Raw genomic sequence first — 144,179 nt, forward strand, 5'->3', positions numbered from 1 at the left:
AGGACCGCCCACTTGATGCCAGACACTCCTTCTCAATGGTGCTGTACCTCGCCTCTCTCGCCGAGAGCTTCTGGCTGGTGTACAGCACCGGTCGCTCCTCCCCCTCGACCACCTGGGAAAACACAGCTCCCAACCCCCTGTCTGACGCATTGGTCTGTAAAACAAAAGGGAGAGAAAAATCAGAAGAATTTAACAATGGCCCACCATAAAGTGCAGCTTTCACCTTCGTAAAAGCCTGTTGGCACAGCTCCGTCCACTGGACCTGGTCTGGTGCTCCCTTTTTAGTGCGATCAATCAGTGAGCTCAGAATAATTAGGTACAAACCTTCTATTGTAGCCAGCCAGCCCCAGGAACTCTCACCTCCTTTTTGGTCTTGGGTCTCAGACAGGTTGCAATTGCTGCAGTCTTATCAATTTGCAGCCGCATCTGCACATGACCCAAGTGGAAGCCCAGATACCGTACTTCCACCTGTCCAATTGCATACTTCTTAGGATTCGCTGTGAGTCCTGCCCATCTCAATGACTACAGGACAGCCCTCAGATGCTGCAGGTGCCGCTGCCAATCGTTACTGTAAATAATGATGTCATTCAGATAGGCAGCGTGTAAGCGGTGTGCGTTCTGAGGATTCTGTCCATGAGCCACTGAAACATGGCTGGGGCCCCGAACAAACCAAAAGGAAGAGTGACAAATTGGTGTAAGCCAAACGGTGTGGAAAATGCCATTTTTTTGAGGGACATGGGAGTTAAGGGGATCTGCCAATATCCCTTTGATAAATCCAGTGTTGAATAAAAGTGAGCCGTGCCTAACCAATCGAGCAGTTCATTAATCCGTGGCATTGAGTATGCATCAACTTTAGACACTGCATTGATTTTTCTATAATCTACACAGAACCGGACCGAACTGTCACTCTTCGGAAACAGCACCACCGGGCTGGCCCAGTCACTGTGGGATTCTTCTATTACCACATAAACTAGCATGACGACTACGTACCAGTACCACTGGGGTCGTCTCGAAATGGTGCTCAGTGAGATTCGTACGACCGGGGAGAGGCAAGAACACATTGGAAAATTCTTTTTGCAACCTAGCAACCTCTGTAAACTGTGATGGTGAGAGGTGGTCTCAGCAAGTGACCGGGGTGACTCAATCGGTGTCTTTTAAGTTCACCTCCGGTCTGAGCTCGCCCTCTCCTGAACCACTGTCGCCAAAGTCACGGGGACCACCTCTCTCCCTGGTTTTAGGAGATTAAAGTGGTAAATCTGACACGCTCCGCCTCTATCTGTTCATTTAACTTCATAATTGATTTCCCCGACTTGCGTGTGACCTCAAAGGGCCCTTGCCACTTGGCGAGTAATTTAGAGCTCGATGTGGGGAGTAATACAACGACTTTATCTCCCGGTGTAAATTCCCGTAGCCGAGTACCCCTATTGTATAGCCGGCTTTGACGTTCTTGAGCCCATAGCAAATTCCCCTGCGTTATTCACCTCAGTGTGTGGAGTTTTGCTTTCAGGTCAAGAATGTATTGAATTTCGTTTTTGTTGTTTCAAGGTCCCTCCTCCCAATTTTCCCATAGGACGTCAAGTATGCCGTGCGGATGATGCCCGTACAATAATTCAAATGGAGAGAACCCCGTGGAGGCTTGTGGGACCTCTTGTACTGCAAACAATAGGGGCTCGAGCCACTTGTCACAATTTCGAGTGTCTTTGTGCACAAACTTACGAATCATATTCTTTAGTGCAGGGTTCCTCAATAGGTGGCCCGAGAGACAAGTGTCTGGCCCGCGCTGGCCTGTTCACACCAAATCTGTGATTTTGCAAGACAAACTTCAGACAAAAGGTCTATACACACAGTGCGTAAAATATAAAAATGAAAAACAATTTCACACCTTAAAGGGGTCATGGCAGGGGTCAGCTGTTGCTGCTCTACCAACATTTAAACCAGTCTCATGCCCGCACCATCAGCTGTTAGAGATTAATATATTGAACGCTGTAAAAGCATTCATTAACCTAATTTGGCATAACTGTTTCAGTATGTTCTTTCCATGGTGTTGATGCATTTTGAGGATAATCTGTTTTTATGCGAGTGAGATGAGTAAAGAGCGCTGTTGCATAAATATAGGTCCTATTTATATTTGCACATGTATTTTACTACGAATATATTCCAAACGGTCTTCCGACGCCAACTACTCATTTTATAATGTCCGGATTAATGCTTGGATAATATAACACAAGGTACTGTGGTACAAATACACGTGGAATAATTCACATTAAGAATAACATTATACAGAAAAAAATATGATGTATGATAAATAATGTAAAAGAAAACATTGGCTCATGGTCATTTCTTTATTGAAATTATTGCAATACTTTGTTATAGTATCCTTAAGAACAATAACGATATTAATGCTAGGTCTAAGAATTTAATCTACTATTAGGGAAAATACAGGGAGTAGATCCCGTTTGGAGATGAGCAGGAACAGACTCGCATTGAGGACATGGAGATCCAGATTGTTCATTAAATTTTATTTTATTTTATTTATTTTTTTTGTGTAAGCCGGTAAAGTTATGTATTTTTGTGTATCAGTATTCAAACAAAATGTTCATAATTGTTTTAATAAATAAAACAGGCTACAAATACTGAGAAAAATTACTAATAAAAAAATCTGAATATTTATGTGTGACTCTTTTAATAGTAAAAACAACAACAGTAATAATAATAATTGCAGCACCACAAAACATTTGTCATTGCATCGATGGCAATGGCCCTTGACTTTGTATTGTTGACAGAATTTGGCCTTTGGTAAAAACTAATTGTCTGTGCTATTTTACATTTTTGGTGAATGTAAACATGCACTAGATGGACGTCCTTGACTGTTTTGATGCGTTTTCAGCTATGTGATACTGTATGTGTGTGTGTGTCTATTCACCTTGATTTGGACTATGTATGTGCTTTTTTTTTTTTGGCTCATGTCAGCGTGGATTGCTTGTGAACCAGTCATAATACGATTTAACCTTTGCAAAAGGAACTGTTATTGAAGGATGGGGCAGTTAAAAACACTTGGATTTGATTGCAAAACCGTAAGTAAAGAGTTTAATTCATGAATATTTGAAATGTCATGACTGTTTGATGGTTTATGGTGCTGCTGTGCTTGAGGTGACAGGTTAATATATTCAGATGCAATGTATTGGATGTGCATTACCAAATATGGCTGTATTTGTGGGGCTTCACGATGTTAGCCAATCATAACAGTGAGTGTTTACGTTGAAGTTTAAAGGAGGCGCTTAGGCCAAAACCGAGCGTTTCAGACAGAGGGCCAAAGACAGGGTGGAAAATTATCATATATTACTACATTATGACTGTTTTGGTGAGAAAAAAAACTTCTAACATTATCAGTGGACCTCAGGGAAGATAATAAAATTATAAAAAAAGAGTATGCCATGACCCCTTTAAGGTGTTTTTTTTTTTTTTTAACTGGGTACAATTGCTGCGGTCCGAACCCAAGTGTCATTCTTCCTCACTCATGCGAACCGCAGCACTACCTCCTACAGGTAGTGTCGGGTTTGGTACCACGGTCCACTCCCCGGTCCCAAAAACAGCTTTCATATTGCCGATTTTTCATATGAACCGTACACTGATGCCAATGTAAAAGACTCCTTAGTGTCTGTTTTCTCCTGAGAAACCCATAAAGGCCCTTTCACACAGTACCCTAAAAATGCTGGGTTATTTTTCTACCCAAATGCTGGGTTAAGGCTGTTGGGTGAAAAAGTGGGATGATTTGACCCAATTTGGGTTGGTAAATGTTTTAAACCTGTAACCTAGCAATGCAGACGTGAAAGAAACAATGTACGTCGTACAATGTTACGTACGGTTTCAAATCTGGTATGAAGACTGCTGAGCGAGAAAGAGCGCCAATGCTGGAAACTGGAAGATGTAAGCTGTAAGTCGTTAATTTATTAATTTATTTAGTCATTTTTGAACATATGAAGGAATAATTAGAGATGGACAGCTGAATTGATAAAAATTAATGCACATTCCGTGGTGGTAATGCAGCCGCGAAGCACAGTGGCCGTTACACCTCAGTTGTGCATTAACTTTTAAAACTTCCAACGGTTTTGATTCAGTTTTTCCGCTGATACTGTGGTTACCCCATATACATTTGTTTGTCTCAACACATTTTCAGGTTTTCAGCTTATAACTATTTACTGTATAACCTGTAATGGAGTGATGCTGTGTTGCAGATGTGGGCATGAAAAAGATTTACGCGGTGTGAAATTTTTAATCTCCATGAAAACTGAAGAGCGCGAGTGAACGACGATCTTGGAAACCTGTAAGTAATTTTTTTTTTTTCTAATCTATTTATAATTTTAAATAAGCAAAATTTTATGACAGACCAACGCACCACCTCGGTTGTGCATTCAGCAGTCTGGAATCAACTATTCTGCTTATCCCATGATTACCACATACTCTACATTTATTTGAACACATCTTTCAGATATTCATCCTCACGAAACTCTTTTGTGTAAAACTAATTTCACACCAAATGCAAATTTTCACCGTCATTTGGTGAACAAATCAAGATTTTGAATAGAAACAATGGATTCTTATGAAGCCTTTCACACTGGGAGCGAGCATTCGTGCACAGACAAAGCTAGATTTTATTAAGGTGTGTCGATTTTTTTCCCTTGTTCGCCGATAGAATGCCCCGACCAATAAAATTTTACCTTTGGATCTCGTGTCATGAGCCACTGCATTTACCAAAACCAGCACAATTGGTGGTGCTACAGAACAGAAATAAATCTGAGTTTGTTTTTTATTGCTTGCATTATACAGAGTCTTGGAGTGTTTGATTTTATTTTTTCTAATGGCTTGTTTTGCAAAATTTTGAAGTAGTTCTTATTCTCATCCGTGATAGATGGCAACTGTACCGGAGTAAAATTGACTGTAGATTAGCGAGCATTGTGAAGGGGAAATTTGTCCACATTTTTCCGTGCTTTTTTGCATCATGTTTGGTGTGGAAGGGCTTAATGTCTATAATCAAAAGTCAGAGATTTCAATATGAACTCAAACATTTCTCATCAAATTCTTCCAATACCAAATCATAACAGTTATGCTATCCACATTCATTTTATAGCTTTGTGCTTTTTCTTCATTCCAAAATTTTGTTTAAACAAAGTTGAGACCTAGTTTAAACGAAAAATCACTGAGAATTCAAACTTAAAAGGAATAGTTCAGAAGTGGAACACAAAAGATACATTTAAAAAAAATATTTACTCTCTTTTCTATATGTCAGTTCATAGGGACAGTTCTGACAGGGACAGTTGACAAGTGTGTGTCAGTACCTGTGACAGTAGTAGAGCAAGTGTGCTTATGAATGAGGGCCAGTTCTTGAAACATCACCCCAGTTCAATGATGTGCTGCCTCTGGCCAGCTGTAAAGTTGCAAAATTTTTACAACTGCAGGATATTCTGGCCAAATAGACCATGGTAGTAACTAATTTATAGATTGTCATTGAAACCAACCAGTGGTCAACATCATTTCAAGACTCACATGTCCTTGGCAAGCCTAGGACTAAAGGATTTATTTATATAAATTATTGCCGTTATAAAGAAAAATACACACATGTGCTAGCAAGTGAAATGTTCTGCATCGATTACAGTATAATTAATGTATTTCACTACACACACCCACAGACTTGTGTGTGTGTGATTACACAATTATACATAAACCATATCAATAAATTATCTACCTGTTGAGTAAGAAAAAAGCCATCTCTGGGTCGCTTTTAAATACTTTAAGATCTCAGAGTTGTCACCACCACTGAAAAGCCAAGCTAATGTTGATTCGGGTTTTATTACGGACTCTGTCGCTTTCCCTTTTTGCTTGTAGACTCTGCTCTGTTCGGGGTTTCTTTGTACCGGTGATTCCACGGAGGTTTGCTGTTTTGAATGATCCATGGTCAATTTTTCTCGTTCGTTGTGACAACAAACTTTTAGGTTCATGTTACTCCCACACCATACATGCGCTACAGTAGCCGGAGCTTATTTTCTCTGTGTGTGGATATGACGTGAACACGCATGGGCGAATGACGTATGTATGCAGTTTCCCGCGAAATCCGTCCCGACAGCTCTAAAATATAAATCATTATTATAGGTTTATCAAAGTGTATTTGGGTAAAGACATGGTTTGGAAGATGGATTTTTGTTGCACTCTCTTATTAATAAAATTGTGTTATTTTTTAACAAAGAAAAGTTACATAGTGTAGCTTTAAATTAATTTAAACCGACTGAATACTGTTCACAAAATTCTAGACTGTCATTTAAGGGTTCAACTTCTGGTGCACCGAGTCACGTGACACAACAGCATTGTGTCGATTTCACTGAAGCTCTTCTATGAGTGCAGAGACAACAAAAGTGCCTCTGGTTAGTAACCCCTTTACGTTTTTTAATTGAAACCTGTTTGGGTGTAAAGAGTACCATCTTTAGTTTCGTTTGATATGCCACTTTAAAAATTAATTTATTATTCGTGCGTCAGCATACACATATGAGGATTTTGGGACATTATTCCCTCAAAAGTAAAAAAAAACAAAAAAAAACACGTTAGTTATTTTGAATAACCTTCAACATTAACACATCTGTGTGTCATTTCGCTTAATTTTAATATAAATTTTGTTATATTTTATTTTGATGTCACTGTACAATACGGTTCTATTCATTAACATTAGTAAATGTATTCCTATATTCACTGTGCATTTTCACATTGAGAATCAATGGGTTCATCTAAAAGCTAAAAATGTTTGTTTCAGAGGCTTTATATGGAGATAGGATGAAAATACGGTGCATTTCGAACTGTTCTGAGACCAGTGAAGACAGACAGCACACTGGAGGTTAAGCCATTCACTAAAGATTATGTTCTTACATTATCTTTAATAGACATTAAAGATCTTTGATTCTTTGATTCTGAAATGTTGGACAGTCATTAAATTATAATTATAATTCTTTTGTTTAATATGAACATTTTTAAAATGAAAGTTTCTACATTTTAGTTCTAATTATTAAAGTTCTATCACAGAAAATGCTGATGTTTAAAAGTTCAGTTGATATGCTTTCTTTCAAATTATATCACATATTCTTAGAATATAAAACATATTCTAAAAAATCACAAATTATTTTAAACTGCCATATTGTGAAGAGAGGCTGATTTAGAATGTGTAACGAAGGGCTGAAATAGATAGATATAACAAACTCAATACATCTCAAGTGCAAAGAACCACAATGCTAAATTATTAAGATTAAGCCTGGAGGCATGACTGCACCTCTGATAATAATGAGTGACTTTTAAACAATGGGTTACAAGATAACAATGCAAGCCACTGGGACCTGAAAATGATGCAGTATGAACCTACTGTTCCTTACCATCAACTATATATGCCTAGGATCCATCATCGCCTTCCTGAATAACACAAACACCCTCTTTAAATGTGATGGGATTGGCAGAATCCATCAGACACAGCATCTGATCCCTGTCTAGATATTTCATACACTCTCTTCTAGAGCTGCTTCTCTCTTCTAGATCAGCCTCTGTGACCTGAAAGAAAGAAAGAAATAAGGTGTGACAGAAGAATAATAAAGATGAAGAGACATATAGGCAAATGTAGCATAGATGACAAGGGAATAAGTTGAATTTTTAGGAGAGTTCTTACTCTTGACTCTTGCTGTAACTGATTGGAGGGTTTTGCAAGATAAGTTTTGGCTCCACATTAATGGGCTCTGTTACCAGGGTTTGTCTCCTCACTCTCTGTTGACCTAGATGCAAATAAAATGAGTGTAAAAAGGAATAATAAAGATGTTTTTCTGCTGTTAAAAAATAAACATTATTGACTCATACCTTAGAATTCTGGGCTGTTTACTGTCAAAAATCTGATGTGTTTTTTAGAAGCATGATTCCAACAATGTCTTCTTTCTGTGCTTTACTCCTTTTTTCCACTATTTATTAATTCTTTTCAAGCCTGACTGCATTTTAGGGGGCTGTAGTTTCTCAAAGTTTTGAACCACATTTAATTTAAACTTCATTTAAAATAAATTTCAAATGCCAGTAACATTCCAGATTTATTTTCCAGGATCCATGAACATTCAAAGGACAAATCTCACAAGGTTTACATGGGTCATGTCTAGATGGTAAACCATGTTCTGCAGAAATCTTGCACGATTATAGGCTCAAGGTTCCTGCTGGGCAGATCAATATTTAAGTCCTTTTTTTACTATAAATTCTACTACCTGCTCCGTAAGTGGTGACATGCACGAAGAATGTGAATTGCCATAAACAAAATAAAAGAAAGTGAATGTGCAGATTAATAGTAAAAAAGGACTTACTGTAAATATCTTAAATATCTAACTTAAATATTGATTTAAACACTGGAGTTGTATGGATTACTTTTATGCTGACCTTCAGAGTTCTGGCCACTATTCACTTACATTGTATGGACCAACAGAGCTGAAATATTCTTCAAAAAATCTTTGGTTGTGTTAAGCAGAAAATTAAGATAAATGTAATTTTGGAAGAACTTTATCTTCAAATTGCAGATGGGCTAAGTTAAATAGTTAATTCTTACAATTTGCATAAATTTCACATTAAAGGATAAAACGGCTTGCCATAGCAGCAGGTTGCACATGCAGTAGATTCTGAGATGGCTGGAATGGTGGCAGTGAGCCACAGACGGTCAAACTCCCTCTGCAGTCTACGTATGAGATCGTCTTTAGCGTCCTGTTCAAGCTCCAGCTCGTCAATAAGAGCATCTCTTTGCTGTAACTCCTCTATCTTCAACTGCGGTGTGAACTGACATTGTGTGCAATTTCTAAAGAATGATTTTAGGTAATTTGATCTAACATTTAATAACTTTTAAAATGATGCAAGTTTATGTTATGAGAATTCCTGACATTTTGTTCTAAGATAAAGTACTTATTTGTCATTTTCAGTTTTGTTCAAGCTGATTGAATGAAAAGGTTTTTCAAAAATTGTCCAATAATAGAAAGGATAGTATTTGGGGTTAAAGCCCCCCATGTTGCAGAAGCTAAAGGCCCCATTAAAACGCATGGCTTTTCTTAGAGTTGCACTCAGTAATTTTTACCACATTAAAAAAAGTTTTATTCCTAAAGAAATTAATAGTAATTTTGAAACATATGTATAAAATCATGTGAAATCACATTAAAATGAAGACTCCAGTCATATCAGTAATCTTATAAAAGCTGTTTTATTCTACATGGAGAGGGTCCGCACATGGTCACATGACCAGCAGAATACTACTCACTTAATCTCAGTCACTGTCCTTTTATTTGACATTTTCACTCATTGATTAAAATAATCATGGTTGACTGTGAATAGTGAATTTCTACAGTGGCATCTGAAACTGAAAACTATTGATTTTAAATGATGCTGCATCCAAGACATTAAGTGTCAGTGTAAGTCCAAGATGACTCAAAGACAAAAGTTACTGAGTGCAACTTTAAGTGGGGGGAACAGTTTTGTTATGAAAAATGTTCAAAGTGGGCTCACATTGACTGATCCAAATAGAGTGGAGATTCATTTGTTTATAGAATACTTGATGTTATGAAATGCCAAATATGATTGAAATTAATAGGAAATGGTGCGCCTTTTTTAAAGTGTTTATTTGAAATAAGTAGTACCGTAATTTTTTTTTTCTCCCCTTTTCTCCCCAATTTGGAATGCCTAATTCCCAGTGCGCTCTAAGTCCTCATGGTGGCGTAGTGACTCACCTCAATCTGGGTGGCGGAGAAACCAAATCTCAGTTGCCTCCGTGTCTGAGACCGTCAATCCGCGCATCTTTTCACGTGGCTTGTTGAGCGCATTACCACGGAGACATAGCGCACGTGGAGGCTTCACGCTATTCTCCGTGGCATCCACGCACAACTCACCACGTGCCCCACCGAGAGCGAAAACCACATTATGGCGACCACGAGGAGGTTACCCCATGTGACTCTAACCTCCCTAGCAGCCGGGCCAATTTGGTTTGCGTAGGAGACCTGGCTGGAGTCACTCAGCACGCCCTGGATTCGAACTCGTTACTCCAGGGGTTGTAGTTAGCGTCTTTACTTGCTGAGCTACCCAGGCCCCCCAGTATCGTAATTTGTTAAAAAAGCATCTTGCTGTCTCAAATGTATTTACATAAGTGTACAATTTTACCATATATCTATTGGCCCCATCTACACTCACTGAGCACTTTATTAGGAACACCTGTACATCTGCTTATTAAAGTGATTATCTAATCAGCTGTGCAATGCGTAAAATCATGCAAATACGGGTCAGGAGCTTCAGTTAATATTCACATCAACCATCAAAATGGTGGAAAAATGTGATCGCAGTGATTTTGACCGTGGCATGATTGTTGGTGCCAGATGGGCTGGTTTGAGTATTTCTGTAATTGCTGATCTCCTGGGATTTTCACGCACAACAGTCTCTAGAGTTTTCTCAGAATGGTGCCAAAAACAAAAAACATCCAGTGAGTGGCAGTTCTGCAGACGGAAACGCCTTGTTGTTGAAAGAGGTCAACAGAGTTCAAGCTGACAGAAAGGCTACGGTAACTCAGATAACAGCTCTGTATAATTGTAGTGAGCAGAATAGCATCTCAGAATGCACAACATGTCGAACCTTGAGGCGGATGGGTTACAGCAGCAGAAGACCACGTCGGGCACTTTATTAGGACCATAGTGTTCCCAATAAAGTGCTCAGTGAGTGTATCTACACTATATCACTATAACCTCCCAGCCAAAAAATTAAATAAAACAACAACGATAACAATCAAAACAACCTTCTGTTATTACTTTACACACAAATGATGTTGCTTCTTCAATATTCAATAAAAATAACTGTATTTTTTCTATCTTGATACACTTTGTGACCAGATAAATTCACGTTATCTTTAACGGGTGTTGTTGTTGTACAGGTGCATCTCAATAAATTAGAATGTCGTGGAAAAGTTCATTTATTTCAGTAATTCAACTCAAATTGTGAAACTCGTGTATTAAATAAATTCAATGCACACAGACTGAAGTAGTTTAAGTCTTTGGTTCTTTTAATTGTGATGATTTTGGCTCACATTTAACAAAAACCCACCAATTCACTATCTCAAAAAATTAGAATATGGTGACATGCCAATCAGCTAATCAACTCAAAACACCTGCAAAGATTTCCTGAGCCTTCAAAATGGTCTCTCAGTTTGGTTCACTAGGCTACACAATCATGGGGAAGACTGCTGATCTGACAGTTGTCCAGAAGACAATCATTGACACCCTTCACAAGGAGGGTAAGCCACAAACATTCATTGCCAAAGAAGCTGGCTGTTCACAGAGTGCTGTATCCAAGCATGTTAACAGAAAGTTGAGTGGAAGGAAAAAGTGTGGAAGAAAAAGATGCACAACCAACCGAGAGAACCGCAGCCTTATGAGGATTGTCAAGCAAAATCGATTCAAGAATTTGGGTGAACTTCACAAGGAATGGACTGAGGCTGGGGTCAAGGCATCAAGAGCCACCACACACAGACATGTCAAGGAATTTGGCTACAGTTGTCGTATTCCACTTGTTAAGCCACTCCTGAACCGCAGACATCGTCAGAGGCGTCTTACCTGGGCTAAGGAGAAGAAGAACTGGACTGTTGCCCAGTGTTCCAAAGTCCTCTTTTCAGATGAGAGCAAGTTTTGTATTTCATTTGGAAACCAAGGTCCTAGAGTCTGGAGGAAGGGTGGAGAAGCTCATAGCCTAAGTTGCTTGAAGTCCAGTGTTAAGTTTCCACAGTCTGTGATGATTTGGGGTGCAATGTCATCTGCTGGTGTTGGTCCATTGTGTTTTTTGAAAACCTAAGTCACTGCACCCATTTACCAAGAAATTTTGGAGCACTTCATGCTTCCTTCTGCTGACCAGCTTTTTAAATATGCTGATTTCATTTTCCAGCAGGATTTGGCACCTTCCCAAACTGCCAAAGCATCAAAAGTTGGTTAAATGACCATGGTGTTGGTGTGCTTGACTGGCCAGCAAACTCACCAGACCTGAACCCCATAGAGAATCTATGGGGTATTGTCAAGAGGAAAATGAGAAACAAGAGACCAAAAAATGCAGATGAGCTGAAGGCCACTGTCAAAGAAACCTGGGCTTCCATACCACCTCAGCAGTGCCACAAACTGATCACCTCCATGCCACGACGAATTGAGGCAGTAATTAAAGCAAAAGGAGCCCCTACCAAGTATTGAGTACATATACAGTAAATGAACATACTTTCCAGAAGGCCAACAATTCACTAAAAATGTTTTTTTATTGGTCTTATGATGTATTCTAATTTTTTGAGATAGTGAATTGGTGGGTTTTTGTTAAATGTGAGCCAAAATCATCACAATTAAAAGAACCAAAGACTTAAACTACTTCAGTCTGTGTGCATTGAATTTATTTAATACACGAGTTTCACAATTTGCGTTGAATTACTGAAATAAATGAACTTTTGCATGACATTCTAATTTATTGAGATGCACCTGTATGTTACTTAGGTCTTATTAGTTGGACTGTTTGGGGTGTCAGCTGTTTATAATAGCCTACATAAAATGCTTGTTACGTTGTTAACATCAAATACTTTCTTTAAATGAATTTTAACTAGAAAAAAAGGTGTAGTGTGATTTTTAATAAGCTATCCGAAATGTTTCGACTCTTTGCCCAACCATAAAGTCTTCATAAACACCCAGCGACAGAAAATAAAATCTCTGATAGGATGAAAAATATTTGAGGGCGTGTCGTCACTTTTTGTCCCGTATGTTCCGTGCTGCTGTTGTTCAGTATTCTGTATACGAGTGCGCAGGAGACCAGACGTGAATTTGAAGAGTTATAGTCGTATATTTTGAAATATCTGGAATATCAATATAGCAGTCATGTGGTTTAAACTCACTTTAGCCGCTGTTGTGCTCCTTAGCGCCAGCTGTTCAGCCAAGCAATGTAAGTAAAGCTTTTGTTATCTGACGCAGAGTTTATTATTGTTTTATGTTTTCTGTCTCTCTCTTTTATAAATGCGGGTAAATCCTTCAAGATGTTTTTTATCTTCAATAACTGTAACGAACGTCGAGCTAATTTGGAAAGAAGCTGGTTTCAGCCTCGTGAAAACAGGACGAAGAATATCATTTAAAACTGAGGAGAAATCCCACATGCTTACTAAAAATCTATTCCTGACTTACTATAGAAACTTTAAAAAGCTTGTAAGAAATATTTTCAGAGATTTTAAACATGTCTGAGACATGTTTGTCTGAAATCTCAAGAACATTTTACTTTCACTTTCACTTACCGAAATGGCGCATGATTTAGAAAAAACTCGTTTTACTGGAGTTGAATGGTTGCAAGACTGAAAGGTTCTGTCACATGATACATGAGAGCTTGTTTTTAATCAGGCCCTTTTTTTTCTTGAGAAATCACTTTTTTTTTTTTTTGCATTTGAAATGAAACAACACAGTTACATTCACAAGAAAACACATACATACAATACAACATATACAAAATTCACAAGGACCAAAAATGAAATACAAGGAGAAAAAAAGGGGAGAGAAATAAATAAAAATAAAGGGTATAATTAACTGTATAGAAGTACAGATATAATGTTAAACATAATAAAATATTTAATTAGAGGGGAAGTAAATCTGGTCTATTGACATGTTCTTCATATAATAAATAAAAAGGTTGGCAAATTTTATATTATGTTTTGCTTTTGTTTCTTAGCCAGTATGTTATCTTTTCTAGGGGTATACAGCTGTTAATTTCTGATATCCACATTCCAATTGGTGTGAAAAGTGTCTGACTTCCATTTATTTTTTTATTTTACTTGGAAATCAGTAATCAAACTTTTGTATAAGCTTTGTATCATATAATATATAATTATGCCTGATGTTAGAGTTAGTAAAATTACCAGTAATTTTATTTTTTTTATTTTTTATTTTTTTTATGTATTGTCACTAGCTGACCCAAAAGTCCAAGTGTATAGCCGCAATCCTGGAGAGTTTGGCAAAAAGAATGTGCTGATCTGCCATGTTAGTGGCTTCCATCCTCCTGACATCACCATTGACCTCCTCAAGAATGGCCAGGAGATTCGTAACACCAACCAGACAGACCTGGCCTTCGAACAGGGCTGGGACTTTCACCTGACAAAGTTCGTGGACTTCAATCCCCAGACTGGAGAGGTGTATGCCTGCAAAGTCCGACACTTGACGAACGTTAAGATCTACACATGGGGTGAGAACATGTTCTGTAGTCACTGGATTGTTTATAGAGGCCATTTTGTTCTTAACAAGCACATTTATGTCCTTGATGCAGTTTTACTGAATCCCATTAGTGGAGGAAAGTGTTGATTTTTTTTAGGAACTGTCCTGTAGTCCTGTATTCTCCACTCTCACTTTCTTAGAAATCTGTCATTTATTCTTGAAGTTTAGTTCCTTTCCACCATGTTAATTACGGGGAGGGATATGCTTCAGACCAAAACAGCTGTGTCAATCAAACAACCTGTGACAGTTGACAAATGTGTAAGAAATTAGGGCAACGGGGTATGCATTAAGAATTTGGGCTATATATCTGGATAAATCAGATACTAAAAAAAATTAAGTGAGACAATGCTTTTTAAATTGAATGAAATTAATGTTTGTTTTACTTTCTTGTAGAGCCTGACATGTGAATTCAAAACACAATTAGAAGTAAGTTTTGATGATATCACCATTATATATATATAAATGCTAAACAGAGTGTTGTGTTAGATTTAGCTGTCAAATCTTGAATTTTTTTATTAATATATTTCAATAAGTGCCTTTTTTAAAATGTATTATTACAGGAATCATTTATCACACATCAGTATGTAAATTTATTCTCTTTCTAACAGATACCTGAAATCAACACTTCACCCTTTCCCTGCATTTACTCCAGAAATTCTCCAATACTGCAAGCTCAATCATACGCACTTGCTTTGAATATCATGATGGCAATGTAATTTTTCTCCTTCAGTTTTTTAGGATGCTGCCTCCTATGATGTTAAGACTGTCAAAAGCTGAATGCTTTCATTTTTGATAAGAGCTTCCTAACTTTTAAAGCCCAAAGTATACTTCGGATTTGATGCAAATGCTCAGCGTCTGTGTACAGTGGAACGTGAGCTGTCGAAGTTTGCTTAATTTTACTGTGCGCGCATACACAGGCGGTATGCTGGACTATTTCCCTTCAGGAGTTTAGACACATAAAATATGTCTTTATATTCTTCAGACTCGAGTTATACAAATGCCGGTATCTCTAGACCTCCTCACACATGCACTCTTGACGTGCACATCCACTGTTGTTGTTTCCACATTCGTCTTCTGTTGTTTAGCGGCAATTACATCTTATTCTAGCGCTTCTTTGTGACTGCTAATGCTCAAATGTGAGTGTTGTCATCTTGTGGATCCACTAATTAGTGCAAATACTCCAGGGGCATGCGCGTTCAAAGATGCGCAGTTTGAAAAATCGGGCTACGCACGTTCAGTGCTCAAGCACACTGCTGATGACGAGATTTGCCTGACGCGTCATGTTAGTGGACGCTCGGCGTTCATGTCTGACCGAAGTACACTTTGGGATTGAACTGTTTATATTACTGTAGGTGTGTGGCTTTAAATACCAATTCATGCACTGGGTGTGAAAATTCTTGACTTTGTTTATTCTTCACAACATAAGTTATTTCTTCAACAAAATATATTTTATTTTGAATTGTAATTTTCGTTTTATAATTCAGGAATAGTAAGCTTTTGATTTCAGTTTCATAACTCGTGCAGTCATTAGTTTGAGCAAGTTTTTTGCTGAAAAAACAAACCCTTAAAAAGCTTTTAATTTTCCCTTGAAAATGAAACAGAAGTTCATGTAAAAATCAGCGATGATACAGGTAGATATACATTTTTAAACATTAGAAATTTAGGTAAAACATTTCTTCTATTTTAATTAAATTGCATTAAATAAATTGCATTGAGAACATACAACTGACATTGTAATGTTTGTAATTGTAATTTGGATCAATAAAATATATATTTTTTTCCTCCTTAAGTGTGTGTAAAAACTTGATGGTTAGGGCAGTTTTCTCAGTGTGGTCTTGTTCTTAAAATCTCTCAAGACCACATAAATATCTTAAATGTTAAATTCTTGGTCTGAGCCTGTGTCTCGGCTTATGGTATAAATGGAAGCCGGATCCTGCCACAGAGTAAAAAATAAAAGGTGATGGTTTCTTTATTTCTCTGAATTGAATGATATAAAGTTGCAATTGCAAGATATAGTCAATTGCGAGAAATACTTCCAACATAAGGAACTTGCGTTCTGTATCGTGTATATATATATATATATATGACAAATATATTTTTCTAACTAAAAATAGCACTTAGTAGTGTGAAACTGTGGATATTGTTGGTTTTTGTATGATGAATTTCTTTATATTCCTCATTTTGTAAGTCACTTTGGATAAAAGAGTCTGCTAAATGTAAATGTAAATAAAGTCGCAATTGCAGAAAAGTTGGCATTGTGAGCGTAAGCTATATCATGAAACTGCTAGTTATGAAGTCACAATTGTGAGAAATAAAGCCAGAATTACCTTTAAAATAAAATGTCATTCTGTGGCAGGACCAAGGCACCATAGAGTGAGTAAAAGTGTAATGTAAAACGTTTTTGTGTGTGTTTATTTGTTTATTATTATTATTAAATATTATAATTATAATTGGAAACTACAAAATAAGGTTAAAATTCTGAGCCAGATTGGTCTTAGAATTAGGACTATATGGCCTATCTTAGAACCTGTCTTTCTAAATCTTTTTAGAAAATGCTCACCCAAAAGGACTTATGATACAAATGCTCACCAGAACAACGAGTACGCTTTTGACTTATTATATATCTCATTTATTTTTTTAAGTGTAAATAGATTCCCTCTAAAAGCGAGCACAGTAACTGGAGGCGGGAGCGTGGACCCGAATGCATGTTCAAGACAGACAGTTCGACACAGCAAAGCAACCAATCAGAATGTTCGTTTCAGACGCAATTGGATACTTGCTAACCAATCATACTTTCCGTTTCAGAAAGGGGTACTTTTCAGTACTTTCTATTATGCCACCCTTTATGCAAAGAGAACTACAAGTAAACTATTTCATGGTTAATTTTCTCGAAAACCGTAAACACTGTGTCTCTGTGGCACTTTGAAAATGCCTCTGTTTGTTTTGAGTGACCCGACCATACAGACACTAGCATTGACAGCCAATGGCTTGAGTTGTGGGTGGGACTATCTCTTTGTTTAATCAATGGCAGACAGTGCATTTGTTTTAGAGAGCTGTTTTGAAAACAAAGTTTATTTTTGCAATTCCATTTGGTGGCGCAGAAATTACACACTTCAGCTTTAAATTCAGTCTGACAGACTCATTCGGCAATGCGTCATTTACACTGGTGGGTGATAAATGGCTATAAGTATTTCTATTTTAATATAAAAACATATTTTGCATTTTTTTAAAAATTAAAAATACATGTTTGTCCATTTGACAACTTGACTACTTAACTAAATTTGCAACAAATTATCTGTCTCTGTATGTGAAACTGCACTTGTCACAAATACATTAAGACACTTCGACCCGATATCATGTTACACTCATAATAATGGACACGTCATGATTTTGTTCCACATATTTTCAGATTTTCTACATGTGTGCTGCCACATGAATTTTGGAAAATGCTTTATGCATTCTAGATAAACGTGCAGGTAAGTTTTCCAATTAGATTAAAGTCGAAAGAAGGCTTGAGTCACAACAGATGTTCTTAGCTGACCGTTTATATGTTATTTGATTTGGTCACGTATCTTACATCATTAGTGAGTATCAGAATGTCATTATTACAATACAAATTTAACCATGTATTATGCTGCAGTTCCTAAAAACGTTACCGGCCAAATGATGAGTTGATTACTCAAACCCCGGTATTGTTTCTACCTTGATATAACACGTCTACAGAGGCAGAATGTTTGTACGAATGAACAGAGGCAGCTATATGCAGTGCTGAGTAGTAACGGATTACATGTAATATGGATTATGTAATTAAAATACAAAAAAGCAAGTATTTGTAATTAGATTACATTTTAAAATACTTGCAATAAGATTACAGTTACTTTTTAATGGCTAACATGATTACATACTAGTCAGACAAAAGCAGTAAATTGTTCAGAATTTATTGATCCGCCTAATTCTTCTTTTAAAAATGTTCCCTCCTAAATCAGCACACATAAATTCAGTATGTCTGTTTTCAATTTGGGTGGTTCGTTTTTTTTTTATTCTACACAGAAATGAGTAAACCACACACAAAATCCTATCAATTGTCATATTTTGATACATAAGGTAAGTTTTCTTTTTTGCATTTAAACAATATAATGCCAAAAGCTTGCTTATCCTACTCAAATGCATGTGACATCAAATAAACAAGAAATAGGTCAGAAATAATCCAAAAGTAATTACAAATGTTGTCCAAGAGATTACGTTACTGACTACAATTTTGGTCATGTAATTTGTAATAAGTACAACATTACAAATAAGAATTAATCTAACCAGCACTGGCTATATGGCATTATTCGCAAGTGCACTCTCAACGAAAAACAAAAATTGCGTGTACAGTTTTGTGTGAGAGCGGTGCTCTCAACATTTAACAGAAATATAACGCCACTGAGCTACGGTCTATTAAGATGAAATATAATCTATCACATTTTTAATGTATTTTTTATTGTATTTATTTATCTTTTGATTTTAATTAGTGAATTTATCATCGTTCCTGTGCCTCACCTGACATTTTCTGGTGCCCCCTGGGGAGGTGTGCCCCCATTTTGAAAACTGTGGGGTCTATTGTGAAAAGCAAATGCGCCAGTTGTGCTGGAGACTGGAGCCGCCATAATTTGCATTGTAAATTTAATTTTCTGCTAAACGTAAAAATATTTATGCATTTCAATTCAACTTATGCTATTAAACTTTGTGAAAATCGCAAATGCTGGACAAGTACTGAGAGTTGTACCATAATTTTCTCAAAATGTAATTGGCCCTGTCCCTATACCCACGCTTGCGGTCTTGGCCACTTGAGTGCGTGTGCAGGCGACAGGAAGTAAGTGTTCAAGACTGTCCCATGTCTAAAACATGCCAAAGCTCACTGCACTTAACCCACACTAAATCCACACTAGTGCGAATACCGCTTCGGAGTGGTCTTTCAGGCTAAGTGTATCCCAGAGTTCATCAGGAGCCACACCCCGCCTACCCGAGCGATCTGTGTATTTTTGCCATGATGACGTCAAGGAAAGCTTTTCAAAATAAGTTATTTATCATAATCAGATAGTGAAACGTAAGTGAAGTATATATTTATTTTAGTATAAATGAATATATTCAACATTATGTAACATGTTTAGGATGACTTAATATCAGCATCATAATTACAAAATATTGTTTATGTGTATATATATGTACCTCTTTGTTATCCTTCTCACTCAGTAATCACCTTAATTTGTTTGTTCTTGTCTAATACTGCTGGTGATTTTGGTAATTTATCAGCCAGTGTGGCATACAATATGCAGTCTAGTAAATGCTGTTTTAAAATTAAAAATGTATCAACTGCTACCACAGGTTCTTTCTAATCATTATGTATTTAAAATATACGTTTTAATGCTTTTTATTTGTTGTATGAAACCACATACTGATAAGTTGTGTAAAGCAGTCTTTGGTCGTCTTATATAAATGACAAGCCAATGCATACAAATTAAATGGTTTGTATTAGTAGCTATTAATGGATCACACAGGTTTATATATATATATATATATATATATATATATATATATATATATATGAATTAAGTTTTATGCAGTGTATTGAAATAGACTGGAAAGAAACTGCTTATATTTCATATTTTACCGCAGTTATGGACTACGCAATTTTACAGTTAAACAGTTTTTAAAGGTGCATTATGTAATATATTTACTGTACTAAAGCATAAAATGATCATAATATGTTGTCAGAGATTTAGGAAACATGCTAAGTTGAAATACTGGCTTCTCTGAAAACAATACAACAGCCAATATATTCTACTTTGAAATGTCCATTCCGGGCGGAATTTCTGATTGTGTTTTGGCCTGTGTGATCCCGCCCACTGCCCGTTTCCCAATAGTATTTCAACACCCCGTGTTGCCAGATTTGAAACAAGTTAGCAGACAAACACATTGCACTGCAGCAATGGAAGCCAGCAGTACATCTAGCTAACATTGACAGAGATATAAAAAATCCACATGAGCTGGTTTATAATTTGCAAACATTAAAAACATTACAAACGTATACAGCTGATCAACTTACAGTGTAAAGGCCCAAACATACTCTACACAAGTAAGTGAACGCAGACACGCCTTGCTACGCAAGCTCGATTTCATGCATTGTAAAATGTGTCAGCACTCAATTCATAACCCAACGCAAGTACGCACTGCTTTCTCAGCATTGCCGCAAGGGGCACTAGAGCGCATTTTCTTCTTTCAGTCAACAACTGTCATGGCGGACTCAGGCAGCAATTTGAATTGAATCTTTTCTAAAAATATATGACTTTTTGTCCCCAGTCCTTTCAAACAAACTTGTTTTTTGTCTGTGTCTCTCCCCACTCCTCAACTATCGACTCATATATCACATCCGGGCTGCATCCGAAAATGTAGGCAGCTGACTTGCTGCCTAATGAGTTAATGGCTTAACTGACAGCTGTTTTGAATGAATGGAACCCTTAAGGAAACTGGTCTCTGAACAGTTTGAAAAGTACCTTATTTTCAACCTGCCTCTGTATACAATCTCCAAAGACAGCATTTTCCTGGTTTTGGATGCAGCTCTGGTTTCGTGGCCGCACCTAAAAAAATCTACTGCCCCCTTGTGGTCTGAGGTTTGTAACCGCCAGAGCAATGCAAGAGCACACGTAATGTATGTACAACAGGACCACGCGTTGGCCAAGCCCTCACGTTTGCATACTTGCGTGAAGCATGTTTCGACCTTAAGGCTCATCACTTGCCATTGTCAGTTTGCTCGTTCCTGTTGCGTGTCCTCAACCTGGCAACCCTCGTGAGCTTCGAGTCTGGGGAGGAGGGGGCGGGGGAGACAACTCTCTCCAATATTTTGAATTTGGACTGCAGTACCCATTTTAAACGCTTGATGTTAATGTTACATAATAATAATATAATAATTTTCTTTATTTATCACATTATACATTTGCACATATACAGTGAAATTCTTCTTTTTTTCACATATCCCAGCTAGGCTGGGGTCAGAGTGCAGGGTCAGCCATGATACGTATTGCTCCTTTAATGTGCAAAGTATTGAAAATCAACATTAGTAAAAATAATTAACTTTTACAATTATTTTCACACAATAAAAACACTATAACAAATTTTACTTACATATTTTCTACAGCACAATACACTTCCAACAACCAGTAGTGTATTAATAAATGAAAAGATGGGTAAAATGTTCAGTTATTTATTATTTTAAGTAGGCTATAATAGTCACTGCTACCAAAAACAATCAGTCTTCAGCAAACTGAAAAGACAAAAACAGCTGTCACAACCATCACCAAACGTCTTTAAGTCTACGAGTGTCCCAATGTGCAATCAAAAGTCATCCACACACTCGCAGTCTTCAACGTCTGCTTGCACACTAGTGGCCAAACACCAGAAATACGTAAGATAGGAGGGTAAAGTAGGCAAGACCAAAACCGCAAGTGGGGGTATTGGGACAGGGTGATTGTTTCTGCCGTTTACTGCTAACAGTGGTGCCCTTTCCTCGTGATACATAATTTAATGTTGTTTTTGATCAATTTACAGTATGCCCACCTCTTTTGTCACCACTTCACCACTGTCTGTGACTGTGTGGCACTATCTGGCACATGGGTGAGGGCGAGGCGGAACATCCACTCAGTGCGCATGTGCAGGTCCAGTGCCATCGACTACGTCATGTCCGTGGGAAGCGACGGCTGTTAGTCAACGAATGTTAAATTGGATATATTTATACTTTCTTTAATTTATATTTAATTATATACATGTAAAATGATTCTTACTGTAAAGCCACTTCAAGGAAAAGAGTGTAATGTACAGGTAGGCTTACCAGCGGTTTGGCCTGTTTAGCATAGCATTGTGCTGTAGCTTTGTTTTCTCTCACTTTAGTACACGCAATATTATTAGTGTGCCAGCCTATTCTGTAGATAAATTATAAATCAACTTTTATCTGCTGTAGCCAGTTAGACATGATTTCCACTCTGCACACTTATTATGTTCACGACACAATGGTTGTGCCTCAAAACCTAGTGTGCTGCCTACCTATACAGTATTTTGGGCATGATAAGCGCATTCCCGAACAACCGATTCGCACTAGGTTCAAACAAAAGTGCTGTCTAGCTAGGCAGCGCACTAGGTCTTGAGAGCCACTAATATCTGTACAGGAGAATATTTTGAGCTAGATCAGGCAGAACATTAGTAATCAGTTTGAGTTCATATAAATGTTCATGTTTACCACAGTATGAGTATCATGAAGTGTTTTGTTTGTAGTAGCCCACTAACTCAAGTTAGACTGGCACACAAAAGCAATGTGTTAATCAGAAGAGTTATCAATAAACATGTAATCACTGTCTCTAAATGTAACTATTTAATGCATTTGTCAACATTCAGTCTTGTTCTTTTCTTCGATGCACAGGTGACAGAAAACGAAAAGGTATGGACCGTAAAAGAACTGGTATCAGAACGTTTAAACATCCCACCAAGTCAGCAGAGACTGCTCTATAAAGGAAAAGCTCTTGCAGGTACAACCTAGCTTTTTTTTTAAAGGAATAGTAGAACCAATAATAATAATCGTTATGTCATTATTTACTCACCCTCATGTCGTTCCAAATCTCTACTTTCATGGAGCACAAATGTTTTGAGGATTGTGCTTTTATTATGCAACAAATGCATATATTCACCAGGGTAGGGTTGCACCAGCTATGCGTAAGGTCTCACGTAAGTTGGGACGTAAAGTTCACACTAAAGGCTTAGTAACTAACTACTAGTTAGTTTGTAACTAAGTCAGTGCTTAATTTGGTTGCACCACCTGTTCTTAATGCAAGACTTAACTAGCAGGTCGTAAGCTCTCCGTAAAGCAATGCGTAGTCGCATATTATGACGTTTACCTGTACTAATCCAATAAACAGCCTGCAGATTTGTACACAGAAGTATTAAAAAGCTATGCATTTCAGTTTTATCTCATTACAGTTGATGTGTAAACCTCATTTGCTCACGTAACTGTCAGCTGTAATAAATTATATCCCCATTGAAATACGATACGTAATAAAAGTAGATTTGATAAATAGTATATTTGCCCTGTGTAAATAACAATATATAGGAACTGTATCTAAAATAAATGAGAGGTGATAAATAAATACTTATACAACAGGCTGGAAAAATAGACATTTATTCATTTTAATATCCTGTATATATTTTGAATGTGTTGAAACTTGACACCGGGTGACGCATCCTAATAACTGCACCGTCAGAATGGTTTCAAGCTGAAGAGCCGCTTAAAAATAAGTTGTTTTTCTCTTGTAAATGTAAGCGATTGTAAATCTCAACATCATACTGTATGTCGAAATGATTGATGCCTGTCACGCAAAACATGAGTTCATTAATGTCATTAAATGAGTGCTTTTTTAATTCCATCAGTTACTCCTGGTTGGAGGCTTCCGTAAATATTTAGTTTATATGTAGGGTTATGTTATACCTAAATTTAATCGGGCAACACTCAAATATTTAGTAGTGCGTAAATTGTGACTTAGTGCCCATTTACGCCACAACTAGTCTAAGTTGTAACGTACGTATAGCTGGTGCAACCGGCCCCAGTAGGGCTGCAACTAACAATTATTTTGATAATTGATTAATCTAACGATTATTAGAATGATTATTCGACTATTCGGGCGATTATTGCAATGATTAATCATTAGCTCTTAACCGATTATTCAGCTTGTGCCCCGTATTAAACGTGCTTACTAACAATAAAGAGGACAAAATCATCTTTTAAAAACACCTCTAAATGACATTCACTGAAATAAAGGAAAAAAATACTTAAGTTTAATTCAGTAAAGAAATTCACTGCAAAAAATCCTATTGTCATCAAGAGTTTTTGTCTTGTTTTCCATTTATAATTGTCTAAACATCCTTAAAACAAGATACATTTACTTGAGAAGCAACATATAAGATATTTAGAGAATGTATCTTAAATATAAGTGTATTTTGTATATAAGTGTATTTTTTCACTTGGTTATACTTCTGCGAGCGCAGTAAAGACAAAATATACTTTTATTCAAGATCTATTCTCTAAAAGCAAGCCTAAATATCTTATATGCTGCTTCTCAGGTGAATGCATCTTTTTTTTTAAAAGGACTTTGTTATTTTAAAATATTTGTATTTTTAGTATTATATTCAACATTCTCAGATAACAGTGTTTTCTTCTGCAGTATATCTGCTAAAGTAAATGTCGTTGTTTTAAAGGAGTTGTAGATATTTATTTGATAGGTGAATGAGAAACAGATCAATTTGTTAGCCCCCTTTTGTTTTTACTTTTACTGTAAATGTTAACTTTCAAACAGCCATCCTAAGCACGCTTCTCTCCTAAGAGTTCTTTTGTTTTTGGTGATTTGCATTTTTTGTACATATCGCCACCTACTGGGCAGAGAGGAAAATTTATAGTTAAAAGGACTTAAATATTGATCTTCACCCACACTTATCATATCGCTTCTGAAGATATGGATTTAACCACTGGAGTCGTATGGATTACTTTTATGCTGCCATTATGTGCTTTTTGAGCTTCAAAGTTTTGGACCCTGTTGACTTGCATTGTATGGACCTTCAGAGCTGAAATATTCTTCTAAGAATCTTTGTGTTCAGCAGAAGAAGGAAAGTCATACAAATCTTGTGCCTATACTATCAATCAAGTTGAACAATATGATGGTTACAGGATTGGTTTCGAGTTGACAAAACCAAATCAATTCAATCAGTGTTAATTGGTACCATGATGCTGCTCATCAACTTTCTCTGTCAACTCAAGCTTTGATCCTGAGTTCAAGATTAGTTCAGGCTTGTGTGCACATGATTAAGTGACGTTTGCAGCGAACAGCCAAACGTGTGAAACATGGAGAGAGAGAGGTTCAATTCTCGCGAGAGTCAGTGGGATTTACCTCTGCTGAAGGCCGATCAGTATGAAAATGTGAACAATTTAAATACATTTAAACAGCACAACAAGAGATTTGGACCCACTTTATATTAGGTGGCCTTAACTACTATGTACTTAATCATTTGTTACAATGTACTTATTATGTACGTAATGTTGTTGCATTGTAATTACATTTAAACTACTTGCATTTAATTACATTTGTAGTTACACTGTTAACTTTACCCCAAAACCTAACTCTAAACCCTAACCCTACCCTTACTCCTAAACCTACCTGTACCTTAACCTCAGTAGCAGCAAGTGTGGGCATTTTGCAGAACAACATGTAGTTACAGAGTAATACATAGTCTTGTATGTATAGTAGTTAAGGCCACCTAATATAAAGTGTGACCAGAGATTGTTATAACAATATGAAAAATGAAAACAAGTTTACACTGCATGAAACACCCATGAAATCATGAAGAATTAAAAAACATGATTTACGCAGCAAAAGGGATCACTGTACAATTATGAATAAAAAACAAATATAGTGCATTTAAATAAAATAATAGACTGAATCTGCCGTAAATCTATATTTAAATTATTTATCACAAATTTGTGGATATCTAAGATTTTTTCTGTAAAGTTTGCTTTAATTGATACAGGGGTGTGACTTCATTGCATCGTGTGAGGGTGAGTAATTGAAGGCTAAATTTTCATTTTTGGGTCAACTACTCCTTTACGGTCCTTTTTGGTCAAATGCTGATCAATACATGTGCATTCATAATTTTAGGTGACACAAAAACTATTTCTCTCTCAATGTTCTTCCTGCTGTGCTTTTGTGGTATTTTGAGGACAGATACTGGCAGCAACATTCCTTTAATTCCATTTGTCAAGGCATTAGGTTAAGTATGTCATTACGACTGTTTTGTTCTGTTTCCAGATGAACACAGTTTGAGTGATTACTCCATTGGACCAGAGGCCAAGCTGAATCTAGTTGTGCGGCCGGCAGGAGAGAGGAGTGGAGGGGCAATGGGAGCCAGTAGCAGTTGTAACAATGGACAACCTGGTAATAGTGTATGGCAGGTATTGTCAACTGTCCTGGCCAAACACTTCAGCCCGGCCGATGCTGCTAAAGTGCAGGAGCAACTTATTAAGGTACTTTTGGTACAAACATTTCTCTTTCTCCTAGATATCTAAGATTCATACAGTCTGTTTCTCTCTCATTTTCTTTACCCTTCTCAGTATTACCTAGGGTTGCCAAGTTTTTGCCATACAAATATAGGACACACTTTGACCAAAATACAGGACTTCTCGGTTAATATAGGACAGTTGGCAACCCTAGTATTGCCATATATTTTCATTGTGGTGTCATGCTTATGCAAGCATCACAATTACAATTGTTCATACTTAGTGTTTGGGATTTGAGCAATCCTTCTGGGATGTAACTGTTTGTTTACTAGCCCAGATCTTGATCCACCATGCTTCACCACCCTTTTGTAAAATGTATTTATTGAACCTAAGTTTATTTATTTTCTTTTTCCGTAGGATTATGAACGCTCCATCAGACTGCTAAGTCTAGATGACATTGAGCGTATGGCCAGCCGTCTGCTGCATCCGGAGACAGAGGGCATGGATACTTCATACATGGACTGAAACAAACTACACAGATGTATCTCCGACTCCAGTGGACTACCCTTACCAATCAGCCATGTATGTGGGAGTAGGATGTATTTAATATGGACTGTTAGGAAGAAAAAAGCCAGAAGTCTCCTTTACATTACAGACTGAGGTGAACTCTCTCAAGGCAAGGGGCCACAATGCGTACCATTGCTTTCCCATAAGAGGAAACTGGTGGTGGTGTTAGTGCAACTCTGTAAATATTGTGTGCAAATTATTATTTAAAAAAATAATAATAATAATAATTTCCTCCCATTTTTCTCCCCAATTTGGAATGCCCAATTCCCAATGCGCTCTAAGTCCTCATGGTGGCGTAGTGACTCACCTCAATCTGGGTGGCAGAGGACGAATCTCAGTTGCCTCCGCGTCTGAGACCGTCAATCCGAGTATCTTATCACGTGGCTTGTTGAGCTCTTACTGCGGAGACATAGTGCGTGTGGAGGCTTCACGCTATTCTCCGTGGCATCCACGCACAACTCACCACGTGCCCCACTGAGAGCGTGAACCACATTATAGCAACCACGAGGAGGTTACCCCATGTGAGACTACCCTTCCTAGCAACCAGGCCAATTTGGTTGCTTAGGAGTCCTGGCTGGAGTCACTCAGCACGGATTCGAACTTGCGACTCCATGGGTGGTAGTCAGCATCTTTATTCGCTGAGCTACCCAGGCCCCAGTGTGCAAATTAATAAAAAGTGTTCTTGATCAGCTTTATTATTTAATGATTTAAAAGGGAGCACATGGATCTTTGAAAATGGACAGGTATTGACAAAGCCAGCTTGCTTGTAAATGTTTCCTTTATTTAACTCTTTTTGGTTTTCAAGTCATTCTTTCATTTGGCCAAAATAAAGTGATACCTACTGCAAGGTTTTTATGTGTGTGTGTTTTGGCTTATAAAATGGTGGAGCTCTTAGGTAGGCTACAGATATATATTAATTAATAAAAGTATACCACAGAATTGACCAAAGCCAAATCAAAGCACTGAACTGAGCATGGAATGTGCTTCTCTTTTGCTGTACCATGAGCAACTTATCTGACTTGTCAGTTCTGCATCTTACATGACCTCTAATGAAACACACTGGAACTACATGCAAAAAAAAGAATAATAATAATAATTACCTGTTTTTGTAAACCTTTATCACTTGTATTGTTGGACTGAGAAACATTCTGAAGAAATTTGTTACAGAAACAGTAATGCACATTTTAAACTATATTCTTTGTTCTATGTCAGAGAGACCTACAACAGCCAAATGACACTAAATTAATGGCCAATATAATGTTATCCACTTTTAAAAAGGCTGTCTGTCCTTTATGACATATTACAAACTAGGGCTGGGTGATATAGCTATATTTTAAGCCTTCTGACAATATTCTTTTATACTGAATCAATATTTATATTTACCCTGAAATGGTTTGAAGAGTAAGCTTTTCAATCAGATGAAAAGTCATTGCAACCAAACAGCCATTGCTGCCAAGTAGATTCAAATTCTTTGTAGCAAGAAGTAAAATACTGTAGAAATGTAGTTAAAAAGAAGCAAGGAATGTTTTCCACACTTTTTACTAAATGGGCACAAGGATAATTTTCATTTATATGCACCAACATGTCAATACATAGTTATAAACAGCAATAATTATCTACATACATATTTTTTACTAAAACATTCTAAAGCATGTAAAATGCAATGCAGGGACTTCCGTGAACATTTTTAAGTGATGATGTGAACAAATCGTTAAGGCAGAGCTTTGAACTAATGCTTTTAAACTGAATCGGAAAGTTATAAAAATTGATATGCTGAAATTACTTGGACTTCCCTTTACCAATTACTTGGATTATCTGAATTTTTACAATCGAGACACTATTAAAATACCTCATTCTCGCAAGCTGTAACACAGTGAGCGAAAGCAAAACAGGCCAACTGGCACAGTCTTAAGTTAAAGCTGAAGTGTGTAATTCATGCTCCTCCGAACAGAACTGCCAAAATAAACATAGTTTTCAAACAGCCTACCAAATACGGCCCGTCTTCTGTTTTTCGAACAAACAGAAAGGTCCCGCCCCAAACTCTGTTGTACCTGTCTCAAACGCTGTTGTAGTGTCCAGCTGGACAGGTTGCTCAAAACAAACTTTTTTATATAGTGCTACAGAGACAAAGTGTTTACAGTTTCGAGAAAATTAACCTTCGAATGGCTTACTTATAGTTGTCGTTGCATTTTAGGCTGAGAAAGGAGAAAGTATTCTATCTAGAGGTAGACCAATATATCGGCGCCAATAGTTGCTTTTTGGAACTATCAGTTATCGGCAAAAATCTTATAAGCATTTTAAATTTAAGCGAGGGCATGCAAAGAAAAATGTTACAATACATCGTGTCTCCAACTTCATATATTGTGAATAATAATAATAATAATAATAATAATATAAAAGGTAATAAAAAGCTCAATTTGGGAAATATGAAAATAGAGCATTGTAAAGGAGCCAAGGCTCCGTCATTTCAAAATAAGAGCCCCGTGTGTGTTTCAGGCTTGTTTAGTGTTAAAAGTCCCATGTTATGCACCAAATAAAAAAAATTCTGATTATTATTGGTTGAAAAATAAACTACATCTGGGATTTTATTCATTTTGTACTCTGGCCTCTATGTCGTTGCTGACTAAGAAAATGTTGTAGCATTCTGTTTAGATTTTAAAAACTATTGGCCGATTAATAGGTTGTCAGTAAGGTACTAAGTACCTTAGTATCTGCAAAATCCACTATCGGTCGACCTCTAATTCGAACACTGAAAAAGTTACACACTTCGGCTTAAACTTTGTTGAAATTAAAAGCACAACATTAAAAAATATATTATTAGCGCAGTATTGGTTAATTTTATATCAGCAACAAAACAATATCAAATATAACATAAAAAATTGCTATATCGCCCAGCCCTATTACATATATTAAGAATGCTTGTTCAGCATAGGAGTGAAACAGGTGCTGAGAATAATAACAAAAAGTTACAAAGTATAAAGGCACAATGAATTAGCAGACAAAAAGGATCATTTTGAAACAAAAGAAAAATAAAATGCCATGGACAGCAGGAGTAGTGACAGTCAGGGAAATTCATCGACAGCTGTAGTGAGAGTAGCAACACATTGGTCTTCCTGTTCTCTGGACAGTTAGTCATACCACATGTTACTTGGGGTTCAGCAATAAAATGGATGTTCAGCTTTCACATGTGGCATTTGATACCCTGGAGATTTCAAAGGAGAAAAAAAACTGCAGAGAGAAGGATGTGCGCAAGAGTGACAGGCCTGGATGTTTTCCATCCCTTCCTCTCTTTCCCAAACTAGATCTTTCTCTTCCCTGCCCTGTTTCTTCTCTCCTTCAGCAGCTGCAGCCATCACTAGTGGATGCAGGTCTGTCATCTCTTAGTTTAATCTGGTCAGGAAAATCATATGTCTCCACTTCGGACTCCTGAAAGTGACAAATCAATTTAAGATGAAAAAAGTTCATGTAAAAGTTACGACAAAGTTTATCAGTTAGCAAAGTGGCCAATTATTTTAATATGAAGGCATTTACTGTGATTCAATTGGTGTTTAGCTGTGTTGAGTAAGCTTATTAAAGTTAAAAAGGGAAAATACATTTTGTTGTGTCAAATTTCTAAACACAATATGAAGTATGCACAACCTCCTTTACCTGTTTTAGTGCATTGCGAGCAATAGTTTGGAAAGCCTGGTCCACGTTAATGGCCTCTTTGGCACTGGTCTCATAATAGGGGATATTGTTCTTACTCTGACACCACGCTTGAGCTCGCTTTGTTGTAACCTGTTCAAAATAAAAAGGATTTTTAGATGAAACTTTGGATCAACAATCTAAGAACATCAGGCATAAATTCCATTTAAAAATATGCTGTACAACTTAGTTACGAGACTTGAAGGTGCCACTAGCATCACCACACGGAATTGGAAAAATAATTACTGTTTCCAAACAGGTTTCCGAATAATCATCCTGTTTGCCAATGGTCAAAAAACAGATTGTACCGCTCCAAACTCACTTCACTGGCCGAACTAATGTTGCAATTAAGTATTTTAACATAGAAAAAATGACACACTTCAGCTTTAATACTGAGCCTGTTTATATTCACACAAATACTCTGGTACTCCCAAAAATCTGCTTATTTAAAAAATCTGACAAAGCAAGAAAATCGTGTTTACATAAGATTTGAAATAATCTAGTTATTCTCTGCTTTTGACATCAAACCGTGAAGAGGCATGCGCACAACACTGGACTGGATAAGCCAGTAAGAACACCTGTTATGTTGTTTACATGCAATGTGAATTTGGCACAGATCTACCCATGTCGATCAGTTGATTCTTAACGTGTAACATGTAAACAGGTGTTGCTTATAAGCTGCGCTTTTGCTTATAACTTCACGAAAAATAAACAGAACACAAATTATCACATACCATTACTTAAAGTAGGGGATTCCTGTTAAAACGAGCCAACACTCAACATAATCGGATGCATAGATCATTAGATAATCCACACAAAGCACAATGTACACACAACACAAAATGTGCTAGATGGCTAAAAACACGTTAGCTTTCGTGGATCAAATTACTTCTTTGGATATGATGTAGTATGTTGTCCAGCATCATGGAATCTTATTAGGATTCATATCACTGCAACCAGAGGTGGAAGTCTTACAAATACAGGCAGAGAGGATTGTTCACTCGAATTACATACAGTATTGCCACCAGGAGATGGCGCCAAGTACATGACACAGATTCAATGATGACTCAAATGACACAGAATGGAACTGAATGAGATTTCGTTATTCATGCCTGCATGCTTTGGAGAGAGAGCATACCTTTAGTTATTGCTGTATTTGCATGTGTAATTAGTTTTTGTATACAATTATTATGTTTTATTTGTTTAGAGAGGCTTTTGAACACTTGGAGAAGTTTTTGGACACTAGAATAAATTATATTTGTAATGCTATAAATTTTGATTGCTTTGTCGTATCAACAACATTTTACTCAGTTACAGGTGATATGATTGGGAACAAAAAAAATAATTTTTCTGAACTACCTTCTCTACACCCAGAGATACTGTATATAATGTCAAATCAGAAAAATAGTTTTTTTTTCAGCAGTTTCTTAGGCTGAGAGTCTCATATTTATCATAATCTATATTATTACAAATTTGAAAAGTTTTCATTTAAATAATAATATGATTAAAATGATACCAAACAACTAACCCTCTATGGTGTTTTTTGTGGAGTTATAATCCTTTAATTTTGGGCATGCACTGAAACAGGAAATCTTTAAAAACACCTTCAGAGCTTAAAGGGTTAAAGCATTTACATGACCACACAAGTTGTTGGCTTATAAGCATAACTGGTGTAAAAACATGCATTGTTTAGCCAGAGGAGAACTGGCCCCCCACAGTGAGCCTGGTTTGCCCCAAGGTTATTTTTCTTCATTAACCAACATCTTCTTGAGTTTTGTGTTCCTTGCTACAGTCACTTTTATCTTGCTCACTGGGGGTCTAAATATAATTATTATTACTTACTTATTTATTGATTGATTTTTTTTCTCCTTAAGACACAATTTATAATCATGTTTTTATCAAACTGCACAATGATGACTCTGGCATTACAGATATTACAGTTTCCATTTCTGTTTAAGCATGATTTTTCTGTAAAGCTGCTTTGAAACGATGTGTCTTGTGAAAAGCGCTATACAAATAAAAATGACTTGACCTTTCATGTATATGCGCTCATTGTATTAATAGACAATGTTCTCAGAAAAACTGTTGTAAAAGTAACACTTCTACTTAGCGGTAGAACGATATATCGGTCAATATTTGGCCATTTTTTTTTTTTTTATCCCCTTTTCTCCCAATTTGGTGGCGCGGTTACTCACCACAATCCGGGTGGCGGAGGACAAGTCCCAGTTGCCTCCGCTTCTGAGACAGTCAAGCTGCGCATCTTATCACTTCGCTCGTTGTGCAAGACACCGCGGAGACTCCCAGCATGTGGAGACTCATGCTACTCTCTGTGATCCACGCACAACTTACCACGTGCCCCATTGAGAGCGAGAACCCCTAATCATGACCATGAGGAGGTTACCCCATTACCCCACCTTCCCTAGCAACCGGGCCAATTTGGTTGCTTAGGAGACCTGGCTGGAGTCACTCAGCACACCCTGGATTCGAACTCGCGACTCCAGGGGTTGTAGTCAGCGTCAATACTCGCTAAGCTACCCAGGCCCCCAATATTTGGCCATTTTGAGATTATCACCCAATAAAGGCCTTTTCACGCCAGTGTTTCCTAATTAGGGCTGTCACGATTATGAAATTTGCCTGACGATTAATTGTCAAACAAATAATTGTGATTATGACGAATAGGGCTATGATAATTAACTGTCTCTTTTAGGGCTTTCACGTTTAATTGCCATATACAGTGGTGTGAAAAAGTGTTTGCCCCCTAAACTTAATAACTGGTTGGGCTTAACTGAGGCAAGTGAGGCCTGCAGTTCTTTGGATGTTGTTGTGGGGTCTTTTGTGACCTCTTGGATGAGTCGTCGCTGCGCTTTTGTGGATAATGGCTCTCACTGTGGTTCTCTGGAGTCCCAAAGCTATAGAAATGGCTTTATAACCTTTTCCAGACTGATAGATCTCAATTACTTTCTTTCTCATTTGTTCCTGAATTTCTTTGGATCTCGGCATGATGTCTAGCTTTTGAAGATCTTTTGGTCTACTTCAATTTGTCAGGCAGGTCCTATTTAAGTGATTTCTTGATTGAGAACAGGTGTGGCAGTAATCAGGCCTGGGTGTGGCTAGAGAAATTGAACTCAGGTGTGATAAACCACAGTTAAGTTATGTTTTAACAGGTGGGGCAAACACTTTTTCACACAGGGCCATGCAGGTTTGGATTTTGTTTTCCCTTAATAATAACAACCTTCATTTAAAAACTGCATTTTGTGTTTACTTGTGTTATCTTTGACTAATATTTAAACTTGTTTGATGATCTGAAACATTTAAGTGTGACAAACATGCAAAAAAAATAAGAAATCAGGAAGGGGGCAAACACTTTTTCACACCACTGTAAATTGTCATATTTCATATTTAACTTCAAAGATATAAATCAAATAATAAAATAGGGATATATAATTTCCTTCTAAGGCTTTAAAAACGTATAAATGACATGAACAATTATGATTTAAAATAGAAATAATCATGCTCTGTGATTAAGCCCAAGCCCTTATTTCTCCCACAGAAATAGAGAAAGCGTACGTCTCCTCCTCTGTGTCACTGCGTTTCATTAACACTGCGTATATGAACTCACAATGACCAGAAACATTTGCCTTTACATGATCATTTAACGTGAAGCCGGAGTGCTTTGCGTTCACTATCAAAGTTTATATTTGTTCGTTTATATTTTTGTAGGAGTTTGGCGCGAGCCTCTGCTGACGGCGTGTGCATCTTCCAGACAGGAACTGCTTGTTGACATCTGCAGTGTGGCTCAGTGACGCTCAAAGATCAACTGAATGACACACAAACACACTAATGACGACATTTAGCCTATATAAATCGCTTAAAATTCCCTTATTTGGGCATTACATGTGATTGGAAGTGCACAAAAATCACGGTTATCTCAAATCGTGATAATTAAATAATCATCTCATCGCGATTATTTGATCTAACCACGATCATACGATTATTTGATTATCGTGACAGGCGTACAGTGTTTCCCACAGGATTTTGTGAGACTGTGGTGGGTGGACCACAGACTCTCTAGGGGGGTCCGGGGACATGCAGCCCTGGAAGAAAATGTTGTACATTTTAAAGTTAAATGCATCAATCTGGTGCACATTGAGAGCAAAATTAAGAGGCTAGATCTATGAAGAACTTTGTGCTCTTGTAAACAATTTTGTGCTCTAGTAGTAATTTAATCATTAACACATTGGCTGTATAGATGTGAATGGTGATGACATGGCAAAAAAGTCACACCCAGGAAGCATGGTAAACAAGACGGAGTTTAACGCAGTTCACAAATGGTCAAAACACAACAACGACTAGAACATACATTTGAGCCAAATTGGTCATTCACTTGTCCGAGTAAAAAAGTTACTTGTCTGGAGAGAAAAAAGGACATTTATGTTACATGCTCAAGTAACATGTCAAAGATTATGTTGTATATTTTTGTAAAATTACGACCGATGCCCAATCGAATAGTGTACCTACGCAATCAACTCAATTCTCTGCGACAGAAATGTAAACTGCATTGGGTAGGAGAGGAGGCTATTGTCATTTGATAATTATTTTATGTTACGTATGGTAGTCAAATAAAGGAAAGCCTCCATTGCCATCATTTACAGCAGGGATGCTCACACTTGGAATGAGATCTACTTTTTCATCATGTTATTGCAGCAAGATCTATCATGTACAATAAAGGCTATACCTTATCACAATACCATGTTGGCATTTTCGTTATTTGATGCTTTTTCCTCTCCACTCAAACATAGATTAAAGAAAGTGAAAGCACTGTTAGTCATTACAACCAGAGTTATTATTATTTCGAATTTTAATTTACATTTTCAATTTTATCTAAAATGATGGGTGAAATACATGTAACGTAATTAATTAAATACATTTAATGTGTTTAATACATTTAATAAATGGTAATATTAAAACATTTAATAATGCCCATAAAATTAAACAGAAAATAAAAACAGAAAAGTTCAGATACCATTAGAAATGTATTTTTATTCTACTACACCACACTTTTCAGTCCTCCTGCTGTGTCCAGGTGTAGCCTTCTTCCCTAAAGTTAAGATAAATTTCTCCTTGAGCTGACGTGTAGTTCTTTTCACATTATATTTAGTATGGATAATAGGTGAATAGAGACTTGTCCCCTCACTTGTGTTCATTGTATTTTCAAACTTTGTTGCCACTGAAACGCAAGTGCCAGCTTTACAGTAACACACAGAGTTTGCACTACAAATATGTAACGGACATGTGAAAACAGTATCAAATACACAGAATGTATGATAGTAGTAACTGTAGAGAGCACATCATTATGAAGACAAAGCCAAATCCCAGACATTTAGAGACAATTTCGAAATCCCGGCCAGATGCTTTTTTCAGGTCTGAAAAAGAGGACATGTCCGGTAAAAAGAGGATGTATGGTCACCCTATGTTCAGTTATTTGTTTGCTTGTCATTGCATCACAAATGCCATGGACTCAGAAAAAAATCCAGAGTCCTAAATGCTCGAGTCCGCATCAAGTCCGAGTAAAAATGCATCCGAGTCTGTGACAAGTCCAAGTCCATTAAAACTGGACTCATGACTCGAGTCCGAACTCGAGTACCCCAACTCTACTATCAAGTATTCAAGTAAACATTCAGAATGAAATGCAACATAAAACGTAAAACTACTACTATTATTATTTTTTATTTGATCCCCTTTTCTCCCAATTTGGAATGCCCAATTCCCACTACTTAGTAGGTCCTCATGGTGGCGCGGTTACTCACCTCAATCCAGGTGGTGGAGGACAAGTCTCAGTTGCCTCCACTTCTGAGACCGTCAATCCGCACATCTTATCATGTGGCTCACTGTGCATGACACTGTGGAGACTCTCAGCATGTGGAGGCTCATGCTACCCTCCGCGATCCACGCACAACTTACCATGCGCCCCATTGAGAGCGAGAACCACTAATCGCGACCACGAGCAGGTTACCCCATGTGACTCTACCCTCCCTAGCAACTGGGCCAATTTGATTGCTTAGGAGACCTGGCTGGAGTCACTCAGCACACCCTGGATTCGAACTCGCGACTCCAGGAGTGGTAGTCAGCATCAATCCTCGCTGAACTACCCAGGCCCCTACTACTATTATTATTATTATAATGACACACTAGACAGCAGCAGGTCTATTAGCTTACATTTATACTTACAAGTCCGACATTTTATTACAAATCCGCTTTTTTCTCTGCTGTTTATGTTCACTTTAGACATCACTCTCTGTGTTTACATGAATACCTCACCAAGACGGGCATTTTGGCGGAATTTTGAAATGTATTTGACCGTTCAGGTGCATTTGCGCGAGCATTTTCAGCACACACACATACGCTGCCTGTCAATCAAACAGGGCGCAGCTGTTACTAGATCACTAGCCAATTATCTCTGGGTTACTTTCAACAGCAGAATAAGAATATTAACTTTCTAATAAGTGACACAGGCCTAGGCTATCACAAATATAGCTGGTTATTTTTTTTAATCAGTCTGCTTGTCCTTTCGGGCAAGTAAAATTCTCTTTCACTTGCCCCTTCAAAAATCCACTTGTCCTGGTCAAGTTGGGGGAGACTGACTGACTGGGAGTGAGAGATTGGGATGGGCGATACCACTTATTTTCTTGTCTATCTGATAATTTCAAGTCCAATATCGTAGATACCGATACCAATACAATACTTCTATTAAATTTTTTATTTTTTTTTATTTCTTGGGATAAATGGGTAATTTAAAATATTATTTTTAGTCATAATTCAAGTCATTATTATTATTATTATTTACATTTGTGAGCATTAACAGAACATTATTAGACTTCTGTTTTGTTTACCCTAAAAATTAACCATGTTTTCACTACATAATGGTATTTTGTTAAACCATAGTTACCACACAATTAACCATGGTTACTACTACAATATTACTGTTGTAAAACCATGGTTTCAGGCCAAAAACAAACACGGTTACTAAAATATTACTTTAGTAAAACCATGGTTAACTATTTTTTTAATTACTTAATAATAACAATTACACACAAACTCATTATAAATAATGTCATCTTTAGATATGTTGTTATTTCAGCATGAATTTACTCCAGAAGCTGTTTCTCTGATTTTCTATCATTACCTCTACAAGTCACTGATCCCTCTTGTTTGAACGAGCCTTGTGACGGTGCAAGCGCTTGTCTGCTTGTGTCTTTCAGCATGCATGTTAAGATGAGCGGAAGAAGATATAGTTCCCATCCTGGATAAGTATTTGCTAATATAGCCTAATCCTTTATTTCACTTTGAAAGCTTATGATTATTGTTCATGGTAACCAAATAATAATATCCCTAGTTAAATTTTTTTTTAGAATCTATATTTTTGTGTGAGGATCGATATTTTTGATACAACATCAGTATCGATAATTTAGGATCAATCCGCCCATCCCTAGTGAGAGATGCTCTGCTGAAGCAACAGCGCAAAACACAACGTTAGAGATCTTTTATGTTATTATGAGAAGTGTAAAAATATTTTCGGTTCATTATGAAGCTGTGGCGGGCCAACACAATCTAGGTAATTAATGGGAAACACTAGGCCTATTCCTAATGCACTGAACTCTCTTTCTTGTTGCACGCAAGTCAAATGTTGTAAAAAAAAAAAAAATCGCTTAATGTTTAAACAGTTTCAACTTTGACCCCATTTGCTAGTGATTGATTCAATGATTACCAAACAATTTGCATGACGAATCATTATGTCTGCAGCTCGGAAATGAAAACAAGAGAGACTGATCCTCAGTGTATCCAGATACACTGAATTGTATAATACAATGTCAAAAGCAGACATTCAGAGAGGAAAAAACAAAACAAATGTTCAAGTCTATTTGTTTGCAATATATCAAAAGATGTTTATTCTGGGGGCCTGGGTAGCTCAGTGGTAAAGACGCTGGCTACCTCCCCTGAAGTTCGACAGTTCGCTAGTTCAAATCCCAGGGCGTGCTGAGTGACTCCAGCCAGGTCTCCTGAGCAACCAAATTGGCTCGGTTGCTAGGGAGGGTAGAGTCACATGGGGTAACCTCCTCGTGATTGCTATAATGTGGTTCGTTGTTGGTGGGGCGCGTAGTGAGTTGAGCGTGGTTGCCACGGTGGATGGCGTGAAGCCTCCACACGTGCTATTTCTCCATGGCAACATGCTCAACAAGCCACATGATAAGATGCGCAGGTTGACAATCTCAGATGTGGAGGCAACTGGTATTCGTCCTCTATCAAGTCAAATCACTACGCGACCACGAGGACTTAATAGCACGCTGGGAATTGGGCATTCCAAATTGGGAGAAAAAGGGAAAAAGTTTATTCTAAACTCAAAATAAGTTATCTCATTCTTTACTTTCACTCATTATTTTCACCATTTACAGAGTACATTTCCTGCTTTCTTACAACCTAATATGCTATACGTGGCGCTTTTTAATTAGAGGACAAAGCGGTGCATGATGCTTGTGTTAAGCGGTGTATTGAAGCTCTGATGTGAGAAATGTGAAAGGATGTGAACTGTGTTTGATTGGCCGATAACATCCTTTACGCAAATACGAGTACGCAGATGCGAGCACTTGGCCAACGCATTTTTTCTTTATCAAGAGGGCGATAGAGTTACCTTCAAAAGTCTGTCGCATTTAACTGGGTGTTTTATTATTCTGGTAAGCTGCTATAAATATATTGACTGTTAAAGCTGAAATATGTCATTTCTGCGCCACTAGCGCCACCAAACGGAATTAACGGATTAATTAACATTGTTTTCAAAACAGCTTTCTGAATACGCCCCCTTCTGCCATTGATCGAACAAACAGATAGTGCGCACCCAACTCACGGCACTGGTCCAGTCAATGGTATTGCTCAAAACAAACACAGAAATTTTCATAGCGCCACAAAGACACAGTGTTTACAGTTTTCAAGAAAATTAACCTATGACTGTCTTACTTATGGCTGTCTCTGCATATTAAGTTGGGATAGGAGAACTTATTTTAACACAGATAAAGTTACATACTTCCGCTTTAACTTTAATTTTCTCTTTAAACTTTTGTTCTGTCATGACAGTTGATGACCTGAAAGAGAAAACTCACCTTAGAAGCGAACAGTTCACACTAATCTCACTATAGCACCCCTTGTGGCACCACTGAGAATGCAAAGCGTACTTTTTACATTTTGTTAAATTTTGAATTGCGATCTGACACATTTTGGAATGCATTATCGCATGAAATTGAGCCTGCGTAGCTAGAAGTGTCTGCGTTTGTGCACTGGCATAGAGTATGTTTTGGCCTTTAGTTCTATTCAAATATTGTAAATGATTTTTTTGTAAATATTAACACTTTTGGCATTTTATGTTATGTTGCCCATGTATTAAAAATCCATATTGGTCAAAGTTGACACTGGAAACTAAGAGGAATTCCACCGTTTAAAACCAAGACATTTTTTATAAATACAGTTTGGACAGCACACTGACCTGTCGGTTGTCCAAGTCAATTTTGTTGCCTAGCACAACAAAAGGGAAGTTCTCTGGGTCACGTGGACTGGCCTGAATGAGAAACTCATCCCTCCAGCTGTCCAGAGTCTTAAACGTAGTTGGTGCTGTGACGTCATAGACCAACACGCAACAGTCCGCCCCTCTGTAGAAAGCCACACCCAGAGACTGAAATCGCTCTTGACCAGCTGTGTCCCAAATCTTAGAAAGACAATAAAAAGTCATGCTTTTAGATGAATAACAAAAAAAGTGGATTATTACACTTTTAATATAGGTCTCCGTTTCTGGTATAAACGTTTATATTCTAATAACATTATTCTAAGATTTGATGGCTTGATTATTATTATTAATGGCTTAATTATAACACATAAAAACAAGGACAATTTGGTGTCTGTTCTTCTACTGTCCATCTGATAAAGGCTGATATGGGTTAAAAAAGATTCATAAGTAAAGTAATGATGAGCAATGTAAATACTGTGCAGACAAATTAAATAGTAAAGTGACCCCAATACAGAAATTAATATTAAATTAGTAACTTCCCAAACACAGCTTGTTTGGACATGTGGGGATTTTGGTCAACCTGACTGGTCATACAGGTTAGCACATGGCTGACAGATGTAAACACCACATGTGAGCTGAAAACTAGTTGTTCATACCAACTTAGTGCCTACTGGAAAATACCAGGGGATTACCAGGCATGTAACTAAATGTGTCTCACTTACTTAGCATTATACCAGTATACGGAATAAGTGACATCAAAAAACTGCTACATCAAAATGAGCGTAATAGATGAGCAATGAGTACCCACCTGTGATTTATTAGTAATCACAGAGTTGTCATGTTTTTGAGATGACAGTATTACCTATTATGTTGATCCTTTAATTACATCACATGATCAGAGATGATTTTCACTATAAAGCATTGTTCACAAAATAATGGTTGTGAGGACATGCCATTGTTATCATCAGGCCACACAGGCCTTTCATGGGTTTGCTGAGCAGTTTCAAAACAATTAATTCTACAGTCAAGTCCAAATACAGCATTGGAAAAAAGTAGGGATGCACCAATATTTCAGCCGCCGATATTTATCGGCCAATTACTAACCAAATTAAAACCATCGGCAAATCGGTTTTAAGCATGAAAACGCAGATATGGAAAAACCATTGGTTTATTTATAATGAATTACCATCACACTTTGTAAAAACTCTGTGAATTCAAATGCACCATCCAGAAATAACGATAGCTACAGAATGTTGAATGGTTCGCACTCCTAAGAACATTTTATATTTAATTTATAATAATTTTCGTTCTCACATTAATGACGAAAAACCATTGCAGATGTGACATTTGTGAAAGCGTCACTTACCTATACATGATTAGGTAAAACCACCCAAAACGCTTTCAAACCAGCAAACTTTGACCTCTTAGATATTGGTATGGAATCCATTAAGGGTAACTGATTGACAAAGATTGACTGAGTTAAGATTGATATCGCAATACGGTCTTGCGATTTCTAAACCATGAAAGCTTAAAAATAGACTGCATTCAGCGATTCAGTCAGCATTGTGTAAGCAAGCAGCGCCCTCTAGTGGTGTGTATGGCTTTATCCATTATACCGCAATAAAACTTAAGAGCGTTTTGTTCCTTTGGTAACGTTTTTTTTTTTCCCCATGATGTGGTTAACATTTCCATGGAATAGCCAAACATATACATAATAGGAATTTGTAATGTTCTAGTATGTACAGTACAGACATGTAAATGCGAGTTCTGTTGTTTTGAACTGCAAAAACAAAAGTGCAAAAATGTTTTAAATAATGTCTTTTTTCACATCAATCATCATGCTTTGACATTGTTATTTTTCAATATTTTTATCTTCTATTTATCTTTCATTGTGGCTCTCTTTAAAATGTTGGCCTGTCATGTGTTCAACAGATTCAATCCATGTTCAATGGAGATTATTTATTTTAGAACAATAAAAAGCTTTTGTACCTCTTTGTACATTTTTAAACATAATTTCTGAGCCAAATAGTAATCTGATGACAAAATAAGGTAAGTGGCAAAATATCAGTATCGGTCTATAGTTTTTTGATAAAACTGTATGCAAATATATTTGTTTTTTCTTTTGGGGTAAAAAATGACACAGGCATTTGTTCTTGAGATTTACCCATAAATGTACTGAGTTAACAATAAAAACCTGTACATATAGTGCATGTGATTATATATAATTAAGTAAAAACAATGGATTTTCCTAGACTTTAGAGGAAAACTGAAACCCGTCAAGGCAATGAAAACACAAAATTATTTTCAGGACACTTAAGCACATTTTTACCCCCAAAGTCTCATTACCGCTACACATCCTGACGTTTTACTTTTACTACGTTATTTTCAATGGTGATTTTCATAAATTAAAATCAGTGAACATGCAGGCAGTACCAAGAGAGTACTACTATGATGTATAAATACTTGACAATTTAAATAATACATATTTTTTAGGGGGTAAAATGTGTGTAACTGTCATAAAAATAATCACACAAATGCAAAAAAATCTTTCTTTAATTTCTTCTTTTTTGAGTAAAATAGGACCAGGACATTTTCTTGATATGTTTTGTGAGAGTCACCCGAATAGAACAAACCTGCATAGTGACCAGTCTGTCGTCCACCATCACCTCCTTGGTGAGGAAGTCAGCTCCAATAGTGGCCTTATACTGATTACTAAACTTATTATTCACATACTGGTTCATCAAAGAAGTCTTCCCAACTCTGTCAAAGGAAAAGGGAACATGAAATCAGAAAGAACCAACAGGCAATTAAGGGCACAATGCATTTGAAGAATAAGATTAGCCTAGATTTTTTGCAATCACTGCTAAATATGTCAATACCACAGTGCAGCTGACATCTAAGTCTACTTTACATTGAGTAAAGCTGCATAGCTTTCAGATAAAGCTTTGATAACATTTAATTCACAGTATGATGTGATCATCCAGCACTAGATAATGTTATCAGAGATAATGAGATTGGCCATCAGTGTTTTCATTGTTTACCAGGACGGAGCAAATTCCAAACGCACCAACATTTAGGCAGTGGTTGATGGAAAGTCAGGGGAATTCCTTGAGCACTGTCAAGTCAATAATGTTTACATGAACAGCTAATAACAAGAGACAAAGTGCCACTGCTGATAACACCATCTGAGCAGCATGACACCAATTGAATATAACAACTTAAACACCAGTGTCCACATATACTGCTGGAATGTTGCACAAACACCTACCCTGAATCCCCTAGGATGATCACTTTCAGCAGCACCTTCTTCCGAGAAGCCATAATGTGTTGAAGAAACCTGAGGAGCAGAGAAGCATATTATACAGTAGCAGAAGATACCTTTTGAACTTTTCCCCCAGACAAATGCTTAACAGGTTTGGTATTTTAATTCCAAAAGTGAAAGTAGCTGAAATCAGTTACAATTAAATATGTTACATATGTCCAGTTGCATAAAAAAATAAAATAAAACACACACACACACACACACACACAAGCTTGTTTTTATATAATTGTGGGGACTCTCCATAGACTTCCATGCATATTATGGATATTATACAGATCTAACGATAATTTCTATCCCCTAACCCTAATGCTAACCCTAAACCTAACCCTCACAGAAACCTTTTTGCATTTTCACATTTTCAAAAAAACACCGTTTAGTATGTTCAATGATCCATTTCCCTCGTGGGGACCGCTGGCTGGTCCCCACAAGGTAGGTGATCTCAGGTTTTACTATCCTTGTGGGGACATTTGGTCCTCACAATGTAGGATAAACATGTACACACACACACACACACACACACACACACACACACACACACACACACACACTTTCAACCTAGTTATTGGATGATTCTTTTATGTATTGATGTCCTTCAGAAACCATTCCAATGTGTGTGATCTAAACTGTTGTTGTTTTGATCGCTGTTTCGAACTACAGGCCTGTGACTGTTTACGACAAGTCAAACTCCAGTGTTAGGTGATATATATATATATATATATATATATATATATATATATATATATATATATATAGGCCTATATACTGTGTGTATGTATATACAGTACACATACACACAATATATAAATTGATGTAGATGGAATAGAAGTACTGTAGGCCTATAAAGATGTATCATGCAGCAACTACTAATCGATAAAATCAATAAAGAAAATAGTTGACAACACTAATTATTTGGGTCTGTGGGCCTTCTTATTAAGTATAGGCCATATCTTAATACATTGTATAGCGTATTTAAATTTTCTGTAGTACTCCATTTGCACAATTTGTGAATGAGAATATTGCAGAACATGTTTTTCAATAAAGTGCTGCTTCTTTTTCTTATTATTCGATTAATTAAACAAATAATCGACTGATTATAACCAGCACTAGTATAATGTATTATGAACAGTATCTCAAGACCACTGAAAATAACATACACTGAAAGACGAATATCAAACTGTTCACCACACTATTTTCATGCAGTGGCAGAAGTACAAAGAATTAATTCATGTGATTCATCGAGTCATGTGACGTCACTGCTGTGGAAAAACATGGCAGTTACATTATAACACATGCATTAATAACGAAACATATCCAATGGAGCATCACAGAAGCAAAAACGCAAAACAAACAGCACAGTCTTTTGTTCTGGTGTGAACAAATAGTTCGTCCTAGCAAGGACAGATATGTCATGATAATCCAGAAAACAATCAGATATTAATATATCGATTAAATATAGAAATAGACATGACTAAGTTCACGTTTGTAAAAGCACAACACAAAACAGTGATCGTGATCTTAAGATGATAATATTCTCTGCACCAGTCTGCTTCAGTGATTTGTACGAAAAACAAACTGTCGGACATTTACCTTCGCCTCTTCGCTCTCCGTCGCGGTCTGAATCTTCTCTCAATATGGTCGAAAGAAAATCACCCAATGCTTGTAATGATCCAGATGCACATCAGCTGTTGCAGAGTGTGTGTTTCTCCCTAGCAGAACATGACATGACTGTGAGTCACAAGGGACTGACGCACAATATTGATGTCCGATTCGCAAACGAATCGTGTTTTGAGTCGGTTCCTTTTAGTGATTCGAACGAAACGACTCGCAAGGCGTTTGTTTATCACTCAACTCTAAAGGAGAACGTTGGTGGTAAAACAGTGTGGTGGGTGATAAGTTGGTACCACGCAACAAAAGTGCTATCTAAATATATTTTACGATAAAAGTGAAACGTAAAACGTCTTTCTGGGAACACTTTCGAGTGATGCCCAAAACGAATATGTGAATCATATCTCGAACAGGTTCATTGAAACGAACTGTTCGAACGAACCGATTCTCTAAAAATGAGTCAGACTTCCCAAAGCAAGCGCAGAGCACAACTGGAAGAAGACCTCCATCATTTTCTTATGACTCCTGCAAGATGGCGAAGATGAGTGAATGATTTAAATGTGACATGGATACAGGTACAACTTTAATTAATCTGATAAAGTTAATGCATATTGAAACAAGTTGTGCAATTCAAACATGATTAGGCAAGAAAAGAACAACAACAAAAGCAGGACAGGGAGAGGCTCTTCCTGTGATCTTTTATGCCTAATGATCCTCCGTCCCATCCTCTGTCATGTGATTTACATGCTGATCTTTTGTGTCTAAATTCTGACTCATTCACAACCATGCTTACTTCCTCAATACCTCAATTCCCCAATAGCCTACCTTAACTACTTCCTTAACTTCCTTTACTACTTCCAAAACATTATTAGTAAGGTTATGAATTTACAAAATATTCCCTCTTGCACTCTACATTTGACGTAACTTTCAGACGGCCTATTTTATTAAGATTTTTTTTCTCTTGTATTTCCTGACGAACGAAAGAAATCTAAGACACTAATGTGGTGTTGAAGTTCTTTGATTAAATATTGTAGGGGTCCTGATGTTGGGAAGGGGCGTGGTCAAGTGGCCATGATATACTGTGATTGACAGTTACTGTTTCCAATGAGCTCAAACCGAAACAGAACGTCAATAACACATTAGCCAATCAATTTGCTCGTTGGTCAAAGTACGTTTCAAGGCAAGTCAGTCCAGTCGGCGGCCATGTTTGGAACGCTCCCCGGGCAGCTACTTTCTATGGATCCAAACGGCATAAAAGTACAGCTCCCATCTACTTGAAGAGGGAAAGAGCGTAATCTCCAAAACTGTTGTTCAAAATAAAGGTCAAAGAACATATTTCACATTAGCAGTAAAACCTGACGACAATGGTGTCATAAATTGTGCTTCTTTAACTCAGAAAACGCTAAAATCCGCTATTTTTCAGGCTGGCCCAGCTAATGCGCATGCGCATTCTGGAGTTGACGGTTGGCGATGTCTGTATCTAAAAGGTGATTGGCTCCTTTACCTGTAAGGCGGGACTTCCTTTTATACATCCGCCATATTGGGCGTTCCAATTTCTCCCTTTTATTTTAATACAAGTGCTCCATCTTGTGCTAAATAGTCTCTGTTGTAGGTGACGCTGGAGACGTGTTTGACAGCCTAGAGACTAGAGTAAGGGCGCAAAAAAGCGAAACCTCAAACATGTTGGTCCTCCATTGAGTAAAGGTACAGTTCAATCATTTCCATCATGACAGTGATCGGTATAACGCTGTGACAGTGAAATTTAGCTACAGAAGGCTCGACGCATCGCACTGCGGTGAGGATATTTTTCTGTGAAGTCTGTTGTGTTAATGCTTTTATCGTTTCTCCGGTCCTTTCTCTCATGTAACCTTGTTCTGCCTTGAGCATCACACCCAGCAGGGCTGATGTTATCGTGCAATTATTAAATCAAACAGCAAATCAATTGCTGCTTTTACATGGACACTTTGTGTTTTAATCGATGATTCCGAACGTACTGTTTACATGAACGCTACATAAAGTGATCAGATTGATGTGAGCGTTTATATGTATTAAGCATCAGATCGGAACTACTATTGTAACGTGTACACTGTACGATTATATAGCATTCCCTCGCCGTTTGAAGGGGTGTTCACACTTGACTTCGAGCACACAAAATTATTTCGGACTTCTCTACAAATGAGGATATGATGTTATGCGCGACGGCTTGTGGGTTTAATAATCAATACATCATAAAAAAAAATATATATATAAATATATAATTATTCGAAATGTTCAAATATACCATCTACTAATTTTCCAGCAACAATAAAAACACCCAGCTTTGAAATATACCGCTTTTGAATTGAGTCAAGAGGTCAGTTCTATTTACCTGTTTCATGTGATATCTTTATGTGACATTGGTGCCATATACAGTACAGTATAGGACCAAACTCCACATATCTTATGTGTGCTGCGCTGTGGGATGCGACAAAAGTCAGCAAAACTTTTATTTCTATTTATAAAGCTTAACCCTTGTGCGACCTTCGGGACATTTTTGTCTTTTTCATTTTTGTTTTTTCGATCATTTTGGCTGTGTTAATGCCAACGGCATAAATTTGGCCAAAGGTGTGTATTTTTGGGGGAATTTTGATATTTCAACCTCAGGTCCTGTAATACATCTATAATACGCTGTGTACACAAAATAGTTACACTCAGGACCTTCAGGACAAAAATGTCCCCATTGAAACCCATTAAAACTGCAATATTTGATCCCAGTGCCATTAAAGCATAAAATCATTAATTCTATGATATTATGCTTTCATTCCGGAGCCCTGGCTTCAAATTTTTTAATATTTTCCACCAGATGGCGCCATTTTCTCATGTTTAGCCTATGGAGCAAATACATGCTTTTCCCCTATTTTCTGGTTGCTTTATTTTAGAGCACTGCAAGCCAGTTGAATAAATGATGCAGCTAAAATTGTGAGTGTGTTAGTATGATGTCAGAGTGTTTTTTTTTATGTGTGTATTGAGACATTTTTGTGTGTGTGTGTAAAAACAACAGTGGCATTATATAAACAAACAGACATTTAAAGGGTTAAAATCCTGAAAATTAATGAATATTTGGTTGTTATGATCAGGACTGATGTTGGTTAAAAAATTAACTAATTGAAAGCGGAAATAATATTAATATATAATATTATTATGGCAGTGTTTTGACATTTTTGTCCTCTAAGGACCTCTGAGTAACTTTTTTTTTTATTGACGCACAAGGGTTAATAAAGTAATACTGCTGTTTACTTACCAGAGACAAAATCACCAAGTCAACCAGTGATGGAGGGGGTGAGCAGCGATTAAACACTTACATTTATAATACCATGACCATGTAAGATGTATGATGATTGTAACACATTATATAAAAGCACTATAACATCACTATACAGTATATATTTAATGTGTAGGCTATACAGTATACTAACGTTAGTCATTAAACATCACATAAGATTTTGAAGCACAGAATTTATTCATGCCACCAGACTACAATGTACAAATAGTCATATTTACACAGCAAGTTGATATGGAAAATGCTGGATATTTTTAAATTACATTAACTACGCTACAAAAGAGACAACATTTGCATGATAACATAAACAAAACACAATAGTAATAATTAATAATTTGCATTGGTTTGTTTACCTCAGTTGCTTTCTTTTTTTTAATCTTACATTCATATAGGCGGGATCATCACAGACGTTTAGTAATATAGTGACAATATATTTAATTGTCCGTGAAAGTGAAATCTGGCAACATTTCTGGTGCCTTCAAACCTGTACACACTTTTCCTGGCACTTGGCATGGATCAAAAGCAACATTTGGATGCTTTTATTGATGTAATTTCACAGGTGTTTCTCCATTCAACGCTGTTGCTTCTTTATGCTGATGGTCACAAATATGCCCACTGTGATGAAAGTGTGTCGTTGTGCATGAAATGTCATGACGCCATTACTGCATCAGGACTGAACATGCGCAAATCGTCCCAGTTTTACAAAGCAATCCGATCAATTGTTTACATGGCAAAAAGTATCTTTTCAAATGGATTAGAAAAGGTTTACACCACCCCTTACAATCCGAATGAAATTTAAATTGGATGTGGCCAATTTAATCCGATTGACATCGTTATATGATAATTTTTTATTCAGATTGAGTTTATAGTCTGATCACAAACGGATTTCCAGGGTCCATGTGAACACAGCTACTGATACATATTTACAAATGCATCTATAGTTAACCGTTAGTTTTATTGCACAAGTGTAAATACTGTTGTGGTTTTTATGAATACATGCGCAGCACACAATAATACCAATAATTAATAACCATATTCTTCTCTTCAGAGATGGAAACTCTGATTCCGATCATTAACAGACTGCAGGAGGTTTTCCTCACAGTTGGCGCAGAGATCATCGAGCTTCCTCAGATCGTAGTCGTAGGATCACAGGTCAGTCATTTATCTACAGATGAAAGGTTTCAATATTGGTCCGTATGCAGTGCACCGAAACCATCAACAGGCGATTTCAGATACAGAATAGTTCACCCAAAATGAAAATTATCACCCTTGTGTCGTTTTTCTCTTTTATATGGTATGGTGAATTTGTGAAGAATATCCCGGCCACTCTTTTCTATATAATGAAACTGAGACGGACTGGGGCTGTCAAGCTCCAAAATGACCAAAACAGCATCATAAAAGTTACATAAAATCAGTCCATATGACGTGTGCACTATAGTCTATGTTTTCTAAACCCATTTGATAGCTTTTTGTGATGAACAGTCCGAAATTTAAGTTGTTACTTATTGAAAATCATCCCCTTTGCTGTAGTTCTCAAATTAGCTCCTATTGACATCAATAGAGCGCAACAGTGCCTGCCCACTTTTTCAGCTGTCTTTGTTCCGGAAGAATTTTTCCCATTAATTTAAGTCAAGACATTTTTCATAAAAGAATTCTAAGCCATGAACCAAACCAAACAGCTCTGAGGTGAATAAAAACATTATAAACTTTGTTTTGAGGCAAAATAGTATTTAAAAAATCAGACAAAAAGACAAAGGTACAAGACTGTGTACTTACCATCTTTCATGAGGGAATGAACTATAATTCCTGGAAGCATTGTGAGTGACGTAATCAAATTAAAAATGATGGAAAAATATAAAACTATTGGCAAAGTATAGAAACAATATAATTAAAGTTTATTGCAAAATATTCAGATATATACGAACATATAAGAAGTTTGAGGGTGTTGGGAGACCGACTCTGTTGCGTCAAACTCTCTGCGTCATGGAAGTGGTTCTCTGATTGATGAAATTACGTTCTCAGGATCATGGAGAGTGTAGTTCTTCACCAGGACTTTTGCTATAAAACATGCTAAAAAAACAACCTCGGAGCTCACAGTAGGTCTTCAAAGGTTTATAAGTTGTATCTGAGACTATTTAGCAGAGATGGGCCACTTCTATAAAAATGAATGGGAGAAATTGGAAATTGGAACATACAACGGTCAACAGATGTAGAACAAAAGTCCCGCCTTACAGGTAAAAGAGCCAGTCACCTTTTAGATACAGACATCGCCTGTCAATCAACTCGAGAACACGTATGCACATTAGCTATACAAGCCGGGAAAATTGCTTTTTTTTTTTAATGTGTAATCTGAGGTAAAGAAGCACGATTTATGATTCCAGTGTTGTCAGATTTTCCTGCTAATTTGAAATATGTTCTTGTGGAGCAGATGTGTCTGTCACTGGGGAGAGAGGAAGCAGTAAGGACCATCACCTGGTGATTAATGATGCGTAACACCTGTTTCTTGTTACAGTGACGATGGAGATGGGCTTGAAAAGGCCACCGAGAACGCCAGTGAGGGAGAGTTGCGTGAAGCTGAAAAGCCATGTCTGTATCCGAAAGCCTGTTTAGTGTTATGAAGCTGAAAAGCCTGCTCTTTGTTTGTGAAGCTGAAAAGCCTATACTTTGTCTGTGAAGCTGAACGCTTGAATAAAAACTGATTTACCTGGACTGCCAACCCGTTTCCCGCTTCCTTCCTGTTGGAACCTTTACACTGGTGCCGAAACCCGGGACATCGAAGGAAGAAGACTGGTCGCCATGGACACCACCGCTGGCTAGCATCCAGGAGACCCATCACCAAGTCCTGCTCGCCCAGAAGCGTCGTTTCCAGGAGCTCCTCCGTGCCCAGTCTGAGGATCGGCACGCTCTACGGAGGTGGTTAGCTCCAGGCGGATCCTCTGCTGTGACCCCGGAGGCAGCGATGAAGCCGCAACTCTCTCTCCCACACTGGCGTTTGTGGCGGCCTTTTCAAGCCCATCTCTGTCGTCACTGTAACGAGAAACGGGTGTTACGCATCATTAATCACCAGATGATGGTCCTTACTGCTTCATCTCTCCCCAGTGACAGACACACGACCATGTCCCGCTCCACAGTTCTTTTCCTTTTTTTTAATTTAATTTTTCTCCCCAATTTGGAATGCCCAATTCCTAATGCGCTCTAAGTCCTCGTGGTGGGGTAGTGACTCACCTCAATCCAGGTGGCATAGGACGAATTTCAGTTGCCTCTGCATCTGAGACCGTCAATCCGTGCATCTTATCATGTGGCTTGTTGAGCGCGTTACTGCGGAGACGTAGTGCGTGTGGAGGCTTCACGCTATTCTCCGCGGCATCCACGCACAACTCACCACGCGCCCCACCGAGAGCAAGAACCACATTATAGCGACCAGGTGGAGGTTACCCCATGTAACTCTACCCTTCCTAGCAACCGGGCCAATTTGGTTGCTTAGGAGACCTGGCTGAAATCACTCAGCACGCCCTGGATTCGAACTCGCGACTCCAGGGGTGGTAGTCAGTGTCAATACTCGCTGAGCTACCCAGGCCCCCTTCTGAAATAGGTTCTTTGACTGTAATCTTGACCAGCCGTTTTGGAGATTACTGGATTTTCAAGATTCCCCATTCAAGCAGATGGGAGCTGCACTTTCATGACTGGAAACAGCTCTCCTCAATGATGGCCGCCAGTGGACTGACTTGCTAGAAAGACTTTGTTTGTATTTAATAATCAATTTCCCTGAAAAAAATGAATGAAATTTGTACTTTTGCAGCCAGACTGTTAAGCTGTATGGCGTTTGCCATGCCAATCTGAATTTTGTAGTCAGAACTTGTAATCATTTGTTAATCATCATTTAGTCGCTGTCATTATGACTGAATTGTCTTATTGGGTCAACTATTCTTTAAACACATTCATGAATTAAGTCTACATGTAAACATATACTTTCCCCACATAGCCATATATGCGCTCTGTTTCTCTCTTCCAATGAATCTACAGAGCAGTGGAAAGAGTTCAGTGTTGGAGAGTTTGGTTGGACGAGACTTCCTGCCTCGGGGTTCAGGAATAGTCACACGGCGCCCTCTAGTGCTACAGCTAGTGAACGTGCCCCCTCTGGAGGAGAGACACAAACAAGAAAATGGTAACATCTCATACCTGCCTCTATTTTTATTTCACAAGGGCTTCATTAGTTTTTCATATCTATATTCATTTGAGTGGAGAATGTGTCTTTTTTTGAGCTGCCTACCTAGACAACATCTGAATGTGTCTATGATGCCTAAAAATGCTGTCTATGGTAGGTTGGCAAGCTCACTAGGTTTTGAGAAAAAGCCAGAGTGGTTCGAACATATTTGATAAAATCGTATTAACATACCTTCCCAAAAATGTAAAACATTTGAAATAAGATTTGCTCACATGAGAATAAAATGCATCTGGCTTGCATTGAAATAGATTGTTTACATGTTCAAACCTAAAGGAATGTTTTCAGGATCAAAAGAAGCTAATCTCTACTGAAAGCGTCTGACATTCTGTCGATTACCACTAACAATAATTTCGACTCATCTCTTAGTTTGCTAAAACAAGGGTAAATTGTGTGCACAGTAATGGAAGTTTATGGTGAAGTCTATATACGTTTTTGAAAGTAAAGCCGCAAGATGAACATTATAGGTGTTAATTAGATTATTGTGATAAAATCACTTACTAACCTTGTCTGTTTAGTTATTTCCAATTTTTCAAACTCCTGTCATGACCATGTAAAGCCGATAAATCCTGTAACTTTCATACACTCATACACCCTAATAAGTTGATTTTACTCAACTGATTGAGTTAACTTTTTCCCTCAATTGAATTGAGTAATGTGGTTTACAAAACTTAACTTGATCATATAGAATAAATTTAACAATTTAAGTTAAGGTAACTAGATGCAAGTAGACTTAACTCAGATTTGCTACTTATATGTTGTTGTTTCTACTTAATAGTTTAAATTGAATGGACTCAAATTTAGGTAATAAAATAACACCGCTTAAATAATGAGGATTCTAACTGATTTTAGGTCAATCATGAAATAAACTTATTTTTCCACAGAAATCAAAGACACCTGTACTTCAAATGCACATGCACAAGGAGAACTGAGATAGTGTTAACAGGGTCCAACTTGACCAAAGGGGACACGGATCACCCTAATGGTGACATCACACGAAACAACTATTTGCAACAAAATCAGAAATAATACTACTAAAACCTCTATGAATTCTAAATAGCAAATATTTAAATGCCCCCATATGTTCCCTTTGACCAGTGAAACAATTAAATAATTCAAGCACAAGGCATTATGGGTATTCCCCATAGCCTTAATTTTGTACTCAGTAGTTTGAGTTATTAACATCTTAAGTCTATGGATTTTTAAGAAAAATAAGTTCAAGGGACATAGATATTTGAGTAATGAGCCCAAAACTTGACATTTGAAGTATTGTTTAATAAAGACAACTTGATTTTTCCAGTAATGACAACTGTAGTGTTAACAGTGTATAACATGCACAACGACACCAGAAAAGGACTTTTTACATGGAGAAAAATCCACACATAGGGTTTCACCACTAAAAGGATGATTTAGACAACTTTCAATAAACATGCATTTGTGTTCAGAAGGATTAAAGGGATAGTTCACCCCAAAAATGTAAATTCTCTCATCATTTACTCACCCTCATGCCATCCCAGATGTGTATGACTCTCTTCTGCTGAATAAAAAAATTATAATTTTTAGAAGAATATTTCAGCTCTGTAGGTCCATATAATGTAAGTAAATGGTGGTCCAAAAAGCACATCAAGGAAACATAAACATCATCAATATGACTCCAGTGGTTAAATCCATGTCTTCAGAAGTGATATGATAGATGTGGGTGAGAAAAAGATCAATATTTAAGTCCTTTTTTTTTTATAGGTGGCGATATGCACAAAGAATGTGAGTTGCCAAAAACAAAAGAAGAATGTGAAAATAAAAGTGGAGATTTATAGTAAAAAAGGACTTAAATATTGATCTGTTTCTCACCCACACTTATCATATCAGTTCTGAAGACACGGATTTAACCACTGGAGACGTATTGATTAAGTTTGTGCAGTGGTGGAAAAAGTACAGATACCACACAAATTTATTACTTAAGTAAAAGTCATCCATTAAAATACTACTTAAGTAAAAATAAAAAATACCTGTTTTTAAAAATACTTAAGTATCATAAAAGTACTCAGATCCGTTCATTTTATAAAATGCAATCCATTCATGTTGTTATTTATAAAGCCATAAAATTGAGTTTCATATAGGTAATATTGGATATGGTAAATATTTACTTTTCATATTTTCTCTTCAATTTTCAAATGATTGTTTTACTTTTTAGTTTTATTTATTTATGTTATTTATGCCTATCTAGGGACCTGAGATGCAAATTAGCATGTGCTATAATCTCTGTTTTCCCTCTGAAATTATGTTCTTGTACCTATACAAAAAAAAAAAAAAAAAAAATAGTTCAGTACACAATAAGTAAAGTTGAGTCACAGGTGGATAAGAACAGATCTTTTATTCAGAAAAGAAGCTAGAGTATCAATAAATTTATTATGTATAAATTTAACATATTTACTTATTCTCTCCCAGAATAATTTTGAGTTGAAGCTACCCTTTTAAAAAACAGTAACTACACTACAAGCTATTAACAAAATGGCTTAATTAACAATAGAACTACACTAGTCCACCAAGTATTATCTTTATAAAAAATGTAGAACTATCAGTATTAAACAGCATTTGAAAAGATACACCAGTGTGTAAATAAATGTAAACACATCCATGTAAATAAATTAATCGAAAACAGTAGTGAACAGCAGCATTTAACCCTCTGGGGTCTGAGGATGTTTTGGGCCCTGGAGAAGTTTTGACATGCCTTGACATTTGTGCTTTTTTCAGTTGCTTAAAAACGTATTAATGGCTAAAGTCTGATAACACTGTATTCAGATCAAACTGGGCTACAATAATATGTGAGCAACATGTATGTACATGTTTGTATTTTTGAAAACATAACGTTTATGTGTGGTTTTTGAAAAAACAAAAATTTTAAGTCACTGAAATAAGGCCATGTAACACATACTAAATATTTGTTCACAAGACTTTTGAGAACTGGATCTTGTAGCCTAGAGTTTTTGCTACAAAATAATGTGAAAACCATCCTGATCACTCATTCATACAAAACAATATAGTCATTTAACTTTTGTAAGACACTTTTAGTGTTAGAAAGTCCATATGCGTGGAGGCGTGGATGATCATGAATATTGATGTGATTCACATCTGAGGAGACAAAGACCCCTCCCCTGAGAGAGAATGAATGTGAGGAGACTTAATGATTGAATGTATTGTTTGTAGCTTATTCACAAAATCAAGTTTAAGTTAAAAGAAGTAATCTGACTATACATTTTCTTTACATAAAGACTTTACTTAAAAACTTTAGACCTACACTACCAATTCAAAGTTTTAGATCGGTAAGATTTTTTTATGTTTTTAAAAGAAGTCTCTTCTGCTCACCAAGGCTGCATTTATTTGATCCAAAATACAGCAAAAACAGTGATATTGTGAAATATTTTTACAATTTAAAATAACTGTTTTCTATTTGAATATATTGTCAAATGCAATTTATTCCTGTGATCAAAGCTGAATTTTCAGCATCAATACTGCAGTCTTCAGTGTCACATGATCCTTCAGAAATCATTCTAATATGGGCATATTTACAGCACATTTTACACATTTACACCCGAACAGATATTTGCAAGCACAAGCTTCATTGATGATAATGAGGCAGCATAAACACTACTTAAAATATAATCTAAACATTCATATTATTTTTATATCATATTACATATCATATTTATATCATACAGCATACAATTAAAATACCTGCTTTAGCTGAAACAGCATTTAAATGTAACTAAAACTTGCCTATTAGGACATATTTCAGATTTCAATACTTTGAATCCTGGCTGGCAAGTCTGGAAATTGTACAACTAGTAAAATATGTACATGTTTATATAAAATAGCATGTCAACTAATGTAAGTAAAGACTTAATCATCCGAAATTGTATCCTCGGCTGGATCAAGTTGCTCTTCAAGCGGCCATCGTCGGTGTCCTGCTCTTCTTCTGAGGAAAATGTTAACTCTTTGTCACTATCCAGGACCATCTGTAGAGCTCCCTCACCTGTGTAGAGTGCCATCTTCCAAACACGCAGAAAAGTGAATGAACTTGATGTTTTTTAAGGCATCGTTGGGGGCGTTTACCATTTGCATTGATCGCCTCAGCACATTACCGTATGAATAGCACGCTCTGCTGGTGGGTGTGATCACTTTAGCGATAATTAGCTGAGCCAGGAGAAACTGTACATCACCTTGTTTCATACAGATTACATTGCAGGAGAATATTTGTTTTAAATTTGAATTGTTTTATTTAAAAGTAGACATTTTAAGCTTTCTGTAGACATATGTTTCATGTTTGTCTGATAAGTATTCGCGGAGTTTCAGAAAGATGCTCGCGGAGACAGAGACGGCTGAAAGCCCACCCTGTTTATTTTCTTTATTTTACAAAAGCACAAGGTTTTGTTGTTATTGTGAGTGTACACAAATAAAAGTAGACCCTTTATAGCCTCTAATGATGTCTTACACTTATCTGTATGCACAAAAATGACGGAGTATTTTAAGTTGTTTCCGCTGTTATGAGGAAAAAATCCAGCAGGACGCGCCGGCGCGTCCGTCGACCCCTGAGGGTTAACCAAATATTCAGCAACAAATAAGAAGCGAAATAATGCGTAGGGTATTATTGCATCTTATCTGTGTGTTTGGAAGTGTGTTTAGTCAAAGTTTAGTCTCTGGTTTAATTCAGCGCACCTCGCTGGTGACACAGACTGCATGAGTTTCTGTGTGCTCGTGCTGGCTGCTGTCAGTCACACACAGCGCACTGTTTATAAGCTGATCCCTGTTCTCTTTTTGCAAATAACGAAACAAACTTTTTTTTACAAATATAAATACTCAAAGTAAAAAAATAAAATAAAAAAAAAGACAACTTAAGTACAGTAACGAAGTATTTGTACTTCGTTACTTTACACCACTGCTTTTATGCTGCCTTTATGTGATTTTTGGAGCTTCAAAGTTCTAGCCATTGTAAGGACCTACAGAGCTGAAATATTCTTCTAAAAATATTTGTGTTCTGCAGAAGAAAGAAAGTCATAAACATCTGGGATGGCATGTGGGTGAGTAAATGATGAGAGATGATGATGGGTAGGGCTGCCCCCTGATAGTCGACCAAACGTTAGTCGATGAGAAGAGTCTTGGTCTACCGTTTTGATTGGTCGGTTGGTCGCAGGAAAAAAAACTCTGCAGGAAACCAACGAACACCAGTATTAGCGCTGGTTGGACGCTAGGTGGTACTATGGGGTAATTTTCATTAAGCAGGGTTAGGGTTAAGCCTACACAATAAATAAAGACACCTTGATTTCAAACTTAGAACTTTGTTTATTTTAACTAAAAGTTCAAATGAAACTGGAAAAAAATAAGTGCATTAAGTGCAAAAGTGTTTCGTTCAACTATTTGAAAGATGACTTTACAACAATTGTGAAGGACAACATCTCTCTGGCAAAGAACCTACCCGGTCGGATATTTCGTTGTCCGGGAAAATACATCATGTGTGTGAATAAATTTGTTTTGTTCCCTCCTTCACGATATATATATATATATATATATATATATATATATATATATATATATATATATATATATATATATATATATATATATCCAATTACATCGGAAATCCCCAGGCTGAGGGATCGGTGAATATTCTTGCTTTAGTGATTTTGCATTGAAAATTAATGTATTTAAAAAATGAAAAATTTTAATCAAATACATTTCTAAATTCAAATTGCACTCCAAACTAAATGAAAAAGCAAATAAATAATTAATAAAGTGATAAAAGAATTATATATATATATATATATATATATAAGTAACCACCTTTCCATTTAAGGTCAGGTGAGTGTCCTTCTAAACATGCAGGCGTAAAATTACTTACACAAATGAAGATATAAAAACAATTATAAATGTAAAAATAACAATTATAATGATGATAATAATCACGGTTTGGGGTGAACTTGTTTTTGTATTATTTTACAGGCTGCAGAGTTGCGTTCACAATGAACTGCTCTGTGGAAATAAAGTGAACTGAACTCAAAGCACCTCCTGAGCTGAGATGTCTGAGGTCATTTACAGCACTCATAGACGATACTGTTCTTGCAAGACAAAATAAAAATTCAGAAGACAGAAACAAAGAAAGAGTGAGAACCTTTTACATGCGCGTGTTCCACAAGACTGCACGCCTCCGTACAAACAGCGTGTCATACATGCGCATAGACGGCTTTTCTGTCATCTGTTCTTAATATAATAAAGTGTTTCTTCAAGTGTGTGTCTGTGTGTCTACGGGCAAATTATTTGTAATATTAATTTGATAATAATAATAGCCTAATAATAATAATAATAATAATAATAATAATTTAATACATGGGAAAACGAGCCAAATATCGTCTTGACATTGTCAAAGCCATCAGCTATTGGCGATCACTCTGACCATCGTCGATCCCTGAGCTCATTGTCTGTCGGCACAGCCCTAATGTGCATTTCTCTCTATAAATTAACAAAATGTTCAGACAGTCTCCTTGTTGGTTTTTCCGACACATTCAGAATCATTACCGTTTTTGCCGGTGTCGCTGCGGCTCGCTTTGTGCGTGCACTTGTAAAATGTGTATTTTAAAGGCTTATTATTATGGTTTAGTATTTCTCTGTAATGTAGAACAGTGTTAGCAATGTTACTTATAACATTCTTTCTCAGCCCTGGAACTCAAACCATTTTCTGATGCCCCCCAAAATATATATTTAAGTAATTAAATTAATATGATAAACGTGTGACTAGTCAACTAATGGCTTAAATTAACAACTACTAGTCGACTAGGAAAATCTTTGGTCAGCCCTAATGATGGGTGAACTATCCCTTTTAAAACACGTGCTTGAAAAAAGCATGAGCTTCACATTTCTACATTTTAGCCCTTCGGAATACCTTGCCCCATAGACTTCCATTGTAAGTGCATTGCTGTAAATATATATATATATATATATATATATATATATATATATATATATATTTAACAAATTGTGAGAAGAGTCAATTTTTTTTTTTATTATTCTTATTATTCTTTTAATGTCTGCTCACTCTAACAATGTCTTTTTTTTTTTTTTCTACCCTTTTCTCCTCAATTTGGAATGGTCAGTTCCAATGCGCTCTAAGTCCTTGTGCTAGCATAGTGATGGATTTCAGTTGCCTCCGCATCTGAGACTGTCAGTCCGCGCATCTTATCACGTGGCTTGTTGAGCGTGTTACCGTGGAGACCTAGTGCATGTGGAGGCTCACGCTATTCTCCGCGGCATCCACGCACAACTCACCACGCGCCCCACCGAGAGTGAGAACCTCACATTATAGCGAACATGAGGAGGTTACCCCATATGACTCTACCCACCCTAGCAACCGGGCCAATTTGGTTGCTTAGGAGACCTGACTGGAGTCACTCAGCACACCCTAGATTCGAACTCACGACTCCAGGGGTGGCAGTCAGCGTCAATACTCGCTGAGCTACCCAGACCCCCCCATGATAACAATGTCTTTAACATATTCTGGTCTTTCTGTGCATGTGTTCTAACACATAGTGTTTCTTCCTAACATGCTTTCTGCTGTTTTTTGCTTTCTCAGGAAATGGAGCTAAACAAAACTCTCAAAACATCTATCCAGGTCTCTGTTTTTCAACAAATGTTCATCTGCATGAACTTGGCCTTCATCTATGTCCATCTCACTGCACCTATTCCGTCTTCACTCTCTGTAAATTTCGTTTTTCATAAACTAGATTGTTCTCCCATCTGTAATGTTTTGGTTTGTGAAACCTACTTGCACAGTTTCCTCCACAGTGAGAGACTTTGACTGTGGGGCAAAAGGATGTTTATTGACATTGTACTGTCTCAGTTGTGTGCAGTTGTATCCAGCCACTGTGCAACATATTTCTGCAGTATATTGATTTTACAATTTGTTCAAGACAGTCCACTTTGCAGTCAAAGCCTGTAAAAAGACTTTATTCCATTGTGGTCTTTTATGGTAAGAGGGTTTCTGGTGAGTGTTTGCTGGGCTCGCTGTCATTAATATTGATTTGTTTTTTCCCTCATTCTGTTACTCTTCTAAAAGGAATCAAATCAGAAGAATGGGGCACTTTTCTTCACTGCAAAAACCAGGTAATCAACCACTCTACAGAGAGTACACTGTGTGAATGTCCAGAATAACCATGATTATAGATTACTCAAATCATAATGACTCCACATCCCCTACTGTATAAGGGAGACCGGGGCGAGGAAGTTGTCACAAGGGCTACATCTTCGGAACTGTAAGGTTTTGAGTCAAAACTCCAATTGCCCAAATGTATGTGTTCTCTAGCAGTGATTTTGTATGTTTGTATCAAACACCACTGTGAAGGATCTCTGTTCGTTCGGGAAAGGAGGAAGCGGGAACGTCTCTCTCTCTCTCTCTCTCTCTCTCTCTCTCTCTCTCTCTCTCTCTCTCTCTCTCTCTCTCTCTCTCTCTCTCTGGCATCACCAGCTTCTCCTTTATCTTTCTCCCCCTGATTGGGCAACTTAGCACCGAGCGTGCATCCTCTCGGCCTGGCCACGCCCTCCTCCTCGTCACAACCTTATTTAAAACCCTTCTAAATTAGAATTGTGTGAATCCTATTTTCATATATTTGTAATAGCTGTTGGGTAAACAAGTGAACACATTAACACCACACTGGTATACGTTGTCGGGCTAGCTATATCAGGGGTTTTCACACTTTTTGATTCCAAGGACCCCCAAATATGATGGTCCCTTTGGGAACCGCGTTCACAAAAATTGATAAAAAGTCAGTGATATATTTTGATGTAGAAAGACCCAATTATACTGTATGAGAAAAATAGTAAGCGTGATATTGTTAAATAAGTGGAAATTATTATTTAATTATTAATTATTTTATGTATAAAGACCTAATTATACTGTGTAAGAAAAACAGTAAGCATGACATTGTTAAATAAGTGGAAATAATTATTCAATAATTATTTAATGTTTATTTAATGATTAATTATTTTGATGTATAAAGACTCATTTATTCTGTGTGAGAAAAATAGTAAGTGATACTGTTAATAAGTGGAAATAATTATCCAATAATTATGAAATAAATAATTTATTAAATAAATAATTGGATTTTATATTCTTATTGTATAATAATATATACATAAAATATCTGAAATAAAGAAATATAAATATCTGGAAAGATATTTGTAATACTTTGTATTAAGTTGACCACATATCTTTTTTTCTACCTACAGTTAGAGTAACATTACATGTAAAAACCTGGAGAAAACATTTTCAATTCAAATCTATTTGTAGTCCTTAGAAAACAGAATGAAACAGTAATAATGTCCAATTTGGTAAATGTTTTAATTTGTATTTAAATTGCCTAAATTGCAGAAATTATTTGGGTCTTGGGGTCAGAAAGTCTAAAAAAAAAAAAATCAGACCTAACCTACATCACCACAAGTTGTTTGGGAGGGTTTCAAGAAAAAAAGCCTCTGCTCTCATCCAACAACAAACTCAAGTGTCTTCAGTTTGCCAGACACTACTGGAACTTCAAATGGGACCGGGTTCTGTGGACGGACAGAACAAAAATAGAGCTTTTTGGCAGCAAACACCAGCCAAAAAGCAGATGGGTATGGTGCACACAGAGAGGTAGCCATATGGAAAAGTACCTCATGCCCATGGCTAAATATGGTAGTTTTTATGCCAGAGGTCCTGGACATCTTGTGTGGATACATGGCATCATGGACTCTATCAAATACCAACAGATAAAAAATCTAAACCTGGCTGCCTCTGCCAGAAAGCTTAAAATGGGCCCTGGTTGGATCTTCCAGCAGGACAATGATCCAAAACAAACATCAGAATCAACACAAAAATGGTTCACTGACCACAAAATGAAGGTTCTGCCATGGCCATCCCAGTCCCCTGACCTGAACCCCGTACAAAATCTTTGGGGGGAACTAAAGAGGAGAGTCCACCAGCGTGGACCTGGGAATTTGAAGGATGTGGAGAGATTCTGTATGGAGGAATGGTCTCCGATCCCTTGCCATGTGTTCTCCAACCTCATTAGGCATTATAGGAGAAGACTCATTGCTGTTATCTTGGCAAGGGGAAGTTGCACAAAGTATTGAATAAAAAGGTGCCAATAATTGTGCCACACATACTGTATATTTGACAAAAAATAATTGTTTTTTTGATAAAACTTGCGTTGTGTTTGCAATTGTTTAATATCCATTAGATGATATATTTTTGTGAATATTTTGAATGAAAGATCAAAAGGATAAACAATAAAGACACTTTTCATATTTACCAAGGGTGCCACTATTTTTGGCCACAACTGTACATTTATACAGTTTATCAAGTGCAATATTTGTTGGCCAAAACGATGGTTTCATATTTTTGCATGTTACATACTTTTTGCTGTTTCATGTAAGGTTTTGTGTTTTATAATTGTTTAAATTTGTCTGAAAAGCCTAAAATAGGCTGTTGAATGGCAGGTTCCTTTGTGACAACTTACCCCATATAGTTTAACAACATGCCCAACTATTGCCTTTACAGAAATTGATAAAAAAAAAAACCTACTCTTGAGAAATATTCACTTGAGAAAGTGACAACTTGCCCCGGTCTCCCCTGTACAGTACTTATTTTGTGAATTTCTCCAAGAAAAACCTTCTGAATACACCTAGACCATTTCAATGTTGCAAAAACAGGTCATTTACAATGTGTCATGCCTATGAGACCAAAACGTCTTGGTTACTTTCGTAACCTCCGTTCCCTAATGGAGGGAATGAGACATTGTGTCGATGTAGTGACACTAAGGGACACTCTTGGGAGCCCCAAACACCTCTGATTCTTAAAAAAGTCCAATGTGAATTGGCGAGTGGAATTTGCATGCCACTCCCCCGAACATACGGGTATAAAAGGAGCTGGCTCGCAACCACTCATTCAGGTTTTGTGCTAAGTAGCCGAGACAAGGTCCCAGCCATTTCAGCGGGTAGTTTAGTATTGTGGCAAGAGGGACACAATGTCTCGTTCCCTCCATCAGGGAACGGAGGTTATGAAAGTTACCAGGATGTTCCCTATCTGTCACTCACTCGACGTTGTGTCAATGTAGTGACACTAGGGGTCCCTATACGAAACGCCACAATAAGCTGAACTGTGTTACGTGGACTGGCGGTGCGAGATGGGCAGACCGCTGTGTGCCTCGTAGCCAGTGCACCAGGCCGTCACGTAACCTCCCCCAACATATCGAACGGTCCTTTGGGAACAAGTCGACTTGCCCAACAAATAGGGACAGGCTAGCCCAGCCATGGCCTCTTTTCCTCTTTTTTTCTCCCCAAAAAGTGTGGAATTTTGTTTACCGGCTGGGGGCCATAAGTGTCTATGTCGGGGGGGTGTCACTCCCAAGGGGAAGACACCGCGGTGACCACACCCCGGGGGGGGGGGGGGGGTATTTTGAGGGGAAATACGTCACATGGTCTTACCGAGTCTTGTCGGAAGTATGTCATGTGGAGAAGTCCCATGGTAGGTCCTACCCAATGGGGGAGGAGCTCTACAAACACGGTGACCGGGGGCAGAGGAACCTCTGCCCAAGGAAGACGCAGTTTACTGACAGGGAAACGATTTAGCGGAAGATATATCAGATGGGGTCACCTATGGGGAACCAACGCATGTGGAGCATCTACCCCAGTACAGGGCTTAGTTAGCACATGTACTGGGCCGGCAGCGAGTTTCTACGCAAACTTGTCTGCCACAAGGCTAAGGAGGAAAGTCCAGGGATCACAACTTGTGAACACGACTGGGAGTCAAAAGCGCACGTCTTTAACTCAGGGGAGGGGAAGGCGCTATGCGCAAGCGGTACACCCGGCCAGCTGTCCCGGAACTTACCTGCTCGTACCTGACAATATACGGGACGAGACCGGCTCAACCCGGAGATAGTAGAACCTCGCAAAGGTGTTGGGTGTTGCCCAGCCTGCTGCTCTGCAGATGTCTACCAAAGAGGTGCCATTGGTCAGGGCCCAGGAGGCGGCCACACTCCTAGTAGAGTGGGCTCGTAGCCCCACAGGGGGCGGCACGTCCTGAGTGTGATATGCCATCACGATGGCGTCAATGACCCAGTGGGCAATCCACTGTTTGGAGACAGCGCTCCCTTTCCGCTGTACGCCAAAACAGACTAAGAGCTGCTTGGAACTCCTAAAGCTCTGCGTGTGATCCAAATAGATGCGTAAAGCATGCACCGGACACAGCAACGCCAAGGCTGGGTCTGCATCCTCCCGGGGCAGCGCTTGCAGGTTCACCATCTGATCCCTAAATGGGGTTGTGGGATCCTTGGGCACGTAGCCCGGTCAAGGTCTCAGGATCATGTGAGAGTAACCTGGACCAAACTCCAGGCACGTTTCGCTGACAGAGAACGCCTGTAGTAGGGTGCTACTAGGATGACCTGCTCCTCATCCTCCCTGACCTTGCACATGGTCTGTGCAAGTAGGCTCACTGGGGGAAACACATATTTGCATAGTCCTGGGGGCCAGCTGTGTGCCAGCGCATCTATACCGAGGGGTGCCTCATCAGGGCATACCAAAGCGGGCAGTGGGAGGATTCCCAGGAAGCAAACAGGTCTACCTGTGCTCGACCGAATCGACTCCCACGATTCGGACGCTCACTTCCCTTAGCGGGGCAAGGCCTGCCTCTGCGACCTTTGTGAAGACACGAGGGGACAAGGATAGGCCGAAGGGGAGGACTTTGTACTGGTACACCCAGTCCTCGAAGGCAAACCGCAGGAAGGGTCTGTGTCGAGGCAAAACCGAGACGTGGAAGTACGTGTCCTTCAGGTCTACTGCCGCGAACCAATCTTGATGCCAGATGCTTGCTAGAATGCGCATCTTGAACGGGAGTTTGTGCAAAGCCCAGCTCAGTACTCGCAGGTCCAAGACTGGCCGCAACCCACCGCCTTCGGTACGATATAGTAGGGGCTGTAAAACCCTTTCTTCATCTCGGCCAGAGGGACAGGCTCTATCGCACCCTTCCGTAGAAGGGTAGCGATCTCCGCACACAAGATAGTGGCGTTTTCGCCCTTCACCGAAGTAAAGCGGACACCGCTGATCCTGGGCGGGCGCCTGGTGAACTGAATCACGTAGCCGAGTCGGAAGGTCCGGGTCAGCCATCGCAACGGGTTGGGAAACGCAAGCCACGCATCCAAGCTCCGGACGAGGGGGACCAAGGGGACAATCTCATTGGACCTACCGGCGGGTGGGGCCTCGCAGTGGGGCGGAGCCTGAGGCGCCACGTCAAGAGGGCTCGAGCCCCGTGGCTGTGCTGAGTCCAGGGACATCGAAGCACTTACCTGGCTCCTGATACCCACCATGGGATCGGCCAGGGAGGTGGGAGGAGGAGTATCGTCCCCGCAGTCCGTCGGAACCAACCTGGTGTGGGCTTGTTTGTGCCACAGCTGGGCGCGCGGGGGGAGCTGCCCCTGGAGCGCCATAAAGGAATAGTGGCCAGTGGTCGTGATAACGTCAGCCGTGAGCACCGGATATGTGAACCAGGGAATGAGGAAACTGCTCCTTTTCTGAACATGTAGGTGCCGCAGCCCTTCGGCCATGCGGCGAATCAACGAAAAGGCAAAGAATTCTCCTCCCGGCCCTCCACCAGGGGATGGAGTGGTCTGCTTATCATCTCTAGGCCTGCAGCAGGTCTCCACGTGCCTGGGTCGCCCATGAGACGGGTGGCGTCTGCTTCCTGCGGGTGGCTTCACGCTGGGGCCGGGCCGCGGGGGCTGGTGTTGTTGCGGCAGGAGGACGCCCTTGGCGACGAGCAGATGAGGTGCGAGGTCTTGAACCGTGCCGATGCAGGATGTGCTGAATAGACTCCATCTGCTGTTTCACTGCCGAGAACTGCTGGGCGAAGTCCTCGACAGTGTCGCCGAACAGGCTGCCTGGGAGACGGGGGCGTCAAGGAACCATACCTTGTCAGCTTCCCACATCTCGACCAAGTTGAGCCATAGGTGGCACTCCTGGTCCACCAGGGTGGACATCGCCTGCCCGAGAGTCCGCGCCGTGACCTTCGTCGCCCGTAGAGCGAGGTTGGTCACCGAGAACTACCCTCGTGCAGTTCTCTTAGCGCCTTGGCTTGGTGCACTTGCATGGAGAGCCATGGCGTGCAGGGCGGAGGCGGCCTCTCCAGCGGCACCGCAGGCCTCTGTCGCCAGAGACGACGTAACCCTACAGGCGCTGGATGGGTGTCTCAGGTGGCCCCGCCAGTTGGCAGCGTTTTGCGGGCACAGGCGCACCGCAACTGCCTTATCCACCTGGGGAATCACTGAATACCCCCCGGCAGCCCCACCATCGAGGGTAGTGAGAGCGGAGGAGCTCAGAGACCAGGTCTGGGCAGTGAAAGGTGTCCGCCACGACCTCATGGGGTCCTTATGCACCTCCGGGAAGAAAGGGACCGGGGCGGGGCGCGGCCGTGAGCAGCGCTCCAGGCTCAGGAACCAATCGTCAGGCTGCGAGGGTTCAGGGAGGGTGGAGGGTTCCACTCCAGCCCGACACACGCAGCCGCCCGGGCAAGCATGGCTGCCAGCTGCATGTCAGGCTGCGACTGGGTGACTGCACCCGAAGGTGGGAGCCCAGTCGAGTCCTCAGCGTCAGACTGGACAGCTCGCTCTCCGATGCTGCAATCGAGAGCTCATCCACTTCGCGAGCGCCGAAACGAGATCGCGAACTCGTCCTGAGACGAGCCGGCGGTCTCATTCCAGCGGGGCAAACGAGTGTACTGGAGAATGGGAGGTCCATGGGGAGTTACCCGGCAGAGTGGCTCCCATTGGTGTCCACAAATCGCCCCCAGTGCTAACCGACGCGGCCTCAAACCCGTAGGTAGACCGCAATGTTGCCATGGTCACGTTCTCGCAGTGAGAACATGACCCGTCCACGAACGCTGTCTCCGCGTGGGCAGCGCCCAAGCACATAAGGCCGCGATCGTGGCCATCGAAAGCGGAGAGGTAACGACCGCAACCAGGAAATACAAACAAACGGAGAGGTATCTTTAAAAAGACGCTCTCTGTTAATGCCAGTCTTTTAGAAGGGAAAATATACTCTTTCAGTAGGAAGAATATACTCTTTTAGCTGCTGAAGCGCCCAGGGGCGTTCTCTTTACTTCACCAGTGCAAGAGGGGGAGAAGCCGCTGTAATGCGCCTTAAATCCAACAGCTTTTCGAGGTGAATGGATCGGCAGAGTAATTCAGCTCGCTGAACACAACCGCTCGGCTCCGAAGAGAAAATCTGAATGAGTGGTTGCGAGCCAGCTCCTTTTATACACGTATGTCCGGGTATAATTCCCATTGGCCTTTTTTCAAAATCAGAGGTGTTTGGGGCTCCCAAGAGTGAGAAAAATGTTCATGTAAAGCTAAATTATGACTGCTGCTAGGACAAGAAATCTTGACTAACATTATATGTGGAGTTCGGTGGACAAATGTGGCAAAAGTTTAGAATATTTCCACTTTTAGATATTTAAAGATTAGGTTTAAAATGTTGTTTTTCTCTGCTTAGATTTTCACAGATTTCAATGAAATCCGGAAGGAGATCGAGGAGGAAACAGAACGCAGCACTAACAATAAGGTAAATGGTATTTATCAGTGCAGTGTTTCATATCATCTAATATTCGCACCCACAGACTTTTGTTCCATTGGAAATATTTTAACTGGTCTCATTTATCTGTTCTCTCTCCGTTCTCAGGGCATCAGTCCAGAGCCCATTTACCTGAAGATCTATTCCCCTAATGTACTCAGTTTGACTTTGGTTGACTTGCCTGGCATCACTAAGGTAACCACAATAAAAGAAAGTGTTCTTGTGCCAACATCTTGTATTGCATCTGCTGTTTATTTCTTGTAGGTCTTACTTGAGGAAAAATGTAGCAATATTGTTTTTTAACTGAGTAGATACAACTTTTAAAAAAATTCTGTTTCAGTTTTATATAGCCTAGACTTGCTATAAAATATAGACCCAAAGAAAGCAAAATTCTAATAGGAAGTCAAAATACTGTATATAACACATTCTCAGGTTAATGGGTATTTAGTCTCACATAGGCAGACTTTCAACAATCAGCGTAAAGTCTGGTCCACATTTGTAGCTTATTCTGGCCAAGAACTGCCCAATTAGACAGGGTGAGACCATCAGACAGACATACAATTTTTTTTTTTTTAAATGTAACCCTTAAATGCATGGGTGTTCGCCAAATATTATTGTGTATTTGGACTTTAGAGACCTGGCACATATATCTATCACAAATGAATCTACAAAATGCACAGATAGTGTAAAATTTTCAAAACATTTTCAAGACAATTAGAAAATAAGATAATAGAATATATTCTGATATACAGTATATGTTTTATTTTTCATATATTAAAGAGATGATGCAACAAATATAGAACAGGATTCATTACTTCCACACTGAAATTTCATTAGATGCAACTGGCTGTCATAAACATATTGAGCTACACACAACACATAATCTACACATAAGCTACACATATACATTTTCTCTGGCACTTTTTGAGTCTAAATTGACAAACAACTTACATAATTTCGGCAGTACACCAAATGACAATAGTCGTCATATAGTGTCCATGTGTTACACTTGCTATAGTTTACTTCCACGTTGCTTCGTCAAATAGCAATGTCAAATGTAAATCAAGTCAAACACTGTCACATCAGCGCCACCTTGAGTAAGAAATAACATGTACAATATGTATGTGTATGTGCATATGGGATACTGATAATTCACCATTTTCACACAGAAAATCAACATGATATAGTATTTAGTTTTATGAATATAGTACTCATTTGTTTTGTAATAAGCAAAGAAATAGATATCCTGTGATAGAAAACTTTTATAGATATGAAATGATCATAAAAAAATATGATTTATGGGAGCACAAAAAAACAATTTAGCCTTTTTTGTTTTGTTTTTCCACTACGTATAATGTAACTCCATGACAACAATAAACTAATAAACACACTTTTGCTGGAAAATTATTACTGATTGTAATGTTGCATGTTTTGTTTGTCTGAGAAGGTCCCAGTTGGTGACCAGCCTGAAGATATTGAGACTCAAGTACAGGAGATGATTCTGTCCTACATCTCCAACCCCAACTCCCTCATCCTGTGTGTGTCACCTGCAAACTCTGATCTGGCCACGTCTGATGCCCTTAAACTGGCACGAGAGGTGGACCCAGATGGTGAGCAACATGCAGAGGATAGCAAATGTCATTTTGACACCCCTGAAGGACACTGCGGGAGGGAATGTATTTACTGCGTGTGTGTGTGTGTGTGTGTGTGTGTGTGTGTGCGCGCGCGTATGTGCGTTCACATCAGGTCGCAGGACGCTGCTGGTGGTGAGTAAGCTGGATTTGATGGACGCGGGAACAGATGCATTGGAGGTTTTGCTGGGTCGGGTCATACCGGTCAGACTGGGTATCATTGGTGTGGTTAACAGGTCAGTTATGCACATCTGTTGAAAATGCACTCAAAGAACACACCCCACACACACACACAAACCGAAAGAGACAAATTTCCTACTGTAAATATCCTTAAATGCAATATTTATAGATACTAAGAAAAATATGTAATTCAGAAATATGTCAGAAGAATGAGTACATTAACATATGGCCGTCCACCTTCAAATGCCACTTTTTAGCAACTTTGCCTGCTCTGATAAATAACGGTGTCAACTGCACTGGTAGTTTTTATATGCATAATGTTTGGCCAATCATAATACATGTTATTTAAGCCTCTAAGCTCGGATGAGCCCATTCAAAATATTAATAACTACAGTCTTGACCAATACAAAATAGGTATCATTTTAAAGCTTAGAAGCTGTACTTTACAATGCATGTAGGCATTATGACCAAAATTAAACAAGTGATTTGAAATTTGCAGACAAATCAGAAGTATTCCGTTTTGATAATTTATTAATAATTTTGCACTGCACATATTATTGTAATCTGTAAAAACATCAAACTGATCAAATAGCCATGTGCCATATGTTGTTGGAAATCTCTCAAAGAGTAGAATACAACCAGCCTATTTTTTCACAAACAAATAGGCTGGTTCACAGACAAAAATATAGCGAGTCATAGCTAAGTACGTGTCTTTGACATACATGTTACATGTAAACAGGTGTTGCTTACATACCACGTTTTCGCTTATAACTTTACGAAATATAAACAAAAGATAAAATATCATAGCATATGCATAAATCATTAGATAATCCACACAAAGCACAATGTGCATACAGCACTTAATGTGCTATCTTGCTAAAAACATGTTAGCTTTCAGATGAAAAAAAAAATGATGTAGTACATTGTCCAGCGTCATGGAACGTAAGCTATTCGTATTAGGATTCAGATCGCTGCAACCAGAGGTGGAAGTCATCCAAATATGGGCAGAGAGGATCGTTCATTGTAATTACATATGGCCACCAGAAGATGGTGCCAAGTAAATGACACAGACTCGATGATGACTCAAATGACACAGAATGGAACTGAATGAGATCTTGTTACTCATGCCTACATGCTTTGGAGAGAGAGCATACCTTTAGTCATTGCTGTATTTGCATGTGTAATTAATTTTTATGTACAATTATTATGTTTTATTTGTTTGGAGATGTTTATGGACACTAGGATAAATTATTTTTGTAATGCTATAACTTATGATTGCTTTGTCGTATCAACACAAAATTTTACTCAGGTACAGGTGACATGATTGGAAACAAAACAAAAGTTTTTGGAGCTACCTTATTCATACTCTGAGATATATAATGTCAAAAAAAAAAAACAAAGATTTTTCAGTAGTGCATAGGCTGTCTCAGAATTTGGTGTAATCTATATCATTAAAACATTTCAAAAGTATTCTTTAAAATTATACCAAACACTTGACCCTCCTTGTTTTTTAGTTTTTTTTTAGTTATAAGCCTTTAATTTTGGGTATGCTTCTGAAACAGGAAGTCTTTAAAAACACCTCCAGAGCTTAAAGGGTTAAATATTGCAAAAACAGTTGGTCATAGAGTGGTGGAATTTTTAAATCAACATTAAGATTTTATGCTAAAATGTATGTGAATGTAAAGTATAAGGTAAAGTGTATATTTTAGGTCCTGTAACTGGTAAATATGTTTTTTTTTTTTTTTTTTTTTTTTTTAATGACCATTTTACCAACACTTTTAAAGTTCACTAGTTCATTTTAAATGGTCCTGTGGTAAACTTTTTAAAAGTACAAATATTTCATGAAGTCACTATGAATTAATGAGTCATAAAAGCTGCTTGCATAATAATTCTAAAGAATTTGCAGTGCTGTTTAATAAAAGTAATGGCATTTAAGATGGCACGTTACACCAGAGAACATGTCAACCTAAGCATTTCATGTCAACTGTCATTTCATATAACTGTTGCTGGTGCAAGAAACTTACATTGAATAACATTACAAGTGAATTGCAGGGAATAAAATAAAAAGCTACAAAAGTGTTGAATATGAGCCTTTCAGCTCCTATAAATGTTTTAGAGATATTAGTAAGTAAGTAGGTAAAATTTATTTCTAAAGCACACTCAAACACAGCAAAGCTGACCGAAGTGCTGAACAGAAAAATCTACAATTCAGTAAAATAAAACAAATACATTAAAATACATACAATAAAATGTGACAAGACAATCTCAATTGATACTGCAAAATGCTAGAGAATACAAGTGCGTTTTAAGCCTGCATTTAAAAATAGACAGTGATGAAGCTTGTCTAATGTCAAGTGGTAGCTGATTCCATAGCCTAGGGGCAGCAACTGTAAAGGCTTTATCACCCTTATGTATAAAACGTGACCGGGGAATATGCAATAATAGTTTGTCAGCAGATCTTAAAGACCTAGTAGGTAAGTATGGCTGTATTAAATCCCTACTATATGATGGGGCCTGGTCATTAAGCGCTTTAAAAACAAACAACATTTTAAATTGTATCCTGAAATAAACAGGAAGCCAGTGCAGAGAGGCCAGGACTGGGGTAATATGATCTAATTTTCTAGATGATGTCAAAAATCTGGCTGCAGCATTTTGAACCAATGAAGACGGAAAAGAGAGGATTGAGGAAGACCAAAACAAAGGAAATTGCAATAATCCAATCAAGAGGCGATAAAGGCATGAATAACAGTTTCCAGGTCTTGAAAAGATAAAGCTGATTTAAATTTAGCAATCATTCGTAACTGATAAAAAACGTTTTTCACTACTGAATTTATCTGTTTGACTAAGCCCAAGTCAGAGTCTATAATGACACCAAGATTCCTTACACGCGAATTAACATTGGGGAAGTATTGGCCAAACTTATTAGCAAGAGTGCTTCTAGATTCAGCAGAACCAAAAATAATCATTTCAGTCTTATCATTGTTTAGCTGGAGAAAGTTACTCGATAACCACTTTTTATGTCTTCAATACAGTCCAAGATAGGTTGAACAGAATCACCTGATTTCAATGGCAGATAAAGCTGTGTGTCATCAGCGTAAAGATGAAACAAGGTATTATGGCTCCTAATAATATTTCCAAGAGGGAGCATATACAAATTAAAAAGAATTGGCCCCAGAATGGATCCCTGTGGGACCCCACAGAGAAAAGGAGCTACATATGAAGAGAAACTATCCATAGTGACAGAAAAATCCCTATCTTTGAGATAAGATTTAAACCACTGTTGTGCTGTGCTCTTTATACCAGCCCAATGTTCCAACCTCGTGAGGAGAATGCTATGATCCACTGTATCAAAATCAGCAGTAAGGTCTAATAGAATTAATACAGCATTTTTCCCAGAATCAACCGTAGACAGTATATCATTAAACACTTTCAGCAAAGCTGATTCTGTGCTATGATAGGCTGTAAAATCTGATTGTAGAGGTTCAAAAATGTCTGTTGACTTTAAAAATGGAAGTAATTGGGATAACACCACTTTCTCTAACAATTTCGATAGAAATGGCAGCTTGGAAACAGGCCGATAGTTATTTAAGCAATTTTTATCTAAACCAGGTTTCTTAAGTAGAGGTTGGACAGCTGCATGTTTAAAACATCCGGGGATAATACCATTTTCTAGGGAAGAATTTATAATTATTTGGATACTCGGACCGATAGTTGCAAAAGTTGTTCTTAAAATATTACCTGGAACAATATCATGTGGAGAGGTAGTAGGCCTCATATCACTAACCATGTCACTAAGATCAGAGAGAGAGACATGCTGAAAACCAGAGAAAACAGCAGAACCAGTAACCGAATTAAAAACAATATCCGATGGAGTATTTTTGAAGGACGAGTGAATGGTTAATTTTCTCTTGGAAAAAAGTCATGAATTTGTCACAGATCTCCACAGAGGGAGTGACATTATAATGACAGTTTGGATTTATTGCCAAATTTATAGTTGAAAATAAAATCTTAGGTCTGTTAGAATGTGTATTAATTAACTTGCTAACTTGGACGCATGAAAGATCCTCAAACAATCTTTAAAAATCTCATAAGAGACAGTTAAGCGGTCTTTCTTCCATCTCCTCTCAGCTCTACGGCAGGTCTGCCTCAAAGACCGGGTATGTTCATTTAGCCAATGGAAAGATTTCTTTGTTTTTGATTGTTTGTACTTCAGAGGGGCAATAAAATCTAAGATTGTTGAACAGAATGAATAAAATTGTAAAATTAACTCACCAGGACTAGATGTGGTTTGGGCAGTAGTTAAAATTAACATTTCAAAAGCATTTTCCTGATAGCTGTCAGAAAAATGAGTAATAGTGGAAGAATTAATAAAACTGGAATAATGGCCAACAGGCCTGACAGTAGATAAAGGGCTATAAGCAGTAATATTGAATACAATGGGCCTATGATCTGAAAAACATGCATCTTCTATAACAATATTATCAATATTGATAATTCCATATGACATAATAAGATCAAGAGTATGTCCAAGAGCATGGGTGGCACTCGTTATATGCTGATTAAAACCAAAGCAGTCCAAAACATTATTTAATTCGGTAACCAAAGGTCTACCGGGACAACATGTGAATGTTAAAATCCCCCAGCAACAACATACGGTCAGACAGTGGGACCATAAGAGATAAGAATTCAGAGAATTCTACTATAAAGTCTTTGTCCAGCTTAGGAGGTCTGTAGACCAGAGCACAAAAAATTGATGAAGAGGCAGACTCCATTAGAACACACTCCAGCTCGAATGTAGATAACGTCCTGACAGAAACTGTTTGAAGTTTAAACAAGTTCTTAAAATCCATAGCCCACACCGCCACCCTTTCCAACACTTCTAGGGGTACTTATTAAACAGCAATCAGACGGACAGAGTTCATAAAAAACTGCTGACTCATCAGGAGTAGAGAGTATATCTCTATACTTTTTCTCCAGCACTAAGCATAATCAGGCATTTGAATAGCGTAACGGTGTTTTTACAGTGCAAATTGTAATTCACAATGAGTTCCTCCATCAAAACCCCAAGTGGCATTTACTTCAATAATCCCTATGCTGTTATCCTCTTCTATCCTCCCTACTTATACAAAAAAATCCAAGGGCACCATGTCTACCCATTATTAGTCAGCGTAGAGCCGTGTTTGAGATAATCGTTGGGTTATTTAGCTCTGGGTTTAGCATGTCTCCTTCAGGGCCCTTAAGAATAAAAGGAGACCATTTTGTTGGACAGAAGAACTTCAGCTCCAGTGACAATTCTCATTTTTATGCTGTCGTTAACTTAATCAGATATAGCTGCAGGCAAACTTCTCTCCAAAAATAGCTGGTGCTCTTTTTGAGAAGTCCACATGCACTTAAACAGGAACACATTTGAATATTACCTTTTAGAGCTTTTATGCAAAGCAAGCACTGGCAACAATACAATAAATTGGGGAGGTCATTACAGTTTCTATGGTGAATATCAGTATACTCTGGAAAAGATTGTGAAATCTTTTAAAACAGGTTATACCATAAGAATTTCGAGTTTTATAGTAGGCCTAGAAACAATAATGGTCGTAACTTTGATATTTTGCCAGAAACAATGGTTACCATAGTAAAAGGTTCATACATTTGTGAGTAATAGTTTCAACAGAACAGATACAATCAATAAAGTAGTGTCAAGCTTGCAATTATTCATCAATCATCAAACTGACGTCTTACTATTTATTTAGGATTGAACTATGAAAAAGTAACTTCGTGACACACAACAGTACAGAGCGATTGTTTGTAAGCAACTTGCTTATCCCACTTTAATAATCATTAATCGTGTATTTCTCCTTATCTTTACCATTTGATAAATTCTTAACTATTTTCCCGACTTAATGGAAGAAATGCTTTTCGTCATGTTCTGAATTTTCGCAGCTTTTTCTGGAGCTGTGGGCACTGAGGGGACATCGTCTTTTTGTCCTCTACAGCCATACACTGTAAAAAAAAATAAAAAAAAATAAAAAAATAAAAACATTGGGAGCTGTGGTTGCCAGAATAATTATGTAAAAAAAAAAAAAAAATACAGTAAAAATGTAAACAACTTTACAGAACAACCTGTACATTTTACAGTTTAAAACTGTTGTAATTTACATGACCATGATGGCACTGTAAAAAAATACATAAAATTCTGTTAAATTTACAGTAAAAAAAAAAAAAAAAAAGTCATAAACTTGATATTAACCTTCTGAAACTGTAAAAATCTGTTTTTTACTTTATAAGATATTGTTAATCACCGTAAAATTACAAAAGGGCACATGATGCCAAAAGTTCATCAATAGTGGCTCTTCCAGGAGCAATGACCAATAATCATGTAGAGACAGTGCTTAATGTCACTCACACAAACACCATCAGGGTATCACACATGAAATTTAAATAATGCAGTAAACATTAAATAAAATATAATACATCAAATATAGCACAGAACACCCCAATGTATGTACAGTTGAAGTCAGAAGTTTACATACACTTAGGTTGAAGTCATTAAAACTCATTTTTTAACCACTCCAGAGATTTAATATTAGCAACCTATAATTTTGGCAAGTCATTTAGGACATCTACTTTGTGCATGACATGAGTAATTTTTACAACAATTGTTTACAGACAGATTGTTATCTTTTAATTGACTATATCAAAATTCCAGTGGGTCAGAAGTTTCCATACACTAAGTTGACTGTGCCTTTAAGCAGCTTGGAAAATTCCAGAAAATTATGTTAAGCCTTTAGGCAATTAGTCAATTAGCTTCTGATAGGAGGAGTACTGAACTGGTGAAAACCGCCATAAAAAAGCCAGACTACAGTTTGCAAGTGCACATGGGGACAAAGATCTTACTTTATGGAGAAATGTTCTCTGGTTTGATGAAACAAAAATTGAACTGTTTGCCATAATGACCATCGTTATGTTTGGAGGCAAATGATGGTAGCAGCGGTGAATTTAAAGTAAAATTCCAGGTTTAATATAAGTTAAGCTCAGTTGATGGCATTTGTGGCATAAAGTTGATTACCACAAAAAATAATTAAAGGGTCCCTTCTTTAAAAAAAAAAAAAAGCAAAAATCGAGGTCACAATGAGGTACTTACAATAAAAGTGAATGGGGCCAGTATAATCATCAAGGCAGCTTGGATTGGAGGATTTAGGAACAGGAACTATTGTAGACTTTAACATTTTTTTTTAAATTAAAATATCTATTGAAAAAAGAATATTTTGTTCATGTTGTATTTGATGTGCTGAATTGAACTTCTTCTGAGTCTTCTGATAATACCCCAAGATTTACCACTGTAGCATGTATGAGCTAAGAAAAATTTAAATAAAACAACAAAAACGAATTGCTGGGCCTCAGCAGAATAATGACATTTAAAGCCTAATGTATCAAACATGATACCTAAAATAAAAATAAAAAAGTGACATTTTTTATTTATTATTATTTTGTTTTTTAAATGTATGATTTCTTTTTAGAGTTTGTCTAATGGCACTAAAACAGTTTAATGTCAAAAATTCGAATTTTCTGACAATTCTTTCATATGTCAGGCTTTACAGGGTTAAGTAAAGTAAGATGAATGAACTGATACATTTGTGTATGTCTAGCGCTAACAAAGGTTTTCATTGCAGGTTAGCATGTTCAGAGAATTTAGGGCTTGACAGAAGCAACCAATGGTTGTAGCTCTCTTTGTCCAGTAGTGGGCAGTATACTTACAATTTTCAGTGTTCTCTGAGGCTGTCTAGTAAGCATCCACACCTGATCAGTTCATTGAAAAAATTATTTCTCTCTTTCACCAAAAGGAAAGCGTTAAAGACAGACACCTACACTTACATTTGTCAAAGAACAAATCGTGGCTACCAACAGTCTCCATGTTTAAAGTCAACATGAAATCAAAAGTTTTTTTCCAATACATGTTCTTTGTCTTCTTCATAATCTTTCATCAAAATAGAAAAACTTGCTCTGCCTCTTTAACGGCTCTGTGCATTTTTGAGCTGACATCGACATTCTTATTTATCAACCCCTCACCTCCAACCACCTGTCATATAGAGATCACATTTCACAATCCAATCAGTTCTCGATGGATAAAATCATGTCCCGTTCTACATTTTTTCCATGTATCTACATCCTGTTTCACTCAGAAACATGTCACAATTCAGAAGTTATTTGGGTTGCGAATGCCAATTTTAAGCTAAGAGCACCATGCTCTTAATTTGTTTTTTTACCTTAACAGGAGCCAACATGATTTAAACACCCAAAAAAGTCTCACCGACTCTGGCAAAGATGAGCAGGCATTTCTACAGCGGCATTACCCATCATTAGCCTCTCGCTGTGGCTCGCGATACCTGGCTCGCACCCTGAGTCGACTGCTCATGCATCACATCAGAGATTGTCTTCCGGAGCTCAAGACTCGAGTCACGGTGCTGACCGCCCAGTACCAGACCCGACTCAACAGCTACGGGCAGCCTGTGGAAGACCACAGTGCCACCTTGCTGCAGATTGTCACCAAGTTTGCCACCGACTACTGTAGCACCATTGAAGGCACTGCCAGATACATACAGACCTCTGAACTGTGAGTTGACAAAGTACAAATGTTTTGGTTTATTTTCCTGTTGAACGCTGTTCTTTTTTGGGGGATTTTTTTTCCCCTTTTTTTCACCCAATTTAGAATGCCCAATTCCTAGTGCGCTTTTAAGTCCTCGTGTTCGCGTAGTGATTCGCTTCAATCCGGGTGGCGGAGGATGAATCCCAGTTTCTGAGACCATCAACCCATGCACCTTATCACGTGGCTTGTTGAGCGCGTTGCCACGGAGACATAGGCTTCACGCCATCCACCTCGGCATCCGCGCTCAACTCACCACACGCCCCACTGAGAACGAACCACATTATAGCGACCACGAGGAGGTTACCCCATGTGACTCAACCCTCCATAGCAACCGGGCAAATTTGGTTGCTTAGGAGACCTGGCTGGAGTCACTCAGCATGCCCTGGGATTTGACTAGCGAACTCCAGAGGTGGTAGCCAGTATCTTTTACCACTGAGCTACCCAGGCCCCTTAGAACGCTGTTCTTAAATATTGTTTTATTTATTTATTTATTTATGTATTGTCTTTTTACTCCATGAGCGCAGATTTGCTGCAAATAAGAATTTGAATTAAAACAATGTATTTCTACAGAACTTTTCACACCAGGGATGTTTCTGTTTTCTGGAGCATAAGTCAATTTATAAAATTCTTCCTGACCCATAACTCAAAAAATAAGGTTTTGGTCATGTTTCTCCATTGACAGACAAAAGTATTCTGAATTATTTTTTTAATTAAAATATATATTGACATTTCCTTTTTATTTTTTTTTTTATTGTTGCTTGCAAACAAATGTATATATTATGGCTGTCGATTTAACTTTTTTTTATTATGCAATTAATTATATTAATGCAATTAATCATGCCCCCTGATTAGAGGTAGACCGATATATTGGTTTGACCGATTAATTGGTGCCGATAGTTGCTCTTTGGAACTATCAGTTATCGGCAAAAATCTATGGCCGAAAGTTGCCATTTTGCTATATCTAAATCTGTCATCACTTAAAATATTCATCCATATTTTTATCCTTACTTCAATGCATGTTTTGTTATTTTGATAAGATAAACGTGTTCTAAATTGAAGGTAGCGCATGCAGTAATTTTTTTTTTTTGTGACTATTTAGAAATGTACCCCATAAGCATCTACATTGCATTTCCAACTTCATATATTGTGAATAATAATAAAACTAATTAAATAATAATACATAATTAAACCTCATTTGGTGAAAAATATTTAAACAAAACACTACATCTGGTGAATAAAAAGCTTTTTATAAAAAGCTTAATTTGGTAGATAGCCTACTTATCTATAGAGCATTGTTACGGCACCAAGTTTGCGTCTTTTCAAAATAAGAGTCCCCAGTGTGTTTCGAGCTTGTTTGTAGTTAAAAGTCCTGTGTTATGCACCACGTCTACATTTGTTCTGGTTATTATTGGGATTTTGTTTGGAAAATAAACTGCATCTAGGATTTTATTCATTTTGGACTCTTGTAGCCTCTATGTCTGTGCCGGTCATAATAAGGAAAGACTTTTAATTTTTAACGTTCTATAAATCGTTTTTTAAAACTATCGGCCGATTAATCGGTTATCTGCCCTTTCCACCACCTTAGTTATTGGTATATAACCCACTATTGTTCGACCTCTACCACGACCCGTAGGTAAATTCAGTAATAAAAGTATGTATTTATTCTACCTAGGGGTGGGTAAAAATATAGATTTTTTTTTGTTGTCATTTGAACGATCTCGATATAGATTCTTAAATCCCAAGATCGATTTTTTTACATTGTGCGCAACCCTCCACTACAGTGAGAGGAAATCACTCGCATTTGCAACCAAATTTCACGCTATGTGACTATAAAAATTGATATATTTGGCAACTGGCAGGTAAATGTTTAGATTTCACTCACCAGTGATTGTGTAGTATAGTGGTGGAGTACTCAGTGGTGAGATCCTTTCACTACTTGTTGAGAATAAAAGTTGTTCCATGTAATGTGTGTCCAAAGACGAGATCCACACGACCCATTTGTCATAGAATAATGTCTCTTTTAATACCCTTTCTGTTCTGTACAGTCAGTTGTTGATCAAAAACATCAAAATAAACATTTAATTCTAATCATGCATAGGACAGATGAGATAAAGCCATTCGAATTGTCTCTCGTTAACAAGCGCTCATCTACTAATGCAAAGGGCGATTTTGTTAAAGAGACAGTACAAGTTTTAGCACGTGTTCAACAAATCTAGGGTACTAGGGATGCTGGGATTTACTATTAAGCACGATTAAAAATGTCACGGTTAATTTAACCGTAAGAATTTAGAATCCAAGGTTAAAAACTGTGAAATGCTTTATTTACACGTGGCAAAAATATTATATATAATGTAAAAATATCTAATATAAAAGAGTGTTTCGGTGTAAGCCAGTCTCTTTTTCTTGTGCCTGTGTGGTTAGGGCAGCTGTTGCTATGGTTACGGACGGTGGCCGCGTGGTGCTTTAATGGCCAGGTGTCGTGGACTGAACGTTTCAATTCAAATGAAACTGAAGCGTAAACACACAAATTCCAAAATATAACAGTGGAATTTGATATACCAGACTCATATCCATCAAAAAAGTTACTTAAATCGGCTGTTTGGCCGCATTTAAATGACTGACTGAAGACGACAGCTGTAAAACAAGCAGACAGTAGTCCTAGAAAGACGCACATTCTACAAATTGGACAGGATGCTTCACTAGTCATCCAGCAACAAACTAGCAAGTTTAATATTTTTAGCCGTGTTGATTTTAAAGTGATAAATTAAAGATGGCACTTTTTGTAATGTTTAAGTGTGCTGACAGCGTGCGGTGCATTTGCATTAAGTTACTATCAGTGAGTAAACTTGAAAAGTTGCGTCTAAATCATCTTTATTATGTGAAGCATTGCTTTTGTACAAATTCACCGCATTCAATAATAAATGCCAATTTTAGTCATGATAATTTTCCCTTTATTATGCATAGTCCAAATGTTTAGTTGCGAGATGCTGTGAACAGTATTTATTTATAGAGTCCGTAGTGTCTGACAGACAATGGATTGCTTTAATAAACTGATGTAAGGGGGCCTGAGTAGCTCAGCGAGTATTGACACAGACTACCACCCCTGGAGTCGGGAGTTCGAATCCAGGGCGTGCTGAGTGACTCCAGCCAGGTCTCCTAAGCAACCAAATTGGCCCGGTTGCTAGGGAGGGTAGAGTCACATGGGGTAAACTCCTCGTGGTCGCTATAATGTGGTTTTCGCTCTCGGCGGGGCGTTTGGTGTGTTGTGTGTGGATGCCGTGGAGAATAGCGTGAAGCCTCCACATGCGCTATGTCTCCGCGGTAACGCGCTCAACAAGCCACGTGATAAGATGCACAGATTGATGGTCTCAGACGCGGAGGCAACTGAGATTCGTCCTCCGCCACCCGGATTGAGGCGAGTCACTACGCCACCACGAGGAGTTAGAGCACATTGGGAATTGGGCATGCCAAAGGGGAGAAAATCAAAAATAAATAAATAAACTGATGAAGAAGAAAAAACTGTTTAATGCCGTGAACTACATGTTGCGCACCCACAATAATCTTACAATTACACACTTTGAAGCACTCTAGTTACACTGAAGCACATCACTGAGCTCAGGATGCGCATAAGCAGTGTCGTGCCCTAGATTTTAGACCTCCAATTTTTCTTTATTTTTGTGTGTGTGTGTGTGTGTGTGTATTTATCAGTTTTCTTATTGTAGGGCTGCCCTTTGTCCAAATATCCCCCAGAAATATGTTCACTTAGATGTTCAATTGCTATATGATATGCATTTTTTGCATCAGTGCTGTTGCTTAATAAGGAAATGTGCAAATAATCGTAAAACCGGTTAACTGCGATTTCTTTCTCAGACAGTAATCTAACTGTCAAAAACTCACACTGCGGCAGCCCTGTTGGGTACATTTCAGCTATATATTGATGTCTGATGAAGAGTATGTAGCTCGAAACATCACATTTTTATCTCTTGGGCTGACCACATGTGATCGGATAACCCAAAACACATCTTAACACCAGGTGTAAACGGGGTTTTGGTGAGCTCATTAAATTGATTTGGAAGTAACAATGTGCCATATTTGTTGTGTGTTTACATGATATGAATAAACAAAAAGTTGAATATAAATATTGAAACATGGATATTAAGTATTGATATCAGTATCATGAGAAAAAGTATCGCAATATAATGATATTTGATTGTATCGACACAGCTCTAGTATTGACTATACTCGTCTGCCATAATAATGCAATATATTTCAATCTGAATATTTTAATTAATATTTTTTATTATAAGCCCTACATATTATATTCACAATTATTGGAATTATTATGCATTATTTAGATTGAATTATCTTTATTTGGGGGACTTTTTTTCCTGAGACTTCAAAAGTTTGTCATTTTCACACTAAAGCTCATCACAGCTATCAAGTGCATCATGTTTACTTTGTCTGACTCAATGAACATGACAGGAAGATAATCCTCAAGTCTGTCCAGCTCCTTAGTTAAACTCCATGCACTGTTAGCTAAAATCTTGTTTATCTCACATATCTGGCAAAGTCCACACTACCGATTGATTAATTAAGTGCTGTGTATTGACGTTTTCTGGCAGGACTTTTGAATATGTATTGAGGGCTGTGTGAACATTTGAATGTGCCAGAGGTGGACAAAAATGCTGCATGATTTTTTCAGTGACTATGTGAATTGGTGTGTTGTAGGTGTGGTGGAGCTCGTATCTGTTACATATTCCACGAGACGTTTGGAAGAACCCTGCAGTCCATTGATCCACTGGGAGGACTCGCTGAACTAGATATCCTCACAGCTATCAGAAATGCCACGGTATAGTATTTATTAGGGTTGCACGATTAGGACAAAAATGGTAATTTGCCATGGTTAATTTAACCGTAAGAATTAAGAAAGTGATAAAAATATAATATATGAATGTAAACCTTTGAGACAAAACATTATGACCACCTGCCTAATATGCTGTTGGTCCTCTGCGTGCCACCAAAATAGCAGCAGCCCACCAAGGGGCTACACTCTTAATTCCAAAATAACTGAGGAATTCGAGCTACCAGACTCATCCACCGAAAAAGTGACTTAAATCGGCTGGGTGCATCTGAATGATTGAGGGTTGCTGAAGATGAAGGATGTAAAACATGCAGACAGAAGTCATATAAATGTACACATCCTACAAATGGGACAGGATGTTCCACTAGTTGTCCAACAACCAACTAGTGAGTTTAATATTTGCTGTGGTGCTTTTAAAGGGGTGTATTGAGAGATGCAACTTCTATGAATGTTTAAGCGTGCTTTTTGCGTGTAGTTACTTTCAGCGTTGTAAACTTCGAGAAGTTGCATCTCAATTCAGTTGTCTTTATTTAAACCATTGTTTGTGTACAAATTCACCACCACATTCACATGTTTTTGAGACATTACAGACATTACGTTAGATATTAGCATAATTAATTCTGATTCAAATTAATGGCCAACATCATCCAATCACTGCCAACCATGTTAAAATAAAATTATATATTCTAAATTCTGAATCTATGTACTGATTATCATTGTTCCATGTCTGCCAAACATGTTGAGTGATCCAAACATCATCTGCAGCCTGAAACAGAACTTTTGGTCAGATTTTAGTAGTGAATGAACTTAGCTGCATAGAGAGATATAGGATACTCCCTTGCTCCCTATTTAGTGAATGACTTAACCTCCAGTGTGCTGTCTGTCTGCACTGGTCTCAGAACAGTTTGAAATGCTCCTTATTTTTATCCTAACTCCATGTTAAGCCTCTGAAAGCAACATTTGTTAGCTTTTGGATGAACCCATTGATTCTCAGTGTGATAGTGCACATTAAATATTTCTAAGGAAAAATTAGTGTACATTGTTTAGCAGCATGGCGTTTTGCAATAAATCGCTCAAATTTTAAAAATGGCATATCGGATGAAACTAGAGATTTTGTCTTTTGACTCAAACAGGTTTCAGTGTAAAAACTTTATTAGGTTTCTTACCAGATGTAGTTTTGTTGACATTTCTCCCAAAGACAAACTCCGCTGTGGTTGGCGCCATGTTGTTTTGTCACATGACTCCTTTCATCGAAAGTTTAACCCTTTACTGACAGAGTCTCCTGAAATTAGATCAGTCAGTTAAAAAATTATTAAAATTATGCATTGCATATAGTGAAGCCAAAATACTGTGTCCACTCATGTGTTGCACAAGTTGAATGTTGAAGCTCTTTTTAACTTGACATGGCATCTAAAAAAACACAGCGCTCCTGCACGAGACGCTGAATAAACAAACAAAATACAGTGAAATGATCAAAGACGTTAATCTAGCATGAGTTTGCATAGAAAAGCAAATAGTCAACTGGGTGGTTGCAAAAGCGTTCGGTGTGAACAGCCCCTTAGGTGGAGGTCTTTGGCCATTGCATCTTGCTCTCTCAGATTAAGCAATGAGTTTTTAAAATGCTTTGTCAGGAAAGGAGTTCAGTTTTGAAATGCGTGTCTTGAGATCCTCGCATTCTGTTTCATTATGTGTGCTCCATCTGTTTGAACAGCCCCTACATGGGCTCTAGTCCGAACCGCTTCACCACCAAGTTCAACCGAATAGCACTACTATCTGGAAATATAACTACCATAAATACAACTGTAATGAATGTAAAATACTGTGGTATCGCTGTTATTATTAAGCTTGAGTCTGGGGTAGTACTGTGGCACCAGAGCAAACTGTCTATTGAAGTGGTTTTCCCCCCTCGTTTCAATTTTACATAACATTTGAGAATATGAACAAACTAAAACATTTTATTTATCTTTTTTATTCTATGCACATTCATTTAAAATGGAATGCTCTTTTTTTTTTTTTTTTTTTTTTTTTTTTTTTTTTTAAACAGCCAGGAATGTTCTTTGCAATAATTTAACACAGTGCTGTATTGTTTAAATGTAGGCCTATTCAGTGTGCCCTCTTGTGGACTCTGCTGTCTTTAAAATTTGAATTTGGCAGAAATGTAAGGCTTATAATTTTATAAAAGCACTTACATGAATTCTTCTGTTAAAACGAAAAAATTATTATTATTATTTTTTATTATTTACTAGTTTTAAAATGTACAATTGTGATGGCTATTTATTTGTCTATTTATATTGTAATCTCTGATTGGGATAGAAGTGGCAATGGTGAATTAGCCTAAATAAAATAAATTGTATAAATCATACGAAAAGAACAATTAATGTAGTAAAGCTTCATTTAAACAGAACAATAAGACGAAGAAGTGCAAAGTCGTTAAATTATTACATTTTGTAAGGTTAACATTACCTAAAATATCAGGGGGTAAGTGATTCAGCTGACAAAAAGTTTGGGAGCCCCTGTTGTACAGTGTCGTTTGTGAAACGGACTGTAAACATGAATCTTTTTTCCTTGTTCCATCTATTTAACAGATGCTTTTTTTAGTAGAAATTACACAGTGTCCTGTCCATCCTTGTCCAGGACACGTTAAAGTGACAAGTTTTTGTCCTAACCAACCATGACCATCAACAGTGCTGTGTGACGAGACCTTTTTCTCTCATTGTGCTGGGTAGCTCCATCCACAGTGAAATCTCATTGATCCAAAATCGTGCTCCACGTGTATATTAAACATCAAATATACGCTAGAAACTTGTTGTGTTGCAACATTACAATACCATGTTGCCAGCAGGAAGACATATGGAAACTGGAGTGCTGACCTAGTTAATCATTCATGCAAATGTAGATTAGGGTTGACTGCATTGTGTTGTTTTTTTTGGATGTAGGGTCCTCGGCCAGCACTGTTTGTTCCTGAAGTGTGTTTTGAGCTGCTGGTGAAGAAACAGATCAAGAGACTGGAGGAGCCCAGTCTGCGTTGTGTGGAGCTCGTACATGAAGAACTGCAGAGAATCATTCAACACTGCTCTGCCTACAGCACACAGGTGAAACACACACATACTTCAAAAAATCATGCTGTCAGACGCATTCATGTAGGACAGTGCTTCTCAAACGTTTTAGGCCAAGTACCACCTTCGATCAAATCAGAACATTCAAGTACCACCTAGTCACCTCCAATGTTCACTCAAATATTTTTTCAGCATTCGGCAGATACAATTTTTGAGCGTAGTCTGAAGGATTGTGAGCAACATACACAATGCCATATTTGATTAATATCAATATTCCTGTAGTTTACACAATCAGCAAGAGTGTGTTTCTAAAATCAAACATACAATACTAAAATTTAGAAGTTTTGCAATCCAGTTCAAACAAACTAATATATTTAGTCATTACCTGCTTTTCATCCCCCTTCCCCATTCTGCTGCCTACACTGTCTACATTTCTTTTACGTTAAACCTTTTTTTCTGTTTCCTCCATTATAGACAGAATTGGAGGGTTTGTGGGGAAGAGTGTTGATATGATGCTCAAGATCTTTGTAAAAGAGACATGGCACTGTATACTCATTCATATACAGTATATACACCCAGTATAAATAATACTCTAAACAGTGGACACTAACCTGAATGTTTATGCTTATATCCAAAGGAGCTTTTGCGTTTTCCCAAATTGCATGACTCAATAGTGGAGGTGGTGACCAGTTTACTCAGGAAACGCCTGCCCATAACCAATGACATGGTAAGAATATGGGTGTACCTACGAACATGAGTAAATATACATACTAACAAATCACACACATGTAATTAAATTAAAATAATATTTAAAGGGATAATTCACCCAAAAATAAAAATTCTCTCATCAGTTACTCACCTTCATGCCATTCCAGATGTGTGACTTTCTTTCTTCTGCTCAACACTAATGAAGATTTTTTTTGAAGAATATCTCAGCTCTGTCGGTCCATACAATGCAAGTGAATGGTGACCAGAACTTTGAAGTTTCAAAAATCACATAAAGGTAGCATTAAAGTTATCCATAAGACTCCAGTGGTTAAATCCATGTCTTCAGAAGCGATAATATAGGTGTAGGTGAGAAACAGATTCATATTTAAGTCCTTTTTTACTAAAAATCTGCACTTTACCTACAGAGCTGAGATATTCTTCTAAAAATCTTTGTTTGTGTTCAGCAGAAGAAAGTCATACACATCTGGAATGGCATGAGGGTGATTAAATAATGAGAGGATTTTCATTTTTTGTGTGAACTATTCCTTTAAAGAGCCTCCGCTGCTCGCCATTACCAGTAGCATTAACTAGCTGATAACAACAACTAAGCCGAAGTGCGGAGCATCCGAGAGGAAGTCTCTCCTCCTAATGTCGCCGCCTTTGGAGAAGTGAGGAAAAAGGTGGATATATTTACCCAAAACATGCACACAATATAGATAATAAACCATACTGAGAGCCTCATGCAGTGTGAGCACAATTCTGAAAATATGTCATCATATGAAGAGCTTAGTTTACTTCTGCTTCATAATGGTTCTTAATCTACTGCTTTACTTCTGCTTAAGGTTCATAATCTGGTTGCGATTGAGTTGGCGTATATAAACACCAAACATCCTGATTTCACCGATGCTGCCCAAGTGTCTGCATCTGTCAACAGCCAGCAGGTACTGAAACTACATCTCTTTCTTTCTCTCATTCTCTTTGTCTGGGTTTTGTCTTTTGTTAAAATGTTAGTGCACTTAAAAATGGTCCAGTTCCGATGCTTGCGTGCCCATTGTAGGGGCTTTCGACATTGGACAGGGGTCATCATGGGCACTCTGTCCGGTCTGCGGCTACGCAGCCCCATATGCAGCAGGGTGCGATGCACTGTGTGTTGTGACACATTCTTCCCGTAACTATCATTAAAATGTTCTGTGACTTGTGCCACAGTAGACCGTCTGTCGTTTCGGACCAGATGGGATAGCCTTTGTTTCCCTCGTGCATCGATGAGCCTTGGGCGCCCAACACCCTGTTGCCGGTTTGTGGTTTGTCACTCCTCGGACCACTGTCAGTAGGTACTCACCACTGCTGACTGGGAGCACACCACTAGACTTGCCGTTTCAGTGATGCTCTGACCCAGTCGTCTGGCCATAACAATTTGGCCCTTGTCAAAGTCACTCCTGCTCATTTCTCCTGCATTCAACACGTTGACTATGAGACATGTCGCTTACCATTTAATCTACCCAGACCTTGACATGTGGCCTTGTTAGGAGATGATCAACATTATTCGCTTCAACTGTGAGTGGTCATAATGTTTTGGCTTATCAGTGTACACGATAGCTTTGTTTGAGGAACTGACCGAGATTTAAGTCATTATTCGCTGAATAATGCCGCCGCAGATTTGCACATATTCAAAATTGTTGCGTCAAGACGTTGCTGCAAGTTCAGCGTCAGTAAAACCTGATAACCAAATGCAATGAACCAAGTTCAAATTTGTGGAAGATTTCCAGAAAATAATTACTCGAATAAGCAGCGTGAACATTCTGCAAAACTGTTTACAATGGTAGACAAAAAGTCATATAAGTTTGGAATGGCATGGTGAGTAAATGATGACAAAATTCAAATTTTTGGGTGAACTATTCCTTTAACAATCTCTTTTTATAGGCAGAGGCAGGGGATGCAGGCAAGAGATGGAAGAATGAGAAGATGCCATCAGAAGAGAAAGGCCCTGTGCCTGGGTTTGGGAGCCCCACCAAAGCTGTCAACCTGCTTGACACGGTAACTCAGCGCTCACTGATAACTGGGCTTTTCTTCAACTGTGGGAACTTTTATTTGTTTTGCTAAGGCTGAATTCATTTCATAGCAGCATTTTGGCCTAATTTGACAAAATTGCAGCATGATTAGAAATGGTGCTCAATAAAAATATTGATATAAACAAAGTGATATTTAACTTGATTTTTCTTTGTTTTTGTCACGCATCACATGCATCATATTTTAGATAGGCTTTTCATTGGTACTGCTGTCTTAGTACAATAACTTTTCATAAAACTTTGTTATGGGCAAAATTGCCCCAACTGTGGGATGTAATGTGGGTAATAAAAAAATAAAAAAATGTATATACATTATTTTCACACAATAAATATTGAAGTGGTTTATGTTTATTTCTCTCTTTATTTAGATCATCATAGTTTAAATTTTTTTTTTAGAGCTGTCAAAATGAACGCGCTAACACATGGGATTAATTTAAAACTTGTTAATTTTTCTTAATCACGATTAACGTATTTACTGTTAATACAGAATAAACCAGCATAAACACTTATAGGAAAGGCGGAAACTTTATGTCCGCCCGGAGTCATTACATTGACGCATAAACCTACATTCCTAGAAAGGACTTGTGATAGAAATCAAGTATTTTTCAGCCTATGTAAGACACATTTTAATTACCACAGAAGTACGTCAAAAGTCTTAACTATCACCAAAATGCAGAATTAGACATTTTTGTCTGCAAGCGCTTTTCTTGTGGAGTTCAAAGTGGCGCTTGACACTGGCACTGATGCCCTGATGCGAATCATGATCACAGCTTCACAATTGCTGTAGAAAAGCATATAGCCAAAGACTACCGGCGGATTAATATTGTGGAGGATGACAGTTTAAGAGTTTAATGCCCATTGCAATGAATATGCAACCTATGTGGGGACAGTTCTTTCAATTAGTCAAACTCCCACTTAGACTTTGGGAAATGTTTAATGTTACTTAAATTGGTGCTATTTTAGTGCATTTCTATCTTTATATTGTGGAAGCTTTCTTTGTAAAATGTTAATAAAGCATTATATTGTTACATATTTTTTTGTTTTCTTTCCTAAGAAGGAAATAAATACATTTTGACAGGAAAAGAAGTATACAGTATTTAGAGTCCAATTTCAGCACTTTTAAAATCTGCGATCAATCACGACTAACTACAAAAACATTATGCGATTAATCACGATTAAAAAAAAATAATCGGCTGACTGCGCAATTTTTTTAAATGTATTTTCATAGTTACTGATTGAAAGTTGAAGTCCGGGACAAGGCTAAAACAATACACCCTATACATAAAAGGCATTTGAAAAGGCTTAAAAAAAAATAAATGTTGAAGACCTGTTAAAATGTTTCCAAAACCGTTTTAATTGGAACCTCATATAATTTAAAGACAGAAAGTGGAAATATTTTGTTTTGCGGAAATCTCAGTATAGAAAACAGTGAAAGACCAACAGCTTTTGAAAATGTTCCTCTAGGCTGTGCCAGTATCCCGCAAACTGAGCGCTCGTGAGCAGAGAGACTGTGAGGTCATCCAGCGACTCATCAAGTGCTACTTCCTGATCGTGCGCAAGAGCATCCAGGACAGGTCAGGCTCATGCTGCCTGTTTGTGTGGGAGCCAAATAACTGGGTGACTGGGAGCCATTTTGCATTATTTTTCTATTTTCTGCTCTCTGTAGTGTGCCAAAGACGGTGATGCATTTCCTGGTAAATTTTGTGAAAGAGCATCTGCAGAGTGAGTTGGTGGGCCAGCTGTACAAACAGCCTCTGCTGCAGGAGCTCCTCACCGAGTCTCAGGAAACAGCACAGCAGCGCACAGAGGTCGCACAGATGCTGGAGGTACGTTTGTGTGTGTTTGAAACAACCACATAAATCACTAAGAATAATTTACTCCTGATAAAATGCTGTTCATTTGCATGCAGTGTCACTAAATTAATTATGCATTATTGTACCAATACTGCTCTCTTCTGCTTGTTCTGCCACTTTCTAATCTATCTTTCTGTTTCATTCTCTTTCAGGCGCTGAAGAAAGCCAGTAACATTATCTCAGAGATCCGTGAGACTCATCTTTGGTAGCCAAACATTCTCATGAACATTGTCAGGAAAGTGTTTACATGTTTTTTTGTGTGAGTGCTATATGTGCTCTGTGTGAGTTTGAACATGAATGATACAGGTCAAATACATCATATCTGAAGAAATTCAATTCCTCTGCCAGCATGAACATTCAAGAATATATTAGTCAAATTTATTTGTGTACAGTTTTTCAATTGCTCCTTGTTCTTACTGTATATGCACAGAATTCCATTATTGCACGTTTCACAGAAGTCTGTGTATGTGTGTGCCTGTGTGTTTGTATCATGTCCACGTCACTTTCTTCAACTACATAAAAGTTTGTTTGTGATTTTTGAATGTTGTGCCAACTACTCTTTTATTTTAACATCATAAAAACTGAGAAAAGTCTCGCTACTAACAATATCCCCAAAATTGTTGTATTTTCCAAATCAAGCTCCATAGGCCTTAGTCAGGCTAGACGGCGTATTTAACAGTCAGACAATAACAGCCAGTTACACAACAGTATGACATATTGTCCCTCAAGGTCTCGTTTACATTTGCGTCCAATTAAATATGGAGTCTACTCTGATTTACAGTAGGCTGATAATGTTGCTCATGCAATCTCATACGCTCAAATGACTGATTAAATTAACATGTAGTAAATATGATGTAATTTTATGTGTTATCAGGGAAAGCAGTAAATATTATTATGAAGAAACTTCACCTTGTTTTATTTGACTTGATGCCCCGAAAAATTTGGAAAAATGTATGCATGTTTGCAAGGTTGTACTGAGGCAGTGAATATGTTATGTGAGTGAGTTAGACTCAAAGCTATAAATGAACTACATTATGTTACAGTATAGTGTAATTGATGATGCAGCCTGTGACTGATATTCTAGACAGTGCAAATAAATGGTGGTGTAGTGTACAGCGCCATAGAACAATGAGCCTTTGTGGATAGCTGTGCACTGAAACACTTCAAATCACTCAGATGTGCTGGAGACTTGACTGCCTCTGGCAATTCTGACTGCAATATTTATGCCTGTATGAATATTTATCGTGAGAGTGAGTACGCCTGTGTCAGAGAAGGTCAAATGAGGTAGAACAAAGAAATGAAAACATTCCATCTAAATCACTGCTGGGAGCCCTGAACACTAAGAAGTAATGGCCAGTGTTCAGTGTCAAATAAAAATGGCCCTGCAGAATTCAAATTAAACAAACAAACAAAACAAAAGTGGTCTTTGGGCCTGTAGAGTATTTATGGTTGTAATTCCAATGTCACTAAGTATTTCATTACTTCATTTGTTGGGTTTTACTTAAATTTTGGGCCTGTTGACATCAGTTACTTCCTGTCTTTTTTTTAGATTAACATTTTTTTTTTTTTTTATTGATTCATATATTAACAAATAAAAGCAAGAACATTTACAAACAGAAACAATATTTAACCCCCTCTATTACTACGATCCCCAACCCCACCCTCAAGAACACCCCAGTGATCCCACATGATTATAGACACACAAAAACAAATATTAAAAAATAAAATAAAATAATTAAAGTATGATAGTCACACACATAACATCTACATCTACATCTACGCCTCTCGCTCCACTGTCCCTCCCCGAGGGCCCTCCAAAAATGCCAGATATTTTCCCCACTTTCCCATAAACAAGTACAAATTACCCAATCCTCTAGATATCCCTTCTTCAAAAGCTGCCACCCTTCCCATCTCCGCACACCACTCTGGAAATGATGGCGCTCCCTCCGACTTTCAACCCCTTAAAATGACTTGTCTGCCAATCATAACACTTGTCAGAACCGAGTTTTCTATAAATTTGTCCCCCAAATTTATGACCGCCCCATCGCCCAAAACACAAAGTCTGTGGCAAAGTAAAACCCGAGTGCCCAAAACGTCACACAAATAACTCTGAACCCTCAACCAAAAATCTTGAATCTTAACACACCCCCAAAAGACATGAATTGTGTCGCCAACTTCTGATTGGCAACACCAGCAGGTGGGTGTGTCTTTAAGACCAAGCCTATATAATCTAGAGGGGGTCCAGTAAAATCTATGTAAAATCTTAAATTGCATAAGGCGAACCCTTGCATCTCTAGATGCAGACTTGACATTTTTTAGAATCCTAGTCCACACTCCTCCAATACCAAATTAAAATTTTTCTCCCATAATCTCTTGATAGAAGTTAAAGCTACATCCCCCAGACTCTGAATTAGCAGGGAGTAATACACTGATGCCTCATGACCTTTTCCAAAAGCAGTAATCACCTCTCCCAAAGCATCTGCCGCCTTAGGGGGGTGTGTGCTACTCCCAAAAACTGTACAGATCATGTGGCGTAGCTGTAAATACCTATAAAACTGAGATCTGGGAATCCCAAAATGATGACCCAAATTCTCAAAAGATCTCAACACTCCTCTCTCATACAGGTCGCCGAATGTATCAGTCCCCCTCACAATCCACTCTGACCAACAGAAAAGGGATTTATTGATACAAAATTTGGGGTTCAGACATATACTTGAGGCAACATTTAAATAAATGTCCGAATTAAATACTGTGGCCACTCTTGTCCAAATCACATTCAAATGTGAACTAATGGGGTGTGACTTAACTTCTCCAGTTAATTTGATCGAAAGGCTTTGCAATGATGAAATAGGAGTAAGGACTTCCTCTTCAATAAGAAACCAGGGAGGGGCTCTCTCAGGTGGAAGCAACCAATGAGTCAAATGTCTAAGACTGAACGCATAATAATAAAACAAAATCTTGGGTAGGCCTAGCCCACCCTTGTCAATCGGCCTATGTAACTTATTGAAATGTAACCTGGGACGTTTTCCATTCCAAATAAAGGACTTCGCTATGCTATCAAATTGTTTGAAATAAGAGAGGGGGACATCCACAGGGAGAGACTGTAGCAGGTAGTTGAATTTTGGAATACAATTCATTTTAATAACATTAACCTTCCCAATCATAGATAAATGTAAAGAAGACCACCTGCCCACATCACTAGAAAACCTTTTAATTAAAGGGTCAAAATTAACGCTAATAATAAAATGCCCAACACTTAATGCTCTGTTTATGCCAATGAAAGGTGCCCGGTTGAAAAGCCATTACTGGGCAGTACACTGTCAGCGCCAAAGCTTCGGATTTAGACCAATTATCTCTGTATCCTGAGAACTTAGAAAAGGAATTAATAATTCTGTGGAGGCAAGGCATAGATCTAGTAGGGTCGGAGACGAATAATAAAATATCATCTGCATAAAGCAGAAGCTTATGTGCCACACCTCCTGCCACCACCCCTGAAAAATCACCATCCTTTCTTATCGTGGCTGCTAATGTTTCCAGGGCAAGACAGAACAATAATGGGGAAAGAGGGTAACCCTGCTGGGTGCCCCTATCCAGAGTAAAATAATCTGAAATTAATCAGTTTGTTTGTACCGCTGCTACAGAGTGTCTATAAAGTAACTTAATCCAACCAATAAAAGTATTCCCGAACCCATATATTTCCAAAATCTTAAAAAGTTAATCCCATTCTACCATATCAAACGCCTTTTCGGCTTCAAGTGAGATGGCAGTGACTGGAGTCTGATCATTCGCTACTGACCACATGATATTGATGAGACGCCTGATGTTATCAGAAGAGCTATGGCCCTGAATAAACCCCACCTGATCTATATGTATAAGAGGTGTCATAACTTTACTTAATCGGTTAGCCAGAATTTTTGACAAAATTTTTACATCTAGCTGGATCAGGGAAATTGGACGGTAACTCTTACACTCTCTTGGATCTTTGTCCTTTTTAAGAATCGGACTGATCCGGGCTTGTGTCATGATTGGGGGAAGCTTTCCATTCTTTAATGATTCTGTATAAACTTCTAGCATAAGTGGAGCCAATTCTGTAGCATAAGATCTAAAAAATTAAGCGGCAAAGCCATCTGGCCCCGGAGACTTGCCTGTAGGTTAGGCCTTAATTACCTTGTCAATCTCCTCCAAGCTTATTTCAGAATCAAGAGAATTTTTTTGCTCAGTCGTTAGTTTAGGGAGTTCTAATGGTTCCACAAAGTTCCTAATATCTTCATCAGTGGATGAAGACGTGGAACTATAGAGATCAAGATAGAATTCTTTAAAAGCATTATTAATATCAGTGGCCAAGGTAAATATTTCACCACCAGCAGATTTCACTGGGGGAATGGTAGAAAAAGACTCTCTCTGCTTTATATATCTAGCCAAAAGCTTTCCTGCTTTGTCCACCTACTCAAAATATGACTGTCTTGCCCTGAATAACCAAAACTCCACTTTCCGTGACAAAATAGTATTATATCTGAATTTCAAACAGGTCAATTCTCTGAGGCCATTAGACGACATTCAGCGCTTCAGCTCTGCCTCTACACTTTTAATATTCTCTTCCAATTCCACGAGTTCTCGTGCTTTGGATTTTTTGATGAATGAGGCATACTGTATGATCCGACCCTTAAGAACCGCCTTAAGTGCCTCCCGAGCCACGCCCACAGAAGATACCGAGGACCAGTTGGTTTCCATATAAACATTGATTTCTGTCTTTAACATTTGTTGAAAATCGTGATTTTGCAAAAGGGATATATTAAGGTGCCAACTATATGATTTCTTTTTCTCTATATGTGGCATCACCTCTAAACTCACCAGGGCATGATCTGAGACTTAGATATTTCCAATTGAGCAATCATTCTATCTATTCTAGAATAAATCTTATGGACTGATAAATTTTTTTTATAGTCCCTCCTAGATGGGTTCAAAAGTCTCCAAATATCTGTAAGACCAAGCTTTTTACACATCCTGTGAAGCGTCAGTGTTGCTCTAGGGTGCTTGCACACTTTTGCTTCACTATGATCAAGGACTGAGTCCATCAATAGATTAAAATCTCGTCCCAATATTATATCATGAGGGGTGTCAGCGGCTGGCAACATCCCTTCAAGATCTATAAAAAAGCCAAAATCAAATCAAACTTTGCCCCTGAATTTCTGCTAAAACAATAATGACTCTTCCTGATTTATCTTTAATCTGTTTGAGACATTTGAATTGTAGATGTTTATTTATCAATATAATGACCCCCCTGCTCTTACTTGAGCCAGCGCTAAAGAAAACATGTCCACCCCATATCTTCCCAAATTTTTCAGCTTCCTTCGGGGAAAGATGTGTTTCTTGAAGAAACACTATATCATATTTCTTACGTTTAAGAAAAGAAATAACCTTCCTTCTTTTTATGGGGTGCCCCAACCCATTTACATTCCATGTGGAGAGAGAGACAATCCACTCATAATAACATTTGACATTTTGATATAATAGAAAAAAATAAATCGTGTGTCAAAAACAAGATTATACAGACCACATTCCAAAAGTTTTACAACAATCAAACCCCGAACTTCCCCCCGAACAAAACAAACAGAAAAAAGAAAAACATGCACAATAACCCCGCGCACGACAGCGCCAACTGGCGTCAATCCCTCTAAACTCAAAGAGTCCATGTACACATACGAGAGTCCCCGCGACAACTTTGCCATCGGATTGCTCAAGTCCGGTGCTTCTGCACAAATTTTGTGAGGCAAAATTACATAACAGAAAATACTTTGTAAAACAGACCCCAGCCAATAGGCAAAATAAACACAAAGAACATGTAGATTCATTCACAGAACTGTCTCAAAGGTGTGTTCCTCCACAAAACAAATTCCAGCTGATATAAAGCCATTCAGTTTCCTCGGACAGACAAACAATTGTTCAGTGAGCCAGCTGTTATGAGTACGGCAGATGACGTAATCATTCTAATGTCCCTTAAAAATACTCCACAAAAATAAACTCCAGCCAACAGGAGGCATAAGCACAAAGAACGAATAGATTCATCCACATCTGTCCCAAAAGAGTGTTATTCTACAAAACAAGCTCCAGCCGTCAGGCGGAACCAACACCAAAAAAAAAAAAAAACAAACACAAAAAACAAAACAGACGCCCCGGTTTCTCGAATGGTCAAGTGTGTATTGAGCAAGTCAAATTCACTCAGAGGCTGCACAAATTTTTTCTACGTTTTGCTTGCTTTGGACACGAAATACCCTGCGACCATCCTTCGTTTCTATTCTCAGTTTGGCCGGGAACATCAGTGCAAAAGCAATCTTCCGTTGATGTAAGAGTTTCTTACATTCCTTGAATCGATTGTGTTTCTCTTGTCGCATTCGCAAAGTCCGGGAACAAGAAAATATTGTGATTCTTCCAAGAAAGCTTTCCTTTGCTCCTCGCCTGGCGCAACATGATATCTTTATCGGATGATCTCAGAAATTTGGCCAGAATTGATCGGGGCCTGTCTCCCTCAGCAGATCTGCGAGTCGGGACTCTGTGAGCTCGCTCGATTTCCAGTTTTTGGCCTGTTATGTCGAGCAGACTCGGGAAGAGCTCGTCCAGGAATTTCACCATATCTCTGTCGTCTTCATGCTCAGAAATTCCAACAATTCGTATGTTATTCCTTCGGCTCCTATTTTCCAAATCTTCAAGTTTTTCCAAAAAATGTTCAACGACTATTTTGGACGCAAGTGAATTAGCGGATAATTCCCTTTCCAAAGACTCCAGATAATTGATTCATTTCTCAACTTCTGTCACTGCTGTGACCAACTCACAGGTTGGAATTTTGTTTCCATCACTGTAATCGATCGTCGTATTTCAGCGAGATCCTCCAAGTCAGCAAAAACCTTCGTCAGCATCACCGAGATGTTGGACAGTTGATGCTGGATTTCATCTCCCGACGTGCCGCCCAAATCGAGTCCCCTGTCTGCAGGCACAGAGGTTTCATCTTGAGCTTGTAAGTGTCTTTTAATGTCTCCAGAGCCCAAGGATTTTGACTTCTTTGCCATGTTTACCTCAAAGAACAAATATGTACTGGGTGTATCGAATCTCACCGGATTATAACATGAAAATAATTTTTTTTAAAAACAGCGAAGTGCGCAGAGCTCGTGATTCACACGACTGGCGTCATGGCGTCACCTTACTTCACGTGTCTTGAATAACTGGATTGATATCTGGTTGGATGTGACATTCCATTTACACTTGGCAACATAAATGCATCTCTGCCAAATGGATATACAGAAAATTTGATCTACAGTTCCTGCACTATATGCAAATATAATGGAGTTCAATTCCATAATGATGTTAAAGCCAGGTAGCGACATTTTGCTGCACTTGATGTGTCTGGTGGCCGAGGAGTGCACAACCAAATTAGCAAAGCAAATAAAAGATGAAAACACATGGGAAACAATACAACACAACGAAATTAAGCCACAACACAATGAAATTAAGCCAAGACACAATGGAAAAACCACAGCAGAAGGGAAAAAAGCCACAACACCATGGAAATAAGGCTGAGGAGTGCACAACACAACTAAATTAGCAAGGCAAATAAAAGCTGAAAACACAACAAAAATAATCGCACATAACGAAATTAAGCCACAACACAATGGAAATAAGATACAACAAAATGGAAAAACCACAACACAACAGAATTAAGCGACAACACAACTAAGTTAAGCCACATCACAATGGGAAAAACCACAACACAATAGAAATAAGCCACAACACAAAAAAATTAAGCCACAACACAATGGAAAAATCACAACGGACATAAGATACAATACAATGGAAAAGCCACAGCAGAACGGAAAAATGGCAACACAACGGAAATATGCTACAACACAATTAAATTAAGCCACATCACAATGAAATTAAGGCACAATAAAACTAATTTAAGCCACAACACAATGGAAATAAGCCATAACGCAATGGAAAAACCACAACACAACAGAAATAAGCCACAACACAACAAAATGTTGCTACAACACAATGGAAAATTAAGCCACAACACAACGAAATTAAGCAGCAACAATTAAATTAAGACATAACACAATGGAAAAACCACAACACAATGGAAATAAGCCACATCACATCAAAATGTTGCTACAACACAACGGAAAGACCAAAACATATCGGAAATAAGCCACAACACAAAGAAATGAAGACGCAATACAATTAAATTAAGCCACAACACAATGGAAATAAGCCACAACACAGCGAATTTAAGCCACAACAATTAAGCCACAACACAACAAAATTAAGCAGCAACACAATGAAAAAACCACAACACAACGGAAAAACTACAACAGATCGGAAATAAGCCACAACACAACAAAATTAAGCCACAACACAATGGAAAAGCCACAGCACAACGGAAATAAGCCACAATGCAAAAGAAATAAGCCACAACACAACAGAAATAAGACACAACAAAATAAAGCCAAAACCAAATTGAAAAGCCCCAGCACAATAGAAATAAGCTAGAACACAATGGAAAAACCACAACACAACAGAAATAAACCACAACACAATAGAAAAACCACAACACAATAGAAATATGCCACAACGAAATTAAGCCACAATACAATGGAAAAGCCACAGCAGAATGGAAATAAGCCACAACACAATGGAAAAACCACAACACAATAGAAATAAGCCACAATGCAATTAAGCCATAACACAACTAAATTAAGACACAACACAATGAAATTTAGACACAACACAATGGAAAAGCCACAGCAGGACAGAAATAATCCACAAAACAATGGAAATAAGATACAACACAATGAATGTAAGCCACAACACAATGCAATTAAGCCACAACACAACGAAATTAAGACACAATGCAACAAAATTATGCCACAACACAATGGAAATAAGCCACAACACAACAAATTTAAGCCACAACAATTAAGCCACAACACAACAAAATTAAGCAGCAACACAACGGAACAACCACAACATAACGGAAATAAGCCACAACACAATAGAACAACCACAACACAATGGAAATAAGCCACAACACAACAAAATTAAGCCACAACACAATGGAAATAAGACACAACACAACAAAATAAAGCCAAAATCAAACTGAAAAGCCCCAGCACAATAGAAATAAGCTAGAACACAATGGAAAAAACCACAACACAATAGAAATATGCCACAACGAAATTAAGCCACAACACAATGGAAAAACCACAACACAACGGAAACAGGACACAACACAAAGGAAATAAGCCACAACACAGTGGAAATAAGCCACAACACAGTGGAAATAAACCACAACACAACGTAAATAAGCCACAACTCAACGGAAAAGCCACAACTCAATGGAAAAACCACAACACAACAGAAACAGGACACAACACAAAGGAAATAAGCCACAACACAGTGGAAATAAGCCACAACACAACGTGGAAAAGCCACAACTCAATGGAAAAACCACAACACAACGGAAACAGGACACAACACAAAGGAAATAAGCCACAACACAGCGGAAATAAGCCACAACACAACGAAATTAAGCCACAACACAACGTAAATAAGCCACAACTCAACGGAAAAGCCACAACACAACAGAAATAAGCCACAACACAACGGACATAAGCCACAACACAACAAAATTAAGCCACAACACGGTGAAAGTAATAAGATTCAATGCAACAAAATATAAAAAATAGTTATAAAAACACTGTACTTATTTGTCCTTAAGTGCTCTCTGTCACATGAGGCGTTTTGAATAATCGAACAGCCTTGAATCCATCTTGGAGGGCATTTACACTTGGTCGAGAAGAAATACCGCCTAGCAACCAACAATACACAAACTCATCGATGACCAGCAATTAAACCACTTTCAATGTGAAAGCACCTTGTCGCTTTATCTCGGCTTGTTATGTTTGATGGACTTGGTTAGGACACGAGGTAAAAGTTAGGCTACTCTACTGTTCCTGCCATCAAAAATAGACAAAAGGTGAAAGAGAGAAGAAAATACTACAGAAGACAAAAAGTGGAATGAGTAAAAATAATAATCATATTTATATATATTTATCAGGTGTTTGACAGCATGCAATTAGTTTTGGTCAACCTCAAACTTTATACACTAAATTAGATCTCATTTGGCTCATTCCTGCCTCATATTTTTAAGATATATTCCAGTCCTTTTACCCTGTGAATGTGCAGTTTAGAGGTGTTACAATTATCATTGTAACTTGTTAGATTGCTAGAGTGAAGTAAGATTTTGACAGATTTTGATAGAGAAATGCTTCAGAAGCTGGTGGATTTATAAATCTGCACATCAACACTGACGCCAATTAGTCTTCAGTGTACAGGTTTGACTCATGACACCTGTCAAGAACATGTCAGGGTGATATTACACCCCAAAACCAAAACAAGAAAATATATTTTGCATAAAGACTTTGTTGCTAGATTGAGCGATTTTATTTTAACCCCCTTAGCGAGTAAATTTTAGCAACTTTTGTAGTCTGCTTTAGTGACATTCTTCCACATCTGGTGACATAAAAAACATCAGCTCTGTCGTGAATGATGTCTCATGTTTATCGGTGTTCTAACTTCGACAGTCTCAACCTCTATTCAAGTGCATGCTCTCTGTTTAGAAAAGTAAGCCTGCAGCGATTAGAAGAGCATTGAGAAATTATTAAGCAGGGTGAGAGAGAGAAAGAGAGAGAGAAAGGAAATGAACCCCTGATCTATAATAAAGTAGAGAGATAAGTGATATGAACAGATGAGATGTCACTGTCAAAAAGTCATTGTGACAGTAACACTGGCACAAGTAATACACACTGATGGTTCAGCATCACACAACAGATATGTAAAAAAAAAGAAAAAAGATATATTACATATTATATCAAACAGTTCCACGTGAGGCATTATAAGGCATATAGATCCATGTTTAAAAATAAATAAAAAATCATCCCCAACACTACGCCGCTGCCTACCCCTGGTTGCTATTGCTAGGGTAATTTTGGACTTTGACATTGTTCAATAATGCAGTTTAATTACAAAATAAATACATAGAAATCCCCCACTGTCTGAAAGTTTGACAAGTTCGGTTAATGATAGCTAAATGACTAGTAGTAAATAGTATTGCGCATTGTTAGTTCATTTTAACTAATGTTATTAAATAATGTTAACAAATGGAACCTTATTGTTAAGTGTTACCGTCTTTTTTAATGCTTTACTCATGTGCCACAATGATGTAATGCATTTTAATTATCTATATTATAATTTGTTATATATTTTATTTATAATGATTTAAATATAACTATTAAAAGTATTTAATCATTATTTATTGAATTATTGTTTGACATACCATGTAATTAATTCGCTTACATTTTTTAATTGATTGACAGCCCTAATATATATATATATATACATATATACATTACGGTAATGGATTTTGGGGAGAAAAGCCTAATGGTTTTGAAACAGGATTAATTATTTTTCTTGTTTGTAAAGAAAAATATCATTTATTTATTTATTTATTTTCATTTTTAATTTTAATCTTCTTGTCAGGTTTAACAACATTTCTCTATCTTTAAAACTTCTATCCCTTTAAGTCCAGTGACATCTCTATTACCAATGTGCTATATATTCTGTCATAGTCAGCAAGTGAAAATGAGAAAAGTGTATTTTAACTATAGAAAAACTCAGACAAGTTTGGACTCATGTAACAAACCCCTACAAATGTTATCTTATTTTTATTTCTTTTATTTATTTATTTATTTATTCTACTTTTGTTTTGAATTATGCTAATGTGATTGTGACCTCAGTCTGTTATGTAAAAGAGTTCACGAATAAGTTGCCAATTTTGTTGTATTATAAACATTGAATCAACCAAAAAAAATAAATAAATAAATATATATATATATATATATATATATATATATATATATATATATATATATATATATATATATATATATAAAAACTCATTAAGCTTTCCTGTTGAGCATGTGTTTGCATGTACGAGAGTAATTGTACATGTGAGAGTTTGTCTTGAAACATGCCAACTAGAAAAATGCCTTGAAGCGCCTGCCTGCCATTTGATTTTTGTTCTACATGTTGATGTACTATTTGCTGTTCAGAACATCATTAAAATGAAATAAAAATCAGCCCTCTTTCTCATTATTGAAAGCAGCCATAGAAGAGATTTTTCAATATTTTGCAGATCACACATTATTCCTGTTATAGGCACACAAAAGAACTGCTTTTTCTTTGCAGTTTTCTGTGCTGAAATGTGTTTTATATCTGCAAAGAGAGACACATTTTACCAGCTTTAATCAGCTTTGGTTTTTAGTCGAGTGCCCACAGGCAATAACAAGAAATGTAGAGAGAAAAAAGTATTTTGTGTAGCTGTAGAAAAATTTGATTTGATGTGTTGGATTATTTGAAGCAGAAAAACAGTAGCATCTTTTTTTAAATTTGCAGAGCTACTCAAAGGAGACCATCAACCCATATAAATAAATAATGGTGATGTTTTCCAAAAGGAATACTTGACAGCCCGTAGTCACTGTATGCTTTCATTGAATGGAAAAGAACAGCGTGGACATTCTTCAAAACATCTCCTTTTGCATTCCATGGAAGAAAGAAAGTCATACAGGTTTGGAACGACTTGAGAATGAGTGAATGAGGACAGAATTAACCCTTTAAATCCCAAACTAACCCTTTAAAATAGCGAAGTTCAGGCAATTTGCCTAATGTCGGCATTTCAAAGATGTTAATTTTCTTAACTGCTTGAGTATCAAAAATCAAGTTAACCTGGTGAAGTTTTCTTATAAAACTCAACTGTTTCTCACATCCCATAGAAATGCAATGCACCAACACGTCTGGAAAGACAGGAGCAATTAATCATGTCTGAATAACACGCCATCTCTTTCCATAGGCTGTTATTGAGAAGTAATTGCAACACATAAAGCAAATATGCACGTAAGCTGTTGTGAATTATGATAAGGTGACTGAAGGTGGATGATGGTTCTGCCCACATTGTAAATGCAGTACATGGACCTATCTGGGACAAGCATTACTGCACCATGCTGCATGCAGCTTCAACAATACAGACCATTGTTAATTTATACTTTAACAATCCATTTTACATATATTGATGAGGCAAATGTCTTAATGTTTTCATGACTTGTACTTTGGGCTCTTTTAACAAGGAGTACTATGTATAGTATGGTTAACAGTATAAAGGTACAGTAATAGGTACAGTAGGAAATTACATTGTTTGGCCAATGTAATTTTATTACTTTACTAAGGTTAATTTAATTAATTGCCTTATGTTTGTTCAAATTAATTGATTTTTTTAATTGTTAGTATTTGTCATGTGAGCAAGTGTAAGGACAGTGAAAGTGTTGCACTGTCAGTTTGTTAGCAACTGCTTATAGAGCTAAGCAGCTTTCAAATCACACATCACTTGAAAACGTCATGGTTACTGGTGTAACCTCCGTTCCCTGATGGAGGGAACGAGACGTTGGTGTCGATGTAGTGACACTAGGGGTCACTCTTGGGAGCCCGAGACACCTCTGGTCTTTGATAAAAGGCCAATGAAAATTGGCGAGTGGTATTTGCATGCCACTCCCCCGGACATACGGGTATAAAAGGAGCTGGTATGCAACCACTCATTCAGGTTTTACGCTGAGGAGCCGATATAAGGTCCGGCCATTTCAGCGGGTAGTACAGCGTTGTGGCAGGAGGGACCAACGTCTCGTTCCCTCAATCAGGGAAGAGGTTACACCAGTAACCATGACGTTCCCTATCTGTCACTCACTTGACGTTTGTGTCGATGTAGTGACACTAGGGGTCCCTATACAAAACTGAACTGTGTTACGTGAACTGGCGGTGTGTGGTGGGCAGACTTGCTGTGTGCCTCATAGCCAGCACACCAGGTCGACACGTAACCTCCCCCAACACAGTTATGAGTGTCGAACGGCCCTTTTTGGGGACAAGTCGACTACCCAAAGATAGAGACAGGCTTAACCCAGTCGTGGCCTCTTTTCCCCTTCTCTTTTTCCACTCCCTAAAAAAGAAGGGGGATTATCCGACTGGGCCGCCAGGTCTAGTCGGAGGGTGTCCCTCCCGCGGAGACAACACCTCGCCCCAAGAGAGGGGGGGATATTTAAGTGGAAGAATACGTCACATGGTCTTTCCAACCATGTGGAGAGCCTTCAAGGTAGATCCTGCCCAATGGGGGAGGAGTTACTACAAACATGGAGACTGGGGCAGAGGGGCTCTGCCCAAGGAAGACACAGTTTGCCAGCAGGGAAACGAATTAGCGGAAGATATACATCGCATGGGGTTAGCCTTACAGGGAACCGCCACATGCGGAGCACCTACCCCAGAACCGGGCTCTTAGTTAGCGCATGTACTGGGCCGGCAGCGAGTCTCTCCGAAAACTCGACTGCCACAGGGCTCGGAGGAAGTCAACCAGGGAACACATTTTGTGAACACTACTGGGAATTAACGGCGCATGTCTTCAGCTCAAAAGGAGGTGGAAGGTGCTATGTGCAAGCGATACACCCGGCCAGCTATCCCGGGCTTATCTGCTTGTGTTGCATGCCATTACCTGGGATGAAACCGGTTCCACCCGGAGGTTGTAGAACCTTGCAAAGGTGTTGGGTGTTTCCCAGCCCGCTGCTGTGCAAATGTCTGTTAGAGAGGCACCTCTGGCCAGGGCCCAAGAAGCCGCTACACCACGGGTAGAATGGGCTCGTAGCCCTACCGGGGGCGGCATGTTTTGGGCGAGATATGCCATAGTTATGGCGTCAATGAGCCAGTGGGCGATCCTCTGCTTGGAGACAGCGCCTCCTTTCCGCTGTGCATCAAAGCAGACAAAGAGCTGTTCAGAGACTCTAAAGCTCTGCGTGCGATCCAAATAGATGCGTAAAGCGCGCAATGGACACAGCAACGACAGGGCTGGGTCTGCCTCCTCCTGGGGCAGCGCTTGCAGGTTCACCACCTGGTCCCTAAAAGGGGTGGTGGTAACCTTGGGCACATAGCCCGGTCGAGGTCTCAGGATCACGTGAGAATAACCCGGACTGAACTCCAGGCACGTTTCACTGACAGAGAACGCTTGCAGGTCACCTACCCTCTTGATGGAAGTGAGCGCAGTCAGGAGGGCAGTCTTTAAGGAGAGTGCCTTAAGCTCGGCTGACTGCAAAGGCTCAAAGGGGGCTCTCTGTAGACCCTGAAGAACTACGGAGTGATCCCATGAGGGAACAAGGCGCGGTCTGGAGGGATTCAGCCTCCTGGCGCCTCTTAGGAACCTGATGATCAGGTCGTGCTTCCCTAAGGACTTACCGTCAACTGCGTCATGGTGTGCTGCTATGACAGCAACGTACACCTTCAAGGTGGAAGGGGACAGCCTCCCTTCCAGCCTCTCCTGCAGGAAGGAAAGCACTGATCTGACTGCGCATCTCTGGGGGTCTTCGTGTTGAGAAGAACACCACTTAGCGAATAGACGCCACTTAAAGGCATACAGGCGCCTCGTAGAGGGGGCCCTAGCCTGAGTGATCGTGTCTACCACATCGGGTGGTAGACCACTTAGGACTTCCGCATCCCATCCAGGGACCAGACATGGAGATTCCAGAGGTCTGGGCGCGGGTGCCAGAGGTTGCCCCGTCCCTGAGAAAGAAGGTCCTTCCTCAGGGGAATTCGCCAGGGGGGAGCTGTCGCGAGGAGCATGAGGTCCAAGAACCACATCTGGGTGGGCCAGTAGGGTGCTACCAGGATGACCTGCTCCTCGTCCTCCCTTACCTTGCACAGAGTCTGTGCAAGCAGGCTCACTGGGGGAAATGCATATTTGCGTAGTCCGGGGGGCCAGCTGTGTGCCAGCGCGTCTATGCCGAGGGGAGCCTCGGTGAGGGTGTACCAGAGCGGGCAGTGGGAGGATTCTTGGGAGGCAAACAGGTCCACCTGTGCCCATCCAAATCAACTCCAAATCAGCTGGACTACCTGAGGGTGGAGTCTCCACTCTCCCCTGAGGGAAACCTGCTGTGACAGCGCGTCCGCTGTGGTGTTGAGGTTGCCCAGGATGTGAGTGGCTCGCAGCGACTTGAGGTGCTGCCGACTCCGGAGGAGGAGACGGCGGGCGAGTTGTGACATACAGCAAGAGCGCAGACCACCTTGGTGCTTGACATATGCTACTGCTGCCATGCTGTCCGTCCGAACTAACACGTGCTTGCCCTGGATCAACGGCCGGAACCTCGCAGGGCGAGCAGAATTGCCAGTAACTCGAGGCAGTTGATGTGCCAATGCAGTTGCGGACCTTCCAGAGGCTGGCGGCTGCGTGCCTGTTGCAAACCGCGCCCCAGCCCGTTTTGGAGGCGTCTGTCGTGACCATGACGTGCCTGGAGACCAGTTCTAGGGGAACACCTGCTCGTAGTAACGAGAGGGCTGAAAAGACTGTGACAGACTGACGTAATGGCCACGCAGTGTGTCCCGTGGCGCCATGCCCGTCTCGGGACTTGAGTCTGGAGCCAGTGCTGAAGCGGCCTCATATGCATCAACCCAAGCGGGGTGGCCACCGCCGAGGATGCCATATGCCCCAGGAGCCTCTGAAAAAGTTTCAGTGGAACCGCTGTTCCCTGCTTGAACGCCTTCAAACAGGCCAGCACCGACTGGGTGCGCTCATTCGTAAGACGCACCGTCAAGGAGACTGAGTCCAACTCCAAACCGAGAAAAGAGATGCTCTGAACCGGGAGGAGCTTGCTCTTTTCCCAGTTGACCCGAAGCCCTAGTCGGCTGAGGTGTGAGAGCACCAGGTCCCTGTGTGCGCATAACACGTCTCGAGAGTGAGCTAAGATTAGCCAGTCGTCGAGATAGTTGAGAATGCGAATGCCCACCTCCCTTAACGAGGCAAGGGCAGCCTCTACGATCTTCATAAAGACGCGAGGAGACAGGGACAGGCCGAAAGGGAGAACTTTGTACTGTTACGCCTGACCCTCGAACGCGAACCGCAGGAAGGGTCTGTGTCGAGGAAGGATCGAGACGTGAAAGTACGCATCCTTCAGGTCTACCACCGTGAACCAATCTTGATGCCGGATGCTCGCTAGAATGCGTCTTTACGTCATAATCTTGAACAGGAGTCTGTGTAAAGCCCGGTTCAGTACTCGCAGGTCCAAGATTGGCCGCAACCCACCGCCTTTTTTCGGTACGATGAAGTAGGGGCTGTAAAACCCTTCCTTCATCTCGGCTGGAGGGACAGGTTCTATCGCGTCCTTCCATAGGAGGGTAGCGATCTCCGCGCACAGGGTGACAGCATTTTCGCCCTTGACCAAGGTGAAGTTAATACCGCTGAACCTGGACGGGTGCCGAACTGAATCGCGTAGCTGAGTCAGACGGTCCGGACCAGCCACCGTGACGGATTGGAAAGCGCAAGCCATGCGTCCAATTTCCGCGCGAGGGGGACCAAGGGGACAACGTCGTCGGACATACCGGCAGGTAGGGCCTCGCGGCGGGGCGATACCTAGGGATATCGAAGCACTTACCTGGCTCCTTGTGACCACCCCCAGAACAGCCTGAGACGGGGGAGGAAGAGGCCTGTCCTCGTAACCCGTGGAGGCTGTCACATCGGGGGCGGCTGTGTGCCACAGCTGGGCGCTCAGGGGCGGAAAGGGCACCGCTGGAGCGCCAATCCTGCAAGAAAAAGCCCGTGGACGGTAGTCATGGTGACGACCGTACACACCGGGTATGTGACCCAGGGAGGAAGGAAGCCGCTCTTTTGCTGAACTGTTGGGTACCGCAGCCACTTGGGCGTGCGGCAAAATCAAATGAAAAGGCAACAAAAGATTTTCCACCCGGCCCTCCACCGGGGGATGGAGTGGTCTTCCTACCAGCTTCACGTGAGTGGGTTCCCTCATTCCTGGGTTGCCCGTCTCAGGGGTGCTTTGAGGACCTCCGTGGGTTCTTCGGCGCCGGCTGTGAGATGGTGGCGTCGGCTTCCTGCGGTGGGCTCCACGCCGGGGCCGGGCCGAAGGGGTGGGCTGCGGTGGAGCCGGTGCAGTCACCGCAGGGGGACGCCCTTGGCGATGAGCAGATGGAGTGCGGGATCTTGAGCCGCGCCGGGGCAGGATGTGCCGGATTGCTTCCTTCTGCTGCTTTACCGTCACGAACTGCTGGGCAAAGTCCTCAACGGTGTCGCCGAATAGGCCCGCCTGGGAAATGGGGGCAGCAAGGAACCGTGTCTTGTCGGCCTCGCCCATCTCGACCAGGTTGAGCCACAGGTGGTGCTCCTGGACCACTAGTGTGGCCATCAACAGCCCGAGAGACCGTGCCGTGACCTTCGTCGCCCGGAGGGCGAGGTTGGTCGCCGAGCGCAGTTCCTGCATCAACTCTGGGGCGGAACTACCCTCATGCAGTTCTTTCAGCGCCTTGGCTTGGTGGACCTGCAGGAGAGCCATGGCGTGCAGGGCAGAGGTGGCTTGTCCAGCAGCACTGTAGGCTTTAGCTGTCAGGGACGACGTGAGCCTACAGGGCTTGGACGGGAGCTTAGGGTGTCCACACCAGGTGGCAGTGCTCTGCGGGCATAAGTGCACTGCGAGCGCCTTATCCACCGGGGAAATCGCCGTATAGCCCCTGGCCGCACCGCCGTCGAGGGTAGTGAGAGCGGGGGAACTGTGGAGTTGGGGCCGGGCAGTGAAAGGTGCCTCCCACGACTTCGTCAGCTCCTCATGCACTTCCGGGAAGAATGGCACTGGAGCGGGGCGCGGCTGTTTTGGGCGGCGCCGCGAGCCCAGAAACCAATCATCAAGCCGCGAGGGTTCAGGGGAGAGTGGAGGGTTCCACTCTAGCCCGACGCTAGCGGCCGCCCGGGAAAGCATGTCCGTCATTTCGGCATCAGCTTGTGACTGGGTGACCGTCCCTGAAGGGGGAAACCCAGCTGAGGCTTCTGCATCTGACTGGACAAGCCTGCTCTCCGATGCTGCGCTCGAGAGCTCATCATCTTCGCGGGCCCCGAACAAGAAGCCAGACTCGCCATGCGACGAGCCGGCGAACTCATCCGGAAGCCCGATTGGGGCAGACGAGCGTGCTGGGGAATGGGAGGTCCGCGGGGGGATACCCGGCGGAGACGATCCCATTGAGGTCCCCAAATCGCCCCCAGTGCTAGCCGCGCTGACCTCATACCCGTAGGTAGAAGGAGTGAGGCGTGAAAGCAAGCCGTGACCGCAACGTTGCCATGGTCATGTTCTCGCAGTGAGAACATGAGCCATTCATAAACGCTGCCTCCGTGTGGGTCGCGCCCAGACACGAAAGACAGAGATCATGACCATCCGAAGTTGAGAGAAAATGACCGCAACCAGGAATAACACACGATCGGAAAGGCATCTTTAGAAAGACGCGTCTTTAAAAAGACGTTCCGTGTGTGCGCTCTTTTAGAGAAATATACTCTTTTAGAGGGGAAAAATGCTCTTTCAGAAAATATACTCTCTAGTTTTTCTGCCGAAGCACCCAGGGGCGTTCTCTGCAGTGCACCAGTGCATGAAATGCGCCGTCAGATCCAGCAGAGGTGAATGAACAGTGCTATTCAGCTCAATGAACATGACCGTTCGGCTCCGAAGAGAAAATCTGAATGAGTGGTTGCATACCAGCTCCTTTTATGCCCGTATGTCCGGGGGAGTGGCATGCAAATACCACTCGCCAATTTTCATTGGCCTTTTATCAAAGACCAGAGGTGTCTCGGGCTCCCAAGAGTGACCCCTAGTGTCACTATAGCAACATCAACGTCGAGTGAGTGTCAGATAGGGAATTCAAGTTCATCCTCAACCAAAGCACAAGCACCAGTCTTCACCACAATGGTAGCCCCCAAACTCCAGCCAAACAACTTTATAAAATTATAAAACAGAACCATAAACATGAACAAAACTCATGCTGTTCTTATCTTGCTCAAAAATGCATAAAATAACACTTAGTTTTAACATTTGTTCACACCATCCAGTCCCCTTCAAAGCATGCTGGGAAATTGAAATCCCCTGGCCAGTTTCATCAAAGCTACAAAAAATATTAATGTAGAACTTACTCAAATGGATTAAGTAAACTAAATTTTACAAATTAATTGACTTTAACGTAATGAATTTAAATTAAGACTAAATGTTTTAGAATTGTGTTGCTTTAGTTAATTTTAATTAAAGTGAACAATCTGAAAAATCCTTTTTTCTTCTTTTTTCTTTCTTATTTTAATTTTTTTTTACATTTATTTGAGTGTATAAAATAAAACCCCAATGTACATAACTGATATTAAAAATAAGAAGAAACATAACTATTCACATAAAATATAATGAAATGTAATGGGACTTCTAGGAACACCCGACTTGTTTTTTAACATAATTTTAACCATAGTTTACCTTAAAAAGTACATGTATTCTCTTGTTAAATATAAACTTTTTACCGTATATATTAAGGTAACTACCCATTAACCAATTAATGTTTTTTTACAGTTAAAATTATTTTCTTAGTAGTATTTTAATTATGAAGCAGGTTTATACCTAAAAATGTAGTAGGTATAAAATATTTTTTAAAACAAATATACAAGGGGCCTGGGTAGCTCAGCGAGTAAAGACGCTGACTACCACACCTGGATTCGCGAGTTCAAATCCAGGGCATGCTGAGTGACTCCAGCCAGGTCTCCTAAGCAACCAAATTGGCCCGGTTGCTAGGGAGGGTAGAGTCACATGGGGTAACTTCCTCGTGGTCTCCATAATGTGGTTCACTCTCGGTGGGGTGCGTGGTGAGTTGTGCGTGAATGCCTTGGAGAAAAGCATGAAGCCTCCACATCTGCTATGTCTCCGCGGTAATGTGCTCAACAAGCCACGTAATAAGATGCACAGATTGATGGTCTCAAAGGCATCCTCTGCCACCCGGATTGAGGCAAGTTACTACACCACCATGAGGACTTAGAGCGTATTGGGAATTGGGCATTCCAAATTGGGGAGAAAAAGGGGGAGAAAAAACAAAACAATTATATGTACAGCTGAGCCCATTAGAGCACAGGGGTGGAATTTATTTTCTGAAATGTTTCTGAAAGTTTTGCATTCCCTTTTAATATTTTTTTTCCGTTCCCTTGCAATACCTTTATTCATCCCCTAAGAAAATTAATCATGGTTTTGCTACAGTAACCATAGTTCAACTGTGGTATTTGTAGTAAACCCATAACCACAAAATATTGATGGCTTTTAAAGGTGTCATGTAATGGAGAATCACATATTTAGACATATAAGAGGTAACTGTACTATAAAAACATACTGTAAATTTCAGAACTCAAAACTTCCTCCCCAGTCTAAAAAGAGCATTTGTATGGGAATTGGGCATTCCAAATTGGGAGAAAAAAATAAATAAAAAATAGCATTTTTAGTTGCCACCCTGTTGAAATGCGGTGTCAAGTTACAACTCTGAGAGGGAAAAGCAATTCTCTTTCATTCATCTGCTGCCTCTTGTTGTTTTGAGCACAAACGCGTCATGGACACGTTCTTTCGCCCATCTGCACTATTTTTAATTGTTGGTGTATATAATATAAACATGAACTAGATGGACGTCTTTGACTATTTTGAAGTGTTTCCGGCGATGTGCACCTCAGTGCGCCTACAGTATGTGTGTGCATCATTTCACCATGCTTTGGACTATGTGTGTAAGTTTTTTCTGGCTCATGTCAGTGTGGATTGCTTGTGAACAGTCAAAATACGATTCAAGCTTTGCAAAGGAACTGTTATTGAAGAATGGGGCAGTTAAAAACACTTGAACCCGATCAAAAACGTAAGTAAACCATTTCATTCATGAATATTTCAAATGTCATGACTGTTTGATGGTTTAGAGTGTTATGCTTGAGATGAACCGTTTAATATATTCAAATGCAATGTGTTGGATATGTTTTATGTGTCACTGCTGCAATTTCTTTGCATTGTACTGAGGATACAACCAAAACACCTCCAAATGCAAACAGTATTCAGAGTGCAGGTAGTTCATTATAGAGCTTGTGGGCTGTAGCAGTGCTAATGAATGCTGTTATAACTTCATTTGCAGTGGACACAGGACACTGGAGTTACTCTGCAGAAAGCAAAGAAAGACGCCACAGTCAGATAGAATTCATGCAGAGACTTGTCACTTCCTGCTAGGCAAAAAAGGTACAAGCCCAGCATTTGTAATCATACACCAGAATGGCTATTTGATATGCTAACATAAAATATCATCTTCTCTTCAATGTGCACTTAGCAACTAAAATTAGATTAGAAGTCTAGCAGAAACCAGACTTTGTGTCTGTGAAAAGAGAGAGATTATCATAAACTTTGACTGTTAAGTCTTAAATCTCTTTTCACTTCATAACACAATTCTAATCTGATTTTAGATGCTTAAAGGAATAGTTCACACAAAAAATAAAATTCTGTTTTCATTTACTCACCCTTATGTCAGTCCAAACCTGTCTGATTTTCAAACTCAAATGCCAAAACAAACACAACCCTCCCTTTAGTACTCCTTTGGAAGCTCCGCCCCCCCAAATTCATGCATGCAAATTCATTCATTTTACCTCTCTGAGGTCTCTTCACCACTGAAAAGCCTCACTGATGTTGACGCGGTCCTAGCCCTCGACTTATCATAATCCTTCTTTTTTAGTTTATATTCATCTGACCTTTTTTCTCAGCCATTTGTCCTCCTTGGAGTTTAGAAAGTTGACATCAGCCAGATTTGCCGTCGCTCTTCTAATGAATTTCCCTCTTGCTCTGCCCCCCCCCCCCCCCCAACCCACCCCACCCCTCCTGTGCATGTGCAAGAACCACCCTCTGTTGCTGACTGGCTGGAGTAGTGTTGTGTGGATAGGTCCGATCCACTTTGTTTTTGTCCCATATACAGAGCCAGGGCTGTGTACAAATACTAGATTTTTTTTTCAGCCCACCCACTGGACAGACAGCTAGCAGACTGTGAGGAGGTATTTGCAGAATTTGACAAAAAGTGTATTGGACTAGAATTACTGAGTGCACCTTTAAAATCTGGTTTGATTTTCATTTAAGTTACAATAATGAACAAACACAATCTGTTTGAACTAATAACACATAAATTATTGTTTTGTTCTTGTAAATACTGAATACATCATTAAAACATTTACAGTGTAGGTTGGAAAAAGTATGTGAACCCCTAGGCTAATAGCATCAACAAAAGCTAATTAGAGTCAGGAGTTGGCAAATCTGGCAACTAATTAATGAAACGAGTAGCTCAGTGAATATTGACGCTGACTACCACCCCTGGAGTCGTGAGTTCGAATCCAGGACGTGCTGAGTGTCACATGGGGTAACCTCCTCGTGGTTGCTATAACATGGTTCTCGCTTTTGGTGGGGTGCGTGGTGAGTTGTGCGTGGATGCCACGGAGAATAGTGTGAAGCCTCCACATGTGCTACATCTCCGTGGTAACGCGCTCAACAAGCCATGTGATAAGACTGATGTCTCAGATGCGGAGGCAACTGAGATTCGTCCTCTGCCACCTGGATTGAGGCGAGTCACTACACCACCACAAGGACTTAGAGCACATTGGGAATTGAGTATTCCAAATTGGGAAGAAAAGGAAAAAAATTATAATAAATGAAACAAGATTGGAGGTAGGGTTTGAGCTACATTGACTAATAAAAAGCACTCAAACATTTTGAGTTTGCTATTCACAAGAACCATCTGCTGACGTGGGCCATGCCTCGCAAAAAAGAGATCTCAGAAGACCTACGATCAAGAATTGTTGCTTTGCATAAAGCTGGAAAAGGTTACAAAGTTATCTTGAAGAGCTTAGATATTCATCTGTCCACAGACAAATTGTCTAAAAATGGAGACGATTTAGTACGGTGGCTACTCTTCCTAGAAGTGGCCATCCAGCCAAGATGACTCAAAGGGCACACCACAGAATGCTCAATGTGGTAAAAAAGAACCCTACAGTGACAGCTGAATACTTGAAGGGATCATTGGAACTGGTTAACATCTCTATTCGTGAATCTACTATAGGAAAAACATTAAACAGGCATGGTGTCCATGGCAGGACATCAACAAGAAGCAGCTGTTTTCCAACAAAAACATTGCAGCAAGCCTCTAGCTTGCCAAAGACCACCTTGACACTTCACAACACTACTGGAAAAAAATGTTGTGAACTGATGAAATATTATTGAATTGTCCAGGAAGAACATACAGCACTATGTATGGCGTAAAAAAGGGCACAGCATACCAACATGAAAACATCATCATGAAAAATGAATTCCCAAGTTTATCAAGATATGCTACATTATAATGTCAGGGTGGCTGTGCGCCAGCTGAAGCTCAGTAGAAGTTAGATGATGCAGCAGGACAATGACCCTAAACATTGAAGTAAATCCACTAAAGAATGGCTTAAAAAAAGAAAAATCCACCTTTTGGAGTGGCCCAGTCAGAGCCCAGATCTTAACCCAATAGAGATGCTATGGAATGACCTCAAGAGTGCCGTTCACACCAGACATCCTAAGAATATGGCTGGGCTGAAACAGTTCTGTAAGGAAGAATTGTCCAAAATTCCTTCTGAGCATTGTGCAGGTCTAATCTGCAGCTACCAAAAATAAAGAACAAAATGTTTGCTTCCGTACATCTCTGTGACGTGCGCTCGTTGGTGAGGTCACGCATCATGTGGAGGAGGAGTCAGGAAGCGCGTCATTGTTTATATTGTTTTTTTTATTATTATTTGGAAATTATTTTTAATTTAATTTTATATTATATACTGACAACTAGGGAAAGACCATGTGATGGTGTGGAAAGACAGCTGACAGGAGGAAAAGACCCCAATGGGGCTGTCATGGACTAGCTATCCATGACGGCAGGCTTACGAGTCACCCCACATGGCTACAAAAAATCCAAAAAGAAAAATACCCCTTGAGTCTGCGAGAGCAGGGGTGGAAGATGACTCATCGACTGACAACCAGGTAACCGACCCTGGCATGAACACGACGATGAATCGGATAATTGGCACGGCACTTACAGCACCAGTTGCAGGACAAGAGCTCTGGATATGCAGCTGCAGCTGGTCCAAGGTAACATTCATCAGAGTCCTAAAAATACATCAAGAGCGGATGAAGTATTTGAAGGAGGTGAGGCCGGGACCTCGCATTGATACTTACCTCTTGAAGAAAAGGTCAGTCGAGTGAAGCTCAGTGGCAGGATACAACCCAGAGTCCACCAAGCATCAATACCCCAGTGGTTGAGGAGGGTAATTCGAGCACAACATCTGAGAACATGGAACCCAGCATGATGCAGTCTGCTACGGAGAAGAACATCTAAGGCCACAGACCTCAAGTGAAGTGGCCAAAGTCCGGCAGCAAGAAAGAGTGGACGGCAGTCAGCGCAGACTTGAGTAAGGTCCTGGATGTACTCTGAGGAACAGCGGAAAAGAAGCTGGAGAAAATTAGCGATCTGATTTACTCATATGGGGCAGAAAGGTTTGAAGCAAAAGAGAGAGGAAAGAAGAAAACAACAACCCCTCCCAAGTCCAGAAGGCAGCAAGAAATAGAGTGCCTTGTTAAAGAGAGAAGGGGCTGGAGGAAACAGTGGAAGAAATCCTCAGTGGCGAAGAGATCTGGCATAAACCTCCTGCAAGCAGGCCTAAAGGAACACCTGGGAACACCGAGGAGAGCGGAAAACATCAGAACTCGACGCAAGAAGAAGGAGAGGGCAAGAACATCCTTCTACGAAGATCCCTTCAGATTTGTGAAAGGTCTCTTCTCAAAAGAAAAGAGCGGGTCACTTAAGGTGCCAAAGAAGGAGCTGGAGGACCACCTGAAAGAAATACATACAGACAACCAGAGATATGAGCAGAGGGTGATACCTCCAGACATGCCACCCATTCCTCACCAGAGCATCAGTTGGATGACAGCCCACCAAGGTGGAGCGAGGTCGAGAAAACTGTGAGAAAGTCAAGGGTAGCTTCAGCTCCCGGGCCAAATGGAGTTCCATACCGGCTGTACAAGAATGCTCCAGATATCCTACGGTTCCTGTGGAGGCAAATGAAGGTGGCATGGAAGAAGCAAATCATCCCAAAAGCATGGCAAAGAGAAGGGGGAGTGTTAATCCCCAAGGAAAAGGATGCCTCGAACATCAACTAATTTCGGCAAATCAGCCTTTTGAATGTTGAAGGGAAGAACTTCTTTAGTATTGTTGCTCAAAAGATGACAACATACCTGAAAAAGAACAATTTGGTTGACACGTTGATACAGAAAGCTGGTATCCCAGGCTTTTCGGGATGCTTAGAACATACAAGAATGATATGGCATCAAATCCAGACTGCAAAGAGGGAAGGAAGTGATCTGCACATCTTATTCCTGGACCTAGCTAATGCTTTTGGATCTGTCCCCCATTCTCTTCTCTGGACAGCCTTTGAGTTCTTCCATGTGCCAACGACCATCACACACCTAGTCAGAAACTACTTCAAAGATCTGCAAATCTGCCTCACTACAACAGGGTACACAACATCATGGCAATCATTGGAAGTGGGAATAATGGCAGGGTGCACCATCTCCCCTCTAGCCTTCACCATGGCAATGGAATTGATCATACGAACTTCCAAATGGGTCGTAGGAGCAGAACGTCTGCAGTCTGGACAGCGACTACCTCCCTTGCATGCCTACATGGATGACACGACCACCCTGACCTCAACCATCACATGTATCAAACATCTACTGGAAAAGCTTCATGCCAACATAACGTGGGCACGGATGAAGTTCAAACCTAGCAAGTCCAGAAGTATATCCATCATCAGAGGGAAACTCGCAGACCAGAGATTCCACATCAATGAAACTCCCATCCCGACGTGTGAGAGACAGCTCTGCGCACTTTGCTAATTTTTTACATAATTTTCATAATATAATCTTGTGAAATTCAATACACCCAGTTACACATTTACTGTTTGAGGTAACCATGGCAAAGAAGTCAAAATCCTCAGGCTCTGGAGACATTAAAAGACACTTACAGGTTCAAGATGAAAGCCCAGACAGGCCTGTGGAGCGGGGACTCGATTTGGATGGCGCAGCGGGAGAAGGAATCCAGCGTCAACTGTCCAACATGTCGGTGATGTTGACGAAGGTACTTGCAGACTTGGAGGATCTCGCTGGTGATGGAAAAACAATTCTGAGCTAGTCACAAGAGTGACAGATGTTGAAAAATGAATAGATTATTTGGAGGCATCAGAGAGGGAATTAGCCGCTAATCCGCCCACGACCAAAGTTGATTTGGAATGTGTTCTTGAAAAGCTTGAAGATCTTGAAAATAGAAGCTGCAGGAATAACATTAGAATTGTTGGAATTCCTGAGCATGAGGAGGGCAGAGATATGATGAAATTCCTAGAGGAGCTTTTCCCGAGTCTGCTCGACATAACAGGCCACAAGCTGGAAATCGAGTGAGCTCACAGAGTCCCGGCTCGCAGATCTGCTGAGGGAGGAAGGCCCCAATCGATTCTGGCCACATTTTTTAAATCATCCGATAAAGATCTTGTGTTGTGTCAGGCGAGGATCAAAGGAAAGCTTTCTTGGAAGAATTACAATATTTTCTTGTTCCCGGACTTTGCAAACTCGACAAGAGAGAAACGCAAGAAACTCTTACATCAGCGGAAGATCACTTTTGCTCTGATGTTTCCAGCCAGACTGAGAACAAACACCAAGGACGGCAGCAAAGTATTTACATGTCCCAATCAGGCAATGTCTTTTATTGAAACAATGGGTGAGTAACCATTGGGTGTTTTTCTTGTGAGTGGATTGACTCACTGTACATACTCTGGCTTTTGGAGGAAGCTGGGTGCCATTTTTGTTTCCTTTTGCGTTGGCTCCGCCAAGTGGTTGGAGTTTGTTTTGTTTTGTGGATTAACATTTTCCTTAATGAAAAATTTGCATTGATGGAAGATCACTTTTACAATGAACGGATGACCGCAAAATATCTACATGCCCACACAAAGGATGTCTTTTATAAAGTTGGCGGTCTGTGTTAATCATGGGATATACTTTTATGTGGCCTCTGAGTGAAATTGACTCTTGACCATCCGAGGACCAGGATGCGTGTTTCGTTAAATAATATTACTTCGGGACAGTTATGGATGAATCTGTCAATTCCTTGTGCTTATGCCTCCTGTTGGCTGGAGTATGATTTGTGGAGTATTTTCGTGAGACATTGGAATGATTATGTCATATATGCACTCATCAGCTGGCTCACTGAAGATTCGTTTGTCTGATCGAGGAAAATGAATGGCTTTATATCGGCTGGAATTTGTTTTGTGAAGGAACACACCTTTGAGACAGTTCTGTGAATGAGTCTACATGTTCTTTGTGTTTATTCTACCTATTGGCTGGGGTTTGTTTTACAAAATATTTGATGTTATGTAATTTTGGCTTACAAATTTGTGAGGCAAAATTGAGCAATCCGATGGCAAAGTTGTCGCGGGGGCTCTCGTAGGCGGACATGGACTCTTTGAGTTTAAAGGGATTGACGCCGGTTGGCGCTGTCGTGCGCGGGGTTAATGCACACGTTTTTCTTTTTTCTGTTTGTTTTGTTCAGGGGGAAGTTCGGGGTTTTATTGTTGCATTAATGTTGAAATGTGGTCTTCATAATTTTGTTTTTTACACAATTTATTTTTTCTATTATATCAAAATGTCAAATGTTAATATGAGTATACTATCTCTCTCCACATGGAATGTGAATGGATTGGGGCACCCCATAAAAAGAAGGAAGGTTATTTCTTTTCTTAAATGTAAGAAATATGATAGAGTGTTTCTTCAGGAAACACATCTTTACCCGCAGGAAGCTGACAAATTTGGGAAGATAGAAAGCCCTGACAGGCTTACAGACCGGGGACTTGCTTTGGATGGTGTGGCGGGAGAGGAGATCCAGCGTCAGTTGTCCAACATATTGGTGATGATGATGAAGGTTCTTGCTGAATTGGAGGATCTCGCTGTAATACGTCGATCGATTACGGCGATGGAAATAAAATTCTCTGAGTTAGTTACAAGAGTGTCGGATGCTGAGAAACGAATCGATTATTTGGAGTCATCAGAGAGGGAATTATCTGCTAATCTGCCTGTGACCAAAGTTGATTTGGAACGTGTTCTTGAAAAGCTTGAAGATCTTGAGAATAGAAGCCACAGGAATAATGTCAGAATTGTTGGAATTCCTGAGCATGAGGAGGGCAGAGATATGGTGACTCTTCCCGAGTCTGCTCGACATAACAGGCCACAAGCTGGAAATCGAGCGAGCTCACAGAGTCCCTGCTCTGAGATCTGCTGAGGGAAATAGGCCCCGATCGATCCTGGCCAAATTTCTGAGGTCATCTGATAAAGATCTCGTGTTGCGCCAGGTGAGGAGCAAAGGAAAGCTTTCTTGGAAGAACCATAATATTTTCTTGTTCCCGGACTTTGCGCGTTCGACGAAAGAAACGTGATCGGTTCAGGGAATGCAAGAAACTCTTACATCGGCGAAAGATCACTTTTGCTCTGATGTTTCCGGCCAAACTGAGAATAGAAACGAAGGACGGTCGCAAAGTATTTACATGTCCCAATCAGGCAATGTCTTTTATTGAATCAGTGGGTGAGTAAACCATTGGATGTTTCTCATGTGAGTGGGTTGACTCGCTGTACTTACTCTTGAGGAAGCTGGGTGACATTTTGGTTTCTTTTTGCGTTGGCTCCACCTAGCGGCTGGAGTTTGATTTGTGAATAACACTTTCCTTAAAGAAGCTTTTGTATTGACAGAAGATTACTTTTGTATGGAAGTTCCCGGCCAGTTTGAGAGTGGACACTACGGATGACCGCAAAATATCTACATGCTCACACAAAGGATGTCTTTTATAAAGTTGACGGATTGAGTAAGTCATGGTATATACTTTTATGCGGCCTCCAAGTTAATTGACTTGACCATCCAGGGAACCGGGATGTTGGTTTTGTTTCTTTTTGTGTTGGTTCCGCCTAGCGGCTGGAGCTTGTTTCGTTTATGGGACACTGGAATGATTACGTTATCCGCTGAACTCATAACAGCTGGCTCACTGAGCTTTCTTTTGTCTATCCGTGAAACTGAACGGTTTTATATCAGCTGAAATTTGTTTTGTGGAGGATCACCCCTTTAAAACAGTTCTGTGACTTAATCTACATGTTCTGTGTTCATTCTTCCTTTTGACTTGGGGTTATTTTACAAAGTATTTTCTGTTATGTAATTTTGCCCCACAAATTTGTGAGGCAAAATTTAGCAATCCGATGGCAAAGTTGTCGTGGGGGCTCGTGGGTGTTCGTGGACCTTTTGAGTTTAGCGGGATTGACGCCGGTTGGCGCTTTCGTGCGCGGGGTTAATGTGCACATTTTTCTTTTTTTTTCTTTTTTTTTCGGGGGGGAAGTTCAGGGTTTGATTGTTTCACTAATGGGGAATGTGGTCTGTATAATTTTGTTTTTTACACACAGTTTATTTATTTTTATTATATCAATATGTCAGTTGTTAATATGAGTGTACTATCTCTCTCCACATGGAATGTGAATGGGTTGGGGCACCCCATAAAAAGAAGGAAGGTTATTACTTTTCTTAAACGTAAGAAATATGATATAGTGTTTCTTCAGGAAACACACCTTTCTCTGCAGGAAGTGGAAACATTTGGGAAGATATGGGATGGACATGTTTTTTTTAGTGTTGGCTCAAGTAAGAGCAAGGGAGTCATTATATTGTTAAATAAACATCTACAATTCAAATGTCTCAAACAGATTAAAGATAAATTAGGAAGAGTAATTATTGTTTTAGCTGAAATTCAGGGGCAAAGGTTAATTTTGGCTAATATTTACGCACCTAACGCTGATGATCAAGGCTTTTTTATAGATCTTGAAGGGAGGTTGCAAGCTGCTGGCACCCCTCATGATATAATATTGGGAGGAGACTTTAATCTTTTGATGGACTCAGTCCTTGATCATAGTGAAGCAAAAGTGTGTAAGCCCCCTAGAGCAACATTGACGCTTCACAGGATGTGTAAAAATCTTGGTCTTACAGATGTTTGGAGACTTTTGAACCCATCTGGGAGGGCCTATACATTTTTTTTCATCAGTCCATAAGATTTATTCCAGAATAATTTTTTTTTTTTTTATATCCAAGTCCCTCATTTCATCTGTTGTGGACTGCTCAATTGGAAACATCTTAGTCTCAGATCATGCCCTGGTGAGATTAGAGGTGTTGCCACATATAGAGAAAAAGAAATCATATAGTTGGCGCCTTAATGTGTCTCTTTTGCAAAATCCTGAATTCCAACAAATGTTAAAGACTGAAATCAATGTTTAAATGGAGACCAATTGGTCCTCAGTATCCACTGTGGGCATAGCTTGGGAGGCACTTAAGGCGGTTCTTAGGGGCCGGATCATACAGTATGCCTCATTCACCAAAAAATCCAAAGCACGAGAACTTGTGGGGTTGGAAGGAAATATTAAAAATATCGAAGCAGAGCTGAAGTGCCGTTTGTCATCCGATGGCCTCAGAGAATTGACTCGATTGAAATACAGATATAATACTATTTTGTCATAGAAAGTGGAGTTTTGGTTATTCAGGGCAAGACTTTGATCCATCCATACTTTGAGTCGGGGGACAAAGCAGGAAAACTTTTGGCTAGATATATAAAGCAGAGAGAGTCTTTTTCTAGCATTCCCTCAGTGAAATCTGCTGGTGGTGAAATATTTACCTCAGCCATTGATATTAATAATGCTTTTAAAGAATTCTATCTTGATCTTTATAGTTCCACATCTTCATCTACTGATGAAGATATTAGAGACTTTGTGGAACCATTAGATCTCCCTCAACTGACGACTGAGCAAAAAAATTCTCTTGATTCTGAGATAACCTTGTAGGAGCTTGGCAAGGTTATTAAGGCCTTACCTACAGGCAAGGCTCCGGGGCCTGATGGCTTTGCTGCTGAGTTTTTCAAATCTTATGCTACAGAACTGGCTCCACTTTTGTTAGAAGTTTATACTGAATCATTAAGGAATTGAAAGCTTCCGCCAACCATGACACAAGCCTGGATCAGTCTGATTCTTAAAAAGGACAAAGATCCAAGCGAGTGTAAAAGTTACCATCCAATTTCCCTGATCCAGTTAGATGTAAAAATGTTGTCAAAAATTCTGGCTAATTGATTAAGTAAAGTTATGACATCTCTTATACATATAGATCAGGTGGGGTTTATTCAAGGCCGTAGCTCTTCTGATAACATTAGGCGTCTCATCAATATCATGTGGTCAGTAGTGAATGATCAATCTCCGGTCGCTGCCATCTCACTTGATGCCAAAAAGGCATTTGATATGGTAGAATGGGATTATCTTTTTAAGGTTTTGGAAATATACGGGTTCGGGAGTACGTTTATTGAATGGATTAATTTACTTTATAGACACCCAGTAGTGGCGGTACAAACAAATGGATTAATTTCAGATTATTTTACTCTGGATAGGGGCATCTGGCAAGGTTGCCCTCTTTCCCCATTATTGTTCTGTCTATTGTTCTGTTGCCCTGGAACCATTAGCAGCCGCGATAAGAAAGGAGGATGATTTTCCAGGGGTGGTGGCAGGAGGTGTGGCGCATAAGCTTCTGCTTTACGCAGATGATATTTTATTATTTGTCTCTGACCCCAGTAGATCAATGCCTTGCCTCCACAGAATTATTAACTCCTTTTCTAAATTTTCAGGATATAGAGTCAACTGGTCTAAATCCGAACCTTTGGCTCTGACAGTGTACTGTCCAGTAATGGCTTTCCAGCCGGGTGCTTTCCAGTGGCCAAACAGGGCATTAAGTATTTGGGTATTTTATTTCCAGCAAATTTGTGTGATTTAGTTAGAGTTAATTTTGACCTCTTAATAAAATGGTTTTCGAGCGATGTGGGCAGGTGGGCTTCATTACAATTATCTATGATTGGGAAGGTTAATGTTATTAAAATGAATTGTATTCCAAAATTCAATTACTTACTGCAGTCTCTCCCTGTAGATGTTCCCCTCTCTTATTTCAAGCAATTTGATAGCATAGCAAAGTCCTTCATTTGGAATGGTAAGCGTGCCAGGTTAAATTTCAATAAGTTACATAGGCCAATTGACAAAGGTGGGTTAGGCCTACCCAAGATTTTGTTTTATTATTATGCATTTGGTCTCAGACATTTGGCTCATTGGTCACTTCCACCTGAGAGAGCCCCTCCCTGGTTTTGTATTGAAAAGGAAGCTCTTGCCTCTATCTCGCCTCTGCATAGCCTTTTGATAAAATTAATCGGAGAAGTTAAGTCACACCCCGTTATTTTGCATTTACACTCGAAATGGGCAAAAGTGTCCAGAGTTTTTAATTCGGATATTTATTTAAACGTAGCCTCGAGCATATGGCAGCATATGGTGGGCAGACAGGTTATCCTTAGAGGATGGAAGTCAGCTGGAGCCCCCTCGTTTCGTGAGTGGTGCGAGGAGATGTGCAGGGTGGCATCTTGGGAAGAGTTGTCATATTGTAGGCTAGGCAACATGGATATGTTCATCAGGAGGTGGAGCAGCTATTTGGCCTTTTTGGAGGGCTCCCGGAGAGGGGCAGTGGAGGGAGATATGTTGTTTTAATTGTGTATGTTGTAGCCTATTTGCTTTTGAACATATACATTTTTTAAATGTATTTCTAAATATTTTCTTCTGTTTTACTGTTTGTTTGTGTGTCTTTGTCAATTGTATTTGACCACTGGGGTATCTGTTTGTGTTGGGTGGTGGGGTGGGGTGGTTAATGTTCGGGAGGAAGGGTTGTAAATAATATAATGTGATTCCATATATTCTGTTATTTTATATATATATATATATATATATATATATATATATATATATATATGTGTGTGTGTATATATATGTATATATATATGTATATATATATATATATGTATATATATATATGTGTGTGTGTATATATATATATGTATATATATATATATATATATATATATATATATATATATATATATATATATACACTATATTGCCAAAAGTATTCGCTCATCTGCCTTTAGACGCATCTGAACTTAAGTGACATCCCATTCTTGATCCGTAGGGTTTAATATGACGTCGGCCCACCCTTTGCAGCTATAACAGCTTCAACTCTTCTGGGAAGGCTTTCCACAAGGTTTAGGAGTGTGTTTATGGGAATTTTTGACCATTCTTCCAGAAGCGCATTTGTGAGGTCAGACACTGATGTTGGACGGGAAGGCCTGGCTCGCAGTCTTCGCTCTAATTCATCCCAAAGGTGCTTTATTGGGTTGAGGTCAGGACTCTGTGCAGGCCAGTCAAGTTCTTCCACACCAAACTCGCTCATCCATGTCTTTATGGACCTTGCTTTGTGCACTGGTGCGCAGTCATATTGGAACAGGAAGGGGCCATCCCCAAACTGTTCCCACAAAGTTGGGAGCATGGAATTGTCCAAAATCTCTTGGTATGCTGAAGCATTCAGAGTTCCTTTCACTGGAACTAAGGGGCCAAGCCCAGCTCCTGAAAAACAACCCCACACCATAATTCCCCCCTCCACCAAACTTCACAGTTGGCACAATGCAGTCAGACAAGTACCGTTCTCCTGGCAACCGCCAAACCCAGACTCGTCCATTAGATTGCCAGATGGAGAAGCGTGATTCGTCACTCCAGAGAACGCGTCTCCACTGCTCTAGAGTCCAGTGGCGGCGTGCTTTGCACCACTGCATCCGACGCTTTGCATTGCACTTGGTGATGTATGGCTTGGATGCAGCTGCTCGGCCATGGAAACCCATTCCATGAAGCTCTCTACGCACTGTTCTTGAGCTAATCTGAAGACCACATGAACTTTGGAGGTCTGTAGCGATTGACTCTGCAGAAAGTTGGCGACCTCTGCGCACTATGCGCCTCAGCATCCGCTGACCCCGCTCTGTCATTTTACGTGGCCTACCACTTCGTGGCTGAGTTGCTGTCATTCCCAATCGCTTCCACTTTGTTATAATACCACTGACAGTTGACTGTGGAATATTTAATAGCGAGGAAATTTCACGACTGGACTTGTTGCACAGGTGGCATCCTATCACAGTACCACGCTGGAATTCACTGAGCTACTGAGAGCGGTCCATTCTTTCACAAATGTTTGTAGAAGCAGTCTGCATGCCTAGGTGCTTCATTTTATACACCTGTGGCCATGGAAGTGATTGGAACACCTGAATTCAATTATTTGGATGGGTGAGCGAATACTTTTGGCAATATAGTGTATATGTATATATGTTATATGGAATCAATAAACCTTAATAAAAATAAAAAAACTCCCCTCCCGACAGTATTGGAGATGCCAGTCAAGAGCTTAGGGTGATGGTAAAACACAAGTCTCAAGGACTCAGACCAGAGTGACCAACTGAGGGAAGAAACTATCAAAGGCCTTGTCAGCATAGACAAGACCTTGCTTCCTGGAAATTTGAAACTGTGGTGTCTGCAGTTCGGATTACTGCCCCATCTGATGTGGCCTCTAACAGTCTATGAGGTCCCCATTACCAAAGTTGAGAAGTTGGAGAGGACAGTCAGTTCGTACATCAAGAAGTGGCTTGGACTCCCGCGTTGCCTCAGCAATATCGGCTTGTATGGGAACGGTGCTCTGGAATTGCCTGTTTCTAGCCTCACTGAAGAGTACAAATCCACCAAAGTGAGGCTGGACATGACCCTGACCGAGTCTCAAGACACTATGATACAAGCGGCGGCTCCCAGACTGGCAACTGGGAGGAAGTGGACCCCGTCTGAGGCCGTACAGCAAGCAAAATCTGCTCTCAGGAATAGAGACATCGTAGGACAAGTGCAGCAGGGAAGAGGCGGTTTTGGACTCAGGGCAAGAAGACCCATATGGCACAAGGTGACAGCCACCCAGAGAAGAAAGCTGGTAGTAGCCGAGGTCTGGCAGCAGGAGGAGGCAGAGAGATGCATAAAGGCAAATTCACAGTCCAAACAGGGCCAATGGACTAACTGGGAAAACCTGGAGCATCGTAATCTCACCTGGAAGGATCTTTGGGAGATGGAAGGAAGTAGACTTAGTTTCATCATTAGAGCCACCTACGTTGTCCTTCCCACACCCAAGAATCTAACCAATGGGTTGGAGAAGATCCATCATGTCATCTCTGTCAAACCCCAGCAACGCTAAGGCACATCCTCGTCGGTTGTAAAACCAGTCTTTCCCAAGGCCGTTACACCTGGAGGCACAACCAGGTCCTGAGACAACTGCCGATTACTATGGAGGGAAAGAGAACTACTACCAATGCCCTCTCTCCCCAATACCTGGATTCTCAAAAACCACCACCTTCATAAGAGCAGGACAATTTCCAATGAAGCCAACTGCAAGAAGGGAATCGCCAAGGCAGTACAACGGGGCTGGCGAACCCAGTTGTTCCCCGTAGAGGTTGGTTGCAGAGGTTTTGTAGCTATATCAACAACTAGGCTGCTGAAGGGGTTGGGAGTCAGAGGGCAGGCTTTCCGACAAGCTGTCAGGTCGCTGTCTGAAGCTGCTGAGCGAAGCAGCAACTGGCTATGGCTAAAACTCCCAACTGGGCTGCAAAATGACCAAGAGGGGTAAAAGCAGAGGGGGGCGCACCTGGGACACCAGGTGTCGCTGTTGAGCCCTTTGGAGGTGTCGTGGGCTTATCAACGAAACACCAAGGATGGAGGGTGCCCACCTAATGACCCCAATTAAGTTAGTACCCCTACCCCCCACCCAAGGTATCAAGAAAGTATCCTGCATTTAAGATCTGTGAAGATGATGTGAGCCGCGTCTTTCGGAAACAAAAGACGAGGAAAGCTTCAGGCCCAGATGGCGTCTCACCAGCGTGTCTTCAATCCTGTGCTAACCAGCAGGCCTCCATCTTCACACAGATCTTCAATAGATCAGTGGAGCAGTGTGAAGTCCCATGCTGCTTCAAACTCTCAATCATTATTCCTGTCCCAAAGAAACCAAAAATCACAGGACTTAATGACTACAGACCTGTCGCCCGGAGTCTGTGGTCATGAAATCATTTGAGAGACTGGTGTTGGCCCACCTGAAGAACATCACTGGACCCTTTCTAGATCCCCTTCAATTTGCTTATCGAGCAAACAGGTCTGTGGATGATGCAGTCAACATGGGATTGCATCATATCCTGCAACATCTGGACAGACCAGGGACATATGCAAGGATCCTTTTTGTGGACTTCAGTTCGGCTTTCAACACCATCATCCCAGCTATACTCCAGAATAAATTACACCAACTCTCTGTTCCCATGTCTATCTGTCAGTGGATTACCAGCTTTCTGACAGACAGGCAGCAGCTTGTGAGACAGGGGAAACTCACTTCCAGCACCTGTACAATCAGCACTGGTACCCCCCAGGGATGTGTGCTCTCCCCACTACTCTTCTCCCTCTACACCAATGACTGCATCACCAAGGACCCCTCTGTCAAGCTCCTGAAGTTTGCAGACGACACCACTGTCATCAGCCTCATCCGAGATGACGATGAGACTGCATACAGAAGGGAGGTTGAACAGCTGGCTGTCTGGTGCAGTCAAAACACCCTTGAGCTGAACACGCTCAAAACGGTGGAGATGATTGTGGACTTTAGGAGAAACACCCCAACACTGACCCCCCTCACCATTCTAAACAACACTGTGGCAGCAGTGGAGTCATTCAGGTTACTGGGCACTACCATCTCACAGGACCTGAAGTGGGAGACACGCATTGACTCCATTGTGAAAAAGGCCCAGCAAAGGTTGTACTTCCTTCGCCAGCTGAGGAAGTTCAACCTGCCACAGGCGCTGCTGATACAGTTCTACTCAGCAGTCATTGAGTCTGTCCTCTACACTTCAATAACTGTCTGGTTTGGTTCAGCTATGAAATCAGATATCAGAGAATACAAAGGACAGTTCGGACTGCTGAGAGGATTATTGGTTGCCCCCTGCCCCCCCTTCAAGAACTATACACTTCCAGAGTGAGGAAAAAGGCTGGAAAAATCACTCTGGACTCCACTCACCCTGCCCATTACCTTTTTGAACTGTTGCCTTCTGGCCGATGATTCAGAGCTCTGAGCACCAGAACCGCCAGGCACAGGAACAGTTTTTTCCCTCAGGCTATCCATCTCATGAACAGTTAAAACTGCCCCATTGAGCAATAACTATGTGCAATACACAGTTTAGTCTTTTTTATATTTGTCAAACACATCCAACCTCTTCTGCCATTTCATTCCTCTGAAAAAAAAAAAAAAAAAAAAAAAAATTTGCAATGTACATAACAGATAGTATTTGCACTGTACATAACATATAACAGATTTGTATTAGATTTGCACTATGTATATGTATGTGTGTATGTGTGTGTCTGTGTGCGTATGTACGTATGTATATCATTATTTTTTATTTTTTATTATTATCTATGTCTCGCTGCTGTTTTTGTATTGTTGTACACTGGAAGCTCCTGTCACCAATACGAATTCCTTGTATGTGTAAGCATACTTGGCAATAAAGCTTATTCTGATTCTGATTCTGATTATTCTAAGGGATTGTACTATCAAGTCCTATAAACTCAACTGAAATTGTTTTGGACTGTTTTGGTTTGTGAACAGCACTTGGTCTGTGCTCTGTGCAAGTTTCTATTGTAAACAATGACGCGCTTCCTGCCTCCTCCTCCACGTGACCCGTGACCTTACCAATGAGCTTACGTCATCCTTCTCATGAGCACATGTCACAGAGATGTATGGAAGCGAGCATTTGTAGTTAAAAAGTATATAAGTATTGAGTCATGTGGATTATTTTGATGCACCCTAAATATGCATTTTGGACCATCAAAAAATGGAGTACATTCACTTGCACTGTTTAGAGGAGGAGGCCTGAAATGAAATCCTAAAAGTCTTAAATTCTGTTTTGATGAAGAAAGAAAGTCAGATACATCTCGGATGGCCTGAGGGTGAGTAAATTATCAGCAAATTTTCATTTTTGGGTGAACTATTCCTTTAATACACCCTATGTTTTTTCAGACTGCTTTATCCTAACGTCAGATGAGAGACTTGGAGATCTTATTAGAATGTGAAGTCGTCAAACTAAAGTGACTTTTTTAATATCATCGCTGAGGCATGAGAATTGATGCTTAGATTACTCTGGGTGGATATGAAATTTATAAAGCAGATACAGTCAGGAGAGATTTTCAGAGTTGCTGTGTATAAAAGAAGATAAAGTATAAAATAATAAGACCCTCTCTTAAGCTCACATAACCTGTTCAGATTGTTTGTTGTCATTTACACAAGCAGAATGTGTAATTATGCTAATTATAATATTAGCTGCTTGTCCCTGATCTTGGGTAAACTAAAATAAGTTTGTTCTACACAGTCAATCAGATGTAATAGTTCAGCCAAAAGTTCCAAGAGATTCTCAATTAATCAAATCTGCTGGAGTTACATTTAGAAGCAGTCCCTGAAAATATACAACCATGATTGTTTTGCCTAAGGCCATTAAGAGCTAATGTTTATCCATTTGTGTTAGACACAGGTTTACACAATTACTATCACTAGTTTATTTCTTAATAAGACGGACGGACAGACAGACAGATAGATAGCCATACCCATTAATTAGAAGAGGTGTCCACATACTTTTGACCATGCAGTATACTGTTGGCAAAATGTACTACTAGGTACAATTAGATTGAACAAATAATGTTTTTTTTTTTTGTTTTTTTTTGTAGAATTACTTTTGAAGCACCCATTTGTTGCTTGTTTGTGACAGCAAATTCTGACAAATTGTAACCCCATTTCTGATGGAATTTCGATGTAAGACTTGCCAGCTTATGAGTTGGGAGGTCCCTATTAAAACAAATGACTTGATTAATATATGTAGCTTACTAGTAAATGTCAATATATCCTCTTTTTGCATTTACTTCATTTCCAGAAAGAAATGTGTTTAGTTCTGAAACATTGACTGATAAGACCCTTCATTACAACAACAAACTCCACTATTGTTCTTAAAATCCTTGAACCTTGTTCACTTTGGAATTAAAAACTGATAAGATCTGAAAAGTGCTTTATGTATGTCTTTGCTGAGAAAAAAAAATAACAATTAATTTCCAGCTTTCTTGCTTGACTAAAATGTTAATCCAATATTTATACAGACATTTTGTATTCCAAAAATTACATAAAAATACAATTTTTTAGACATTTACTAACATTCTTATCTAGTTTAAAAAATAGGTAATATCTGAGCAGCATCTCCTGTGGTCCATGCTGTTGAATTCTCCAAATAAGCAAGACAAATTTATTTCCATCTGACTATCTGCCTTTGACATGAATACGCATTGTAACCAAATAGATTAAATTGCTATTGAATTATATCGTTTTTGAAATGTATTCAATTCAAAAATGGTATTTAATCTGATTAAATCAACCAGGCAAATTAGGTTAAACCAACAAAAGTCTTTTATATAAAGAAATAGATTCTTAAGGTTCAAAAAATTCTCATAGACTTACATTGAAGGAGGATCCTGAGCCATATCTAGGGACCAGTATATCATAGAGACTTGATGATTTGAGCTGAATCCAGTGGCGAGATATCAACTGAACATCAACATATGCTGGTTGGTGCAACTAAATGACTGTTTCTGCCTATAAAAGGCTTTTATTTCTGCAGTCCATTGATTCTGATAACTTTTATTCCTGTAATTACAATGTTCTATAACTGCACACAGCCAGTAGTGGTGAGGTCATCTATAGGTCTGTTTCAAATTACATCCATCTATCAGCTCAGAGTGCCATTGGATTCCAGGTATCAGTTATTAAAGCAGATGACACAGTCTGAGGACAGAGATATAAAGGCAATCTCAGTAAAACTACACGCTGGAAACGTTAGCATTTTCTCTTCCTTAGCATCCATTCTGGAAAAGGCTGGGCACGTTTATGCATAAATTCTCCCAAATGTCCCAGTTCAGTAAAATCCCTCCTCACCCCGCTTCTCCACTTGCTCTTTTTTACCATGGACAAAGATTTTGGGATGTTTGCCATGAGATCCATCAGTCATAATGATACTGTAGAAAAAGGGCATGCTTGTCAGTGGGGTGCAAAAGTCTAAGAGCCCTATAGTGAGAACATGCTGGTAAATTTAATAGCTTTTTTCTGCCATAACAAATTACATTATCAGCATAACAAACAGTTGAGTGAAAAGTTGGATTGACAGTGAACATGAATTTCTGAATTTCTTAGTATTCGGTATGTCCCCTTTTACTGTAAAGACAGCATGCACTCTTCGTGTAAAAACCAATGATTATGTTATCCAGCTAGATTTGAGAATGTTCCAAAGAGCATTATTTTGTGCGCCAAGAAAATCTGACGTTTTGTTTAAAAGAGTTAACAAGGTCAATGTCAAATCTGCTTACATTTGATTAGGTGACCTAGAAATAGTTCAGAATCTTCTTCTTTTCAATTTGACCACACAACATTTCTTTTTTAAATTGTTCAAAGTCAAAAATCTGGGCAAGTCAAAATGATTTCTGTGTTAATTAACATTATGCCACAAATGCTGTCGATTGAGCTTTACTGTACTGAACCCAGAATATTCCTTTAACCACTGTCTTATGGATTACTTTTATGCTGCCTTTATATGCTTTTGGAGCTTCAGACTTTTGGTACCCATTAACTTGCATTGTGAGGACCAACAGAGCTGAAATGTTCTTTAAAATCTTTATTTGTGTTCAGCAAAAGAAAGAAAGTCATTCACATCTGGGATGGCATGAGGGTGAGTAAATGATGAGAGAATGTTCATTTTGGGGGGAACTACTCCTTTAAGATTCTCTTTGTTAAGGGATTACAGTATAAATGGGTTCAATTATAACTGAAAAGTCATTTACAAAATGCATTATAAATCACTGATATAGCACTATAACAACATGCATAAAGAAGGAGGCTTTCATGCAATGCCTGCCAAAATGTGAGCCATTTTACCTCACATGTTATAATAACACTATTCAACATTAGTAACCTATAAAAATGTACCTTAAATGTAAAGTGGACACCTGGGAAGCATTTATTAGGAAGTTGCTAATGTTAGAAACCTGTACATAAAAGTTCAGGTTGAATGATCATCAGGCTTTATGATATGAAACATGCTATGAATGAGCATGAAGACCTGAAAAGTGTTTTTGCAGAGGACTCCAACCCCCCCCCCCCCCCCCCCCATTATTTGGCAAGTATTCCATGAAAATTGCCCTTTTTAATGCATGTTGCTATAATTGTATATAAATGATTTATAATGCATTGTAAATGACTTATTACCCCTTTATAAACCCTTAACAAAGGGAACACTACTTTTCAAAATCATAGGAGATTTTGAAGTCTTAGAAATGCATAATTAGCAATGCTTGCTAAACTGGTTAGCATTTGACCAGTTAGCCTATGCTACTAAATGCCATAACTACCATAACTTCATTCTGTTACCAAAAAGCATGCTTCCTTTTTGACTTTCATTCAAAAGTAGCCTTGTATTTTGATAAAATAAAATGTTTTTGCAAGTAACATATACACACTGATGAGCCGAAACATTATGACCAACTGTCTAATATGCTGTTGGTCCTCCGCGTGCCGCCAAAACAGCACTGACCCGCCAAGGCATGGACTCTACAAAACCCCTGAAGGTGTCCTGTGGTATCTGGCACCAAGACATTAGATGCAGATCCTTCAAGTCCTGTAATTTGCGAGGTGGAGCCACCATGGATCAGACTTGTTGGTCCAGCACGTCCAACAGATGCTCAACTGGATTTAGATCTGGGGAATTTGGAGGCCAGGGCATCATGTTCCTCAAACCATTCCCAAACAATGTGTGCAGTGTGGCTGGGCACATTATCCTGCTGAAAGAGGCCACTGCCATCAGGGAATACCATTGCACTCTGACCGTATTTATTCTGCTGCTACTTAGCCCCATACGCAGCAGGGTGCGATGCACTGTGTGTTGTGACAAATTCCTCCTGTAACTATCATAATGATTTTCTGTGACTTATAACACAGTAGACCAGGGGTTGGCAACCTATGGCAACCGTGCTAGCACTGGAACATGGAGGGGTAATCACTGGCACACCAGCAACATGAGGGAGGAGCAGACTATTTTATTAATATGAAATTCCGCACCTGCTTTCCAATCTACATCTTGTTGTAATCCTTCCTCATGATCACGCAGCATGTTTTCATAAATGGGAGGCTAAACAAATAGTTAAAATGTGACGAGACTGCAGTATACCCAGCAGACTCGTACAGCGTGTGCAAGCCGTTCACACATCACGAGCCGGCAGCACTTCACATTTGGTTAATCGCACGACTAAACATGCCCACTTTGCTTCGGTCAGGCTGCATGGATGACAGCCTACATTCCATGTTTCATTTGTTTCTTTTTGCTTTCAGAACACCACATGATGCAATAAGGAAAACACCACTATTAATCCTTGATATTTCCAGCCCAACATACAGGTACACCCTCCTTAAACCATGGTCACACTCAAAATTACATTAAACGATTAAAAGAGAAAACATAAACCCACATGTGGGCAGTGCTGTAGTCAAGACCACCTAAACCGAGACCAAGTCAAGACCAAGACCAGAGTGTATCGAGACCGAGACAAGACCAAGACTTTGAGGGGTTGAAACCAAGTCAAGACCAAGACCAAGGCAGGGCAAGACTGAGTCAAGACCAAGACCAGACCAGTGCAAGTCCCACACTGCATGACACACTTACGATAAAATGTGGAACATGCAAACCATAGGCACTCCTCAAATTGATCTGAAAGATCCACATTCCCATAAAAACACCCACAGAAAACAAATGAAAATTCCTCTTCATTCACCACTTTTATTACTAACCACATAGCTAAATCTAGAAAACAGAACAAAGAATGCCAAACATAAGCAAAGCAGCCTATTTAAAATGTACATTTTTCATATAATTGGAGGCGCATTACTTGGTCTCCACTCTCTGCTGTCACATCTCTAGCTCTCTCACTGACCCAAGTGATGGCACATTACTGTGGCATGTAGTGTTTATGTCGGAGCTGACATTAGCTAATGTTGATATAACATAATGTCTTGGTTACTGTTGTAACCTCTGTTCCCTGATGGAGGGAATGAGATGTGGTGTTGATGTAGTGACACTAGGGGTCGCCCTTAGGAGCCGCAAACACCTCTGATATTTGAGAAAAGGCCAATGAGAACCGGCTTGCAACCACTCATTCAGGTTTGTGCTGAGGAGCTGAGACAGATTCCCGGCCATTTCAGCGGTTAGTTCAGTGTTGTGGCAAGAGGGACACAACATCTCGTTCCCTCCATCAGGGAACGGAGGTTACAATAGTAACCAAGACTTTCTCTATCTGTCACTCACTCGACGTTGTGTCGATGTAATGACACTGGGGTCCCTATACAAAATGCCAAAACCAGCTGAACTGTGTTACGTGGACTGGTGGTGCAGGTGCAGGCAGGCCACTGCGTGCCTAGTTGCAAGTGCACTCGGCCCCCACATAAACTTCCCAATGCCCCACGAACGCCGCATGGTCCCTTGTACCCAAAAAAACGGGGGGGGGGGGGGGACAAGACATACTTACAATGGGAACAGGCCATACCAGCCACTTTGGCCTTTTCTCTTCTTTTTCTCCCACAAAAATGAAAAAATCATGCAGCTGGGGCCAGATGTATTCACATCAGGGAAGGTGTTCTTTTCCCACGAGGAAAAGACACCACAGAGACCACATCCTGCCTGAGGGGGAGGTAACATGTGGAGAATAAGTCACATGGACTTACCAACCGGAAGTACCACATATGGAAAGAAGCCCCCACGGTAGGTCCTACCCGGAAGGGAGGAACTCTACAAATGTAGCGAAACGTGAAACTGTCTCAACCCGGAGATTATAAATCTCGCAAAGGTATCGGGTGTCGCCCAGCCCGCTGCTCTACAGATGTCTGCTAGAGAGGCGCCATTCGCCAAGGCCCAGGAGGATGCCACACTCCTAGTGGAGTGTGCTCGTACTCCCAGGGGGGATGGCACGCCCAGGGCCTGGTATGCCAAAGCGATGGCATCCACGATCCAGTGGGCAATCTTCTGTTTGAAGACAGCCTTCCCCTTCCGCTGTCCCTGAAAACAGACAAAGAGCTGCTCGGAGCATCTAAAGCTCTCTGTGCGGTCCAAGTAGATATGCAAAGCACATACCGGACACAGCAATGACAAGGCTGGGTCTGCCTCTAGCCTTGCAAGCCTCGTCCATCCCAGAGCTAGCGTTGCAAGCCTTGTCTGTCCCAGAGCCAGAGTTTGAAGCCATGCCCATCCCAGAACCAGCTTTCACGCCTGCTCCAGCCCTTGACAAAATTTTTTTTTTTGGGTGCTACGTTGGTTCCGGTGGTCTCTGAGCTTCCTTCAACGGAGACCACTTTCTCCCCAGCCTCGGTGGATCTGGATATCTCCTTCATCGATCCTCCCATGGCTCAGCCCCTTGAGCCGTCTACGGTTCCACCTTCCTTCATCGAGCCTCCCATGGCTCAGCCCCTCGAGCCTTCCACAGCTCTGCCTTTGTTCATAGAGCCTCCCATGGCTCAGCCCCTCAAGCCTTCCATGGCTCTGCCTTCCTTCATCAGCTCAGCCCCTTGAGCCTTCCACGGCTCCGCCTTCCTTCATCAAGCCTCCCACGGCTCTGCCTTCCGAGCCTCCCTCAGCAGTGCTCACGGCCGTTTGGAAGAGGAGGAGGAGAAGGAGAAGAAGGGCTCCTACTCCTCAGTTGCTGCCAGCGCTCATGCCACGGAGGTCATCCCCCTGTCATTGCCAGTGCCCGTGTCCACGAAGGCTGTTCCCCTGTTACAGCCTGTGCTCATGACCATGGAAGTCATTCCCCAGTTGCTGCCAGTGCTCACGAGCACAGAGGTCATTCCCCTGTCACTGTCAGTGTTCAAGGCCACAGAGGCCGTTCCCCTATCACTGCCTGTGCTCACGACCATGGAGGTCTTTCCCCTATCACTGCCTGTGCTAACAACCACGGAGGTTGTTCCCCCGTCACTGCCAGTGTCCACGGCCACGGAGGTCATTTCCCCGTCACTGCCAGTGCCCATGGCCATGGAGGCTGTTCCCCCATCACTGCCCGTGTTCACGACCACAGAGATCGTTTCCCTGACACTGCCAGTGCCCACGGCCTCGAAGGCCATTTCCCAGTCGCTGCCAGCGCTCCTGACCATGGCGACTCCGCCATCTGAGTCTTCCACGACTCCACCCTCTGAGTTTTCCATGACTTCGCCCTCTGAGTCTTCCACGACTCCGCCCACTCCACCAGAGACTCCTCCTCCAGTGGTTACGTCCGCTCCTCCTGAGATTCCTCTTCCAGAGGCTCTGTCCGCCTCTTCTGAAACTCTTCCTCCAGCGTTTCCCATCAGTGTTCCCAGCTGTTCTTTGTGTTGTTATTCCCATGTCTGTATATATTCCCTCGTGTTTCCTCACTCCTTGTCTAGTCTTGTCCATAGTGACATTGAGCTAAGTTGTTCTTTTGTTTATCAAGCCTTGTGCTATTTCTGTTTGTAATTTGTCTTCTTCATCATTAAAAACATCCTGGTTACTTTCGTAACCTCCGTTCCCTGATGGAGGGAATGAGACGTTGTGTCGATATAGTGACGCTAAGGGTCACGCTTGGGAGCCCCAAACACCTCTGCTTTTTGAAAAAAGGCCAATGGGAATTGGCGAGTGGAATTTGCATGCCACTCCCCGAACATATGGGTATAAAAGGAGCTGGTATGCAACCACTCATTCAGGTTTTGTGCTGAGGAGCCGAGACAAGGTCCCGGCCATTTCAGCGGGTAGTTCAGTGTTGTGGCAAGAGGGACACAATGTCTCATTCCCTCCATCAGGGAACGGAGGTTACGAAAGTAACCAGGATGTTCCCTATCTGTCACTCACTTAACGTTGTGTCAATGTAGTGATACAAAACGCCACATCTAGCTGAACTGTGTTATGTGGACTGGCGGTGCGAGACGGGCAGACCGCTGTGTGCATCGTAGCCAGCGTACCAGGCCATCACATAACCTCCCCCAACACTCTTATGAGCGTCAAATGGTCCTTTGGGAACAAGTCGACTACCCAACAAATAGAGATAGGCTAGCCCAGCCATGGCCTCTTTTCCTCTTTTTTCTCCCCAAAAAGAGTGGAATTTGTTAACCGACTGGGGCCATAAATGTCTACGTCAGGGGGTGTCACTCCCAAGGGGAAGACACCGCGGAGACCACACCCCGCCCAGAGAAGTGGGGGATATTTTGGAAATACATCACATGGTGAGTCTTGTCAGAAGTATGTCATGTGGAGAAGTCGCATGGTAGGTCCTACCCAAGGGGGGAGGAGTTCCGACAAGCATGGTGACCGGGGCAGAGGGGCCTCTGCCCAAGGAAGACGCAGTTTACCAACAGGGAAAGATTTAGCGGAAGATATATCACATGGGGTCACCTATGGGGAACCAGTGCATGTGGAGCACCTACTCCAGTACAGGGCTTAGTTCACATGTTTAGGGTTGTAACCACGACGCGCCTGGAGATCTGCTCTAGGGGAACCCCTGCCCGTAGAAATGCAAGGTCGGTCCAAGGGCTAAAGACAGATCGGCATGATGACCACGCGATGTGTCCCACAGCGCCGTGCCCATCTTGGGACTCAAGTCTGAAGCCAGTGCTGAAGCGGTCTCATATGCATCAACCCGAGCGGTGTGGCAACCGCAGAGGATGCCATATGCCCCAGGAGCCTCTGACAAAGTTTCAGTGAAACCGCTGTCTTCTGTCTGAACGCCTTCAGACAGTTCAGCACTGACTGTGCACGCTCGTTCGTGAGGCGTGCCATCATCGAGACTGAGTCCAACTCCAAGCTGAGAAAAGAGATGCTCTGAACCGGGGAGAGCTTGCTCTTTTCCCAGTTGACCCGAAGCCCTGAGCACCAGGTCTCTATGTGCGCACAGTAACTCTCGAGTGTGAGCTAGGATCAGTCAGTCGTCGAGGTAGTTGAGTATGCGGATACTCACTTCCATTAGCGGGGCAAAGGCTGCCTCTGTGACCTTTGTGAAGACGCGAGGGGACAAGGACAGGCCGAAGGGGGGGACCTTGTACTGGTACACCCGGCCCTCGAAAGCAAACCGCAGGAAGGGTCTGTGTCGAGGTAAATCTGAGACGTGGAAGTATGCGTCCTTCAGGTCTACCGCGCGAACCAATCATGATGCTGGACACTCGCTAAAATGCATTTTTGCATCAGCATCTTGAACGAGAGTCTGTGCAAGGCCCGGTTCAGAACTCGCAGGTCCAAGATTGGCCGCAACCCACCGCCTTTCTTCGGTACGATGAAGTAAGTGCTGTAAAACCCTTTCTTCATCTCAGCTGGAGGGACAGGCTCTATCGCGCCCTTGCGCAGAAGGGTCACAATCTCTGCACGTAAGGTAGCGACGCTCTCGCCCTTCACCGAGGTGTAGCCAAGTCGGACGGTCCGGTTAAGCCATCGCGACGGGATGGAAAGCACAAGCCACGTGTCCAAACTCCAGGCGAGGGGGACCAAGGGGATAATCACGTCGGACGTACCGGCGGGTGGGACCTCACGGTGGGGCGGAGCCTGAGGTGCCACATTGCGGGGGCTCGAGCCCCGTGGCCATGCTGAGTCCAGGGACATCGAAGCACTTACCTGGCTCCTGATACCCACCATAAGATTGGTCGAAGAGGAGGGAGGAGGAACATCGTCCCCGCAGTCCATCGGAACTAACCAAGTGTGGGCGTGTTTGTGCCACAGCTGGGTGCGCAGGGGCGGGGGGTCTGCCGCTGGAGCGCCAAACCTGCCGAAATGGGACGGTGGAGGTGGTTGTGATGACAGATGTGCACAGCTGGCATGTGACCCAGAGAACAAGGAAACCACTCATTTGTTGAAGTTTTGGGTACCGCTGCCTCTTGGGCATGCAGTGAAAAAATGAAACAAAAGATTCTCCTCCCGGCCCTCCACCGGGGAATGGAGTGGTCTGTCTACCAGCTCTGTAGAAGCAGATCTCCTCATCCCTGGGTCGCCTGTCTAGGGTTCTTGGTGGCCAGCCGTGAGATGGCTTGCGTCTGCTTCCTGCGGTGTGCTCCACGCCGGGGCCGGGCCGCGGGGTCGGGCTGCGGTGGATCCGGTGCTGTTGCTGCAGGTGGACGCCCTTGGCGACGAGCAGATGGGGTGCGGGGTCTTGAGCCGTGCCGGGGCAGGATGTGCTGTATAGCCTCCGTCTGCTTCTTCACCGCTGAGAACTGTCCTTGACGGTGTCACCGAACAGGCTGACCTGGGAAATGGGGCATCAAGGAACCGTGCCTTGTCACCCTCACTCATCTCGACCAGGTTGAGCCATAGGTGGCACTCCTGGACCACCAGGGTGGACATCGCCTGCCCGAGAGACTGCGCTGTGACCTTTGTCGCCCGGAGAGCGAGGTCGGTCACCGAGCGCAGCTCCTGCATCAATCCCGGGTCAGAACTACCCTCGTACAGTTCTCTTAGCGCCTTGGCTTGGTGCACTTGCAGGAGAGCCATGGCGTGCAGGGCTGAGTCAGCCTGTCCAGCGGCACCGCAGGCCTTAGTCGCCAGAGACGACATAACCTTACAGGTGCTGGACGGGGGTCTCAGGCTGCCCCGCGAGGTTGCAGCGTTTTGCGGGCACAGGTGCACTGCAACCACCTTATCCACCTGGGGGATCACCGAGTACCCCTTGGCAGCCCCACCATCGAGGGTAGTGAGAGCGGAGGAGCTCAGAGACTGGGTCCAAGCAGTGAAAGGTGCCCACCATGACCTCGTGAGCTCCTCATGCACCTCCGGGAAGAAAGGGACTGGGGCGGGGCGCAGCCGTAATCGGCGCTCCGGGCCTAGGAACCAATCGTCAGGCTGTGAGGGTTCAGGGGGGGTGGAGGGTTCCACTCCAGCCCAACACACGCAGCCTCCCAGGCAAGCATGGCTGCCAGCTGCATGTCAGGCTGTGACTGGGTGACCACACCCAAAGGTGGGAGCCCAGTAGAGTCCTCAGCGTCAGACTAGACAGCCCGCTCTCCGATGCTGCAATCAAGAACTCATCCACTTCACGAGCGCCGAAACGAGATCGTGAACTCGCCCTGAGACGAGCCTGCGGTCTCATCCCAGCGAGGCAAACGAGCGTACTAGGGAATGGGAGTTCCATGGGGAGTTCTCCCATTGGGGTCCCCAAATCGCCCCCAGTGCTAACCGACATGGCCTCAAACCTGTAGGTAGAAGGAACGAGGCGGGGTCCGCTGGGGTGGTCTTTCCTTCTAACGAAGGAAAAACCGCGACCGCAACATTGCCATGGTCACGCTCTCGCAGTGAGAACATGACCGTCTGCGAACGCTGTCTCCGCGTGGGCAGCGCCCAAGCACGTAAGACCGTGATCATGGCCATCGGAAGCAGAGAGGTAACGACCGCAACCAGGAAATACACAAACGGAGAGGCATCTTCAAAAAGACGTTCTCCGTTAATGCCACTCTTTTAAGAAGGGAAAATATACTCTTTTAGTAGGAAGAATATACTCTTTTAGCTGCTAAAGTGCCCAGGGGATGTTCTCTGCACTTCACCAGTGCAAGAGAGGGAGAAGCCGCTGTAATGTGCCGTAAATCCAACAGCTTTTCAGGTCGCTGAACACAACCGCTCGGCTCTGAAGAGAAAATCTGAATGAGTGGTTGCATACCAGCTCCTTTTATACCCGTATGTCCGGGGGGAGTGGCATGCAAATTCCACTCGCCAATTCCAATTGGCCTTTTTTCAAAAAGCAGAGGTGTTTGGGGCTCCCCCTAGTGTCACTACATCGACACAACTTCGAGTGAGTGACAGATAGGAAACTGCAATTGGGGTCACTGACATCTCTCTCTTTGTTCATGCTGACATTGAGATGATCACCGTTATTCGCTTCACCTGTGAGTTGTCATAATGTTTTAGTTCGTCAGTGTACATCGCAAATTTTTAATTAAATTACAGATTTTTTTTGGACATTAATAGGTTTAAAAATAGACTTTTTCCCTGTGACAAAACTATTCCATCTGTCATCATATCAAAGAAAAATGCTATTATAAAACACTGAATCACAGAATAGAAAAAGTGTTCGGTTCCGTTTTCCTCCATTCTATTTCTCCACTTGATTCCGTCCTACTAACAAGTTCCCACTCTCCATGCAATTTCAGAGAGCTAATAGCAATTCCATCATTATCCGAGCCTCACAAACTCCAGTGCTTAAACACTATAAAACCCGGAGAGAGGAGACATTTCGGCACGGCAGAGACAGCCTCTCTCAAATAACATATGATGAAGTGTGATAATGGAGCTCATCACTTTTTAGCATTTTTCTCGCAAATGGCTCAAAATATCATGTGTATTTGTTGATGTAGCATGGGAAAATGTTATAGTTTCAAAGATCTTTTATGTGAAAAAAAAAACAGCAATCATCCTTATAAATAAATGCAAAGATAATAAGATTTTGTTACACAACAACAAACTGTGGTCAGATTTGCCACAACACCAAAGTCTGCAATCAAAATTGTGAGATCTCAATGTGAACTCAAACATCTCACCAAATTCTCCCATTATTAAACCATCTGAGCTATTTTATCCATATTCATTTTAAACTTGTATTTGTGTCTGGTGTTATTTCTCCTAAGGAATTTTAGGAAAAACTTCAGATACTTGAATGAAAAATAACTGAGAACTCAACTACGTCTCATGAGTTATGAAAGAGCAACCTCTGAGCAATAAACTTTTCCGTTGGGTACTCATTAACCTTTGCTGGCACAATTACGAATAATTATTGGTTGCTAAATGTGAAGGTTAACTGTGAAATGAAGGGATTCACTGTCTTTAGAATGCCTGCTCTATATTCCTGGAAGATGCTCGGGGTGTCTTTGTATCTCCCCCTCCTTCACAATGGCAGTTTCTTTAATTAAAAAAAGCCAGCAGGGATCTAAATGTCATTCTTCTACCAAATACTGCTGTTTAGCATTGTGATGGATGCCGGGTGTCTGCATGTGTGTGTGCCTCTCTGACTTTACGCTTTACATCATTTGTGCTTCAAAGGTAATGTTCTGGGTTCAAAACAAGTTAAGTATGCTGTCGATTACCACTGACAAGAATTTTGACCTGTTCCTCAGTTTGTACAAATAAGCCAAAATTGTGTTTACAGTAATGCACTAACAGTGGAAGTCTTTGGGGAAAATGGACAGGAAGGTTTAAAAGCAGAATACAGTTATGTGTAATTATTTGAGCTGTAAAGTTGTCTAAATCAGGGATTTTCAAAGTGTGGGGCACCTAACACTTTACATTTATATTCACTTTGTTTATAAAATTGTTATAAAGGAGTTCATTAATTACTAATAACACATTTATAAATGCACTATAAATCATTGATATGCAGTTATAACAACATGAATAAAAAGGGTGACTGTCATGCAATACTTGCCAAATAGTGAACATTTTAACTTGTTAAATGTTATAAAAGACTTAGTAAGTTATTTTATAACACTAGTCCCTTTTAACATGTTTATGTTCAAGTCTTGTAAGTATACCTTCGAAACATGTTTTTTTAAACATTTATTCTGATGCAACACTTTGCCCCATGGACTTCCATTGTAAGTGCATTATTTTAAACCTATTTTTTGCTTCTTTTTACAAAGTGAGGAACGAGTCAAAATTATTTTTTCTTGGAATCAACAGCATGTCACAGGTGCTGTCAATAGAGTTTAACTTGTATTTGAACTCACATTTGTTCATGTCAAAATATTTCTGCATCCAAATATTTTTTTTGTGTAGCCTACAGTATATGTTGGTTTTGAAAGAGACATTTTAAGCATTATTAAAAATTAAAGGGATAGTTGCCTACAAATTGT

The 144,179-nt window shown here is 40.0% G+C and overlaps 4 protein-coding genes and 1 pseudogene across 7 annotated transcripts; 3 read left to right on the forward strand and 2 right to left on the reverse strand.

Moving 5' to 3' along the window:
* LOC127414678 (cGMP-dependent protein kinase 1-like) overlaps positions 1 to 8,963 on the reverse strand; it is a 26,072-nt pseudogene extending 17,109 nt beyond the window's left edge.
* Positions 8,964 to 12,805: 3,842 nt separating this feature from the next.
* On the forward strand, positions 12,806 to 16,083 carry b2ml (beta-2-microglobulin, like). Its single transcript, XM_051653151.1, has 4 exons — positions 12,806 to 12,984; positions 13,993 to 14,265; positions 14,688 to 14,720; positions 14,903 to 16,083. Exons 1-3 carry the CDS (start codon positions 12,921 to 12,923, stop codon positions 14,699 to 14,701), a joined length of 351 nt encoding a protein of 116 aa, XP_051509111.1. The 5' UTR covers positions 12,806 to 12,920; the 3' UTR covers positions 14,702 to 14,720; positions 14,903 to 16,083.
* Positions 16,084 to 21,964: 5,881 nt separating this feature from the next.
* On the forward strand, positions 21,965 to 27,779 carry LOC127414842 (ubiquitin-like protein 4A). The gene is made up of 4 exons (XM_051653182.1): positions 21,965 to 22,151; positions 22,747 to 22,852; positions 26,174 to 26,388; positions 26,779 to 27,779. Exons 1-4 carry the CDS (start codon positions 22,104 to 22,106, stop codon positions 26,884 to 26,886), a joined length of 477 nt encoding a protein of 158 aa, XP_051509142.1. The 5' UTR covers positions 21,965 to 22,103; the 3' UTR covers positions 26,887 to 27,779.
* LOC127414841 (ras-related protein rab7-like) lies at positions 27,689 to 45,230 on the reverse strand. Its single transcript, XM_051653181.1, has 6 exons — positions 45,072 to 45,230; positions 43,431 to 43,499; positions 42,796 to 42,922; positions 40,145 to 40,363; positions 30,577 to 30,705; positions 27,689 to 30,354 (listed from the first exon to the last, which is right to left on the reverse strand). The coding sequence occupies exons 2-6, from the start codon at positions 43,481 to 43,483 to the stop codon at positions 30,265 to 30,267; spliced, it is 618 nt and encodes a 205-aa protein (XP_051509141.1). The 5' UTR covers positions 43,484 to 43,499; positions 45,072 to 45,230; the 3' UTR covers positions 27,689 to 30,264.
* A 357-nt stretch (positions 45,231 to 45,587) lies between these two features.
* On the forward strand, positions 45,588 to 91,804 carry si:dkey-32e23.4 (dynamin-1-like protein). Of its 4 annotated transcripts, XM_051653141.1 has the most exons (19): positions 45,588 to 45,664; positions 46,513 to 46,576; positions 46,702 to 46,884; positions 49,457 to 49,560; positions 52,432 to 52,573; positions 60,732 to 60,778; positions 68,189 to 68,257; positions 68,375 to 68,461; positions 69,714 to 69,876; positions 70,013 to 70,133; positions 78,347 to 78,685; positions 83,447 to 83,567; positions 86,516 to 86,671; positions 87,273 to 87,362; positions 88,186 to 88,284; positions 89,264 to 89,377; positions 90,874 to 90,983; positions 91,076 to 91,235; positions 91,415 to 91,804. In XM_051653141.1, exons 4-19 carry the CDS (start codon positions 49,459 to 49,461, stop codon positions 91,469 to 91,471), a joined length of 1,977 nt encoding a protein of 658 aa, XP_051509101.1. In that variant the 5' UTR covers positions 45,588 to 45,664; positions 46,513 to 46,576; positions 46,702 to 46,884; positions 49,457 to 49,458; the 3' UTR covers positions 91,472 to 91,804. The 4 variants fall into 4 exon arrangements, with proteins under 4 accessions (XP_051509101.1, XP_051509100.1, XP_051509103.1 ...); XM_051653140.1 differs by lacking the exons at positions 46,513 to 46,576; positions 46,702 to 46,884 and having other exon boundaries at positions 45,592 to 45,664; XM_051653143.1 differs by lacking the exons at positions 45,588 to 45,664; positions 46,513 to 46,576 and having other exon boundaries at positions 46,662 to 46,793.
* The last annotated feature ends 52,375 nt before the right edge of the window (positions 91,805 to 144,179 follow it).

This window comes from Myxocyprinus asiaticus, chromosome 24 (assembly GCF_019703515.2).
Source record: "Myxocyprinus asiaticus isolate MX2 ecotype Aquarium Trade chromosome 24, UBuf_Myxa_2, whole genome shotgun sequence".
Taxonomy (NCBI): Eukaryota; Metazoa; Chordata; class Actinopteri; order Cypriniformes; family Catostomidae; genus Myxocyprinus; species Myxocyprinus asiaticus.

Excerpts from the sequence above, each read along its gene's own strand:
- b2ml (XM_051653151.1), top strand. The coding sequence starts at position 12,921 with ATGTGGTTTAAACTCACTTTAGCCGCTGTTGTGCTCCTTAGCGCCAGC. Across the intron at positions 12,985-13,992 it reads CAGCTGTTCAGCCAAGCAAT|CTGACCCAAAAGTCCAAGTG; the intron begins GTAAGTAAAGCT and ends TATTGTCACTAG.
- LOC127414842 (XM_051653182.1), top strand. The coding sequence starts at position 22,104 with ATGATTCTTACTGTAAAGCCACTTCAAGGAAAAGAGTGTAATGTACAG. Across the intron at positions 22,853-26,173 it reads TAAAGGAAAAGCTCTTGCAG|ATGAACACAGTTTGAGTGAT; the intron begins GTACAACCTAGC and ends TTCTGTTTCCAG. Across the intron at positions 26,389-26,778 it reads TGCAGGAGCAACTTATTAAG|GATTATGAACGCTCCATCAG; the intron begins GTACTTTTGGTA and ends CTTTTTCCGTAG.
- LOC127414841 (XM_051653181.1), bottom strand. The coding sequence starts at position 43,483 with ATGGCTTCTCGGAAGAAGGTGCTGCTGAAAGTGATCATCCTAGGGGAT. Across the intron at positions 42,923-43,430 it reads ATCATCCTAGGGGATTCAGG|AGTTGGGAAGACTTCTTTGA; the intron begins GTAGGTGTTTGT and ends TTCCTTTGACAG. Across the intron at positions 40,364-42,795 it reads ACAGACTGGTCACTATGCAG|ATTTGGGACACAGCTGGTCA; the intron begins GTTTGTTCTATT and ends TGTCTTTCTAAG.
- si:dkey-32e23.4 (XM_051653140.1), top strand. Across the intron at positions 88,285-89,263 it reads CATCTGTCAACAGCCAGCAG|GCAGAGGCAGGGGATGCAGG; the intron begins GTACTGAAACTA and ends CTCTTTTTATAG. Across the intron at positions 91,236-91,414 it reads AGGTCGCACAGATGCTGGAG|GCGCTGAAGAAAGCCAGTAA; the intron begins GTACGTTTGTGT and ends ATTCTCTTTCAG.